Below are 135786 nucleotides of genomic sequence, written 5' to 3' on the forward strand. Positions count from 1 at the left end.
TGCTTCTCCGTAGGAATGGTGCCAGGTTTCCTCCAGACGTGACGCTTGGAATTTAAGCCAAAGATTTCAATCTTGGTTTCCTCAGACCAGAGAATCTTGTTTCTCCTGGTCTGAGAGTCTTTAGGTGCCTTTTGGCAAACTCCAAGTGGGCCGTCATGTGCCTTTTACTGAGGAGTGGCTTCCGTCTGGCCACTCTACCATAAAGGCCTGAATGGTGGAGTGTTGCAGAGATTGTTGTCCCTCATCTCCAGAGGAACTCTAGAGCTCTGTCAGAGTGACTATTGGGTTCTTGGTCACCTCCCTGACCAAGGCTTTTCTCCCCTGATTTCTCAGTTTGGCCTTTCGTACAGCTCTAGGAAGAGTTGGTGGTTCCAAACTTCTTCCATTTAAGAATGATGGAGGCTACTGTGTTCTTGGGGACCTTCAATAATGCAGAAATGTTTTGGTACCCTTCCTGTGCCTTGACACAATCCTGTCTCGGAGCTCTGCGGACAATTCCTTCGACCTCATCGCTTGGTTTTTGCTCTGACATGCACTGTCAACTCTGGGACCTTATATAGACAGCTGTGTGCCTTTCCAAATCATGTCCAATCAATTTAATTTACCACAGGTGGACTCCAGTCAAGTTGTAGAAACATCTCAAGGATGATCAATGGAAACAGGATGCATCAGAGCTCAATTTCGAATCTCGTAGCAAAGGGTCGGAATACTTATGTAAATAAGTTTGTACAAAATGTCAAAAAACCTGTTTTCACTTTGTCATTATGGGGAATTGTGTGTAGATTGATGAGGGGAAAAGTACTCAATCAATTTTAGAATAAGGCTGTAACTTAACAAAATGTGGAAAAAGACAAGAGGTCTGAATACTTTCTGAAGGAATCATAAAACACGGGACGAGATGTTAAAAACTGTCCCTTGTGCCAATAGATGGAATGCACTCACATGAGATTTGCCATGATGTTGACAGAGTGGCATGGGAGGTTTATTTCTTAGACTGGGGTAAGATGTCAATTTTGGGACACATTCTCAGTAGCGTGCCTTCGAATCAGTGGGTGTTTCGGCCTTTAATCACTAAACACCCTCATCAAAGGTGGCCAGCTAAAGGGTGATCAAGCCTTAGCTTGTGTCCCATGCCCAATTAAGATGTCCCACGGGACTATGCAAGGCAGGGGCATCCTCTTCCCTGAGCCAGCCCTACAGCTGACCGCATACCTCATATGCCCTCCTCAAGTTGGAGGGATCTGAATTGGGTTCTCAGGTGGGGGTGGGGGGTCATGAAGTTATAGCCCAGCAAGGGTCCTTCCGTTTGATCCAGATCCACTGGCTGCCTCTTTCAGCTGCTTGAGAAACTGCTCTGACGGTCTGCCGCAGAGCCTGTCCATGGATTCCAAGTTCTTTCAGCAACCTGATGGTGGAAGAAGCCACGAATCCTCTGCATCCCACTTCAACTGGCCAGACTTTTGCATTCCAGCCACGCTGAGTTGCGTCTGCTGCCAACTCTGTGTAAAGCAGTTTCTTACGCTCGTAGGCCTCTTCAACAGAGTTTTCCCACGGGACTGTGAGCTCTATGATGTACACAGCCTTTCGTGAAGGGGACCAGAGTACCAAGTCTGGCCTAACGTTAGTAGAAGCAATCTCAGGTGGAAAAATGAGTTGCTGGCCAATATCGACAAGCATCTTCCAGTCCCGGGCCATGGCTAGGTGTCCAGTTTCTGGCTTTGTAGGAGGATGCTTGGAGCTTTTTTGTCCCTCCCGGATGAATGTTGTTGTTTTGACGGGATTGCTTGTTTTTGGAGGTAATGAATTGGTTGCACTCCTCTTGGTCTCAAGTGCTGCAGCCAGGCTCTTGAGGACCTGATTGTGCCTCCAGGTGTAGCGGCCTTGTGAGAGGCTGGTCTTGCAACCTGTCATTATATGCCTGAGAGTCGCTGGAGCTGGGCAGAGGGGGCAGGTCGAGTCCTCGCCATACCATTGATGTAGGTTTTATGGTGATGGAAGCACATCATAAACAGCTCTTATGATGAAGCTGATGTTGCTTGCCTCCATTTGCCAAAGCTCACTCCAGTTGATCTTTCTCCTCTCCAGGCCTTCCCACCACGTCCATTGCCCTTGTTTAGTAAGAGAGACAGCCTTTGCACTTCTTGCAGTCTCCTCCTGTCTGCGCACCTCCTCGACCACCAGCTTCCTGCATTCAGATGATCCTGTAGTTTTGCAAGTTGGTTTGCTTGCTGCCAGGCCAAAGCCTCCTCTTCCATGCTGGATATTCCCCACAATGTCTTGGTGTCTCAGGGCTGATGTTGCTTGCTGCATAGCCTTGGATGATGTCCATTTCCGTCCAGTTTGCAGGGGAGGTGCAGCCTTGCTAATGGTCTGGTCTTTGGAGTCCTTCAATGTCATCTGAAGTCTTACTTTAGAGCACTTGTACTCCTCCGTTAGACTTGTAAGAGGTAGTTCAAGGACCCCTTTGCCATAAAGGCCGATGTTACTCAGGCATTGTGGGACACCCAGCCATTTCTTCACGTATGAGATAATGGTTCGCTCCATCTTCTCCACTGTTGTTATTGGGACCTCATAGACGGTGAGTGGCCACATTACCCGGGGGAGAAGTCCAAACTGTAGGCACCAAAGCTTGAGCCTCCCAGGCAGTAGGGTCTTGTTGACATTCTCAAGACCGTCGGCCATGTCCTGCCTTACTTGCTGCACTTGATCTTTATCCCGGAGGCTTTCGTTGTACCATCTACCCAGGCTCTTGACGGGACACCGTTGGTATCGGGTCATGTCCAATGCAGAACCTCACATCTTTAAGCTGTCCCTTGACTATGGAGATGCTTCGAGATTTGCTTGGCTTGATTTTCATCCTGTTATGGTTGTGTCATGTGCTGTAGTCGTTCCCGTTCCTGGGTCCATAGCCGTGTGATCAGTCGTTGAGCCATCTTGCGCCCCAGCTCTCGCAGGCTCTAGGGGTATGTTCCTTTGTTGACTTTCAGTAGCACATACTGATGCAGTGTCGGAGACTGCCAACATGGGTAGCTAGCCCATGACAGCCCCAGTGGGGTCTATTCCCCCCGGTCAGCTGTCTCTCCAAGCAGTCACACAGACTTTCCTATGTTGTCAGCTGTCCTTTCACAGCAGTCACTGGACTGGTCCAGATAATCAGATAAGGCACTATATATACACAAAAGTATGTGGACACCCCTTCAAATGATTGGATATTCAAACTGTTTGTCGTGAGCTTCATGAAATGGGTTTCCATGGCCGAGCACACGCACACAAGCTTAAGATCACCATGAGCAATGCCAAGCGTTGGCTGCAGTGTAAAGCTTTGGGATGAGTTGGAACGCCGACTGCGAGCCAGGCCTAATCGCCCAACATCAGTGCCCGACCTCACTAATGCTTTTGTGGCTGAATGGAAGCAAGTCCCCTTAGCAATGTTCCCAACATCTAGTGGAAAGCCTTCTCAGAAGAGTGGAGGCTGTTATAGTAGCAAAGGGCGGACCAACTCCATATTAATGCCCATTGATTTTGAGATGTTCGATGACCACGTGTCCACATACGTTTGGCCATGTAATGTATCTACCTCAATTACCTCGTACCCCTGCACATCAACTCAGTACTGGTACTCCGTGTACATAGCCAAGTTATCATTACTCATTGTGTATTTATTCCTTTTCTTTGTGTGTCATTACTTTTCTATTATTTCTCTGCATTGTTGGGAATGACGGATCACCACCTCAAGCTGAACCTCGGCAAGACGGAGCTGCTCTTCCTCCCGGGGAAGGACTGCCCGTTCCATGATCTCGCCATTTCACTGTTAGTCTACACCTGTTGATTATGCTGTATATAAATAACAATGGAAATACTGTGAAAACATTTTACATACATTGTCAAGAAAAAGTTTGTGAACCCTTCTGAATTACCTGGATTTCGGCATAAACTGCATAAATCAAACATTGATCTGATCTTCTTCTTAGTCACAACAATAGACGAACACAGTCTGCTTAAACTAATAACAGCAAATTATTGCATTTTTCTTGTCTATATTGAATGCATCATTTAAATATTCACAGTGTAGGTTGGAAAAAGTATGTGAACTCCTAATCTTTTTTTAATCTTTATTTAACTAGGCAAGTCAGTTAAGAACAAATTCTTATTTTCAATGACGGCCTAGGAACAGTGGGTTAACTGCATGTTCAGGGGCAGAAAGACAGATTTGTACCTTGTCAGCTCGGGGAGTTGAACTTGCAACCTTTCGGTTACTAGTCCAACGCTCTAACCACTAGGCTACCCTTCCGCATCTAATGACTTCTCCAAAAACTAATTGGAGTCCAATCAATGAGATGAGATTGGAGATGTTGGTTAGAGCTGCTCTGCCCTATAAAAAACAATCACAAAGTTTGAGTTTGCTATTCACAAGAAGCATTGCCTGATGTGAACCATGCCTCGAACAAAAGAGATCTCAGAAGACCTAAGATTAAGAATTGTTGACTTGCATAAAGCTGGAAAGGGTTACAAAAGTATCTATAAAAGCCTTGATGTTCATCAGTCCACGCTAAGACAAATTGACTATAAATGGAGAAAGTTCAGCACTGTTGCTACTCTCCCTAGGAGTGGCCGTCCTGCAAAGATGACTGCAAGAGCACAGAGCAGAATGCTGAATGTGGTTAAGACGAATCCTAGTGTCAGCTAAAGACTTACAGAAATCTCTGGAACATTCTAACATCTCTGTTAACGAGTCTACGATACGTAAAACACTAAACAAGAATGGTGGTCATGGGAGGACACCACCTGAAGAAGCCACTGCTGTCCAAAAAAAAAACACTTGCATGTCTGAAGTTTGCAAAAGAGCACCTGAATGTTCCACGGCGCTACTGGGAAAATATTCTGTGGACAGATGAAACTAAAATTGAGTTGTTTGGAAGGAACACACAACACTATGTGTGGAGACAAAAAGGCACAGCACACCAACATCAAAACCTCATCCCAACTGTAAAGTATGGTGGAGGGAGCATCATGATTTGGGGCTGCTTTGCTGCCTCAGGGCCTGGACAGCTTGCTATCATCGACGGAAAAATTAATTCCCAAATTTATCAAGACATTTTGCAGGAGAATGCTAGGCTATCTGTCTGCCAATTGAAGCTCAAGAGAAGTTCAATGATGCAACAGGACAACAACCCAAAACACAGAAGTAAATCAACAACAGAATGGCTTCAACAGAAGAAAATACGCCTTTTGGAGTGGCCCAGTCAGAGTCCTGACCTCAACCCGATTGAGATGCTGTGGCATGACCTCAAGAGAGCAGTTCACACCAGACATGCAAAGACTATTGCTGACCTGAACAGTTTTGTAAAAAGGAATGGTCCAAAATTCCTCCTGCCCACGGTGCAAGTCTGATCCGCAACTACAGAACATGTTTGGTGATTGCTGCCAAAGTAGGGTCAACTAGTTATTAAATCCAAGGGTTCACATACTTTTTCCACCCTGCACTGTGAATGTTTACACGGTGTTTTCAATAAAGACACAGAAATGTATAATTGTTTGTGTGTTATTAGTTTAAGCAGACTGTGTTTGTCTGTTGTTGTGACTTAGATGAAGATCAGATCAAATTGTATGACCACTTTATGCACAAATCCATGTAATTCCAAAGGGTTCACATACTTTTTCTTGCTAGTAAGTTTTTATGCTGATGACACAGTACTGTTACATCTGTAAATCAAGCCTTTTCCCCATTTGCAGTCTGATTTCCAGGCACTACAGAATACACTCTTGGATCTTAAGTTAGTACTTAAGGCAAACAAAACACATGCTATTTCCTAGGTCCCATAACATGGATTTAAGTGACCTTGAAATTACTAGCCTGAACGGAAGAAAAATTGAACGAGTTCCCTCTCATAAATATATTGGTAGCTGGCTAGATGATGAATTGGCATTTAAAACGCATGTTACTAAGCTGGTAAAGAAATGAAAGATCAAAATGTGATTATTTTGCATAAATAGACCATGTCTGTCTTCTTGATAATAGAAAGGAAGTTTTCTGCCACTTCTCTGTTTTAGATTACAGAGACATCAGCTACAGATTCCACACCTCTAGATTCTGTTCTCCACTCTGCCCTTTTTTTCTCCACCTTTATTTAACCAGGTAGGCTAGTTGAGAACAAGTTCTCATTTGCAACTGCGACCTGGCCAAGATAAAGCATAGCAGTGTGAACAGACAACACAGAGTTACACATGGAGTAAACAAACAAGTCAATAACACAGTAGAAAAAAAGGGAGTCTATATACAATGTGTGCAAAAGGCATGAGGTAGGCGAATAATTACAATTTTGCAGATTAACACTGGAGTGATAAATGATCAGATGGTCATGTACAGGTAGAGATATTGGTGTGCAAAAGAGCAGAAAAGTAAATAAATAAAAACAGTATGGGGATGAGGTAGGTAAAAATGGGTGGGCTATTTACCGATAGACTACGTACAGCTGCAGCGATCGGTTAGCTGCTCAGATAGCAGATAACAGATAGATTCTTACTCGTGATCATTTTATAACTCACCCTTTTGTATTGCATCAAAAGGTGGGTTGGGCCTCTCTGTATGTAAGAAGAGAGCAGCATTGCTTTTTGTTTATTTAAAGTACTCCTGTAGAAACTTCTGATGTATCTGACAACCCTCGTCAAGGTCACAACAATAGAACACAATACAAGAGCACAAGATTGGTTAGTGCTGGAGGTTCCAAGGGTGGCTTCTGACTTAGGGAGAGCTGCTTTGGGTTTTTATGCTTTCTACATATGTGGAACGTGTTGCAGGGGAGGCTCAGGCTTGAATGTGTTGCAGGGGTGAATCAGGCTTGAATGTGTTGCAGGAGAGGCTCAGGATTGAATGTGTTGCAGGGGAGAATCAGGATGGAATGTTTTGCAGGAAAAGCTCAGGGTGGAATGTGTTGCAGGAGAGGCTCAGGGTGGAATGTGTTGCAGGAGAGGCTCAGGGTGGAATGTGTTGCAGGGGAGGCTCAGGTTTGAATGTGTTGCAGGGGAGGCTCAGGTTTGAATGTGTTGCAGGGGCGGCTCAGGTTTGAATGTGTTGCAGGGGAGGCTCAGGGTGGAATGTGTTGCAGGAGAGGCTCAGGGTGGAATGTGTTGCAGGGGAGGTTTGAATGTGTTGCTCAGGTTTGAATGTGTTGCAGGGGAGGCTCAGGTTTGAATGTGTTGCAGGGGCGGCTCAGGTTTGAATGTGTTGCAGGAGAGGCTCAGGTTTGAATGTTTTGCAGGGGCGGCTCAGGCTTGAATGAGTAGCAGGAGAGGCTCAGGTTTAAATGTGTAGCAGGAGAGGCTCAGGTTTGAATGTGTAGCAGGAGAGGCTCAGGTTTAAATGTGTAGCAGGAGAGGCTCAGGTTTGAATGTGTTGGGCCTCCCGAGTGGCACAATGGTCTAAGGCACTGCATCGCAGTGCTAGCTGTGCCACTAGAGATTCTGGGTTTGAATCCAGTCTCGGGACGCCCATGGGGCAGTGCACAATTGGCACAGCATCATCCGGGTTAGGGGAGGGTTTGGCCGGCAGGGATGTCCTTGTCCCATCGTGCACTAGTGTGGCAGGCCGGGCACAGTGCACGCTGACACGGTTGCCAGGTGCACAGTGTTTCCTCCAACACATTGGTGTAGCTGGGTTCCGTCTTAAGTGGGCATTGTGTCAAGAAGTAGAGTGGTTGTGTTTCGGAGGACACCTTCGCCTCTCCTGAGTCCATATTGGAGTTGCAGTGATGAGACAAGACGGTAACTATCAATTGGAAACCACGAAATTGGGGAGGGAAAAAAAGGGTTGCATGAGAGGCTCAAGGTTGAATGTCTGCTGCATTTTGGGGAATTTAAAACAGTGGAGAATGATCCAAGTGAAGATTGTTTTTTTTATTGTCATGTTTTGCTCGTTTGAAAAAGAGACGGTCTCAATATGACACCATTTTAAAATAAAGATTAATCATGATTTTTTTGTGGACTATTTCTTATTGTTGTTGCATTGTCGAGAAGGAACCTGCAGTAAACATTTAGTTGGATGTATACCATGCTTATCCCATACATACAACTCATAAAACTTGAAACTTGGGTGGAGGCCCATAGCGGAAATCCTTCAATTAACTAACCGCCTGCTACAGCTTCATCTAGTGAGGAAAGTCACCTTGAACGATTAAATGATTCTTGAATTAAAACACAATCATCCCTAATCAATCAAAACTCATTATCTTTGATTGTTCTCTCTGAATAGGTTTCATCTGGTCTTGTACCCGTGCCAAGATTAGTTTCACCCACCAGATCTTCATACAATATTATCATCATACAGTGAGCATCAGAAATACATCAGACCTTTCAAGCAGGCAACTTGGATGGAAAATTACTGAGGATAATAGCTGAGGATATTGCCACTGCTATTTGCCATATCTTCAATCTAAGCCTGCTAGAAAGTGTGTGCCCTCAGGCATGGAGAGAAACCAAAGTAATTCCGCTAGTGAAGAATAGCAAAGCCTCCCTTTACTGGCTCAAATAGACAACCAATCACATTGTTAACAACCCTTAGTAAACCTTTGGAAAAAATTGTGTTTGACCACATACAATGCTATTTTACTGTAAACAAATTGACAACAGACTTTCAACACGCTTATAGGGAATGACATTCAACAAGCATGGCACCTACACAAATGACTGATGATTGGCTGAGAGAAATTGATGTCTCCTGATGGAAAAACGTACGTGTTATGGCTTTACACCCCTGCTATATTGTGAATAAAGAGTTGCCGGTCTAACAGAACACAGAGAGTGTTCTTTAATGGAAGCCTCTCCAACATAATCCAGGAAGAATCAGGAATTGCCCAGGGCAGCTGTCTAGGCCCCTTACTTTTCTCAATTTTTACTAACTTGATTAAAGCCAGTGCGTCTAGTCATTGCCAAAAGTTTTGAGAATGACACAAATATTAATTTTCAAAGGTTGCTGCTTCAGTGCCTTTAGATATTTTTGTCAGATGTTACTGTGGAATACTGAAGTATAATTAAAAGCATTTCATAAGTGTCAACGGCTTTTATTGACAATTACATGAAGTTGATGCAAAGAGTCAATATTTGCAGTGTTGTCCCTTCTTTTTCAAGAACTCTGCAATCCGCCCTGACATGCTGTCAATTAACTTCTGGGCCATATCCTGACTGATGGCAGCCTATTCTTGCATAATCAATGCTTGGAGTTTGTCAGAATGTGTGGGTTTTTGTTTGTCCACCCGCCTCTTGAGGATTGACCACAAGTTCTCAATGAGATTAAGGTCTGGAGAGGTTTTGTTCCCAGAGCCACGTAGTTATCACTTTTGCCTTATGGCAAGGTGCTCCATCATGCTGGAAAAGGCATCTTTCGTCACCAAACTGTTCCTGGGTGGTTGGGAGAAGTTGCTCTCGAAGGATGTGTTGGTACCATTCTTTATTCATGGCTGTGTTCTTGGGCAAAATTGTGAGTGAGCCCACTCCCTTGGCTGAGATGCAACCCCACACATGAATGGTCTCAGGATGCTTTACTGTAGGCATGACACAGGACTGATGGTAGCGCTCACCTTGTCTTCTCCGGACAAGCTTTTTTCAGGATACCCCAAACAATCGGAAAGGGGATTCCTTAGAGAAAATGAGTTTACCCCAGTCCTCAGCAGTTCAATCCCTGTACCTTTTGCAGAATATCAGTCTGTTCCTGATGTTTTTCCTGGAGAGAAGTGGCTTGTTTGCTGCCCTTCTTGACACCAGGCCACCCTCCAAAACTCTTTGCCTCACTGTGTGTGCAGATGCACTCACACCTGCCTGCTGCCATTCCTGAGCAAGCTCTGTACTGGTGGTGCCCCGATCCTGCAGCTGAATCAACTTTAGGAGACGGTCCTGGCGCTTGCTAGACTTTCTTGGGCACCCTGAAGCCTTCTTCACAACAATTGAACCGCTCTCCTTGAAGTTCTTGATGATCCGATAAATGGTTGATTTAGGTGCAATCTTACTGGCTGCAATATCCTTGCCTGTGAAGCCCTTTTTGTGCAAAGCAATGATGACGGCACGTGTTTCCTTGCAGGTAACCATGGCTGACAGAGGAAGAACAATGATTCCAAACACCAGCCTCATTTTGAAGCTTCCAGTCTGTTATTTCAAATTCAATCAGCATGACAGAGTGACCTCCAGCCTTGTCAACACTCACACCTGTGTTAACGAGAGAATCACTGACATGTCAGCTGGTACTTTTGTGGCAGGGCTGAAATGCAGTGGAAATGTTTTTTGGGGGATTCAGTTCATTTGCATGGCAAAGAGGGACTTTGCAATTAATTGTAATTCATCTGATCACTCTTCATATCATTCTGGAGTATATGCAAATTGCCATCATGCAAACTGAGACAGCAGACTTTGTGAAAATTAATATTTGTGTCATTCTCAAAACTTTTGGCCACGACTGTATGTATGTGGATGACTCAACACTATACCCGTCAGCTACTACAGCGAGTGAAATCACTGCAAAACTTAAAGAGCTGCAGTTCGTTTCAGAACGGGAATAAGATCATCCTGAATATAAAAAAAAAAACTAAAAGCATCGTATAAATTCTTCACCGAACCCTAAACCTCAACTAAAGGTTGTAATAAATTATGTGGAAATTGAGCAGGTTTATGTGACCAATTGTCATGGTCAAAACATGTTGATAAAACAGTAGCTAAGTTGGGGAGAAGTCTGTCTATAATAAAGTGCTGCTCTGCAGGCCATAGTTTTGTTGCACCTCGACTACTGTTAAGTCGTGTGGTCAGGTGCCAGAAAGAGGGACCTCGGAAGAATTACAATTGGCTCAGAACAGGGCAGCACAGCTTCTAACATTAATAATATGCATGTCAATCTCTCCTGGCTCAAAGTGGAGGAGAGATGAACTTCATCAATACTTGTATTTGTGAGAGGTATAGACATGCTGAATGCACCGAGGTGTCTGTTTAAACTACTAGCATACAGCTCTAACACCCAGACATGCTACCAAAGGTCTCTTCACAATCCCCAAGTCAAATTCAGACTGTGGGAGGCACTCAGTACTACATAGAGCCATGACTACATGGAACTCTACTCCACAACTGATGCAAGTAGTAGAATCAGATTTTTTCAATTTTATTATAAAAGTAGACCTTATTGAACTGCGGGAACTGTGAAGACACAGGCAGACACGAGAACATACGCACTACACAGAAACAGATTTTGTTTTGTAGTAGAGTAGTGGCCTGAGGAATCACGCTTAATGTGTTGTGTAAAGTGTTATGGAATGTAATGCCTTTAATTTGAACTGCCTTAATGTTGCTGGACCTCAGGAAGAGTAGCTTCCTGCGACATAAAATACAGAGCCTTCAGAAAGTATTCATACCCTTTGACTTATTCCACATTGTTGTTAGCTTTAATTCAAAATGGATTAAATATATTTCTCTTCTCGCCCATCTACACACAATACCCCATATTGACAAAGTGAAAACATGTTTTTAGAAATGTTTGGTAATGTATTGAAAATGAATTCACTTAGAAATGTCCTTGTTTTTGAAAGAAAAGCACAATTTTTTGTCCATTAAAATAACATCAAATTGATCAGAAATACAGTGTAGACATTGTTCATTTTGTTAATGACTATTGTAGCTGGAAACGGCTAATTTTGTATGGAATATCTACAAAGGCGTACAGAGGCCCATTATCAGCAACCATCACTCCTGTGTTCCAATGGCACGTTGTGTTAGCTAATCCAAGTTTATCATTTTAAAAAGGCTAATTGATCATTAGAAAACCCTTTTGCAATTATGTTAGCACAGCTGAAAACTGTTGTTCTGCTTAAAGAAGCAATACAACTGGCCTTCTTTAGACTAGCTGAGTATATGGAGAATCAGCATTTGTGGGTTCGATTACAGGCTCAAACTGGCCAGAAACAAATACATTTCTTCTGTAACTTGTCCGTCTATTCTTGTTCTGAGAAATGAAGGCTATTCCATGTGAGAAATTGCCAAGAAACTGAAGATCTCGTCCAACACTGTGTACTACTCCCTTCACAGAACAGCGCAAACTGGCGCTAACCAGAATTGAAAGAGGAGTGGGAGTCCCCGGAGCACTACTTAGCAAGAGGACTAGTACATTAGAGTGTCTAGTTTTAGAAACAGACGCCTCACAAGTCCTCAGCTGGCAGCTTCATTAAATAGTACCTGCAAAACACCAGTCTCAACGTCAACAGTGAAAAGGCGACTCCGGGATGCTGGCCTGACAATTACATACATTTCAATCCCAACTTGTAATACAAAAAAAAATGTAGAAAAAGTCAAGGGGTGTGAATTCTTTCAGCTCCAGATGTCCTGAAGATAACGTTTCTCCTCCCTGAGTCCGGCCAGTCTTTTCATGGCGTCCAGTTTATCCAGCTGAAGCTCTGCTGATACCATCTCTATCAGGGTGTCGTTTACATCTTTAGCCATGTTCTTAGCATCACTGTGGGAGCAAAAGGCAGACAGTAAAATCAGTGATCCACATCTACTAACATAATGATCTCTATCAACCATACTGTTCCATTGTTTCCCTATGGACATCATCAAAGCTGAGCTCACCCGCAGACATAGAGGTACCCATTCTCCTTGAGGAGGAGGTTGACGATGTCTTTGGCATGGCTGAGCAGGTTGTGTTGGACGTATCTGGGTCCCGTCTCGGTCTGTGTTTCTGTTCCCTCCTGAGTGTCCCGTGAGAAAGACACCTTCAGATGGGTGAGGATTCCACTGGCCACAAACCCCTGCAGCTCCTCTCTGAGAGAAAGAGAGAGCGAGAGAGACGATGAGTTATTTTACACACTGTAGCTTTAATGAGAGTTATTTTACACATATATGTCACTGTTTTTAATATCCATCCAAGCGGTGTAGAAGCCTACGCATAAACACACAGGCTAGCCGATGCACCTTATTCAGCGCAAGAGAAATGGACAAATATAGACTTCATAAGGTTGAGTCCCTCTGATAACCATATTTTTTGTATACAATCAATCCACCTAGCCTTGCTGCAACCTTGTCTGTGTGTCTGTGTCCATTACTTGCTTGTTTGTGTATTCCGCCTCAATGTTTAACAGGGCCTTGTGTATATAGGAACAGCACGATAAAAGTTGACTGTTTTCTGGGCCAGTGAAGAACCTTACCCAAGGTTGACAGGATGGACCGGCGGACAGACAGACAGAGACATATGGGATGTTGTCTGGAAACACAGGGAACTTGGGTGAAGGTATTCACATAATGTTTTGCAGTAGCAGGGAGACTTTTTAGAACTAGTTTTAATAAAATATGAAGGCCATGACAGGAATGAGAATAAATGCAGTAAATACTGCAGGGGAGGTGAGCGAAGGAGACATTGTGTTTACTGTACATTTCTCTCTCTCTTTTTGTCCTTCACTGGGTTGAATGTCACACATTGATGCAACAACATCACCATGTTTATCTTATGACATTTATTCATCTGGATGACTCAGTATGAACAATTCTCTTTTACCTCTGACAGCTGCAAACAAATCCCTAGTTTACCAAGCATGTTAAACACCAGAAAAACAAGAGAGAAAACAGGAAGAGGGGAGGAAGAGGTCACAGACAGAATCAACAAGAGCAGCGACGAGGGTTCACTTCCTGGTGATCAAAGAACAACATGAATAACACACCCCCTTAAAAGGTGTCACGTCTAACAGAAACGTCCAGGGAAAGATGTCACGTCTAACAGAAACGTCCAGGGGAAAGACGTCTAACAGAAACGTCCAGGGGAAAGACGTCTAACAGAAACGTCCAGGGGAAAGACGTCTAACAGAAACGTCCAGGGGAAAGACGTCTAACAGAAACGTCCAGGGGAAAGACGTCTAACAGAAACGTCCAGGGGAAAGACGTCTAACAGAAACGTCCAGGGGAAAGACGTCTAACAGAAACGTCCAGGGGAAAGACGTCTAACAGAAACGTCCAGGGGAAAGATGCTAACTAACAGAGAAAAGATATTCTCTCTAGATAAGAGACTTTCATATTGCCATTTCCCATTTCTCCTCCTTTCTCTCTTTTCTGTCCTTCCCTCCCTTCTCTGTTGAATGTCAGCCAATACAATGAGACTTTGATTTCTGTTTGAAAGGTTAACATCCTGGTCCCAGGGGTCCACTCAGACCCCACTGAGCTGAGCTCTTCTGTCTGGCCTCAGCTCTCAGTCAAACCCTGGTGTGTATTGACAGAGAAAACAGCCCTGGTCTGGTGGTGCCAATCTGGTCCTTAACAAGAGCTGAGCAAACCCCCTTTCCCTCTGCACCGAAATCACAATCCAACCATAAGGAGGGTAAGGGAGAAAACAGGTGGAAACGGCAAACATTAGGGGGTCTGAGTATCTGACTGTAGGTCAGATTGGTGTTACCCTCTAACACACATGTTATGTTTTGGGGTTGATTAGGGCTTTTTAAGGAGAACATTGTGTAGCAATGTTAATGTCACACCCGGGATACCAGGGTTTAGCCTCGGGCCACAGAATATATTTAGCATCAAAGGGAATGCATTCTTTTTTCTATCAGTTCACGTTTCAGAACCCCACTGACCGGACAAAGCCGTTGAACTCCTGCAGATAGAGAGATCTACACTGTGAACAAACAACCATCGGGATACCTGGCTGTGAGAATGCATTTAACAAAGAGATGGACGCAAATAAACAAATACAGGCGGATATTTCTTTGATCTGTTCTTTCATGATTTCCGGGACAAATTCATCTACTAAGAATGCAGTGCTTTGATTGGTGTACTGGCCTTGTAGTGCTACTAGTCATTTAAGGTGATAGTTTGGACGTTCTGCATTCCTCTCAGTTAAGTAAGTTCAGTTTTATTTGAAATACAAATGTTTTCAAGTCTTCTGACTGGAATTGCTGAATGGCATAGCGACACTGAGCGGACAAAACATTAAGAACACCTGCTCTTTCCATGACAGACTGACCAGGTGAACTTGCGCTACCGAGTGGTGCAGCGGTTTAAGGCACTGCATCTCAGTGCTAGAGGAGTCACTACAGACCCTGGCTCGAATCCAGGCTGTATCACAACCGGCCGTGATTGGGAGTCCCATAGGGCGGCGCACAATTGGCCCAGTGTCATCCGGTTTTGGCCGGGGCAGGCCGTCATTGTAAATAAGAATTTGTTCTTAACGGACTTGCCTAGTTAAATAAAGGTTAAATAAATACAATTTTTAAAAATTATCCAGGTGAAAGCTATGACCCCTTATTGATGTCACCTGTTAAAATCACTTCAAATCAGTGTAGATGAAGGGGAGGAGACAGGTTAAAGAAGGATTTTTAAAGCCTTGAGACATGTATTGTGTATATGTGCTCAGTTCCGAGGGTGAATGAGCAAGACAAAGGGTTTAAGTGCCTTTGAACAGGGTATAGTAGTTGGTGCCAGGTGCACCGGTTTGAACAGGGTATAGTAGTTGGTGCCAGGTGCACCGGTTTGAACAGGGTATAGTAGTTGGTGCCAGGTGCACCGGTTTGTGTCGAGAACTGCAACACTGTTTTTCACACTCAACGGGTTCTCGTGTGTATCAAGAACGGTCCACCACCCAAAGAACATCCAGCCAACGTGACACAAATGTGGGAAGCATTGGAGTCAACATGGGCCCCTGTGGAATGCCTTCGACACTCTGCTCACTTTGTACTCTGGAGGAAAAGTCTGAGATCACCCATTTGGGTGCTTCACTTTGGGAATACATGGGTGCTTCCGAAATGGCATCATACTCCCTATACAGTGGACTACGACCAGAAACCCTATGCAGGCCCAGGTCAGGAGTCGGGTACAACATAGGGAATGGGGTGCCATTTTGGAAAGACCCAACGTTTTGGTCAAAATGACACTCACCTAAACAGGAAGTCTCGGTCTCTATGGCGACAACCGAAGAATAGCCAGGTCTCACTGAACTCCGCCTCTGGGTTTTCCTCCCTCTCCTTCTCCCTGAAAGAGAAAAACAAAAGGAGAAAATAACAAATATATACACACACACACTGGAGGAGACCTCAAAGCCCAATCAATAAAAACACAGAAGAATGGACAGAGTCCTTGTCACAACAGACATTAAAAAGGAGCAGTGACACTGTTGTATCTCCCTACAACATCTATACAGTACAGAGCCACAATTATGATGGGGATGATGCAGTCCAGAAGGGACAGGAAGTTAACATGCTCCTAAAGAGATGGATCACACTACACCGTAGATTACAACTAAAACAAGGAGTTAAGCTCATTGTCGTGTATGTGCGTGCGTGCGTGCATGCGCGTGTACACATCTCCCTCCGCACGTCAGCCCCACTTATAAAAGTGATTCCTCCTGTGGCCAACAAGTCTGTCAGGGCTCCCAGAATCCTTTGCACAGAGGTGGCACAAAGACACAAAACGCTGAGCCAGTGCGCTGCCACCTACACCCCCGCCATATATACCCCCACCACTGCCATCTATACCCCCACCGCTGCCACCTACACCCCCGCCATCTACACCCCCACCGCTGCCACCTACACCCCCGCCATCTATACCCCGCCATCTACACCCCCACCGCTGCCATCTACACCCCCGCCATCTACACCCCCACCGCTGCCATCTACACCCCCACCGCTGCCATCTACACCCCCACCGCTGCCACCTACACCCCCACCGCTGCCACCTACACCCCCGCCATCTACACCCCCCGCCATCTACACCCCCGCCATCTACACCCCCACCGCTGCCACCTACACCCCCCGCCATCTACACCCCCGCCGCTGCCATCTACACCCCCACCGCTGCCACCTACACCCCGCCATCTATACCCCACCATCTACACCCCCACCGCTGCCACCTACACCCCGCCATCTACACCCCCGCCATCTACACCCCCGCCGCTGCCATCTACACCCCCACCGCTGCCACCTACACCCCGCCATCTACACCCCCACCGCTGCCATCTACACCCCGCCATCTACACCCCCGCCGCTGCCATCTACACCCCCACCGCTGCCACCTACACCCCCGCCATCTATACCCCGCCATCTACACCCCCACCGCCGCCATCTATACCCCGCCATCTACACCCCCACCCCGCCATCTACACCCCCACCATCTACACCCCCACCATCTACACCCCCTCCATCTACACCCCTCCATCTACACCCTCACCCTCGACATTTACAGCCACGCCATCTACATCCCCACCACCGCCGCCATCTATGCCCCCACCATCTACAGCTCCGTCGCCACCATCTACACCTCGCCATCTACAGCCCCGCAATTTACACAACGCCATCTACAGCTCCGCCATCTACAGCCCCGCATCTACAGCGCGCATCTACAGCCCCAGCCATCTACACCCCCGCCATCTACACCCCGCCATCTACACCCCCGCCACCTACACCTCGCCACCTACACCTCGCCACCTACACCCCGCCACTTACACCCCCGCCATTTACACCCCGCCATTTACACCCTCGCCATTTACACCCTCGCCATTTACACCCTCGCCATCTACACCTCGCCATCTACACCTCGCCATCTACACCCCCCACCTACACCTCGCCACCTACACCCTCGCCACCTACACCCCGCCATTTACACCCCGCCATTTACACCCCCGCCATTTACACCCCCGCCATTTACACCCCGCCATTTACACCTCGCCATCTACACCCCCGCCACCTACACCTCGCCACCTACACCTCGCCACCTACCCCCCGCCATTTACACCCCCGCCATTTACACCTTCGCCATTTACACCCCCGCCATTTACACCTTGCCATCTACACCCTCGCCATTTACACCCCCGCCATTTACACCCCCGCCATTTACACCCCCGCCATTTACACCCCCGCCATTTACACCTCGCCATCTACACCCCCGCCATTTACACCCCCGCCATTTACACCTCGCCATCTACAGCCACGCCATCTACACCCTCGCCATCTACACCCTCGCCATCTACAGCACCGCCATCTACAGCCCCGCCATCTACACCTCGCCATCTACAGCACCGCCATCTACAGCCCCGTCGCCACCATCTACACCCCGCCATCTACAGCACCGCCATCTACAGCCCCGCCATCTACAGCCCCGTCGCCACCATCTACACCTCGCCATCTACAGCACCGCCATCTACAGCCCCGCCATCTACAGCCCCGTCGCCACCATCTACAGCCCCGCCATCTACAGCCCCGTCGCCACCATCTACACCTCGCCATCTACAGCACTGCCATCTACAGCCCCGCCATCTACAGCCCCGTCGCCACCATCTACACCCCGCCAGATGATGCTGGAGAACCTTGACTGGATAAGGTTTCTGAAGACCCTGAACATTCCAGTGTCATCGATGAAGACCCCGAACATTCCAGTGTCATCGATGAAGACCCCGAACATTCCAGTGTCATCGATGAAGACCCCGAACATTCCAGTGTCATCGATGAAGACCCCGAACATTCCAGTGTCATCGCTGAAGACCCCGAACATTCCAGTGTCATCGCTGAAGACCCCGAACATTCCAGTCTCATCGCTGGAGACCCTGAACATTCCCCTCTCATCGCTGAAGACCCTGAACATTCCAGTCTCATCGATGAAGACCCTGAACATTCCAGTCTCATCGACGAAGACCCTGAACATTCCAGTCTCATCGACGAAGACCCTGAACATTCCAGTCTCATCGATGAAGACCCTGAACATTCCAGTCTCATCGATGAAGACCCTGAACATTCCAGTCTCATCGATGAAGACCCTGAACATTCCAGTCTCATTGATGAATACATTAGGTAAGCAGAGAGCAGACCAAACAAATGACATCATCCACTATTTACATTTTCTGATTATTTTTTTTTATCTGTAAACATATTTAACTGGGCTCCTCTTTCCCCAACCCAACCCTCCAAATGGCAACCCTCCTCAACCCTCCCCTCTCCTCCTCAACCCACAGGGATCAATATCAATAGCCTGGCTTTTACTGCGCCACACAGACCACACTACCACTTCCTCTGAATACAAATCACATCTCTGCCCAGACCACACTACCACTCCCTCTGAATACAAATCACATCTCTGCGCAGACCACACGGTTCATCCCTCTAAATCCAAAATCACATTTCTGCCCAGACGACAGGAAGTCGTGCCACATCATCAGAACCTATCACTCCATTCTGGGTCCAAAGGAGGCGGTTGCCTCTCAATGCTTCTCTGATGAACAAGGAGCAGAAGAAACTGTGATTCAGCAGGAATGAAGTCTTGGTAAACTCAGTATTTGTTTTATTTCCTCTGACCTTGTTCATGCTGAATGGGTTTTGATGCTCTGTGTGAGTGGTGTTATGAGAGTTTTAGGAGACTGTGATAATATGTGCCTGTACGTGACAATTCCAGGAAGTGCCACTGAGCTATGATCACTGAACCTGTATGCCGAATTACAATGACATTAGCATGCCTGATTTTGAATGCATTCAGACGAATGTGGAGAAACTAGAGAGAGTCGTTTACAATAACCAAATACAACTACCGTTCATCCGGTGAACAACCTCAATGAATTACTCCTCCTTAAGCTCAGAAGACTAATCAATGTCAGACAGCCAGAGGTCGCCAGATCCCACCGAGTTATGATATTTCAACCGTTCCCTCTCTTTCCCTCTCTCCTTTGTTCCCTCTCTCCATAGCTCCTTCGCTCCCTCTCTTCTGTAGTTACAAAGTGGAACAAAGTCATTTTCAAAACATCCATCGATTGACAAAGGAAAACAGGATGCCAGAAGGGGGAGGGGAGAGGTAGCGATGAGGAAAGAGTGAGGGGAGCGATGAGGAAAGAGTGAGGGGAGCGGGAGCGATGAGGAAAGAGTGAGGGGAGAGGGAGCGATGAGGAAAGAGTGAGGGGAGCGATGAGGAAAGAGTGAGGGGAGCGATGAGGAAAGAGTGAGGGGAGAGGGAGCGATGAGGAAAGAGTGAGGGGAGAGGGAGCGATGAGGAAAGAGTGAGGGGAGCGATGAGGAAAGAGTGAGGGGAGAGGGAGCGATGAGGAAAGAGTGAGGGGAGAGGGAGCGATGAGGAAAGAGTGAGGGGAGAGGGAGCGATGAGGAAAGAGTGAGGGGAGAGGGAGCGATGAGGAAAGAGTGAGGGGAGAGGGAGCGATGAGGAAAGAGTGAGGGGAGAGGGAGCGATGAGGAAAGAGTAAGGGGAGAGGGAGAGGAGAGTTAAATGTCCCAATGCTGCTTTGTTGCTAAAGAAAGAGGGTATTCAGGCTTTGTTGGCGACCTGCTTTCAAAATGGCTGTTGGTGATACAGCGTCCTGTTGTCAAATTGGACGTTGTTATCTCTTATCAAAGCACAACATCAGGGGTAGACACCTTGTTTGGAATCTTAAAATCAGGTACTGTACAAAGCTCCGTGACAGGTTTTACAATCTGACACAGAGACCGAGAGACAAGGGTAACAGATCGTTTCACCCAACTTCTTCCTGCGGCCAAAAGCTTTATGCAGAGAAAATGACTGTCTATGTTGAAAAGCACTTAGAAAACGAGAAGCTGCCTTTCCACAGCCAATCACCGGGGCTTAAAGGCTGCTATATACCTACATGTTACTGAAGGCTGCTATATACCTGCATGTTACTGAAGGCTGCTATATACCTACATGTTACTGAAGGCTGCTATATACCTACATGTTACTGAAGGTTGCTATATACCTGCATGTTACTGAAGGCTACTATATACCTGCATGTTACTGAAGGCTGCTATATACCTACATGTTACTGAAGGCTGCTATACACCTGCATGTTACTGAAGGCTGCTATATACCTACATGTTACTGAAGGCTGCTATATACCTACATGTTACTGAAGGCTGCTATATACCTACATGTTACTGAAGGCTGCTATATACCTACATGTTACTGAAGGCTACTATATACCTACATGTTACTGAAGGCTGCTATATACCTACATGTTACTGAAGGCTGCTATACACCTACATGTTACTGAAGGCTGCTATATACCTGCATGTTACTGAAGGTTGCTATATACCTGCATGTTACTGAAGGCTGCTATATACCTGCATGTTACTGAAGGCTGCTATATACCTACATGTTACTGAATGCTGCTATATACCTACATGTTACTGAAGGCTATATACCTGCTATATACCTGCATGTTACTGAAGGCTGCTATATACCTACATGTTACTGAAGGCTGCTATATACCTGCATGTTACTGAAGGCTGCTATATACCTACATGTTACTGAAGGTTGCTATATACCTGCATGTTACTGAAGGCTGCTATATACCTACATGTTACTGAAGGTTGCTATATACCTACATGTTACTGAAGGCTGCTATATACCTACATGTTACTGAAGGCTACTATATACCTACATGTTACTGAAGGCTGCTATATACCTACATGTTACTGAAGGCTGCTATATACCTACATGTTACTGAAGGCTGCTGCCTACATGTTACTGAAGGCTGCTATATACCTACATGTTACTGAAGGCTGCTATATACCTACATGTTACTGAAGGCTGCTATATACCTACATGTTACTGAAGGCTGCTATATACCTACATGTTACTGAAGGCTGCTACTGTTACTGAAGGCTGCTATACCTACATGTTACTGAAGGCTGCTATATACCTACATGTTACTGAAGGCTGCTATACCTACCTGACATGTTACTGAAGGCTGCTATATACACCTGCATGTTACTGAAGGCTGCTATATACCTACATGTTACTGAATGCTGCTGTTACTGATATACCTACATGTTACTGAAGGCTGCTATATACCTGCATGTTACTGAAGGCTGCTATATACCTACATGTTACTGAAGGCTGCTATATACCTACATGTTACTGAAGGCTGCTATATACCTACATGTTACTGAAGGTTGCTATATACCTGCATGTCACTGAAGGCTGCTATATACCTACATGTTACTGAAGGTTGCTATATACCTACATGTTACTGAAGGCTGCTATATACCTACATGTTACTGAAGGCTACTATATACCTACATGTTACTGAAGGCTGCTATATACCTACATGTTACTGAAGGCTGCTATATACCTACATGTTACTGAAGGCTGCTACATGTTACTGAAGGCTGCTATATACCTACATGTTACTGTAAGGCTGCTACATGTTACTGAAGGCTGCTATATACCTACATGTTACTGAAGGCTGCTATATACCTACATGTTACTGAAGGCTGCTACATGTTACTGAAGGCTGCTATATACCTACATGTTACTGAAGGCTGCTATATACCTACATGTTACTGAAGGCTGCTATATACCTACATGTTACTGAAGGCTGCTATATACCTGCATGTTACTGAAGGTTGCGATATACCTGCATGTTACTGAAGGCTACTATACACCTGCATGTTACTGAAGGCTGCTATACACCTACATGTTACTGAAGGCTGCTATACACCTGCATGTTACTGAAGGCTGCTATATACCTACCTACATGTTACTGAAGGCTGCTATATACCTGCATGTTACTGAAGGCTGCTATATACCTACATGTTACTGAAGGCTACTATATACCTACATGTTACTGAAGGCTACTATATACCTACATGTTACTGAAGGCTGCTATATACCTGCATGTTACTGAAGGCTGCTATATACCTGCATGTTACTGAAGGCTGCTATACACCTGAATGTTACTGAAGGCTGCTATATACCTACATGTTACTGAAGGCTGCTATATACCTACATGTTACTGAAGGCTGCTATATACCTACATGTTACTGAAGGCTGCTATATACCTACATGTTACTGAAGGCTGTTATATACCTGCATGTTACTGAAGGCTGCTATATACCTACATGTTACTGAAGGCTGCTATATACCTACATGTTACTGAAGGCTGCTATATACCTACATGTTACTGAAGGCTGCTATATACCTACATGTTACTGAAGGCTGCTATATACCTACATGTTACTGAAGGCTGCTATATACCTACATGTTACTGAAGACTGCTATATACCTACATGTTACTGAAGGCTGCTATATACCTACATGTTACTGAAGGGTGCTACATGTTACTGAAGGCTGCTATATACCTACATGTTACTGAAGGATGCTATATACCTGCATGTTACTGAAGGTTGCTATATACCTGCATGTTACTGAAGGTTGCTATATACCTGCATGTTACTGAAGGTTGCTATATACCTGCATGTTACTGAAGGCTGCTATATACCTGCATGTTACTGAAGGCTGCTATATACCTACATGTTACTGAATGCTGCTATATACCTACATGTTACTGAAGGCTGCTATATACCTACATGTTACTGAAGGCTGCTATATACCTACATGTTACTGAAGGTTGCTATATACCTGCATGTTACTGAAGGCTACTATATACCTGCATGTTACTGAAGGCTGCTATATACCTACATGTTACTGAAGGCTGCTATACACCTGCATGTTACTGAAGGCTGCTATACACCTACATGTTACTGAAGGCTGCTATATACCTACATGTTACTGAAGGCTGCTATATACCTACATGTTACTGAAGGCTGCTATATACCTACATGTTACTGAAGGCTGCTATATACCTACATGTTACTGAAGGCTACTATATACCTACATGTTACTGAAGGCTGCTATACACCTACATGTTACTGAAGGCTGCTATACACCTACATGTTACTGAAGGCTGCTATACACCTGCATGTTACTGAAGGCTGCTATATACCTACATGTTACTGAATGCTGCTATATACCTACATGTTACTGAAGGCTGCTATATACCTGCATGTTACTGAAGGCTGCTATATACCTACATGTTACTGAAGGCTGCTATATACCTACATGTTACTGAAGGCTGCTATATACCTACATGTTACTGAAGGCTGCTATATACCTACATGTTACTGAAGGCTGCTACATGTTACTGAAGGCTACTATATACCTACATGTTACTGAAGGCTGCTATATACCTACATGTTACTGAAGGCTGCTACATGTTACTGAAGGCTGCTATATACCTACATGTTACTGAAGGCTGCTACATGTTACTGAAGGCTGCTATATACCTACATGTTACTGAAGGCTGCTATATACCTACATGTTACTGAAGGCTGCTACATGTTACTGAAGGCTGCTATATACCTACATGTTACTGAAGGCTACTATATACCTACATGTTACTGAAGGCTACTATATACCTACATGTTACTGAAGGCTGCTATATACCTGCATGTTACTGAAGGCTGCTATATACCTGCATGTTACTGAAGGCTGCTATACACCTGAATGTTACTGAAGGCTGCTATATACCTACATGTTACTGAAGGCTGCTATATACCTACATGTTACTGAAGGCTGCTATATACCTACATGTTACTGAAGGCTGTTATATACCTGCATGTTACTGAAGGCTGCTATATACCTACATGTTACTGAAGGCTGCTATATACCTACATGTTACTGAAGGCTGCTATATACCTACATGTTACTGAATGCTGCTATATACCTACATGTTACTGAAGGCTGCTCTATACCTACATGTTACTGAAGGCTGCTCTATACCTACATGTTACTGAAGGCTGCTATATACCTACATGTTACTGAAGGCTGCTATATACCTACATGTTACTGAAGGCTGCTACATGTTACTGAAGGCTGCTATATACCTACATGTTACTGAAGGCTGCTATATACTTCCGGGTTGGAGCGAGCCGGTCGCATCCGCGCTTCGTTCTGCAGGTTGTATAACTTTTTCATTACATTTCATTACATTTCATTATAGTACAACGGTCTGATTTGTCTAATCTTAGCAATTTCTTCTTAGCTAGCTACATAGTCGTCGTTGTATCAAAGATAATTGCGTAATTATCGTATTTCGTCGTCTCCTATCTGCCCAACACGTTCACCGTCTACCGTAGCACTGTAGTAACTATCACACTCAACTGAACGACTTGATTAGTGTAGTATTAGCTAGCTACATAGTTGTCTTTGCTGTCTTCGTATCCAAGATAATTGTGTAGTTTAGAGTGTGTAGTCTTAGAGTGATTATCTTAATTCACCGAGGTTAGCTAGCCAGCTATTTTGTAGTCCTTAACGTAGGAGACACTCCTAGCTAGCCAATAGCCAGCCAACGTCTACTGAATAGAACTTTCGCATTCCGGTCGCATTCCGCTTCGCTCCACAGGTAGTATCACATTTTCATTTCATTTCATTACAGTCCCAACGGTGTGATTTGTTTGATCGTAGCTAGCTACATAGCTAGCTACATAGCCGTCTTTGTTTCAAAGATAATTGTGTAGTCTAGAGCGATTTTCTAGGTTAGCTAGCCAGCTATTGTCGTTCTCCTAACGCAACGTAACGTAACCAACACTGCTAGCTAGCCAGCTAGCTCCCGAAAAGCAGCATTGTAGAAACTTCACACTCAACGGTACAACTTGATTAGGGTAGTGTCAACAACGCAGCTAGCCTACCCCAGCAGTACTGTATCATTTTAATCATTTTAGTCAATTAGATTCTTGCTACGTAAGCTTAACTTTCTGAACATTCGAGACGTGTAGTCCACTTGTCATTCAATCTCCTCTGCATTAGCGTAGCCTCTTCTCTAGCCTGTCAACTATGTGTCTGTCTATCCCTGTTCTCTCCTCTCTGCACAGACCATACAAACGCTCCACACCGCATGGCCGCGGCCACCCTAATCTGGTGGTCCCAGCGCGCACGACCCACGTGGAGTTCCAGGTCTCCGGTAGCCTCTGGAACTGCCGATCTGCGGCCAACAAGGCAGAGTTCATCTCAGCCTATGCCTCCCTCCAGTCCTCGACTTCTTGGCTCTGACGGAAACATGGATCACCACAGACAACACCGCTACTCCTACTGCTCTCTCTTCGTCCGCCCACGTGCTCTCGCACACCCCGAGAGCTTCTGGTCAGCGGGGTGGTGGCACCGGGATCCTCATCTCTCCCAAGTGGTCATTCTCTCTTTCTCCCCTTACCCATCTGTCTATCGCCTCCTTTGAATTCCATGCTGTCACAGTTACCAGCCCTTTCAAGCTTAACATCCTTATCATTTATCGCCCTCCAGGTTCCTCGGAGAGTTCATCAATGAGCTTGATGCCTTGATAAGCTCCTTTCCTGAGGACGGCTCACCTCTCACAGTTCTGGGCGACTTTAACCTCCCCGTCTACCTTCGACTCATTCCTCTCTGCCTCCTTCTTTCCACTCCTCTCCTCTTTTGACCTCACCCTCTCACCTTCCCCCCTACTCACAAGGCAGGCAATACGCTCGACCTCATCTTTACTAGATGCTGTTCCTCCACTAACCTCATTGCAACTCCCCTCCAAGTCTCCGACCACTACCTTGTATCCTTTTCCCTCTCGCTCTCATCCAACACTTCCCACACTGCCCCTACTCGGATGGTATCGCGCCGTCCCAACCTCCGCTCTCTCTCCCCCGCTACTCTCTCCTCTTCCATCCTATCATCTCTTCCCTCTGCTCAAACCTTCTCCAACCTATCTCCTGATTCTGCCTCCTCAACCCTCCTCTCCTCCCTTTCTGCATCCTTTGACTCTCTATGTCCCCTATCCTCCAGGCCGGCTCGGTCCTCCCCTCCCGCTCCGTGGCTCGACGACTCATTGCGAGCTCACAGAACAGGGCTCCGGGCAGCCGAGCGGAAATGGAGGAAAACTCGCCTCCCTGCGGACCTGGCATACTTTCACTCCCTCCTCTCTACATTTTCCTCCTCTGTCTCTGCTGCTAAAGCCACTTTCTACCACTCTAAATTCCAAGCATCTGCCTCTAACCCTAGGAAGCTCTTTGCCACCTTCTCCTCCCTCTTGAATCCTCCTTCCCCTCCCCCCTCTCTGCAGATGACTTCGTCAACCATTTTGAAAAGAAGGTCGACGACATCCGATCCTCGTTTGCTAAGTCAAACGACACCGCTGGTTCTGCTCACACTGCCCTACCCTGTGCTCTGACCTCTTTCTCCCCTCTCTCTCAGATGACATCTCGCGTCTTGTGACGGCCGGCCGCCCAACAACCTGCCCGCTTGACCCTATCCCCTCCTCTCTTCTCCAGACCATCTCCGGTGACCTTCTCCCTTACCTCACCTCACTCATCAACTCATCCCTGACCGCTGGCTACGTCCCTCCTGTCTTCAAGAGAGCGAGAGTTGCACCCCTTCTGAAAAAACCTACACTCGATCCCTCCGATGTCAACAACTACAGACCAGTATCCCTTCTTTCTTTTCTCTCCAAAACTCTTGAACGTGCCGTCCTTGGCCAGCTCTCCCGCTATCTCTCTCAGAATGACCTTCTTGATCCAAATCAGTCAGGTTTCAAGACTAGTCATTCAACTGAGACTGCTCTTCTCTGTATCACGGAGGCGCTCCGCACTGCTAAAGCTAACTCTCTCTCCTCTGCTCTCATCCTTCTAGACCTATCGGCTGCCTTCGATACTGTGAACCATCAGATCCTCCTCTCCACCCTCTCCGAGTTGGGCATCTCCGGCGCGGCCCACGCTTGGATTGCGTCCTACCTGACAGGTCGCTCCTACCAGGTGGCGTGGCGAGAATCCGTCTCCTCACCACGTGCTCTCACCACTGGTGTCCCCCAGGGCTCTGTTCTAGGCCCTCTCCTATTCTCGCTATACACCAAGTCACTTGGCTCTGTCATAACCTCACATGGTCTCTCCTATCATTGCTATGCAGACGACACACAATTAATCTTCTCCTTTCCCCTTCTGACGACCAGGTGGCGAATCGCATCTCTGCATGTCTGGCAGACATATCAGTGTGGATGACGGATCATCACCTCAAGCTGAACCTCGGCAAGACGGAGCTGCTCTTCCTCCCGGGAAGGACTGCCCGTTCCATGATCTCGCCATCACGGTTGACAACTCCATTGTGTCCTCGTCCCAGAGCGCTAAGAACCTTGGCGTGACCCTGGACAACACCCTGTCGTTCTCAAATAACATCAAGGCGGTGGCCCGTTCCTGTAGGTTCATGCTCTACAACATCCGCAGAGTACGACCCTGCCTCACACAGGAAGCGGCGCAGGTCCTAATCCAGGCACTTGTCATCTCCCGTCTGGATTACTGCAACTCGCTGTTGGCTGGGCTCCCTACCTGTGCCATTAAACCCCTACAACTCATCCAGAACGCCGCAGCCCGTCTGGTGTTCAACCTTCCCAAGTTCTCTCACGTCACCCCGCTCCTCCGCTCTCTCCACTGGCTTCCAGTTGAAGCTCGCATCCGCTACAAGACCATGGTGCTTGCCTACGGAGCTGTGAGGGGAACGGCACCTCAGTACCTCCAGGCTCTGATCAGGCCCTACACCCAAACAAGGGCACTGCGTTCATCCACCTCTGGCCTGCTCGCCTCCCTACCACTGAGGAAGTACAGTTCCCGCTCAGCCCAGTCAAAACTGTTCGCTGCTCTGGCCCCCCAATGGTGGAACAAACTCCCTCACGACGCCAGGACAGCGGAGTCAATCACCACCTTCCGGAGACACCTGAAACCCCACCTCTTTAAGGAATACCTAGGATAGGATAAAGTAATCCTTCTCCCCCTTAAAAGACCTAGATGCACTATTGTAAAGTGGCTGTTCCACTGGATGTCATAAGGTGAAAGCACCAATTTGTAAGTCGCTCTGGATAAGAGCGTCTGCTAAATGATTTAAATGTAAATGTAAATATACCTACATGTTACTGAAGGCTGCTACATGTTACTGACGGCTGCTATATACCTACATGTTACTGAAGGCTGCTATATACCTACATGTTACTGAAGGTTGCTATATACCTGCATGTTACTGAAGGTTGCTATATACCTGCATGTTACTGAAGGCTGCTATATACCTGCATGTTACTGAAGGCTGCTATATACCTACATGTTACTGAATGCTGCTATATACCTACATGTTACTGAAGGCTGCTATATACCTACATGTTACTGAAGGCTGCTACATGTTACTGAAGGCTGCTATATACCTACATGTTACTGAAGGTTGCTATATACCTACATGTTACTGAAGGCTGCTATATACCTACATGTTACTGAAGGTTGCTATATACCTACATGTTACTGAATGCTGCTATATACCTACATGTTACTGAAGGCTGCTCTATACCTACATGTTACTGAAGGCTGCTCTATACCTACATGTTACTGAAGGCTGCTATATACCTACATGTTACTGAAGGCTGCTACATGTTACTGAAGGCTGCTATATACCTACATGTTACTGAAGGCTGCTATATACCTACATGTTACTGAAGGCTGCTATATACCTACATGTTACTGAAGGCTGCTACATTTACTGAAGGCTGCTATATACCTACATGTTACTGAAGGCTGCTATATACCTACATGTTACTGAAGGCTGCTACATGTTACTGAAGGCTGCTATATACCTACATGTTACTGAAGGCTGCTATATACCTACATGTTACTGAATGCTGCTATATACCTACATGTTACTGAAGGCTGCTATATACCTACATGTTACTGAAGGCTGCTACATGTTACTGAAGGCTGCTACATGTTACTGAAGGCTGCTATATACCTACATGTTACTGAAGGCTGCTATATACCTACATGTTACTGAAGGTTGCTATATACCTGCATGTTACTGAAGGCTACTATATACCTGCATGTTACTGAAGGCTACTATATACCTGCATGTTACTGAAGGCTGCTATATACCTACATGTTACTGAAGGCTGCTATACACCTGCATGTTACTGAAGGCTGCAATATAGCTACATGTTACTGAAGGCTGCAATATAGCTACATGTTACTGAAGGCTGCTATATACCTACATGTTACTGAAGGCTACTATATACCTACATGTTACTGAAGGCTACTATATACCTACATGTTACTGAAGGCTGCTATATACCTACATGTTACTGAAGGCTGCTATACACCTACATGTTACTGAAGGCTACTATATACCTGCATGTTACTGAAGGCTGCTATATACCTGCATGTTACTGAAGGCTGCTATATACCTACATGTTACTGAAGGCTGCTATATACCTGCATGTTACTGAAGGATGCTATATACCTGCATGTTACTGAAGGATGCTATATACCTGCATGTTACTGAAGGCTGCTATATACCTACATGTTACTGAAGGCTGCTATATACCTACATGTTACTGAAGGCTGCTATATACCTGCATGTTACTGAAGGCTGCTATATACCTGCATGTTACTGAAGGCTGCTATATACCTACATGTTACTGAAGGCTGCTATATACCTACATGTTACTGAAGGCTGCTATATACCTACATGTTACTGAAGGCTGCTATACACCTGCATGTTACTGAAGGCTGCAATATAGCTGACATGTTACTGAAGGCTGCAATATAGCTAGCTACATGTTACTGAAGGCTGCTATATACCTACATGTTACTGAAGGCTACTATATACCTACATGTTACTGAAGGCTACTATATACCTACATGTTACTGAAGGCTGCTATATACCTACATGTTACTGAAGGCTGCTATACACCTACATGTTACTGAAGGCTACTATATACCTGCATGTTACTGAAGGCTGCTATATACCTGCATGTTACTGAAGGCTGCTATATACCTACATGTTACTGAAGGCTGCTATATACCTACATGTTACTGAAGGCTGCTATATACCTGCATGTTACTGAAGGCTGCTATATACCTGCATGTTACTGAAGGCTGCTATATACCTGCATGTTACTGAAGGCTGCTATATACCTACATGTTACTGAAGGCTGCTATATACCTACATGTTACTGAAGGCTGCTATATACCTACATGTTACTGAAGGCTGCTCTATACCTACATGTTACTGAAGGCTGCTCTATACCTACATGTTACTGAAGGCTGCTATATACCTACATGTTACTGAAGGCTGCTATATACCTACATGTTACTGAAGGCTGCTATATACCTGCATGTTACTGAAGGTTGCTATATACCTGCATGTTACTGAAGGCTGCCTGCATGTTACTGAAGGATGCTATATACCTGCATGTTACTGAAGGATGCTATATACCTGCATGTTACTGAAGGCTGCTATATACCTACATGTTACTGAAGGCTGATATATACCTACATGTTACTGAAGGCTGCTATATACCTGCATGTTACTGAAGGCTGCTATATACCTGCATGTTACTGAAGGCTGCTATACTGAAAGGCTGCTATATACCTACATGTTACTGAAGGCTGCTATATACCTACATGTTACTGAAGGCTGCTATATACCTACATGTTACTGAAGGCTGCTATATACCTACATGTTACTGAAGGCTGCTATACACCTACATGTTACTGAAGGCTGCTACACACCTACATGTTACTGAAGGCTGCTATACACCTACATGTTACTGAAGGCTGCTATATACCTACATGTTACTGAAGGTTGCTATATACCTACATGTTACTGAAGGCTGCTATATACCTACATGTTACTGAAGGCTGCTATATACCTACATGTTACTGAAGGCTGCTATATACCTGAAGGCTGCTATGTTACTGAAGGCTGCTATATACCTGTTACTGAAGGCTGCTACATGTTACTGAAGGCTGCTATATACCTACATGTTACTGAAGGCTGCTACATGTTACTGAAGGCTGCAATATACCTGCATGTTACTGAAGGCTACTATATACCTACATGTTACTGAAGGCTGCTATATACCTACATGTTACTGAAGGCTGCTATATACCTACATGTTACTGAAGGCTGCTATATACCTACATGTTACTGAAGGCTGCTACATGTTACTGAAGGCTGCTATATACCTACATGTTACTGAAGGCTGCTATATACCTACATGTTACTGAAGGCTGCTATATACCTACATGTTACTGAAGGCTGCTCTATACCTACATGTTACTGAAGGCTGCTCTATACCTACATGTTACTGAAGGCTGCTATATACCTACATGTTACTGAAGGCTGCTATATACCTACATGTTACTGAAGGCTGCTATATACCTGCATGTTACTGAAGGATGCTATATACCTGCATGTTACTGAAGGATGCTATATACCTGCATGTTACTGAAGGATGCTATATACCTGCATGTTACTGAAGGCTGCTATATACCTACATGTTACTGAAGGCTGATATATACCTACATGTTACTGAAGGCTGCTATATACCTGCATGTTACTGAAGGCTGCTATATACCTGCATGTTACTGAAGGCTGCTATATACCTACATGTTACTGAAGGCTGCTATATACCTACATGTTACTGAAGGCTGCTATATACCTACATGTTACTGAAGGCTGCTATATACCTACATGTTACTGAAGGCTGCTATATACCTACATGTTACTGAAGGCTGCTATATACCTACATGTTACTGAAGGCTGCTATATACCTACATGTTACTGAAGGCTGCTATATACCTACATGTTACTGAAGGCTGCTATATACCTACATGTTACTGAAGGCTGCTACATGTTACTGAAGGCTGCTATATACCTACATGTTACTGAAGGCTGCTACATGTTACTGAAGGCTGCAATATACCTGCATGTTACTGAAGGCTACTATATACCTACATGTTACTGAATGCTGCTATATACCTACATGTTACTGAAGGCTGCTATATACCTACATGTTACTGAAGGCTGCTACATGTTACTGAAGGCTGCTATATACCTACATGTTACTGAAGGCTGCTATATACCTGCATGTTACTGAAGGCTGCTATATACCTGCATGTTACTGAAGGCTGCTATATACCTGCATGTTACTGAAGGCTGCTATATACCTACATGTTACTGAAGGCTGCTATATACCTGCATGTTACTGAAGGCTGCTATATACCTACATGTTACTGAAGGCTGCTATATACCTGCATGTTACTGAAGGCTGCTATATACCTGCATGTTACTGAAGGCTGCTATATACCTACATGTTACTGAAGGCTGCTATATACCTGCATGTTACTGAAGGCTGCTATATACCTGCATGTTACTGAAGGCTGCTATATACCTGCATGTTACTGAAGGCTGCTATATACCTGCATGTTACTGAAGGCTGCTATATACCTACATGTTACTGAAGGCTGCTATATACCTACATGTTACTGAAGGCTGCTATATACCTACATGTTACTGAAGGCTGCTATATACCTACATGTTACTGAAGGCTGCTCTATACCTACATGTTACTGAAGGCTGCTCTATACCTACATGTTACTGAAGGCTGCTATATACCTACATGTTACTGAAGGCTGCTATATACCTACATGTTACTGAAGGCTGCTATATACCTGCATGTTACTGAAGGTTGCTATATACCTGCATGTTACTGAAGGTTGCTATATACCTGCATGTTACTGAAGGATGCTATATACCTGCATGTTACTGAAGGATGCTATATACCTGCATGTTACTGAAGGCTGCTATATACCTACATGTTACTGAAGGCTGCTATATACCTACATGTTACTGAAGGCTGCTATATACCTGCATGTTACTGAAGGCTGCTATATACCTGCATGTTACTGAAGGCTGCTATATACCTACATGTTACTGAAGGCTGCTATATACCTACATGTTACTGAAGGCTGCTATATACCTACATGTTACTGAAGGCTGCTATACACCTGCATGTTACTGAAGGCTGCAATATAGCTACATGTTACTGAAGGCTGCAATATAGCTACATGTTACTGAAGGCTGCTATATACCTACATGTTACTGAAGGCTACTATATACCTACATGTTACTGAAGGCTACTATATACCTACATGTTACTGAAGGCTGCTATATACCTACATGTTACTGAAGGCTGCTATACACCTACATGTTACTGAAGGCTACTATATACCTGCATGTTACTGAAGGCTGCTATATACCTGCATGTTACTGAAGGCTGCTATATACCTACATGTTACTGAAGGCTGCTATATACCTACATGTTACTGAAGGCTGCTATATACCTGTGTTACTGAAGGCTGCTATATACCTGCATGTTACTGAAGGCTGCTATATACCTGCATGTTACTGAAGGCTGCTATATACCTACATGTTACTGAAGGCTGCTCTATACCTACATGTTACTGAAGGCTGCTATATACCTACATGTTACTGAAGGCTGCTGATGTTACTATGCCCTACATGTTACTGAAGGCTGCTATATACCTACATGTTACTGAAGGCTGCTATATACCTGCATGTTACTGAAGGTATACTATATGTTACCTGCATGTTACTGAAGGATGCTATATACCTGTTACTGATGTTACTGAAGGATGCTATATACCTGCATGTTACTGAAGGCTGCTATATACCTACATGTTACTGAAGGCTGCTATATATACCTACATGTTACTGAAGGCTGCTATATACCTACATGTTACTGAAGGCTGCTATATACCTATGTTACATGTTACTGAAGGCTGCTATATACCTACATGTTACTGAAGGCTGCTACATGTTACTGAAGGCTGCTATATACCTACATGTTACTGAAGGCTGCTACATGTTACTGAAGGCTGCAATATACCTGCATGTTACTGAAGGCTACTATATACCTACATGTTACTGAATGCTGCTATATACCTACATGTTACTGAAGGCTGCTATATACCTACATGTTACTGAAGGCTGCTACATGTTACTGAAGGCTGCTATATACCTACATGTTACTGAAGGCTGCTATATACCTACATGTTACTGAAGGCTGCTATATACCTACATGTTACTGAAGGCTGCTCTATACCTACATGTTACTGAAGGCTGCTATATACCTACATGTTACTGAAGGCTGCTACATGTTACTGAAGGCTGCTACATGTTACTGAAGGCTGCTATATACCTGCATGTTACTGAAGGCTGCTATATACCTGCATGTTACTGAAGGCTGCTATATACCTACATGTTACTGAAGGCTGCTACATGTTACTGAAGGCTGCTACATGTTACTGAAGGCTGCTATATACCTGCATGTTACTGAAGGCTGCTATATACCTGCATGTTACTGAAGGCTGCTATATACCTACATGTTACTGAAGGCTGCTACATGTTACTGAAGGCTGCTACATGTTACTGAAGGCTGCTATATACCTGCATGTTACTGAAGGATGCTATATACCTGCATGTTACTGAAGGATGCTATATACCTGCATGTTACTGAAGGCTGCTATATACCTACATGTTACTGAAGGCTGATATATACCTACATGTTACTGAAGGCTGCTATATACCTACATGTTACTGAAGGCTGCTATATACCTGCATGTTACTGAAGGCTGCTATATACCTGTTACTGAAGGCTGCTATGTTACTGAAGGCTGCTATATACCTACATGTTACTGAAGGCTGCTATATACCTACATGTTACTGAAGGCTGCTATATACCTACATGTTACTGAAGGCTGCTCTATGTTACCTATATACATGTTACTGAAGGCTGCTCTATACCTACATGTTACTGAAGGCTGCTCCTATGTTACTGAAGGCTGCTATATACCTACATGTTACTGAAGGCTGCTATATACCTACATGTTACTGAAGGCTGCTATATACCTACATGTTACTGAAGGCTGCTACATGTTACTGAAGGCTGCTATATACCTACATGTTACTGAAGGCTGCTACATGTTACTGAAGGCTGCAATATACCTGCATGTTACTGAAGGCTACTATATACCTACATGTTACTGAATGCTGCTATATACCTACATGTTACTGAAGGCTGCTATATACCTACATGTTACTGAAGGCTGCTACATGTTACTGAAGGCTGCTATATACCTACATGTTACTGAAGGCTGCTATATACCTACATGTTACTGAAGGCTGCTATATACCTGCATGTTACTGAAGGCTGCTATATACCTGCATGTTACTGAAGGCTGCTATACACCTGCATGTTACTGAAGGCTGCTATATACCTACATGTTACTGAAGGCTGCTATATACCTGCATGTTACTGAAGGCTGCTATATACCTACATGTTACTGAAGGCTGCTATATACCTGCATGTTACTGAAGGCTGCTATATACCTGCATGTTACTGAAGGCTGCTATATACCTACATGTTACTGAAGGCTGCTATATACCTGCATGTTACTGAAGGCTGCTATATACCTGCATGTTACTGAAGGCTGCTATATACCTACATGTTACTGAAGGCTGCTACATGTTACTGAAGGCTGCTACATGTTACTGAAGGCTGCTATATACCTACATGTTACTGAAGGCTGCTATATACCTACATGTTACTGAAGGCTGCTATATACCTACATGTTACTGAAGGCTGCTATATACCTACATGTTACTGAAGGCTGCTATATACCTACATGTTACTGAAGGCTGCTATACACCTACATGTTACTGAAGGCTGCTATACACCTACATGTTACTGAAGGCTGCTATACACCTGCATGTTACTGAAGGCTGCTATATACCTACATGTTACTGAATGCTGCTATATACCTACATGTTACTGAAGGCTGCTATATACCTGCATGTTACTGAAGGCTGCTATATACCTACATGTTACTGAAGGCTGCTATATACCTACATGTTACTGAAGGCTGCTATATACCTACATGTTACTGAAGGCTGCTATATACCTACATGTTACTGAAGGCTGCTATATACCTACATGTTACTGAAGGCTGCTATATACCTACATGTTACTGAAGGCTGCTACATGTTACTGAAGGCTGCTATATACCTACATGTTACTGAAGGCTGCTACATGTTACTGAAGGCTGCAATATACCTGCATGTTACTGAAGGCTACTATGTTATAAGGCCTACATGTTACTGAATGCTGCTATATACCTACATGTTACTGAAGGCTGCTATATACCTATGTTACTGATGTTACTGACCTGCTATGTTACTGAAGGCTGCTATATACCTACATGTTACTGAAGGCTGCTATATACCTGCATGTTACTGAAGGCTGCTATATACCTGCATGTTACTGAAGGCTGCTATACACCTGCATGTTACTGAAGGCTGCTATATACCTACATGTTACTGAAGGCTGCTATATACCTGCATGTTACTGAAGGCTGCTATATACCTACATGTTACTGAAGGCTGCTATATACCTGCATGTTACTGAAGGCTGCTATATACCTGCATGTTACTGAAGGCTGCTATATACCTACATGTTACTGAAGGCTGCTATATACCTGCATGTTACTGAAGGCTGCTATATACCTGCATGTTACTGAAGGCTGCTATATACCTGCATGTTACTGAAGGCTGCTATATACCTACATGTTACTGAAGGCTGCTATATACCTACATGTTACTGAAGGCTGCTACATGTTACTGAAGGCTGCTATATACCTACATGTTACTGAAGGCTGCTATATACCTACATGTTACTGAAGGCTGCTATATACCTACATGTTACTGAAGGCTGCTATATACCTACATGTTACTGAAGGCTGCTATATACCTACATGTTACTGAAGGCTGCTATACACCTACATGTTACTGAAGGCTGCTATACACCTACATGTTACTGAAGGCTGCTATACACCTGCATGTTACTGAAGGCTGCTATATACCTACATGTTACTGAAGGCTGCTATATACCTGCATGTTACTGAAGGCTGCTATATACCTGCATGTTACTGAAGGCTGCTATATACCTACATGTTACTGAAGGCTGCTATATACCTACATGTTACTGAAGGCTGCTATATACCTACATGTTACTGAAGGCTGCTATATACCTACATGTTACTGAAGGTTGCTATATACCTGCATGTCACTGAAGGCTGCTATATACCTACATGTTACTGAAGGTTGCTATATACCTACATGTTACTGAAGGCTGCTATATACCTACATGTTACTGAAGGCTGCTACATGTTACTGAAGGCTACTATATACCTACATGTTACTGAAGGCTGCTATATACCTACATGTTACTGAAGGCTGCTACATGTTACTGAAGGCTGCTATATACCTACATGTTACTGAAGGCTGCTATATACCTACATGTTACTGAAGGCTGCTATATACCTACATGTTACTGAAGGCTGCTATATACCTACATGTTACTGAAGGCTGCTATACACCTACATGTTACTGAATGCTGCTATACACCTACATGTTACTGAAGGCTGCTATACACCTACATGTTACTGAAGGCTGCTATACACCTACATGTTACTGAAGGCTGCTATACACCTGCATGTTACTGAAGGCTGCTATATACCTACATGTTACTGAATGCTGCTATATACCTACATGTTACTGAAGGCTGCTATATACCTGCATGTTACTGAAGGCTGCTATATACCTACATGTTACTGAAGGCTGCTATATACCTACATGTTACTGAAGGCTGCTATATACCTACATGTTACTGAAGGCTGCTATATACCTACATGTTACTGAAGGTTGCTATATACCTGCATGTTACTGAAGGTTGCTGAACCTGGTTACTGAAGGCTGCTATATACCTACATGTTACTGAAGGTTGCTATATACCTACATGTTACTGAAGGCTGCTATATACCTACATGTTACTGAAGGCTGCTACATGTTACTGAAGGCTACTATATACCTACATGTTACTGAAGGCTGCTATATACCTACATGTTACTGAAGGCTGCTACATGTTACTGAAGGCTGCTATATACCTACATGTTACTGAAGGCTGCTATATACCTGCATGTTACTGAAGGCTGCGATATACCTGCATGTTACTGAAGGCTACTATATACCTACATGTTACTGAATGCTGCTATATACCTACATGTTACTGAAGGCTGCTATATACCTACATGTTACTGAAGGCTGCTACATGTTACTGAAGGTTGCTATATACCTGCATGTTACTGAAGGCTACTATATACCTGCATGTTACTGAAGGCTGCTATACACCTACATGTTACTGAAGGCTGCTATACACCTGCATGTTACTGAAGGCTGCTATATACCTACATGTTACTGAAGGCTGCTATATACCTGCATGTTACTGAAGGCTGCTATATACCTACATGTTACTGAAGGTTGCTATATACCTACATGTTACTGAAGGCTGCTATATACCTACATGTTACTGAAGGCTGCTATATACCTACATGTTACTGAAGGCTGCTATATACCTACATGTTACTGAAGGCTGCTCTATACCTACATGTTACTGAAGGCTGCTACATGTTACTTAAGGCTGCTATATACCTACATGTTACTGAAGGCTGCTATATACCTACATGTTACTGAAGGTTGCTATATACCTACATGTTACTGAAGGCTGCTATATACCTACATGTTACTGAAGGCTGCTATATACCTGCATGTTACTGAAGGCTGCTATATACCTGCATGTTACTGAAGGCTGCTATATACCTGCATGTTACTGAAGGCTACTATATACCTGCATGTTACTGAAGGCTGCTATATACCTACATGTTACTGAAGGCTGCTATATACCTACATGTTACTGAAGGCTGCTATATACCTACATGTTACTGAAGGCTGCTACATGTTACTGAAGGCTGCTATATACCTACATGTTACTGAAGGTTGCTATATACCTGCATGTTACTGAAGGCTGCTATATACCTGCATGTTACTGAAGGCTGCTATATACCTACATGTTACTGAAGGCTGCTATATACCTACATGTTACTGAAGGCTGCTATATACCTACATGTTACTGAAGGCTGCTATATACCTACATGTTACTGAAGGCTGCTATATACCTGCATGTTACTGAAGGCTGCTATATACCTACATGTTACTGAAGGCTGCTATATACCTACATGTTACTGAAGGCTGCTATATACCTACATGTTACTGAAGGCTGCTATATACCTACATGTTACTGAAGGCTGCTATATACCTGCATGTTACTGAAGGCTGCTATATACCTGCATGTTACTGAAGGCTGCTATATACCTACATGTTACTGAAGGCTGCTATATACCTACATGTTACTGAAGGCTGCTATATACCTACATGTTACTGAAGGCTGCTATATACCTACATGTTACTGAAGGCTGCTATATACCTGCATGTTACTGAAGGCTGCTATATACCTACATGTTACTGAAGGCTGCTATATACCTACATGTTACTGAAGGCTGCTATATACCTACATGTTACTGAAGGCTGCTATGTTACTGAAGGCCTATGTTACTGAAGGCTGCTATATACCTACATGTTACTGAAGGCTGCTATATACCTGCATGTTACTGAAGGCTGCTATATACCTACATGTTACTGAAGGCTGCTATATACCTACATGTTACTGAAGGCTGCTATATACCTACATGTTACTGAAGGCTGTTACTGAAGGCTGCTATGTTACTGAAGGCTGCTATATACCTATGTTACATGTTACTGAAGGCTGCTACATGTTACTGAAGGCTGCTATATACCTACATGTTACTGAAGGCTGCTATATACCTACATGTTACTGAAGGCTGCTATATACCTACATGTTACTGAAGGCTGCTATATACCTACATGTTACTGAAGGCTGCTATATACCTACATGTTACTGAAGGCTACTATATACCTACATGTTGCTGAAGGCTACTATATACCTACATGTTACTGAAGGCTGCTATATACCTACATGTTACTGAAGGCTGCTATATACCTACATGTTACTGAAGGCTGCTATATACCTACATGTTACTGAAGGCTGCTATATACCTACATGTTACTGAAGGCTGCTATATACCTACATGTTACTGAAGGCTGCTATATACCTACATGTTACTGAAGGCTGCTATACACCTGCATGTTACTGAAGGCTGCTATACACCTGCATGTTACTGAAGGCTGCTATATACCTACATGTTACTGAAGGCTGCTATATACCTACATGTTACTGAAGGCTGCTATATACCTACATGTTACTGAAGGCTGTTATTGTAGACATGAAAACATTTCTGAACGCTATAAAGTGGAAAGTCCCCGTTATATCAAATCAGGTTTGAAAGGAACGTGACCGATATGTCATCGCTAATCTGATGAACTTTTCACATGCAAGAGGACACCTCATGTAAATCGTGATGGATACATGGGACTCCATACAAGAACTGACAATCCTGACTGCACTGACATCTACTCAACTAAAAGAGACTGGAGAGCCACCACTCTGGGTCCAGGCTAAAGCTTGAGTTGTGCCAAGAAACATGGATTCCTTTAGTTGATAGGTAACAAGAAAATATAAAAGCTTAAAAACTATGTCAACTAACGTGCCCTGAAAAGGAGGGCACAACTGTGTAGTGATGTCAGGGGAGAACATGCACCATGGCGACGCTGACAGGTCGGTGTAGCTGAACCTAGCAACATGAGCCATTCATCAACCACGCACACTCATAGTTGGCAGGTGGCGTGACCGTGTCTGAGCCGCGGTGCACTTCCCAGTAATGACCAGCTATGATTTACATTGACACAGACGGTCTACAGACCTCTTCACATTCAAATCGATACGTCTCCGTATTCCCGAAGTCATAAACACCAGACAGACAGCCAACATCTCTGGAAACGCTTGACTTATTACCTCAGGGGGGAGTTGCCCTCAGGCTCAGATCTAGGATCAGCTTTACTCGCTCCAAATACTGACATTAAAAAAGGGGCAATCCGCAGTTGAAACAATAAATGGTTTCTGTAAAAAGCTGAGGGATGCGGCTAGAGAAAGGTAACCACTCTCAAATTCATAGACACAGCTATGGATGCAAGGACTGACCATCCACGACATACAACATTATAGTTTTAACCATGTTATGGGGCTATTAAGTATTTGTTTATATTTGCATCGTTTACAAACATTGGAGTAAATAAAACAAGCTTATATTTTGGGTTCTGATGGGGTACGACAGTTGAACTAAACCATTTGTAAAAACTTAAAACAATTTAAGTTTAAATCAATTTTACATATCATCAATTTATAAGCAAAAACATGGATGTGGTACCTGCAGATTACTCCTTTAACCATTAGGAGGTAGAACACACAATGGACCTTCGATTGGCGTTTACAGCTCATTTCATCTTACACGTAGTTTCATTGAAGAACTAGTGTTAATCCCAGCTCTGTTTGGCACATTATCACTGGAGTTAACTTGAAATCAGCCCTGATTAATCAGTCTTTCATAACAATCTGTAATAGGCCGATTATCTGCCGATTATGGCCGATTATATTGTAATCCACGAGGCGACTGCGTGGCAGTCTGACCACCTGTTACTCCACGAGGAGACTGGGCGGCAGGCTGACCACCTGTTACTCCACGAGGAGACTGCGTGGCAGGCTGACCACCTGTTACTCCACGAGGAGACTGCGTGGCAGGCTGACCACCTGTTACTCCACGAGGAGACTGCGTGGCAGGCTGACCACCTGTTACGCGAGTGCAGCGTCGAAAGGACCTTGTGGCTGCAAGGAGCCAAGGTAAGTTGCTAGCTAGCATTAAACTTATCTTATAAAAAAAACAAATCAATCCTCACATAATCGCCAGTTAACCTAGTAATATCATCAACCATGTGTAGTTAACTAGCTTGTCCTGCGTTGCATATAATCAATGCGGTGCCTGTTAATTTATCATCGAATCACAGCCGACATCAACTTCGCCAAATGGCTGATGATTTAGCAAAAGCGCATTTGCAAAAAAAAAAAGCACATTCATTGCACAAATGTACCTAACCAAACATCCTTTCTTAAAATCAATACGCAGAAGTATATATATTTTTAAACCTGCATATTCAGTTAAAATAAACGCATGTTAGCAGGCAATATTAACTAGGGAAATTGTGTCACGTCTCTTGTGTTCAGTGTGAGCAGAGTCGGGGTTTATGCAGCAGTGTGGGCCTCCTGGCTCGTTGTGAACTGGGTTTCTTCCTAACAAAGACCGTTATTCATTTGCCAGAATTTTACATAATTATGACATAACATTGAAGGTTGTGCAATGTAACAGCAATATTTAGACTTAGGGATGCCACCTGTTCGACAAAATACGGAATGGTTCCGTATTTCACTGAAAGAATAAACGTTTTGTTTTCGAAATTATAGTTTCCGGATTTGACCATATTAAATGACCAAAGGCTGGCATTTCTGTGTGTTTATTATAATTAAGTCTATGATTTGATGTTTGATAGAGCAGTTTGACTGAGTGGTGGTAGGCAGCAGCAGGCTCATAAGCATTCATTCAAACAGCACTTTACTGTGTTTGCAAGCAGCTCTTAGCAATGCTTGAAGCACAGTGCTGAATTCAAGCCTATCAACTCCCGAGATTAGGCTGGTAATACTAAAGTGCCTATAAGAACATCCATTAGTCAAAGGTATACAGTTGAAGTCGGAAGTTTACATACACCTTAGACAAATACATTTAACCTCTGTTTTTCACAATTCCTGACATTTAATCCTAATAAAAAAAAAATCTGTCTTAAGATCAGCACTTTATTTTAAGATTGTGAAAAGTCAAAATAATAGTAGAGAGAATGAGTTACTTCAGCACATTCCCAGTGGGTCAGAAGTTTACATACACTCAATTAGTATTTGATAGCATGGTCTTTAAATTGGGTCAAACGTTTCAAGTAGCCTTCCACAAGCTTCCCACAATAAATTGGGTGAATTTTGACCCATTCCTCCTTACAGAGCAGGTGTAACTGAGTCAGGTTTGTAGGCCTCCTTGCTCGCACACGTTTTTTCAGTTCTGCCCACAAGTTTCTATAGAAATGAGGTCAGGGCTTTGTGATGGCCACTCTAATACCTTGACTTAAGCCATTTTGCCACAACTTTGGAAGTATGCTTGGGGTCATTGTCCATTTGGAAGACCCATTTGTGACCAAGATTTAACTTCCTGACTGATGTCTTGAGATGTTGCTTCAATATATCCAAATTATTTTCCATCTTCATGATGCCGTCTATTTTGTGAAGTGCACCAGTCCCTCCTGCAGTAAAGCACCGTCACAACATGATGCTGCCACCCCCATGCTTTATGGTTGGGATGGTGTTCTTCGGCTTGCAAGCCTCCCCCTTTTTCCTCCAAACATAACAATGGTCATTATGGCCAAACAGTTTTGTTTCATCAGACCAGAGGACATTTCTCCCAAGGATGAACCAGACTCGTGGAGGACAACATTTTTTTTTCTGAGGTCTTGGCAGATTTATTTAGATTTTTCCCATGATGTCAAGCAAAGAGGCACTGAGTTTGAAGGTAGGCCTTGAAATACATCCACAGGTACACCTCCAATTGACTAAAATGATGTCAATTAGCCTATCAGAAGCTTCTAAAGCCATGACATCATTTTCTGTATGTTTCCAAGCTGTTTAAAGGCACAGTCAACTTAGTGTATGTAAATTTCTGACCCACTGGAATTGTGATACAGTGAATTATCTGTCTGTAAACAATTGTTGGAAAAATTACTTGTGTCACGCACCAAGTAGATGTCCTAACTGACTTGCCAAAAGTCAGTTAACAAGAAATTTGTGGAGTGGTTGAAAAACAAGTTTTAATGACTCCAACCTAAGTGTATGTAAACGTCAAACTTCAACTGTAAGAAATACAAAATGGTAGAGAGAAATAGTCGACGAGTCATAATTCCTATAATAACTACAACCTAAAACTTCTTAACAGGGAATATTAAAGAACTGGGAAAATTGAACCACCAGCTTTCATATGTTCTCATGTTCTGAGCAAGGAACTTAAATGTTAGCTTTCTTACATGGCACATATTGCACTTTTACTTTCTTCTCCAACACGGTTTTTGCATTATTTAAACCAATTTGAACATGTTTCATTATTTATTTGAGACTAAATAGATTTTATTTATGTATTATATTTCATTATTCATTCAGTATTGTTGTAATTGTCATCATTACAAGTATATATATATATATATATATATTTAAAAATATTAAAAAATCATGCTTTTTTTGGTGCTCCAATAAATCGGTATTGGTGTTGAAAAAACATTATCGATCGACCTCTAATTACCACCAGACTTATTGGACACACACGTTTTTGCGTTACTTACACATGACATCGCTTAAGAATTGTTCATATTACATTGATGGTGTACTTGAACAGTAAACATTTAACACACTCCTGTTGCATCACGGTTGTTATAGCAGCCTGGTGATTTCATGTCGTTGTTCTTGAGCCATAGAGAAAACTTCACACAGAGTTGGCCTTCACAACTCAAACAAATACATTTTACTTACTGACCAGATAAACAAGCATCACTTAAAACACAACAGTAACATGCTTAGTACGAATCCTCAATATTTGTGGGCTGTACCTTTGTTGTAGGAATCCAATGAAGGGTGCAACCCCGGTGCCTGGTCCAATCATGATGAAGGGTTTGGAGAGGTCAGAGGGCAGGCGGAAGGAGCAGTTCTGACGCACACACACATGGACCTGAGGTCAAAGGTCAAAAAGTGTTTATGTCACACCTATACACTCGTATAATTTCAAAAGCTTTTACTGAGCTACAGTTCATATGGAAATCAGTCAATTGAAATAAATTAATTAGGCCCTATTCTATGGATGTCACATGACTGGGAATACAGATCCTGTTGGTCACAGATAGCTGTAAAAAAGGTAGGGGTGTGGATCAGAAAACCAGTCAGTATCTGGTGTGACCACCATTTGCCTTGTGCAGCGCAGCACATCTCCTTCACATAGAGTTGATCAGGCTGTTGATTGTGGCCTGTGGAATGTTGTCCCACTCTTCTTCAATGGCTGTGCGAAATTGCTGGATAATTGGAACACACTGTCGCACACATAGAGCCAGAGCATCCCAAACATGCTCAATGGGTGACATGTGAGTATGCAGGCCATGGAAGAACTGGGACGTTTTCAGCTTCCAGGATCCTTGCGACGTGGGGCCGTGCATTATCATGCTGAAACCGGAGGTGATGGCGGTGAATTAACGGCACGAGAACGGGCCTCAGGATCTCATCACGGTACCTCTGTGCATTCAAATGACCATCGATAAAATGTAATTGTGTTCGTTGTCCATAGCTTATGCCTGCCTATACCATAACCCCACCGCCACCATGGGGCACTCTGTTCACAACACTGACATCAGCTAACCACTCGTCCACACAACGCCATACATGCTGTCTGCCCGGTAAAGTTGAAACCGGAATTCATCCATAAAGAGCAGTGGCATAAAAAGTGAGCATTTTCCCACTGAAGTTGATTACGATGCTGAACTGCAGTCAGGTCAAGACCATGGTGAGGACGACGAGCTTGCAGAAGAGCTTCCCTGAGACGGTTTCTGACAATTTGTGCAGAAATCTTTCGGTTGTGCAAACCCACAGTTTCATCAGCTGTCTGGGTGGCTGGTCTCAGACGATCCCTCAGGTGAAGAAGCCGGATGTGGATGTCCTGGGCTGGCGTGGTTACACGTGGTCTGCGGTTGTGAGGCTGGTTGGACGTACTGCCAAATTCTCTAAAACAATGTTGGAGGCTTATGGAGGTTTATGGTAGAGAAACTCCTGCAGTCAGCATGTTAATTGCACACTCCTTCAAAGCTTGAGACACCTGTGGCATTGTGTTGTGTGACAAAACTGCACATTTTAGAGGGGCCTTTAATGTCCCCAGGACATAATAATGTGTAATAATCATGCTGTTTAATCAGCATCTTGATATGCCACATATGCATTATCTTGTCAAAGGAGAAATACTCACTAACAGGGATGTAAACTAATTGGTGCACAAAATGAGAGAAATAACATTTATTTCAGTTCTTGAAACATGGGACCAACACTTTACATGTTAAGTTTGTATGCACACACATGCCTAGACACAGGTGACTCCTCTACTCACCTTAGGGAGGGCTGGGGTGCTGGAGGACTGAGCCTTCCCAGGGTGCACCAGGATGGGATCAACTAGGTCAGAGAGCCAACCAGTACACAGGCCACGCCTCCCCACGGGTCTCCATGCGCATGCTGGGAACTCTATGATGTTGAAAACAAAGTGCAGCCGACCTGGATGTCTTAAACTGGAGCTGGAGGAAGAAGAAAGAAGAAGAAAAGAAATAAGAAGAAGAGATAGAGTAACAGATTAGGAGACATAGTGGAGAATATATATGAAGTCACTATCTTGTTCCAGTATGTAGAGGGTAAATAAGTGACTGTATACCATCAGTGAAGTACTGAAGTAAAAATACTTTTAAGTACTACTTAAGTTGTTTTTTGGGGTATCTGTATTTTACCATTTATATATTTGACTACTTTTACTTTACTACATTCCTTGGGAAAATATTGTACTTTTTAAATCCATACATTTTCCTTGACACCCAAAAGTACTAGTTACATTTGGAAAGCTTAGCAGGACAGGAAAATGGTCCAATTGATGCACTCATCAACCAAACATCCCTGGTCATCCCTACTGCCTCTGATCTGGAAGACTCACGAAACACAGAACATCCCTGGTCATCCCTACTGCCTCTGATCTGGAGGACTCACGAAACACAGAACATCCCTGGTCATCCCTACTGCCTCTGATCTGGAGGACTCACGAAACACAGAACATCCCTGGTCATCCCTACTGCCTCTGATCTGGAGGACTCACGAAACACAGAACATCCCTGGTCATCCCTACTGCCTCTGATCTGGAGGACTCACGAAACACAGAACATCCCTAGTCATCCCTACTGCCTCTGATCTGGCAGACTCACTAAACAGAGAACATCCCTGGTCATCATTACTGCCTCTGATCTGGAGGACTCACTAAACAGAGAACATCCCTGATCATCCCTACTGCCTCTGATCTGGAGGACTCACTAAACAGAGAACATCCCTGGTCATCCCTACTGCCTCTGATCTGGTTTGCTTAAAATAAGGAATTTGAAAATATTTATACTTTTAATACTTAATAAGCAATGACATTTACTTTTGATACTAAACTATATTTTAGACCAAATACTTTTAGACGAACTCAAGTAAAATTTTACTTTAGTCATTTTCTATTAAGGTATCTTTACTTTTACTCAAGTATGACAGCTGGGTACTTTTCCCACCACTGTATACCACTGTTCCAGTACGTAGAGGCTAAATAAGTGACTGTATACCATAATCTTGTTCCAGTACAAATGAGGGTTAAGTGCCTTGTTCAAGGGCACATAGACAGATTTTTCAACTAGCAGGCTCGGGTAGTGTAGCCAGCAACCTTTCACTTCCCAGCCCAACGCTCTAACCACTAGTCTACCTGCCGCCCTAGTACAACAGCTTACCTTGCCGCGGAGTACGGTCTTGGTTGCAGTTTGGGCAAATGTTCTGAAATAAAAAAGGAAAATGCGTCAGGTGAGAGGATATTACCGTAAGGAGGAATCCATCGTGTCACCTTTCTATGTAGATCACTGACAACGACGTAAAAGGAGCCGAGTTGAGATCCACCCACCCAACCTCCAAGTCCTATTTCCTTGTTACACACACACACACACACACACACACACACACACACATTTATTTTAGGGCATCCTTCTGTATTCATAAAATAATGTCGTTTTTTCATATCCCCAGAGTGTAGATGTGGTGCATGTAGGATGGAGATAGTTCATGTCCACCATATTTCAATGTCAGCATTTGAAGGTGCCCTCTTTTGAGGTAATTTGGAGTCTGGGAATGAGGCCTCTGAGGAATATGGTACAGGAAGAGTTATAATAGTTGGGTACGGTGTGGCTCAGTTGGTAGAGCACGGTGCTTGAAATACCAGGGTATACCCCCCCCCCCCCAGAGTAAGTCGCTCTAAATAAGAGTCTGCTAAATATGTCAAATGTAATGGTTAGAGCGGGTGAAGAAGATCTACTACAATCTCAGTATTTATGTGATAAAATACCCTCAACCCACTATTCACTTCAACCCTAAAAGGTAACCAATACAACTAGAGAGGAGAGAGAACCAGAACAGCTGGACTACCTGGGCTCTACTATAGGAAACAGGTCAGGATGTATCACTGACTCTACTACAGGAAACGGGTCAGGATGTATCACTGACTCTACTACAGGAAACGGGTCAGGATGTATCACTGGCTCTACTACAGGAAACGGGTCAGGATGTATCACTGGCTCTACTCAGGAAACTCAGGTATCACTGGCTCTACTACAGGAAACGGGTCAGGATGTATCACTGGCTCTACTCTCACTGGCTCTAGGAAACGGGTCAGGGTCAGGAAACGGGTGTATCTACTACAGGAAACGGGTCAGACAGGAAACGGGTCAGATGTATCACTGGCTCTGGCTCTACTACAGGAAACGGGTCAGGATGTATCACTGGCTCTACTACAGGAAACGGGTCAGGATGTATCACTGGCTCTACTACAGGAAACGGTATCACTGGCTCTACTACAGGAAACGGGTGTATGTATCATGGCTCTACTACAGGAAACGGGTCAGGATGTATCACTGGCTCTACTACAGGAAACGGGTCAGGATGTATCACTGGCTCTACTACAGGAAACGGGTCAGGATGTATCACTGACTCTACTACAGGAAACGGGTCAGGATGTATCACTGGCTCTACTACAGGAAACGGGTCAGGATGTATCACTGGCTCTACTACAGGAAACGGGTCAGGATGTATCAACTGAAACTCAGGATGTATCACTGACTCGATACAGGAAACGGGTCAGGATGTATCACTGACTCTACTACAGGAAACGGGTCAGGATGTATCACTGACTCTACTACAGGAAACGGGTCAGGATGTACCACTGACTCTACTACAGGAAACGGGGCAGGATGTATCACTGACACCTGGTGTATCCATCTCCCCCAGGCACTGCTGTAATCTCCCCCTGCCATTCTCATCTACAGGTTTAACATGGTCATTAACCGTCTCATCCCCTCCCTGATGGTCTACAGCCCGGCCTCCAAGTTCTGACAGTAAACCTTCTATCACAGACAACGGGGGGTCACATGACATCACTGGAAGAAGGAATCTGATGCATATCACAAGATATTCCCTTCATCTTTTATAGTAGCGTCAGAGATATTTCACTCTGAGTGACATCTCATTTCTGTCCATTACACAAAGAGGAAAAATAATAACCACAAAGTGGATTACAATTACAAATCCCTTCTTTGCCCTTTATATTCCACAGCATCTGTAGCTAGGAGACTCAATGCCACAGGAAAGATAATAATTAGGCACAGAGTGTTACTCCACCTTAAACTCACTCAGTCAAACCTAATGGGACACCACGAGGCCAGTAAATGTGTTTTAACACAGACAGTCAGAGATGTAGCGATCGTTAACCCCTGGCCTGCCCTCCACAGCTCCGTAGCTATGACCCTGTGAAATATAGTAGGATAGTCTATGACAGGACCCCAGCAACAGCTAGTGGACCCAAAACGCTTCCACCAGCACATTCTTCACCAGGGTACGCATGTCCCCATTTAAACATGTCCAAATTTCTGTATCGTCCGGTTCTTCTACTGAAAAGGTGTTGCTGCTTTTTATTTCACCTTTACAAGATAAAGCAAAGCAGTGCGACAAAAACAACAGAGTTACACATGGAATAAACAAACGTACAGTCAATAACACAATAGAAAAAGTCTATACACAGTGTGTGCAAATTAAGTAAGTTTAGGGAGGTAGGCAATAACTAGGCCATAGTGGCGAAGTAACTACAATTTAGCATTAACACTGGAGTGATAGATGTGCAGATGATGATGTGCAGGTAGAGATACTGGGGTGCAAAAGAGCAAAAATAAATAACAATATGGGGATGAGGTAGTTGGGTGGGCTATTTACAGATGGGTTGTGTACAGGTGCAATGATCGGTAAACTGCTCTGACAGCTGATGCTTAACGTTAGTGAGGGAGATGCTTAACGTTAGTGAGGGAGATGCTTAACGTTAGTGAGGGAGATGCTTAACGTTAGTGAGGGAGATGCCTAACGTTAGTGAGGGAGATGCCTAACGTTAGTGAGGGAGATGCCTAACGTTAGTGAGGGAGATGCCTAACGTTAGTGAGGGAGATGCCTAACGTTAGTGAGGGAGATGCTTAACGTTAGTGAGGGAGATGCTTAACGTTAGTGAGGGAGATATAAGCTGAAGCCTTATATATGTCACCATAAGGGCTGGACATTACAAGTGCAAATGGGACACATAACACAGTTCTAGTCTAAGTATTTTTTATGAGTATTAGATTACTTTTATGTACAATATGTATTGATCTGATGGAAAGGGCATTTCCCAACTGGCTTCAAACAAATGTACATAAGTAATCCTCAGCGCGAGTCTAGGCTTTATGCCATGAGACACTATAAAGTCTAACTGTCTACAGCCAATAGTTGTGTGTGTCAGGGGTGACCAAATGGTGAGACAGGATGGAACCACTGATGGGTCGCAAAATTTGCAATTTAACTATTTCCTTTTTGCGGTCCTATAGATCAAGACTTGATTGAAGCCATGCAGGAAGATTGGTTTGGTAAATTAGGATTCAATAAAATGTTTGTAAAAATTCAAGTTGGGTCAAAAAAGAAGGGGAGAAAAAAAAAGAAGAAAAAAAAAGAGGTAAGTTGAGGGAAAACGCTCTATGGAAAAGTATATTGAACCTGCATTCACTGAGGCTATACTGCCCTCTGCTGGTTAGATGAGGAATACCAGTACACCACTTTGATACGCTCACTGTATTGACCATTAGAAACTAGAGACATGTTTTGTGATGTGTAAAAGCTAAACAATGCCCTCTGATTAGCTCATACATTATGACCGACAGGAGAGGGAGCGTTCTCTGACCTATGAGGAGGCTGAGAGGGGGCTGGCAGGCGGGGAAAGCTGTGAGCAGGTCCAATAGGCCGAGGTTGTGGTCTCTGACATAGAGGTTGTAGTCGGCTGATCCCTGTTTACTACACAGCTCCTGTAGTCTCCTCTTCTCACCACTGTCTCCTGTACACTCCACCAGGGAACGGAGGAACGCCTGAGAAAATACTAAGTAGCATTACACACCACATAGCACAGAGCCTATTGTCCCAGATAGTATAGTTTGGGCTCCCGAGGGGTGCAGCGGTCTAAGGCACTGCGTCTCAGTGCTAGAGGCATCACTACAGACCCTGGTTCGAATCCAGGCTGAATCACAACCGGCCGTGATTGGGAGTCCCATAGGGCGGTGCACAATTTGCCCAGCGTCGCCCGGTTTTGGCCGGGGTAGGCCGTCATTGTAAATAAGAATTTGTCCCTAACTGACTTGCCTAATTAATTTTTTTAATTTTTTAAATGTAACTTTAAAAAAATAGTTCTTATTTGTAGTTTTCTCTGGACTGCTGGAAGTTGTTACATTGTTACATTGACAAACAAGACAATGGCAAGTTGGCTGAGGCAGAGACAGACTTGGCACCCAGGCAACATTCCTGCACCATACTGCACCTGCCAACACTGCAACCTTAGCTGTCTGCCACACACGCTCAGAAGGACCTAGAGTGTCTATCTTACTGCAGTGCAGTAAACTTTTACAGTCGGGTTCTGGACTGGCTAGTTCAGGTATAGGAAGTGAAAGGAGAAGGGACCTTCTTAGGGACAGTCCTGATCTCCAGACTCCAGGTGAGCAGGTAGTGCAGAGTGCTGTTCTCTGGGATGTAGGAGGGGATCTGAGCAGCTGGAGGGAAACAACACTGGGTCACATTTTACATCGATTACATATACTGTGTGTAGTTACATAGAGTTGTAATATATTTGTTTAATGTCATCACTAGAGGTATATAGTATATAGAGACTATAAAAAAAACACAGCATACTTTTCTTCTTGGTTTCTTTTTGTAGTGAGAGCTGGATGCGGTTGCTCTTCTGATCTTCTAGGCCCAGTCTACGGAGCAGCTCCCCCACCTCGGAGGCTCTGTTAGGGCAGAGCACATCAAGCGAGTCCCCAGGCTGGTAGGCCATAGGGTGGGACTGGGAACACAAAGGAGAGGATGGAGTAAAGAAACTACTTTAACCACCATTTCGATCTATTGACCTATCTATTGGTCTCTATATGAAAAACCATGTTGTAAGATTGGGACGGCCACTCACTGAGATGTCCATCTCGATCAGAAGGGCTGTTTTAACTGAGTCGTCTCTGGTCAGCTGGACTGCCCTGGAGATGGGAACCTCGTGAAGAGTCTCCTTACTGACCGGAGCATTGGTCTGGGAAGGGACAGGATATGAGGATCTAGTGATGTTAGAATTCAAACAAATATGAGTTGAGAGACAACCCACCTCTTCTTCTATGGTGGCTTCCTGAAGCATGACATCCAGGTAGGGTGGAGGCAGAGCTGGGATGTTGAGGGCCAACTCAGACAGCGGAGGCAAGGATCGTGTCAGAGAGGCCTCTACAACAGCAGGGGGAGCCCCAGTCTGTCCACTCTGTGTCGTCAACACTGACTTGCGTTCAGAGACAACACTATCAAGTTTAAGAGCAGTCCCAGTGTTATCGGTCGCTGACACCGTTATGAGATCAGTAACTGAGCTCCCGGTCTCTGATGCCAAAACAGCCAAAGAATCAGTCTTAGCACTCGCTGCTGTTGTGAGGGATTTGGTGATCTGGGATTCTGATTCGTTGAGACTCAGGAGGTGGAGTTTGATGTCTGTTGCTGACGATTCCGGCGTTTCGTTCGACGATACTCTCTGGTCCCTAACATGGCCATCTCTCTCAGGCTGAGGGGCGGCCATCTTGGATAACGCTTCTCTGATCGCCTCCCACAGTCCTTCAAGCCAGGGGTCCAACACCAACTCGAGCCTGGACACACACACACACACACACACACACACACACACACACACACACGGTTTGGATTAAGAGCTAAACTATTAACATGAGACAGCCCCTAAGATGCCACTACCAACTGAAGCCTGGACAAAAAGCAAAGACTATTCAGACTCAGAGATAAGCAGTGTGATGGAACCGAAAGATAACGTGCCACACAACACAAACGAGGTGACAGGAGGTACGTGGGGAAAGTACATTAAAAGTCTTTCTCTATTCATGCCACTTTAATTGTACCCCTACTTTAAAGATTCTTAGGTGAGTGCCAGGATTTAAAGTGGTTCTCATACATCAACATGTAGATTCTTAGGTGAGTGCCAGGAGTTAAACTGTTTCTCATACAACAACATGTAGACATGCAGTATTATTTTAGTATATGTATTATTTTCCCAATTCAAAAACCTTGGGCCTTACCCTACACCGTCGTCTGCATGTCCTGTTGCATAGAAATGTTTAGCACCAAGATCCAGTAGACGGCTGTCAATAGTCTTCCCACATTTGCAGAAATCTGCATAGTTTGTATCGCCCAGAGCTGGAGCAGAGAAAAAAACAGAGATATTGACCATCAACACAATAAATCTTACTTTAAAGCCATAGTAGCAATTTATCTCAGCACTAGGCATTTCGTCTGAGACACACAATTCTTCTTTACCTAAAAAAGCATAGCAGAGGTGTGCATAGAGGTCACGGGGCAGGGTCTTTTTCTTGATTCTCTTGACAAACTTCTGGGCTGTATCTGGTGGGTCCCCATCCCCTGTGGTCGACACAACGAACACCACAGGAGAACTCTCCTTCTCCAAGTTAAACTGAGGGTGGGATACACAAAACAGGATCAGTTATTCACATGAGAATAGAGGAGGCCAGTAACAACATCTACCACAAATACACTCATACATAGGCCTAGTTAAGTTTCCTTAGCAGATCGATTGTTGGCGATGTTTCCCATTGTAGGTGTTGTGCCTGCATTGGAATGCATGCCATGGAGGGCAGGTTGACACTCTTTTGTCTTTGATAACATTACCTTGTGTCCTTCACTCAAGCAGCAGATATCAGCAAACAGTCCCCTCTCCTCGGCCTCGTCAGCTATCCCCTCCGCTATGGACTGGGCCTGGCCTTTCTGAGACCCGTACAGAACCAGGAACCGAGGCTTTAACTCACAAGGCATTCTGCTGGACAAGTGGAAACAGCAAAAGTCAGTGAAACTTTACGTTATTGCAAGCAAATCTATAAATTGTTGTGGCAACATTGTTTTGTTGATGACAATAGGAACATTGTGCAGAAACTGAGAAGCATTATCCGTACTGACACTGATCCTTCCATTTCAACTCGATAACAGATTAAAAACAGAGCCAAGTAAAACTGAATTCCATACTAGATCATCCACGACTGAGTACATTTCATGCATCTTACCTACACGATTGGAAAGTTGAAGAGCTCGTAGCAGATCCCAGTGGAATTCCTTTTGTAACATTGTATAAACCTTTGAACACGTTCAGCACAGTACAAATCCTACCCAGAAGTTACGTCACTTGTGACGCACGACATACACCAGGAAGGAACAGGCTGTCCTAATGCACGTGGATTTGTGTCCATTTATTTATCTAACGGTTAACATAACACGAACTGCTTTTCTCTGATATGAGGATGCTTTTGGAGAACAGCTCTCTGCTTATCAGGACTGACAGGCAAGATAGCGGTTAAAACTCCTGTGTGCCAGTCTTCCAGCTCTGGACACTGACCAGCTACTAAACTCAGTGGTGGAGTCCGATATAATTTATTTGGTGGAACTGACAGACAAAAATGGCAACGTTAGGTCACAAGCCAAATATTGAATTCACTTTTCTGGACAATTTACTCAAGCCTGGGAAAGAGCTTGACGATACCAGTAAAACTGCTAAATGAGCTGTCTGATAGTTTGCTAAAAATATATACGTATTCACCCCAAAACATTATAAAACAAATACAGTTACGGAGTTATAAACTCCTTGATACAACATTTTCAGCACACTTTTCAACTTTAGCAGCAAAGACGCCTCGACTACACCGCGAGATTAGAGTGATAGAATCGCGAGACTGGAAGAATTCATTTGGCAACGGCATAATAGGAGGGATTTGGAAAATAAAGTAAATGAAAACATTTTATGCACAACATCTCTCTCAAACCGTTAATTGTATAAAAGGCAACTGAAATCTATGTTCATAATATAGTAAAAAAAAAAAAATCGAATCAACCTCCCCCTCCCCACTTTGTCTCGCCCTCCCCGCCCTGAGATCCTTCCAGAAGTCGCCGGCAGACCCGTGCGACCAAGTGTTCAGCAACACTCCACTTTTTCACCGATAATAGTCTGAATTTCAGCCATTGGACACTTCTGAAGTGTCGCCGTATTTCAGCCAAAAATGTCCGCTATGGGGCAGCTCGCGTTCGATGAGTATGGACGGCCGTTCATCATCATCAAAGACCAGGATAAGAAGACTCGCTTATCGGGCCTTGATGCACTAAAGGTACAATGGATTTAGCAGGTCCCGTTAGCTAGCATGGCACTTCATTCATGGTTCAGCATCTTACCAAGGCACATTTGCAAAACACTTTGCAACTTCAGACCCACTTAGTTTAGTTGGCTAGCAAGTATTTTTAGTTATTCTGGATTGATAGTTACCATTTGATTGGCTCAGAATGTTATCTTTCATTTATGTTGTACAAGTTGGCTAGTTAGCCGATTAGCTACGGCATGCTAAGTCTGCCCATGTGCTTATTTTCTGAAGAGGCCAGTGAGTCGCGGCTGGTTGTCAAATAAACAATGGAATCATTTAACTAGTTAATGTTATCATACGTTATGTGTTTTCTCACTTAGTTATGATGAATAATACATAAAGTGTAATTCATAGTTTGGTTTTGTTGAACGTGCGTATGCTGTCATGCAGCTAACGTTAACTAGTTCGCTAGTTAAGTAGCTTAGCCAAAGTTAGCGGTCTAATCTAGATGAAAGGTTTGTCAGTTGCTTCTTGACCCTGATTGAGAGTTTGACCGACGTCAAGTTGTCAAACATTAATTTGCACGGACATGGCCATCTACCTAGTTGATCATTCCTGCAGCATCCCTCCCTTAGCCGCAGTGAAGAAATTCACCAGGTTTGCTTTTGTGTTTTGCAGTCTCACATCATGGCAGCAAAGGCGGTTGCCTCGACGCTGAGGACGTCACTAGGACCAAACGGTAAGCCCAAACAGCCACACCGAAGCTTATTCATTCACAGCGCTGTGATAAAGCCACTGCTAGTATTTTTGTGTGCTCTACCCCTCTGGTTACTTAACACAGTAACAGCTACCTAAGGCTACATATTCATCTTGGAAGTACATTTAACCTCCCACCTTCACTTCATTAGGCCTGGACAAGATGATGGTTGACAGGGATGGGGAGGTGACTGTCACCAACGACGGAGCCACCATCCTCAGCATGATGGATGTGGACCACCAGATCGCCAAGCTCATGGTGGAGCTCTCCAAGTCTCAGGACGACGAGATTGGAGATGGGACCACCGGAGTCGTTGGTATGGTCCCCTATATATTTGAGTCTCCCAGATTGATCTTTGACTCATTAGCTTATTAATTAAACAATTGGGGTCTATTGCATCTCTACCCTGTTAGTAGGTTGTCATTGTAAATAAGAATTTGATCTTAACTGACTTACCTAGTTTTAAAAATTAAAAAACATTGGATGGTAGACTACTCCTGGTTACTTTTTTTTGTGCCAATCCAGACATTGGATTAAAATTGCAGAGTGCTCATCTTCCCCTCCCTTACACCAGACACTCTGTCACCAGTGGAGTGGTCTGACATTGACAGGGGATACAGCACCACGGCTCTCTCACCTCTCATCTAGGATCTTTGTCTTACATGGGGCTTGTGAGAGAGCTGACAATTTCTGAAAGCCATGCACATTACCTGCAATTCTTTCTATGATACAATTGTTAATCAATGCAGAATCATATTGGTACACTCATCCAAACAAACCCCCCCCTCCAGTGCTGGCTGGTGCTCTCCTGGAGGAGGCAGAGCAGCTGCTGGACAGGGGCATCCACCCCATCCGTATCTCTGACGGTTACGACCAGGCCGCCAAGATTGCCATCGCGCAGCTGGACAAGATTAGCGAGACTTTTCCTTACGACCCCAGCAACACAGAGCCGCTCATCCAGACCGCCATGACCACACTAGGTTCCAAAGTGTGAGTTTTACTGGAAGTTGGTGCTTTTTTGTGTGGTTTTCATGACAACTTTCAGAAATGTCAGTTATGGTCCAGCTTGCTATTGGCATGGCAACGTGGTGTAGGGTTTTGAGCTCTTTGCACAAATTGGTTTGGCCCAGATGTGATGGCATACGTGTATAATTTATGAACCTGACCGTTGGTTTCATGAGGTCTCATACATTTCTCTCCCCATCTTCCTTCTTTCAGGATCAACCGCTGCCACAGACAGATGGCGGAGATCGCGGTGAACGCCGTCCTAACGGTGGCGGACATGAACCGTAAGGACGTGGACTTTGAGCTGATCAAGATGGAGGGCAAGGTGGGAGGCAAGCTGGAGGACACCCAGCTCATCAAGGGAGTCATCGTAGACAAGGAGTTCAGCCACCCTCAGATGCCCAAGGTACACAACCACACACAGACGGCAGCGGTGCCTCAGCCATAGTGTTAGCACGCCTATGCTGTCACCTCCGATGTAAACCTAGGATGCAGTGTGTGTTACTCCTCTTCCCCTCCCTTACACCAGTCACTCTGTTCCCAGTGGAGTGTTCTGACATTGACAGGGGATACAGCACCACGGCTCTCTCACCTCTCATCTAGGATCTTCGTCTTACATGGGGCTTGTGAGAGCTGACAATTTCTGTAGATTTAATTTTTTACATTTTATTTTGCCTTTATTTAACTAGGTAGGTCAGTTAAGAACAAATTCTTATTTTCAATGACGGCCTAGGAACAGTGGGTTAAAGATACAATTATTTTAGCCCATCCAAGTCTAAAGCACTCCCTTTTTAAATCGTATTTAGCAAGGTAAATCATCCAGTTATCTTCTACAACCATCTCCTTTACTCCTTCTCCCCTCAGCTCCTGAAAGACACAAAGATGGCCATCCTGACCTGCCCGTTTGAGCCCCCTAAGCCCAAGACCAAGCACAAGCTGGATGTGACCTGTGTGGAGGAATACAAGGCCCTGCAGAAGTACGAGAAGGACAAGTTCCTGGAGATGATCAAACAGGTCAGTCACACAACCTTTTTATAACTTCCCTTTAGCAGCTGTGTTGTAGAGATAGGCTGACTGAATGACAGGAACATACTAACTGGAAGATGTGTATATGAAGGACCCTCATTTAATTAAATATAATCTAAACTATAGATAAGAGTTGACTGAATGTCATTGTAACTTTTTTTTTTTCAGATCAAGGATACTGGCGCTAACCTGGCCATCTGCCAGTGGGGCTTCGACGACGAGGCTAACCACCTGCTGCTGCAGAATGAGCTGCCCGCCATCCGCTGGGTCGGAGGACCTGAGATCGAGGTGAGACACGCGGACATCATGTCATTCAGCTGCGAAATGTTAGTTTATTTTCCCTCCGTGTATTCCTGCGTTGCTAACCTCCGTTTCACCCTGCCTCAGCTGATTGCCATAGCGACAGGAGGCCGCATCGTGCCACGGTTCTCTGAGCTGACCGCCGAGAAGCTGGGTTCAGCCGGCGTCGTCAAGGAGATCTGCTTCGGCACCACCAAGGACCGCATGCTGGTCATCGAGGAGTGCAAGAACTCCAGGGCAGTCACCATCTTCATCCGCGGAGGAAACAAGATGGTGGGTGGACTGCTAGTGTTTGACGATGCTAAGGGGACTGATAATCGGTTTATGTAGACAGTTCAGAGATATCTCTTTCGGGTGGACAATTCTGGTCCTGGAGAGCTGTCGGTGTGCTTTAATTGCAGCCCAGCATTAACTGTCCCATTGTTTTGTATATTTGTATTTATTTCCCTGTCAGATCATTGAGGAGGCTAAGCGCGCGTTGCATGACGCACTGTGTGTCATCCGTAACCTGGTCAGGGACAACCGCATCGTGTACGGGGGCGGAGCCTCTGAGATCGCCTGTGCCCTCGCCGTCAACCAGGCCGCTGACAAGGTACAGTGTACACCATTAACACACCGGTCAAACATCTACAGTACCTTTTAGAAAGTATTCACAGCCCTAAATATTTTCCACATTTTGTTGTTACAAAGTGGGAATAAATGGGTTTGTCTTTTGTCTTTTTTTTTTGTCAGTGATCTACACATTTGGAACATTTTACATTTAAAAGAAAAAGTGAACAATCTTAATTTAGATCAGTATTCAAACCCCTGAGACAATACATGTTAGAATCACCTTTGGCAGCGATTACAGCTGTTGAGTCTTTCTGGATAAGTCTCTAAGAGATTTGCACACTTGGATTGTGCAACATTTGCCCATAATGAATAAAATATTCAAGCTCTGTGAAGATGTTATTGTTCATGGCTAGACAGCCATTTTCAGATCTTCCCATAGATTTTCAAACAAAAACTAACTCTTAGTAATCATTTTTTTTATCCTGAAAAACTTCCCAGTCCTTAACAATTAAGCATACCCATAACATGACACAGCCACCACTATGCTTGAAAATATGGAGAGTGGTTCTCGGTGGTGTTGTATGTTTGGAGCAAATTGTATTGATTAACTTCGGATGGTGTTACTTCAACATGCTCAATGGGTTATTCTGTTTTTATGTTTACCCATCTACCAATATGTGCCCTTTGCAAGGCATTGGAAAATGCCTGGTCTTTGTGGGTGAATCTGTTTGAAATTCACTGCTTGACTGAGGGACTTTATAGATAATTGTGTGTGTGGGGTATCGGGATGAGATAGTCAGTCATTCAAATTTTGTTGCACACTTATGTGACTTGAACACATTTTCACTCTTGAACTTATTTAGGCTTGCCTACTTATTGATTCAATACATTTCAGCTTGTAATTTCTATTTCATTTGTATAAATGTAGAAAAATATAATTCCACTTTGACATTATGGGGTTTTGGGTGTAGGCCAGTGACACGTCTACATTTAATCCATTTTAAATCCAGGCTGTAAAAAAATTGTTGTTGTTGAAAAATGCAAAGGGTATGAATAGTTTCTGAAGGCTGTAAAACCTTGTATTGTAGCATGAAACAAAGCCATGTGCTCATCTCTCCCTCTATTCTTTCTGCAGTGCCCATCTCTGGAGCAGTATGCCATGCGTGCGTTTGCTGATGCCCTGGAGGTGATCCCCATGGCCCTGGCAGAGAACAGCGGGCTCAACTCCATCCAGACCATGACTGAGGTCCGTGCCAGGCAGGTCACGGAGTCCAACCCAGCCCTGGGCATCGACTGTCTGCACCTCAACACCAACGGTAAGGACAGAATCACAATGTGGAAAATGTAATAAAATAAGTAGATTAATAAAAGTTATTTGGATATACAAAAGATTGGTATATTTACAATGTTACCTAACACTTAATATAAAGCACGTGTCAAACTCATTCCACAGAGGGCCAAGTGTCTGGGTTTTTGCTCAGCCCTTGTACCTTGGTGAATTAAGGTTACTAGTGAGTAAGGAACTCTCATCTGGTTCTCTTCAATTGACAGGGAAAAAGCAGCAGACACTGGGCCCTTCATGGAATGAGTTTGACATCCTTGATATAAAGCATTAGATCTTTTCCTAAATAAATCTGTTATGGATGTCGACCCTCTTCTCTCCCCCAGACATGAAGCAGCAGCATGTTATTGAGACTCTTCATGGGAAGAAGCAGCAGATCTCTCTGGCCACACAGGTAGTCAAAATGATCCTGAAGATAGATGACATCAGAAGCCCTGGAGAGTCAGAAGACTAGGGACCTCCCACTGAGCGCATGCTCGGCCTGGTCTTCTAGAACTGTGTTCTTCTAATTTAGAATGTTCTGGAACAGAGGCATTCTAGAATGGCTGTGTTTATAGAATGTTCTAGAACTCAAATGCAGAGTTCTAGAATGTTCCTGTGATCTAGAGAAGCCTTTAGGCACTTGTTGAGCACTGTGTCCAACCCTGAGTACAGTTATTTATCATTTGATACTGAACCCCCCCACACACACACCAGCTCTTGTAATGCTGAAGTCATCAATAAAATGTTGGTCTGTGCAATTTCTTTCTTGTGGATTGCCCCCCCTTGATGATACAATACTATTAATTGATTATGTTTAGTACAGTCTTGTAGGTAAAAAAAAATATATATATATATACAGTTGAAGATGGAAGTTTAAATATATTGGTTAAAGGTGTATCACAATTCCTGACATTTAACCCTAGTAAAAATTCCCAGTCTTCATTAAGAATAATATTAGAGAAGGATTTATTTCATCGCATTCCCAGTGGGTCAGAAGTTTACATGCTACCAAATACTAATTGAGTGTATTTCCTTTAAATTGTTTACCTTGGGTCAAAAGTTTTGGGTAGCCTTCCACAATAATTTTGGCCCATTCCTCCTGGTGGAGCTGGTGTAACTGAGTCAGGTTTGGAGGCCTCCTTGCTCACACACACTTTTTCAGTTCTGCCCACCAATTTTCTATGGGATTGAGGTCAGGGCTTTGGGATGGCCACACCAATACCTTGACTTTGTTGTCCTTAAGTCATTTTGCCACAACTTTGGAAGTATGCTTGGGGTCATGACCCATTGGCGACCAAGCTTTAACTTCCTGACTGATGTCTTGAGATGATCTTCAATATATTCACATAATTGTCTTTCCTCATGAAGCCATCTATGTTGTAAAGTGCACCAGTCTCTCCTGCAGCAAATCAGCGGTATACGCCCACACCATTCCAACACAGAAATGTGAATTACCACTTTTTGGAAGGAAAACTACTTCACTTGTAATTAATTAGTGGTCATATTTCATATAAATCTGGAAACACTAACATAGGGGAAGGTTGCCTGCATGCTCCCTCTCACTGACCGCAGTGGAGGACGGCTCATAATGGCTGAAACGGAGCGAATGGAATAGCATTTAAACACCTGGAAACCGTATGTGATACCATTCCACTGATGCCATTATCATGAGCCTGTCCTCCCCAAATAAGGACCCACCAACCTCCTGTGACTGGAACTCGGTCTGGACTCTTAAGCCTTGTGGTTTTAAACAGATGGAAAAAGCAAACTTGAATTGAGTTATCCTTTTCTCTTCTTTAAGATGTGTTCTAATAGCTGTGTTTTCACTCATTGGCTGTCCCTAGCTTCCAGGGCTGACATAACCAATGCTCCCTCTAAACTTCGCATGTGCTTCACTTGGACACCTGACAAGAAATATGAGCCCAAGCAGAGAAGCACAAGATTGAACTTCACTTAACTTTCTACCGTTTTCCCTTTTAGTTAACCCTATCGAGGTTTCGCTTTACTGTGGGAATTGTGATCGAATCAACGCAATATTTGACATTTTCAATGTAATATCCCGAAACAAAACGATGCAAAGTTTGTTTCAGTATGCAAAACTAACAGTGCAAAATATGTTCTTGTAGGCAGAGTGCATTAAGAGTAGGACTGTTGCTTTCACAGGCACGACTCAGTTCGTGCCTTAACCAATCAGAGCTGCAGTAGCCCTGTATGCAAATAGCCATTGCCATATATGGATCTGTGCCATTCACTTTGAGCGGCGCTGTTTCCACCGAATGCAAACCGGCTGCGTAGTTTCAGAGTTTGGCAAACGCGCACAGCCGGTTTGCCACATGTGCACATGTTGTTCAAATTTTCTCAGTGCTGTAGATATTTTTAGGTTACATTGGACATAACATGAAAGAAAATATTAGTTAAAAGTTAGTACTGAACAACAAACCATATCAAACATTACTCAAATAAATGTATAATTTAAACTGATATTTCTGTGAACTGTACCTGCATTCTATCTCTCCAGCTCCTCTACCTTGTTCTCTGGCACCCATGGCTGACAGTTAAGCTCCTTGTGCTTATTTTTCCATTCTAAACTGGGTGGTTTAAGCCATAATATACCACGGCTAATGGCTGTATCCAGGCACTCCGCGTTGCGCATAAAAACAGCCTTAGCCGTGGCATATTGGCCATATACCACACCTCCTCGGGCTTTATTGCTTAAGTATACGGACCTTATAATGACCTAAAAATCGACTTCCACATTTAGAACATGCCAATTACCTGCATTCTTCCCCTCGCTGTCTGGCCTCTCTGTTCCACCACGACTCTCAGCTCAGCTCCGCTGTCTGGCCTCTCTGTTCCACCACGACTCTCAGCTCAGCTCCGCTGTCTGGCCTCTCTGTTCCACCACGACTCTCAGCTCAGCTCCGCTGTCTGGCCTCTCTGTTCCACCACGACTCTCAGCTCAGCTCCGCTGTCTGGCCTCTCTGTTCCACCACGACTCTCAGCTCAGCTCCGCTGTCTGGCCTCTCTGTTCCACCACGACTCTCAGCTCAGCTCAGCCCAGATGTCAGGTTCAGCAGCAAGGCTAGTAGACTGTGTACTTTAAATCATTTTTACTTAAGTAGTTTTTTTAGGGTATCTGTACTTTATTTTACTATTTATATTTTGGACAACTTTTACTTTACTACATTCCTGAAAACAATGTACTTTTTACTCCCTACATTTTCTCTGAAACATAAAAGAGCTTGTTACATTTTAATGCTTAGCAGGACAGGAAAATATTCAAATTCATGCACTTATCAAACGAACATCCCTGGTCATCCCTACTGTTTCTGATCTGGCAGACTCATCAAACACAGAACATCCCTGGTCATCCCTACTGCCCCTGATCTGGTGAACTCACTAAACAGAGAACATCCCTGGTCATCCCTACTGCCTCTGATCTGGCAGACTCATCAAACACAGAACATCCCTGGTCATCCCTACTGCCTCTGATCTGGCAGACTCACTGAACACAGAACATCCCTGGTCATCCCTACTGCCTCTGATCTGGCAGACTCACTAAACACAGAACATCCCTGGTCATCCCTACTGCCTCTGATCTGGCAGACTCACTAAACAGAGAACATCCCTGGTCATCCCTACTGCCTCTGATCTGGCAGACTCACTAAACACAGAACATCCCTGGTCATCCCTACTGCCTCTGATCTGGAGGACTCACTAAATACGCATGCTTAGTTTGTCAATTGTAATTTATTTAAAACCAAATACGTTTACTCTAGTATTTTACTGGGTGACTTTCACTTGAGTCATTGTCTATTAAGGTATCTTTACTTTTACTCAAGTATGACAATTCAATACTATTTCCACCACTGATTCTCTGACCCCCACCACACACACACTCCCTGAGCCCCTGCCCCAGACAGAACAAACACTAGCAGAGTTACAGCACCCCTCATTCTGAAATAGACATAATATAGACATTTCTGAAGAGATTCCATGTGGCACATTCCCTTCATATACAGTAAGAATTGTGAGCCATTGCATGATACTTTAATGTGTGTTACAGACATGAAAAAACAAAATCATCAAGAACTTGATAATGCCAACTAAAACAGCAAACAGTGCCAAAGATGTCATAGCAGGTGTCTTATATCTGATATTCTCATAGCAGGTGTCTTATATCTGATATTCTCATAGCAGGTGTCTTATATCTGATATTCTCATAGCAGGTGTCTTATATCTGAGGCTCTCTCAGACCGCTTTAGTTGAAGGTCTCTAATTCCCAAAGTAACCGTGTGTGAACACAATGTCACACACAATGTGCCTTTACACCCGTGTCTGGAGAAAGGACCAGGATTCAGTCTGAATCCAGGACAATATCACCCTCTAGTGGTTCTCATGTGATACTGCTGGTTCTGAGCACATGGCTCCTCTGTGAAAGGTAAATCAAATCAAAACAAATCAATACCATATGATAATTCTCTTTTCAAGAAAAAGGACCAAACACTTTAAGGCACAATATGTTCTTGCTTTTTTTTCTGTATGCAGAAATAAAGATACATGGATTGATAATCAATAGCATAAATACAATATAACTACATGATAAAATCAGCCAATGATATCATTCAAATGTTTTTTTTTCTTCTTTTTTTTGTTGAATGGTTAAAAAGCACAGTAACTTCTTGGTGACAGGGGGCAGTATTTTCACGTCCGGATGAAATGCATGCCCAAATTCAACTGCCTGCTACTCATCCCCAGAGGATAAGATATGCATATTATTAGTATCATTGGGTAGAAAACACTCTGAAGTTTCTAAAACTGTTTGAATCATGTCTGAGTATAACAGAACTTATTTAGTAGGCGAAACCCAGAGGACAAACCATTCAGATTTTTTTTTTTTTTTATTTTTAGGTCACTCTTTTCAATGGATTTTCATTGGGAATCCAGATTTCTAAGGGACTTTCTTGCAGTTCTTATCGCTTCCACTGGATGTCAACAGTCTTTAGAAATTGGTTGAGGTTATTCCTTTGTGTAATGAAGAAGTACGGCCATCTTGAACGAGGGTCACTTGAAGTGTACTGTTAGATAGAGGCGCATGACCAGAAAGCATGCTCCAGTTTGTTTTCTTTCTGTATTGAACACAGATCATCCAGTCTTCAATTTGATAAATTATTTACTTTAAAAAAATACCTATAGTTGTATTAAAAAAGTAGTTTGAAATGTTTTGGCAAAGTTTACAAGTAACTTTTGAGATATTTTGTAGTCACGTTGAGCAAGTTGGAACCGGTGTTTTTCTGGATCAAACGCGCCAAATAAATGGACATTTTGGATATATATCGACGGAATTAACCTCTTCGAGATAGGGGGCGCTCTTTTAATTTTTGGATAAAAAACGTTCCCGTTTTAAACAAGATATTTTGTCACGAAAAGATGCTCGACTATGCATGGAATTGACAGCCTTGGAAAGACAAAACTCTGACGTTTCCAAAACTGCAAAGATATTATCTGTGAGTGCCCCAGAACTAATGCTACAGGCGAAACCAAGATGAAGTTTCATACAGGAAATGCCCCAGATTCTGAAGGCGCTGTGTTCCAATGTCTCCTTATATGGCTGTGAATGCGCCAGGAATGAGCCTGCGCTCTCTGTCGTTTCCCCCCATTGTCTGCAGCATTGTGACGTGTTTGTAGGCATATCATTGGAAGATTGACCATAAGAGACTACATTTACCTGGTGTCCCGCCCGGTGTCCTGTGTCGAAATTATTGCGTAATCTGTAGGTCCATGCGCGTTCCATTTCTTCAGAAGAGAAAATAAACTGCCACGATAGATTTTATCGTCGACAGATATGTGAAAAACACCTTGAGGATTGATTCTAAACATCGGTTTGCCATGTTTCTGTCGATACTATGGAGCTAATTTGGAAAAAAGTTAGCGTTTTAATGACTTATTTTTATTTATTTTTCCTTACCCAAACGTGATTAACAAAACGGAGCGATTAGTCGACACAAATAATATTTTTTGTAAAAACGGAACATTTGCTATCTAACAGAGTCTCCTCATTGAAAACATCTGAAGTTCTTCAAAGGTAAATGATTTTATTTGAATGCTTTTCTGGTTTTTGTGGAAAATGTTGCATGGTGAAAGAGAGGCATAATCCTATGCTAGGCTAGCAATACTGTTACACAAATGCTTGTTTAGCTATGGTTCAAAAGCATATTTTTGAAAATCTGAGATGACAGTGTTGTTAACAAAAGGCTAAGCTTGAGAGCAAATAGATTAATTTCATTTCATTTGCGATTTTCATGAATAGTTAACGTTGTGTTATGCTAATGAGCTTGCGGATAGATTTACACAATCCTGGATACAGGTTTTTTTCGTAGCTAAACGTGACGCAGAAAACGGACCAATTTGTCAACACAAATAATATTTTTTGTAAAAACGGAACATTTGCTATCGAACTGAGTCTCCTCATTGAAAACATCTGAAGTTCTTCAAAGGTAAATGATTTGATTTGAATCCTTTTCTGGTTTTTGTGAAAATGTTGCCTGCTGAATGCTAACGCTAAATGCTACGCTAGCAATCAATACTGTTACACAAATGCTTGTTTTGCAATGGTTGAGAAGCATATTTTGAAAATCTGAGATGACAGTGTTGTTAACAAAAGGCTAAGCTTGAGAGCAAATAGATTAATTTCATTTCATTTGCGATTTTCATGAATAGTTAACGTTGCGTTATGGTAATGACTTGAGGCTGTAGTCACGATACCGGATCCGGAATGGCTCGACGCAAGAAGTTAATTGAACAAAAGGATCATTTGTGATGTTTATGGGACATATTGGAGTGCCAACAAAAGAAGCTCGTCAAAGGTAAGGCATGTATTTTATTTTTGAAATATGGTTTCTCTCTTTGTTTACGGAGGTGCTATCCTCAGATAATAGCATCGTTTGCTGTAGCTGAAAAGCCTTTTTGAAATCTGACATGTTGGCTGGATTCACAACAAGTGTAGCTTTAATTTGCTATCTTGCATGTGTGATTTAATGAGTTTGATTTTTATAGTAATTTATTTGAATTTGGCGCTCTGCATTTTCCCTGGCATTATCCCAGAGAGGTTAATGCCCAATACCGCATCAACCCCTGGCTAGCCAGACACTCCATGCAGAGATGATTTGACCTCTGGCTACACTGGAGGACACAACAGAGGACATAAAGGTTGAGTAAATATCAGTAACTTGATCCCTATACAACCAGGAAGTTTAATGACTGTTCTGTTTTGTTTGTTTACTCAAGCACATCATGTTGCTATCAGTGAAGACTGCTGAGGTGAGGACGACTCATAATATGTCACCAACCTCCTGTGGTTGCTATGTACATCCCTAGTTAATCAACAACCAATCACTTTTTCAACATAATGATGCATAAAAACACTGGCCAATCCCAGTAGAGTTACCGGCGAGAGTTAATGCAGCGGTTGGATAATTCTTCCTTAGAAAAAAGTTTTACAAATAATAAAATACAGAAATAAGAACAACCGTCCATTTGAGTCACAGAGAAAAGAGAGGATCTAGTCCTGGCCCCGGAACCGCACGCTGGTCGTATCCTTCCACTCTGGCCGAAGCACCACTCTTACAGCGTCAACTGGATGTGTCCCTTCTCATTGGCCGCATCACACCTTCTACACCATTAACGGAGTGTGTCCCTCCGCCATGGCCACATCACACCTTCTACACCATTAACAGAGTGTGTCCCTCCGCCCTGGCCACATCACACCTTCTACACCATTAACGGAGTGTGTCCCTCCGCCCTGGCCACATCACACCTTCTACACCATGAACTGAGTGTATCCCTCGGCCCCGGTGACGATAACGTCTATCCAGATCCTCATGGCCTCAGGAGCGGGGGCCAGCATGTAGTAGATCCTGTCATGAGTCTTCACACTGAACGTCAGACACGGGTTAGGACTCTGGAGAGAGAGGAGCGCAGGTTAGGACTCTGGAGAGAGAGGAGCGCAGGTTAGGACTCTGGAGAGAGAGGAGCGCAGGTTAGGACTCTGGAGAGAGAGGAGCGCAGGTTAGGACTCTGGAGAGAGAGGAGCGCAGGTTAGGACTCTGGAGAGAGAGGAGCGCAGGTTAGGACTCTGGAGAGAGAGGAGCGCAGGTTAGGACTCTGGAGAGAGAGGAGCGCAGGTTAGGACTCTGGAGAGAGAGGAGCGCAGGTTAGGACTCTGGAGAGAGAGGAGCGCAGGTTAGGACTCTGGAGAGAGAGGAGCGCAGGTTAGGACTCTGGAGAGAGAGGAGCGCAGGTTAGGACTCTGGAGAGAGAGGAGCGCAGGTTAGGACTCTGGAGAGAGAGGAGCGCAGGTTAGGACTCTGGAGAGAGAGGAGCGCAGGTTAGGACTCTGGAGAGAGAGGAGCGCAGGTTAGGACTCTGGAGAGAGAGGAGCGCAGGTTAGGACTCTGGAGAGAGAGGAGCGCAGGTTAGGACTCTGGAGGAGGGAGAGAGGGACAGGGGTTAGGACTCTGTAGGGGGGAGAGAGGGGCAGAGTAAGGTGAGAGAGAAAGTTGAACCATTTTGAAATGACCTAGATCAGAAGAAATAGACTCTATGGGAGCAACATGTACCTTGTGTGCCTTCTTTAAGTGGTCGTAGTAAACTTCTTCTATGGCTTGAAAATAGATGACCCCTTTCAGCTTGGCCTCGTGCTTGTCTGCAGCACATACAAAACACACACAGACTTGTTGTTAACACACACATCAGAAAAGTGCGAGTTCTTGACACTCCACGGTCACCATCCAGTTTATACCTGAGAAATAGGAGAGTGTTCGCCGGTTGCGGTCGAAGACGAACCAGTGTTTCTTCCAGGTCTTGATCTTTCTCCCCATCTTGACCAGGAATCCTCGACAGATCTTCTCCGTGAGGGACAGGTGGAAACAGGTCTCAGCGCTGTGGCCCGCTGACTCTATATGGGCCCTCAGGTCAAAATCATCTTTACGCACCGGCAGGTAACGCGTCAGAGGACGGGACTGATGGGACAGGGGTTGAAGGTTACTCAAATGGTCACCAAACCTATAATCCTGGAGAGCTACTGTTTTCGCTTGACTTTTGAATATAATTTTATTTAGCTTGCTCTCTCTCTTTTTCCGTTTCTCCCGTAGTCTCACCTGTGCTCTCCGTTTCTCCCGTAGTCTCACCTGTGCTCTCCGTTTCTCCCGTAGTCTCACCTGTGCTCTCCGTTTCTCCCGTAGTCTCACCTGTGCTCTCCGTTTCTCCCGTAGTCTCACCTGTGCTCTCCGTTTCTCCCGTAGTCTCACCTGTGCTCTCCGTTTCTCCCGTAGTCTCACCTGTGCTCTCCGTTTCTCCCGTAGTCTCACCTGTCTCACCTGTGCTCTCCGTTTCTCCCGTAGTCTCACCTGTGCTCTCCGTTTCTCCCGTAGTCTCACCTGTGCTCTCCGTTTCTCCCGTAGTCTCACCTGTGCTCTCCGTTTCTCCCGTAGTCTCACCTGTGCTCTCCGTTTCTCCCGTAGTCTCACCTGTGCTCTCCGTTTCTCCCGTAGTCTCACCTGTGCTCTCCGTTTCTCCCGTAGTCTCACCTGTGCTCTCTGTTTCTCCCGTAGTCTCACCTGTGCTCTCTGTTTCTCCCGTAGTCTCACCTGTGCTCTCTGTTTCTCCCGTAGTTTCACCTCCCTGTCGACGAGTTTCTGTCGTCTGTTGGTCTCCTCCTGCAGTCGTTTCTCCAGATGCTCCCTCCTCCTCTCCTCCTCCAGAGCCTGTTTGCGCGACTCCATCTCTTGCTCCTGCACCAGACACAACACACACTTTACACATCTTGGAGTTCTTTGTGTGTGTGTGTGTGTGTGTGTGTGTGTGTGTTACCTTGTGTTCTATGAGGCGGTTCTTCTCTTCCTGGGCCTGTCTCAGTAGATGCTCCATCTCCTCCAGTCTGGTCACATTAGATGTGCTGGCACTGCAACACACACAAACACATTCTACCATCTGGGAACGATGCAGCATGAGGCTTGTTCTTCCCATGGAACACACAAACACATTCTACCATCTGGGAACGATGCAGCATGAGGCTTGTTCTTCCCATGGAACACACACAAACACATTCTACCATCTGGGAACGATGCAGCATGAGGCTTGTTCTTCCCATGGAACACACACAAACACATTCTACCATCTGGGAACAATGCACACAAAGACACACAGAGCCTTCAGAAAGTATTCACACCCCTGACTTTTACCACATTTTGTTGTGTTATAACCTGAATTTAAAATGGATTAAAATGAGATAGTGTCACTGGCCTACCTACACACAATATCCCATAATGTCGAAGTGGAATTAGGTTTTTCAAAAGTTGTACAAATGAATTAGGGAAAAAAAAATCTGAAATGTATTCAACCACTTTAAGCCTAAATAAGTTCAGGAGTAGAACAAGTCGCATAATAAGTTGCATGGACTCACACTGTGTGCAATACTAGTGTTTTTTTTAAAGCAGACATTGAATACCCCATAATGGCTGTGATAGGAAAAAACTGAGGATGGATCAACAACATTGTAGTTACTCCACAATACTAACCTAAATGACAGAGTGAAAAGAAGAAAACAAAAACAGAAAACAAATATTTCAAAACATCCTGTTTGCAACAAGGCAAAAAATGTAGAAAAGCAATTAACTTTTTGACACAAATACAACATGTTACGTTTGGGGGAAATCCAATACAACACATCACTGAGTACCATTCTCCATATTTTCAAGCATAGTGGTGGCTGCATCATGTTATGGTTATGCTTGTAATTGTTAAGGACTGGGGAGTTTTTCAGGATAAATAAAGAAATGGAATGCAGCTAAGAATAGGCAAAATTATAGAGGAAGAACTGATTCAGTCTGCTTTCCACCAGACACTGGGAGATGAATTCACCTTTCAGCAGGACAATAACCTAAAACACAAGGCCAAATCTACACTGGTTACTTACCAAGAAGACAGTGAATGTTCCTGAGTGGCCTAGTTAGTTATGACAAACCAGTTAGAAAATCTGTCAAGACCTGAAAATGGTTGTCTAGCCATGATCGACAACCAATTTGACAATTTTTTGAAGAATAAAGGGCAAATGTTGCGCAATCCAGGTTTGCACATCTCTTGGAGATTTACCCAGAAAGACTCACAGCTGTAATCGCTGCCAAAGGTGATTCTCACATGTATTGACTCAGGGAGTGACTATTTTATTTAAAAAAATGTCCAAAAACAACTAATAAAGCGATGCTCTGCCTTCTTAACACTATCAACAAGGCAGATCCTACAGGCTCTAGTATTGGTGCACCTGGACTACTGTTCAGTCGTGAGGTCAGGTGTCACAAAGAGGACTTAGGAAAATTGGCTCAGAACAGGGCAGCATGGCTGGACCTTAGATGTACAACGAGGACTAACATGAATAACATGCATGTCAATCTCTCCTGGCTCAAAGTGGAGGAGAGATTGACTTCATCACTACTTGTATTTGTGAGAGGTGTTGACATGTTGAATACACCAAGCTGTCTGTTAAAACCACTGACCCACAGCTCAGACACCCAGACTTACCCCACAAGACATGCTACCAGAGGTCTCTTCACAGTCCCCAAGTCAAAGAACAGGCTATGGGAGGCACACAGTACTACATAGATGAACCCCATAGAGCCATGACTACATGGAACTCTAGTCCACATCAGGTAACTGATGCAAACAGTAAAATTAGATTTAAAAAACAGATAAACATACACTTTATGGAACAGCGGGGACTGTGAAGCAACACAAACATAGGCACAGACATGCATACACACACGATAACATACTCACGATATACACACACACACACACACACACACACACACACACACACAGACCGAGACACCTACCAGGAGACGTTGTCAGGTGAGCAGACAGAGATGCTGGTGTCCATGGAGTCCAAGCTGTCCATGCTCATGGTGTCGTAGGTCTGGCCGTTGCCACTGTCCAGGTGCATGTTGGACCGGGTGGCCTGACCTGGACCACAACAAGACCACCCAGGGTCAGAAAGCGAGAGACGGACAGTGTAGTGAGAGAAAGAAAGGAGGGAATGAGAGAGAGCTCCACATGTACAGTGTTTATTACCTATGTTAATTCATGAGTAATAATCAGTTACCTGTGTTTGACCCTCCATGCGCTGAGCCCTGTTCTCCATGACCGCTCCCCGTCTCAGGGGTCACAGTCTGACTGGCCGCTACAAACCGCTCCCCGTCTCAGGGGCCCCAGTCTGACTGGACGCTACAGACCGCTCCCCGTCTCAGGGGCCCCAGTCTGACTGGACGCTACCGACCGCTCCCAGTCTCAGGGGCCACAGTCTGACTGGACGCTACAGACCGCTCCCCGTCTCAGGGGCCACAGTCTGACTGGACGCTACAGACCGCTCCCCGTCTCAGGGGCCCCAGTCTGACTGGACGCTACAGACCGCTCCCCGTCTCAGGGGCCACAGTCTGACTGGACGCTACAGACCGCTCCCCGTCTCAGGGGCCACAGTCTGACTGGACGCTACAGACCGCTCCCCGTCTCAGGGGCCACAGTCTGACTGGACGCTACAGACCGCTGCCCCTCCCTCTGATCACACAGACCAACCACAGTTAAACCGGTAAAAAATATATATATAAACACCAACCGAAAGTTCCTCATAACAAAATCCAGATATATATTGTCCCAAAAAATAAAGCCACAACTTCATGGGCCACAAAACACAGCAGGTGAACAAGTCCAACCGGAGCAAATCATAGACCACACACACTAGTGAACCTCCACCCTGACTGTCACTATGACAGGAATAACACACTAGTGAACCTCCACCCTGACTGTCACTATGACAGGAATAACACACTAGTGGACCTCCACCCTGACTGACTGTCACTATGACAGGAATAACACACTAGTGGACCTCCACCCTGACTGACTGTCACTATGACAGGAACAACACACTAGTGGACCTCCACCCTGACTGTCACTATGACAGGAATAACACACTAGTGGACCTCCACCCTGACTGACTGTCACTATGACAGGAATAACACACTAGTGGACCTCCACCCTGACTGACTGTCACTATGACAGGAACAACACACTAGTGGACCTCCACCCTGACTGTCACTATGACAGGAACAACACACTAGTGGACCTCCACCCTGACTGTCACTATGACAGGAATAACACACTAGTGGACCTCCACCCTGACTGTCACTATGACAGGAATAACACACTAGTGGACCTCCACCCTGACTGTCACTATGACAGGAATAACACACTAGTGGACCTCTACCCTGACTGTCACTATGACAGGAATAACACACTAGTGGACCTCTACCCTGACTGTCACTATGACAGGAATAACACACTAGTGGACCTCTACCCTGACTGTCACTATGACAGGAATAACACACCATACAGTTCTAGAGTTGGGTACAGGAAAGACACACACACACACACACGCAGGAACCCTGATACCATCAGGCAAGAGGGCCAGAAACATCTGGCCCATAGGACAGGATTCAATCTCAACACACACGCGCACACACACATTCTCCAGTGGGTACTGGGACCTACTGTATAAATGGATGCTTCACAACACATTCTCCAGTGGGTACTGGGACCTACTGTATAAATGAATGCTTCACAACACATTCTCCAGTGGGTACTGGGACCTACTGTATAAATGAATGCTTCACAACACATTCTCCAGTGGGTACTGGGACCTACTGTATAAATGGATGCTTCACAACACATTCTCCAGTGGGTACTGGGACCTACTGTATAAATGGATGCTTCACAACAGCAGAAAGCATCTTTTTCCTCTCCTCAATTATCTCCACAAACAAATAAAAAAATCATGCTCCTGTCCACCCATCAGACACACAATCTGAGGATCCGTCCTGTGTGTTGAAGCCTTATACTGTGTTACTGTACAGTATCTAGTCCAGAGGATCACCGGTGGTGTGACAGACTGTGTGTGTGTGTGTGTGTCCTCACCCTTGTGCAGACGGTGTGTATCTGTATTGCTGGAGACAGACATGGCCCTTGGTAGAATACTGACACAGCTACAACTCTGCACCGGGGGCTGCCGGGACTGTGGAAGACCAGCGAGTGAGATTAAAGGGGATGGTGTTTGTGTGTGTTTGAGTGTGTGTATGTATGCGTGAGTGTGTGTGTGTATGTGTACCTTGTTAAGCATGCTGTGTCCCAGTGTAACACAGCTGAACTGAGGGGTGACAGTGGTCTGCTTCCTGGGTAACGTGTCACTCGGGTGGGCCCCGCCTTCTTTCACTAACCTCTTCCTCTCCTCCAGCCAACGGAAGTGCTGAACCTGCACATACAATATTCAGAATCACACAACACACACACAGCTTTTACCTGCCTGTTGTGGCAGTGATTATTTACAGGGAGAGGAGGAGGAGAGTCAGGGAGGGGAGGGGTCACGATAGGTTGCCATGTCCTCCGGCCAATGAACAGAAGGGGTTTTGGTGAGAGAAGTGCGGCAGGGTGAGGAAGAAGGCCAGTCAACAGGAGAGGAGGGGCGACAGGCTGAGGAAGAAGGCCAGTCAACAGGAGAGGAGGGGCGGCAGAGATTAAAGAGGATGAAAGGAACCCCATCAGAGAAAGGGAACTAGGGCTGACCCGATTTAGTCGACTGGTCGAATGTTTGGTCGACAGAGATTTCCTTAGTCGAGCAGTAGCAAAAACAAATAAATATCATAGTGTATAAGACACCTGTCTGATTGGCTCCTGTCTGAGTGGACTGATCCATTGTGGAGGCCGTGGGGATGGAACAGTCAATCACTCTAAGAGACCAGTGCTACTGAAATTGTATATGGTTAAGGACAATGGTTCAACACTATAACAATCACATCATTGTATAACAAATGTTCTTTCTCCAACGTTTGATAGCGGTCGCTGTCCGCGGTTCTGAAACATCAGTGTGCTGTTGAATTGGCGTCTTTTCCTAGACCATGTTGCTATGTGCATAATAGTGAAGTTAACCAGCATATTGGTGTGGATGCAACACTTCATCGCTCTCCTTCTTGGTCATTGTCCTGTTGAAAAACAAATGATAGTCCCACTAAGCGCAAAACCGATGGGATGGCGTATCCCTGCAGAATGCGGTGGTAGCCATGCTGGTTAAGTGTGCCTTGAATTCTAAATAAATCACTGACCGTGTCACCAGCAAAGCACCATCACGCCTCCTCCTCCATGCTTCACGGTGGCAACCACACCTGTGAAGATCATCCTTTTACCTATTCTTCGTCTCACAAAGACATGGTGGTTGGAACACAAAACCTCAAATTTGGAATCATAAGACCGAAGGACAGATTTCCACTGGTCTAATGTCAATTGCTCGTGTTTCTTGGCCCAAGCAAGTCTCTTCTGCTTATTGGTGTCCTTAAGTAGTGGTTTCTTTGCAGCAATTTGACCATGAAGGCCTGAACAGTTGATGTTGATATGTGTCTGTAACTTGAACTCTGAAGCATTTATTTGGGCTGCAATTTCTGAGGTGCAGTTATTTTAATGAACTTATCCTCTGCAGCAGAGGGAACTCTGGGTCTTCCTTTCCAGTGGGGGTCCTCATGAGAGCCAGTTTCATCATAGCGCTTGATGGTTTTTGCGACTGCACTTGAAGAAACGTTCAAAGTTCTTTAAATTTTACAGATCGACTGACCTTCATGTCTTAAAGTAATGGACTGTCGTTTCTCTTTGCTTATTTGAGCTGTTCTTGCCATAATATGGACTTGGTCATTTACCAAATAGGGATATCTTCTGTATACCAACCCTACCTTGTCACAACATCTGATTGGCTCAATCACATTAAGGAAATAAATTCCACTAATTAACTTTTAACAAGGCACACCTGTTAATTGAAATGCATTCCAGGTGACTACCTCATGAAGCTGGTTGAGAAAATGTCAAGAGCGTGCAAAGCTGTCATCAAGGGTAAGGGAGGCTACTTTGAAGAATTTTTTAAGAACACTTTTTTGGTTACTACATGATTCCATGTGTTATTTCATAGTTTTGATGTCTTCACTATTATTCTACAATGTAGAAAAGGTAGGTGTGTCAAACATTTCTCACTGGTACTGTATATTGAAAAATACACGTTTAAACATTTTGACCAATCGATTGGTCCACCTCCAAACTACCCTCGCTCAAACACACACCAACTGAATGCACTCAGACCCCTTACACACACATCATCTTCTGGTTTTTGGGTGATGTCATCAGGGGAGGGGATATGCTCAGGATCAGAGGAGGGATTGGCCAGAGCCATGTTCAAACTTGTTGTTAGTTTGGTCAGTGAACCTCTAGCATCAGAGGCAGAGCTGTACTGTTATGCAGGTTAAGCATCTTCCATTAGTTTCATATTGAATGCTAAACATACACAATAAGAACAGGCCTGTTTGTTACCCGTGCAATGTGTTATTATCACTGTATAAACGAAAGACGAGAGAAGGAGGAAGTGTTTCTGAAATGGCCTCCACAAAGTGCTTCTTAAAGCCTCATGATATACCAGAACTTTCCCTCGGACATGCTGTCACGGCCCCTCTGCAGTGCAGGGGGCGGTTCCTCCTGTAGGCAGAGGAGGGTCGTTAGTGATGGGAGGAGTCTGACAACTGTCATGGCTCCTCCTCTGCAGTGCAGGGGGCGGTTCCTCCTGCAGGCAGAGGAGGGTCGTTAGTGATGGGAGGAGTCTGACAACTGTCATGGCTTCTCCTCTGCAGTGCAAGGGGCGGTTCCTCCTGCAGGCAGAGGAGGGTCGTTAGTGATGGGAGGAGTCTGACAACTGTCATGGCCCCTCCTCTGCAGTGCAGGGGGCAGTTCCTCCTGCAGGCAGAGGAGGGTCGTTAGTGATGGGAGGAGTCTGACAACTGTCATGGCTCGTCCTCTGCAGTGCAAGGGGCGGTTCCTCCTGCAGGCAGAGAGGAGGGTCGTTAGTGATGGGAGGAGTCTGACAACTGTCATGGCCCCTCCTCTGCAGTGCAGGGGGCGGTTCCTCCTGCAGGCAGAGGAGGGTCGTTAGTGATGGGAGGAGTCTGACAACTGTCATGGCTCCTCCTCTGCAGTGCAGGGGGCGGTTCCTCCTGCAGGCAGAGGAGGGTCGTTAGTGATGGGAGGAATCTGACAACTGTCATGGCCCCTCTGCAGTGCAGGGGGCGGTTCCTCCTGCAGGCAGAGGAGGGTCGTTAGTGATGGGAGGAGTCTGACAACTGTCATGGCTCCTCCTCTGCAGTGCAAGGGGCGGTTCCTCCTGCAGGCAGAGGAGGGTCGTTAGTGATGGGAGGAGTCTGACAACTGTCATGGCTCCTCCTCTGCAGTGCAAGGGGCGGTTCCTCCTGCAGGCAGAGGAGGGTCGTTAGTGATGGGAGGAGTCTGGGCTCAGGGTATTTAAACTGCTTCACCAATCTCTCTCTCTGCTCCTCCAGGTATGATCCTGTTTGTTTGTTCTTTTGCAGTTTTACTTAGTTCTCCCTCAGTCATATTCACACACACAGATTCATGCATCCCTGCACTTTACATACACCCTACATTATGATACTTTCACACCTCATTCCTTTTTCTTTGTTTAAAGTTAATAGTTTTGGTTTACAATAAAGAACCTTTTTGATTGGCCGATACCTGTTGTTCGTGTCCCCTCTTTTTTTGCCACAGGCTATGAGCCGGCCTGTGACAATGCACAGAATAGCAGATCCAATATATTTTTACTGCAATGCTGGCTGCCCATTTCCTCAAAACTAAAAAAACAAATGCTCTGGGTGGGCCAGTGGCCCTGTTTCGCCTATCGCGGTTCTCAGCTTTAAATGACAAGGATGAAGAGAGGAAATGGTACCTTAGCGCTCTTTATGGCAAGAGAGGAAAGGAGGGATGAGAGGACCAGCAGGTCAGCAGGAAGGATAAGAGAAGAAGGAGAGGAAGGGGCGTGGTCACGGGACTGGTCACTAGGAGACCGTCACACGTCAGCCAGCAACGCCGTATCCTAGGGGACAGGAGAAGGAGAAAAGAGAGGAGACTGAGGCGAGGGGGCCAATCGGCGGGAATGGAGACGGTTGCTAGGCAGCAGTCAAACATACCTCCTTGAGACTGATAGGACTGAGAGGGAAGTGCCGCCCACCTGTGAGGTCAGCATACTTCCTCTCCAGAGAGGCATGGTTCTCTTTCTCCTGAGAGAGAGCGATAGAGAGAGAGAGAGCGAGCGAGAGAGCAAGTGAGAGAGAGCAAGTGAGAGAGAGCAAGTGAGAGCGAGAGCAAGTGAGAGCGAGAGCAAGTGAGAGCGAGAGCGAGAGAGAGTGAGAGCGAGAGAGAGCGAGTGAGAGCGAGTGAGAGCGAGAGAGAGAGAGAGCGAGTGAGAGCGAGAGAGAGAGAGAGCAAGTGAGAGCGAGAGAGAGAGAGAGAGCAAGTGAGAGCGAGAGAGAGAGAGAGAGCAAGTGAGAGCGAGAGAGAGAGAGAGAGCAAGTGAGAGCGAGAGAGAGAGAGAGAGCAAGTGAGAGCGAGAGAGAGAGCAAGTGAGAGCGAGAGAGAGAGAGAGCAAGTGAGAGCGAGAGAGAGAGAGAGAGAGCAAGTGAGAGCGAGAGAGAGAGAGAGAGCAAGTGAGAGCGAGAGAGAGAGAGAGAGCAAGTGAGAGCGAGAGAGAGCAAGTGAGAGCGAGAGAGAGCAAGTGAGAGCGAGAGAGAGCAAGTGAGAGCGAGAGAGAGCAAGTGAGAGCGAGAGAGAGCAAGTGAGAGCAAGTGAGAGCAAGTGAGAGCAAGTGAGAGCGAGAGAGAGAGAGAGCGAGTGACAGCGAGAGAGAGAGCGAGCGAGAGCGAGTGAGAGCGAGAGAGAGAGAGAGCAAGTGAGAGAGCAAGTGAGAGAGAGAGAGCAAGTGAGAGAGAGAGCGCAAGTGAGAGAGAGACTTTAAAATGCAAGTAGGACTGAAATCAAACACACACACCATGCGTTCATACCCTCTGCAGCATCATCTGCAGGTTGGTCCTCTCCTTCAGAAAGCTATCCTTCTCTCGCTGAGCCTGCTGGGTAATCAGGTCCGCCTGCTTCTTCAGGGTCACCAGCCTCCCCTGGGAACACACACAGTTTAACACACACAAAGTTCAACACACACATACCCTAACACAAACACACCATACCTTGCGTGTGACGGTGCTGAGTTGATAGTCAACGATCTCTCTGAGAAGGTGTTGTGTGCTTGTCTCCTTCTCCTCATTATGCCGACTCTCTCTCTCCATCTGCTGGTCCTCCAGGTCCTTAAAACGCTTCGTCTCAGCCTCCAGCACCTCAGAGTCCTGACACACACACACACACACATTTTGTCAGATTGTGTTGTAACATCTTGGCTGTTCCTATGTGGACACTGTTTACTCCCTATTTTGTGGATGAGGGAGAGAGCATTCAGTCACACAACCAAATCAAGGCTCTCACCAAACATGCTATAAACCATGTTTCCTCATCCTATCAAAAAACAGCTACTACCCATCAACAGGCGGAGAGTCTGTGGAGCTTAAGGACATGATGTGACCCATCCTGAAACTGACTGACAGGAGAAGAGGAGGAAATGGAGGAGGGAGACAAGTAGAGATAATCCTGTGGCCAAATGAGAGGAGGACGACCTAGAGGAGAAGGAGGGGTGAACAGGTAGGAACAGTTGTCTGTGTGTCACCGGAAGTTGTTCATTTTAGCAGGAAGTGTGTGTGTACTGACCCAGCTCTCACACACCGAGACAGCTGCTCTACCCTAGTAGAGACACACACCTGGCATACTCATAAGCACACACACACACAGTGGAGGACACACAGCACACACAGACGAACGACAAGCACACACAAACAATACACACACACGGATGAATGACAAGCATGTGCATACGCCTAGGTACAAACACACAGGACAGAGGGCAGGATATAGCGTTGTGGGAGAAGGGAAGCAGAGTTAATAAAGTGTTACAGTGATCTGGAGAGCTGGATGGAGGGATGGACTAGAGGACAGGGAAGACCGGGAGGACCGATACAATGGTTGGTTGGGGGTGACCCGACACAGCAGAAACAGGCTAGCTGACCCGACACAGCAGAAACAGGCTAGCTGACCAGACACAGCAGAAACAGGCTAGCTGACCAGACACAGCAGAAACAGGCTAGCTGACCAGACACAGCAGAAACAGGATAGCTGACCAGACACAGCAGAAACAGGCTAGCTGACCAGACACAGCAGAAACAGGCTAGCTGACCAGACACAGCAGAAACAGGATAGCTGACCAGACACAGCAGAAACAGGCTAGCTGACCAGACACAGCAGAAACAGGCTAGCTGACCAGACACAGCAGAAACAGGCTAGCTGACCAGACACAGCAGAAACAGGCTAGCTGACCAGGCACAGGCTAGCTAACCAGACACAGCAGAAACAGGCTAGCTGACCAGGCACAGGCTAGCTAACCAGACACAGCAGAAACAGGCTAGCTGACCAGACACGGCAGAAACAGGCTAGCTGACCAGACACGGCAGAAACAGGCTAGCTGACCAGACACAGCAGAAACAGGATAGCTAACCAGACACAGCAGAAACAGGCTAGCTAACCAGACACAGCAGAAACAGGCTAGCTGACCAGACACAGCAGAAACAGGCTAGCTGACCAGGCACAGGCTAGCTAACCAGACACAGCAGAAACAGGCTAGCTGACCAGACACAGCAGAAACAGGCTAGCTGACCAGACACGGCAGAAACAGGCTAGCTGACCAGACACGGCAGAAACAGGCTAGCTGACCAGACACGGCAGAAACAGGCTAGCTGACCAGACACAGCAGAAACAGGATTTGGTACTTTACCAAAGTTTACTTTTACTTCACTACATTCCTAAAGAAAATGATGTACTTTTTACTCCATACATTTTTCCTGACACACAAAAGTACATTACATGTTGAATGCTTAGCAGGACAGGAAAATTGTCTAATTCACACACAAGAGAACAAGATCTGGCGGATTCACTAAACAAATAACATCCCTGGTCATCCCTACTGCCTCTGGTCTGGCGGATTCACTAAACACAGAACATCCCTGGTCATCCCTACTGCCTCTGGTCTGGCGGATTCACTAAACACAGAACATCCCTGGTCATCCCTACTGCCTCTGATCTGGCGGATTCACTAAACACAGAACATCCCTGGTCATCCCTACTGCCTCTGATCTGGAGGACTCACTAAACAGAGAACATCCCTGGTCATCCCTACTGCCTCTGATCTGGAGGACTCACTAAACAGATAACATCCCTGGTCATCCCTACTGCCTCTGGTCTGGCGGATTCACTAAACACAGAACATCCCTGGTCATCCCTACTGCCTCTGGTCTGGAGGACTCACTAAACACAGAACATCCCTGGTCATCCCTACTGCCTCTGGTCTGGCAGACTCACTAAACACAGAACATGCCTGGTCATCCCTACTGCCTCTGGTCTGGAGGACTCACTAAACAGAGAACATCCCTGGTCATCCCTACTGCCTCTGGTCTGGCGGATTCACTAAACACAGAACATCCCTGGTCATCCCTACTGCCTCTGATCTGGAGGACTCACTAAACAGAGAACATCCCTGGTCATCCCTACTGCCTCTGATCTGGAGGACTCACTAAACAGATAACATCCCTGGTCATCCCTACTGCCTCTGGTCTGGAGGACTCACGAAACACAGAACATCCCTGGTCATCCCTACTGCCTCTGGTCTGGAGGACTCACTAAACACAGAACATCCCTGGTCATCCCTACTGCCTCTGATCTGGAGGACTCACTAAACAGAGAACATCCCTGGTCATCCCTACTGCCTCTGGTCTGGAGGACTCACTAAACAGATAACATCCCTGGTCATCCCTACTGCCTCTGGTCTGGCAGACTCACTAAACACAGAACATCCCTGGTCATCCCTACTGCCTCTGGTCTGGAGGACTCACTAAACAGAGAACATCCCTGGTCATCCCTACTGCCTCTGGTCTGGAGGACTCACTAAACAGAGAACATCCCTGGTCATCCCTACTGCCTCTGGTCTGGCAGACTCACTAAACACAGAACGTCCCTGGTCATCCCTACTGCCTCTGGTCTGGAGGACTCACTAAACACAGAACGTCCCTGGTCATCCCTACTGCCTCTGATCTGGAGGACTCACTAAACACAGAACGTCCCTGGTCATCCCTACTGCCTCTGATCTGGAGGACTCACTAAACAGAGAACATCCCTGGTCATCCCTACTGCCTCTGATCTGGAGGACTCACTAAACAGAGAACATCCCTGGTCATCCCTACTGCCTCTGATCTGGTGGACTCACTAAACACAGAACATCCCTGGTCATCCCTACTGCCTCTGATCTGGTGGACTCACTAAACACAGAACATCCCTGGTCATCCCTACTGCCTCTGATCTGGAGGACTCACTAAACACAGAACATCCCTGGTCATCCCTACTGCCTCTGGTCTGGTGGACTCACTAAACACATGCTTCGTTTGTAGATTTATGATTGATATCTGTACATTTAAAAATGTAATTTTTTATACTTTTACTTTTGATACTTCAGTATATTTAAAACCAAATCATTTTAGAGTTTCACTCAAGTAATATTTTACTGTGTGACTTTCACTTTTCTATTAAGGCATCTTTACTTTTACTCAAGAATGACAATTGGGTACTTTTCCACCACTGCATCCACACAGTGCTTATGACACCACAAACTCTATGTAACAGCACGTACACACCCACACATATTGTCACTCTCTCTCTCCCTTATGTTGAGTTGCCCCAAGTGAACCCAGTTGACTCAGTGTTACAACAGACACACACCTGAGGCTTCTGGTCCGGTGCCTGTTGTTCCATGTCGGCCATCTTGGTGTTGAGTGTCTCCACAGCATCGCTCTCCTGCTGCAGAGCTGATAGCTCTGCATCCTGCTCAGCCTGCACCAGGGCACCCTCCATCTCCACCTGGATGGAGAGAGAGTGAGTCTGTCTGTATCTCTACCTGGATGGAGAGAGAGAGAGAGAGAGAGAGAGAGAGAGAGAGAGAGTGTGTCCATCTCCACCTGGATGGAAAGAGAGAGTGAGTCTGTCTGTATCTTGACCTGGATGGAGAGAGAGAGAGAGAGAGAGAGAGTGTGTCCATCTCTACCTGCATGGAGAGAGAGAGAGTGTGTCCATCTCCACCTGGATGGAGAGAGAGAGAGTGAGTCTGTCTGTATCTCCACCTGGATGGAGAGAGAGAGAGTGAGTCTTTCTGTATCTTGACCTGGATGGAGAGAGAGAGAGAGAGAGAGAGAGAGTGTGTCCATCTCCACCTGGATGGAGAGAGAGTGAGTCTGTCTGTATCTCTACCTGGATGGAGAGAGAGAGAGAGAGAGAGAGAGAGAGTGTCCATCTCTACCTGCATGGAGAGAGAGAGAGTGTCCCTCCCTCTATATCTCTCTGTCCCTCCCCCAACCCTCCTTACTTCTCTGAGTGATTCGTCCATCTGGTTGTCCAGTTCTTTGATCTTCTGTTCCAGCTTGTCCATGTTGTTGAGCACCTGGATCCTCTCCTCCTCCACACGGGTCACTTCCTTCCTCCGCCGTCCCCCCTCCTCCGCCAGCGCCTAAAGATGACATCACTCTCACAATGGAATCTATGCTATGTTCTTTATTCACTGGTCCTGGAGAGATATTGGTGGTGCTGTTGTCTGTTCCCAGCCCAGAACAAACCTGATTCAGTTGAACTAGATCTTGATAATTAGTTGAATAATGCATGTTAGGGCTGAGCAGGAACAAAAGCCTGCACCCCACTACAGGTCATCCAGATCAAGGGCAAAAAAAACACAACTGTGTTCATAGACATGTTCTAGGTGTTAATGTGATAGCTTCATTGGTTGAATTTAGCTGTCCACACACTCACATCTCCTGTGACCTCCTCTCACAGCTGCACAGAAACCCAACTTGAAATACAGTATCCAGCACCTCCAGGTTCTGACAAGGTAAATAGAAGACACTATAACAAACGACCCTGACCTCTAAAGCTTGTTGTGGAGGTCTAAGAAGATCAGACATTTTTGCGAGTAGATAAAATACGTGGATCCTAAATGATAAGAGTAAGTCAGATTCCAGAGGAGTTTTCACAACAGAACTAAGCAATGTAGAAGGAGGTGTTGAGACGTGGCCAAGGCCAGTGTGTGTTTTCCTCTGTAATACTTTATGGTGAGAGGGGATCTCTCTCCACCACTCACATCTCTCTATCCTTTAACTCTTATTAAGCCATGAGAAGCTACATGAAGCAACATTAAGAAAGAGAGGGAGAGAGAGAGACAGGGAGAGACAGGGAGGTTGGCTGAAAGGAGAGAGAGAGCGAGAGACAGGGAGGTTGGCTGAAAGGAGAGAGAGAGAGAGACAGGGAGGTTGGCTGAAAGGAGAGAGAGAGAGAGACAGGGAGGTTGGCTGAAAGGAGAGAGAGAGAGAGACAGGGAGGTTGGCTGAAAGGAGAGAGAGAGAGAGACAGGGAGGTTGGCTGAAAGGGGAGAGAGAGAGACAGGGAGGTTGGCTGAAAGGGGAGAAAGAGAGAGACAGGGAGGTTGGCTGAAAGGGGAGAAAGAGAGTGTGAGAAAGTGAAGAAGTCTCACCTGATTGGTCCTCGGTAGATGCGGGGTGGGCGAGGAGGCAGAGCTTCGTAGAGTGACGACGGGTGATTCCGCCCTGTTGTCGGGGGGATCTCTGCTCCATCGCAGTCCGACCTGACGCTCCTGGTCATTACCATAATAATTATTTTCCGAGGCGGTACCATTTCCGTTAACGGTTAAGTCGAAGAAGACTGATACTGGCTCTTTGTCGTCAGAGACCTGGAGCTTCTCTAGTTCCCGGTTGATCTTTTGGAGATCGGCTAGACCGGCACCGGTACCTGGACTAGAACCAACACTCTTCTCCCTGTCCTGCTCCGATCTCCCCAGCTCTGAACACAAAGACAGGATGGTCTCCAGCCGCTGGAGTTCCTACAGCACACACAGAAACATGTACAGTACCGTTCACAGGGGTCACTTAGAAATGGCCTTGGTTTTGGAAGAAAAGCACAATTGTTGTCCATTAAAATAACATCAAATTGACCAGAAATACAGTGGAGACATTGTTAATGTTGTAAATGACTATTGTAGCTGGAAACGGCTGATGTTTAATGGAATATCTACATAGGCGTACAGAGGCCCATTATCCGTAACCATCACTCCTGTGTTCCAAAGGCACGTTGTGTTCGCTAATCCAAGTTTATCATTTTAAAAGGCTAATTGATCATTAGAAAACCCTTTTGCAATTATGTTAGCACATCTGAAAACAGTTGTTTTGTTTAAAGAAGCAATACAACTGGCTTTATTTAGACTAGTTGAGTATCTGGAGCATCAGCATTTGTGGGTTCGATTACAGGCTCAAATGGCAAGAAACAAAGATCTTTCTTCTGAAACTCGTCAGTCTATTCTTGTTCTGAGAAAGGAAGGCTATTCCGTTTGAGAAATTGCCAAGAAACTGAAGATCTCGCACAACGCTGTGTACTACCCTCTTAACATAGCAGAGCAAACTGGCTCTAACCAGAATAGAAAGAGGAGTGGGAGGCCCTGGTGCACAACTGAGCAAGAAGACAAGTACATTAGTGTCTAGTTTGAGAAACAGACGCCACACAAGTCCTCAGCTGGCAGCTTCATTAAATAGTACCTGCAAAACAGCAGTCTCAAAGTCAACAGTGAAGAGGCGACTCTGGGAACTCATGGTGCAGCAAGGACCTCAACAACTCCTGCGACCTAAGAGGTATGTATCAGATGCTCTGCTCACACCTAATGTAATGGCCTAAACCACACAAAAACAATACTAGACACTATGGAACACAAAGCTTTTACTATCTCTTCCTGGAATATACAAGGTCTGAGGTCATTTGCCTTTATCCTAAAGAGCAGGAATCCAGACTTCATCAAAGAAATTGGAAATACAGACATTATCATCCTACAAGAAACATAGTATAGAGGAGATGGACCCACTGTTTGCCCTCTAGGTTACAGAGAGCTGGTAGTCCCATCCACCAAACTACCAGGTATGAAAGAGTGGAGAAACTCATGGCATATGCCAAGTTGTTATAGGGCAGACCTAACCCACTCAAAATAGGAACATTTTACATCTGGCTAGAAATTAATACGGAAATGATCTCAACAGAGAAAAATGTCCTAATGTGTGCTACCTATATCCCCCCCAATAGAATCCCCATACTTTAACGATTACAGCTTCTCCATCCTAGAGGGGGAGAGCAACCATTTCCAGGCCCAGGGACTTGTACTATAACAAAGAAAAAAATAGCAAAAACATATACAGTTGAAGTCGGAGTTTACATACACCTTAGCCAAATACATTTAAACTCAGTTTTTCACAATACCTGACATTTAATCCTAGTAAAAATTCCCTGTCTTAGGTCAGTTAGGGTCACCACTTTATTTTAAGAATGTGAAATGTCAGAATAATAGTAGAGAGAATTATTTATTTCAGCTTTTATTTCTTTCATCACATTCCCAGTGGGTCAGAAATGTACATACACTCAATTAGTATTTGGTAGCATTGCCTTTAAATTGTGTCAAACGTTTCAGGAAGCCTTCCACAAACTTCCCACAATAAGTTGGGTGAATTGTGGCCCATTGTGACAGAGCTGGTGGAACGGAGTCAGGTTTGCAGGCCTCCCTGATCGCACACGCTTTTTCAGATCTGCACACAAATTTAGGTCAGGGATTTGTGACGGTCACTCCAATACTTTAACTTTGTTGTCCTTACGTCATTTTGCCACAACTTTGGAAATATGCTTGGGGTCATTGTCCATTTGGAAGACCCATTTGCGACCAAGCTTTAACTTCCTGACTGATGCCTTGAGATGTTGCTTCAATATATCTACATCATTTTCTTTCCTCATGATGCCATCTATTTTGTGAAGTGCACCAGTCCCTCCTGCAGCAAAGCACCCCCACAACATGATGCTGCCACCCTTATGCTTCATGGTTGGGATGGTCTTCTTCGGCTTGCAGGCCTCTCCCTTTTTCCCCCAAACATAACGATGGTCATTGTGGCAAAACAGTTCTATTTTTGTTTCATCAGACCAGAGGACATTTCTCCAAAAAGTACGATCTTTGTCCCCATGTACAGTTGCAAACCGTATTCTGGCTTTTTTTTATGGCGGTTTTGGAGCAGTGGCTTCTTCCTTGTTGAGCGGCCTTTCAGGTTATGTCAATATAGGACTCGTTTTACTGTGGATAGAGATACATTTGGACCGGTTTCCTCCAGCATCTTCACGAGGTCCTTTGCTGTTGTTCTGGGATTGATTTGCACTTCTCACACCAAAGTATATTCCTCTCCAGGAGACAGAACGCGTTTCCTTCCTGAGCGGTATGACGGCTGCGTGGTCCCATGGTGTTTATACCTGCATACTATTGTTTGTACAGATGAACGTGATACCTTCGGGCATTTGGAAATTGCTCCCAAGGATGAACCAGACTTGTGGAGGTCTACAATTTGTTTTCTGAGGTCTTGGCTGATTTCTTTTGATTTTTACAAGATGTCAAGCAAAGAGGCACTGAGTTTGAAGGTAGGCCCTGAAATGCATCCACAGGTACACCTCCAATTGCCTCAAACCGTGTCAATTAGCCTATCAGAAGCTTCTAAAGCCATGCCATAATTTTCTGGAATTTTCCAAGCTGTTTAAAGGCACAGTCAACTTAGTGTATGTTAACTTCTGACCCACCAAATTTTGATACAGTGAATTATAAGTGAAATAATCTGTCTGTTAACAATAGTTGGAAAAATGACTTGTGTCATGCACAAAGTAGATGTCCTAACCGACTTGAAGAAACTATAGTTTGTTAACAAGAAATTTGTGGAGATTGAAAATGGAGAGTTAATGACTCCAACCTAAGTGTATGTAAACTTCCGACTTCAACTGTACATGAGCAATTACAAATCTTAGAATCAGATATTAAAAGACTACCAGAACCCACTGGATTCTCCAATTACATTGAATGAACTACAGGACAAAATACAAACCCTCCAACCCAAAATGGCCTGCGGTGTTGATGATATCCTACATGAAATGATAAAATATACAGACAAATTGGCTATACTTCAACTCTTAACTTCTTGGTGACATGGGGGCAGTATTGAGTAGCTTGGACGAATAAGGTAATAATAATAAACTGCCTGCTACTCTGTCCCAGATACTAATAATATGCATATATATTATTAGTAGATTTGGATGGAAAACACTCTGAAGTTTCTAAAACAGTTTGAATGATGTCTGTGAGTATAACAGAGCTCATATGGCAGGCAAAAACCTGAGAACAAATCCAAACAGGAAGTGATAAATCTGAGGTTGGTATATATTCAACCCATTCCCTATTGAAATCCCCTTGAGATATGAATGAAGATTCCACTAGATGTCAACTGTCTATAGAATTTTGAATGAGGCTTCTGCTGTGTTGTGGGACTGAATGAGAGGGAAATGAGTCAGACTACTGGCAGAGAGCCAGTTCCAGGTCACGCATGATATCTTCCTGCGTTCCATTCCTCCTCAAGTCACAATGGAATTCTCCGGTTGGAACTTTATTGAAGATGTATGATAAAAACATCCTAATGATTGATTCTGTACTTAGTTTGAAATGTTTCTTCGACCTGTAATATAACTTTTTCAAGATTTTGTCTGAAAAAATGGTCGACCAGCTCCAGCGTTTGGATAGGTGTACCAAACGCGCTAACAAAAGTAGCTAATTGGACATAAATAACAGACATTATCGAACAAATCAAGCATTTATTGTGGACCTGGGATTTCTGGGAGTGCATTCTGATTAAGATCAAAGGTAAGGGAATATTTAGCATGTAATATATGGTTTATGTTGACTACAACATGGCGGCTAATTTGACTTGATTGTTCTGAGCGCCGTCTCAGATTATTGCATTGCTTTTTCCGTAAAGTTTTTTTGAAATCTGACACAACGGTTGCATAAAGGACAGGTATATCTATAATTCCATGTGTATAACTTGCATTATCATCTACATTTATGATGAGTATTTCTGTTGAATCGATATGGCAACATCACTGGATGTTTTTGGAACTAGTGAATATAACGTGCCAATGTAAACTCCGATTTTTTTTTATATAAATATGAACTTTATCAAGCAAAACATACATGTATTGTGTAACATGAAGTCCTATGAGTGTCATCTGATGAAGATCATCAAAGGTTAGTGATTCATTTGATCTCTATTTGTGCTTTTTGTGACTCCTCTTTGGCTGGGAAAATGGCTGTTTTTATTGTGGTTTGGTGGTGACCGTAACATAATCGTTTGTGGTGCTTTCGCCGTAAAGCCTATTTGAAATCAGACACTGTGGTGGGATTAACAACAAGACTACCTTATAAAACGGTCTAAGATACATGTATATGTTTGAGGAATTTTAATTATGAGATTTCTGTTGTTTTGAATTTGGCGCCCTGCACTTTCACTGGCTGTTGTCATATCGATCCCGTTAACGGGATTGCAGCCCAAAGAGGATAAAAGGCCTGATTTGTAGAGTGCTGCAGAGATGGTTTTCTTTCTGGAAGGTTCTCCCATCTCCACAGAGGAACTCTGGAGCTCTGTCAGAGTGACCATCGGGTTCTTGTTCACCTCCCTGACCAACACCCATCTCCCCCGATTGCTCAGTGTGGTTGGAAGGCCAACTCAAGGAACAGTCTCGGTGGTTCCAAACTTCTTCCATTTAAAAATATTGGAGGCCACTATGTTCTTGGGGACCGTCAATGCTGCAGCCATATTTTGGTACCCTTCCCCAGATTTCTGCCTCGACACAATCCTGTCTCAGAGACCTACAGACAATTCCTTCAACCTCATGGCTTGGTTTTTGCACTGACATGCACTGTCAACTGTGGGACCTTACATAGACAGGTTTCCAAATCATGTCCAATCAATTGAATTTACTCCAATCAAGTTGTGGAAACATCTCAAGGATGATCAATGGAAACAGGATTTACCGGAGCTCAATTTTAAGTCTCAAAGCAAAGGGTCTGAATACTTATGTAAATAATGTATTTCTAAAAACCTGTTTTCACTGTCATTATGGAGTATTGTGTTTAGATTGATGAGGGAAAAAAACTTGAATCCATTTTAGAATAAGACTGTAACGTAACAAAATGTGGAAAAAGTCAAGGGGTCTGAATAATTTCTGAATGCACACACAGAGAGACAGAGAGAGAGACAGAGAGAGAGACAGAGAGAGAAAGAGACAGAGACACAGAGAGACAGAGAGAGAATCCACCTGCGGTATATTTCCAGTCATTAATTCAATCTGGTTCTAACCCACATCTGACGTTTCTGTTATGGGTTCCAAAATGACCCGGACCAACCCAACTGGGCGGAACTCCAGATGGCCTGACTTATGGAACCAACCACACACACACACACACTCACAAACCACACACACACACCACGGAGAGCCCACAGACGTCTGTACTTTCCTCTGAACCAGACCCAACAAAGTGAAGGAGTGAGAATAGCTACGTATCTTAGCATAGGCTAGCAGCCAGAGGTATCTGCCTTGGCACTGAACCTCCCTCAGGGAACATGTGTGTGTGTGTGTGCATATTCATCTGTGTGTGTGTGTGCGTACGCCCAAACAGTGCACCTCCTGAACAATGTCTTCAAGAGGTCGAGAGGTGAGAGGGAAGTCATCTGATTCCACCCATCCTGTTCCTAATTGAATTACTATTTCATTTGGATCATTTCAGACACACACACACACTACTCACCAGTCTCTCCACTTCCTGTTCTCGTAGTCTCTCGTCTCTCTGGCGATGGTGGTAGTCAGTCAGTTCTTCCTTCCCACTCAGGGAGCTGATACTGCCACTCCTCACCCTGAACCCCCCTGGTGGGGTCAACCCCGCCCCCAGCCCCACCCCTCCCTTTCCAAATGACTGCCTTCGTTCCTCTAATCCTAGCCCAGGCTCCAGTCTTCCCCCCCTGTGCTCTCTCTGCCTCTCCCCCAGAAAGAGCTCTAGTCCAGGGGAGGCTCCTCGGCTGGCTGACCTCTTTGGCTCCTGAAGGCTGGAGGTGGAGCTGGTGGAGGTGAAGCTGAGTATCTTGGCCACACCGGGGCTTGAAGAGCCCCCTGATAGGGACGGTGAGGTCACGTCTGGAGGGGCCTGGGTGGGAGACTCAGGGATGGAGAGAGAGATGGATTCCACCCCCTCTCCTTGGTTCCGGTTCATGTTTTGGGCCTGGCTGTAGGTGAAGTTAGTCATTTGGTTATGGTTGTAGTTGTTGTTTGTGGTGTGGTTTTGGCTATTGTTGTGAGAGGAGTTGCGTAGAGGATTAGAGGTTAGGGGGAGGGAAAACAGGGCCAGGGCTCCGTTGTCATGGGAATGAGGTGATGATGAGGGGCAGAGGCGGGGCAGTGAGCAGTTGTGACTTTCCATTATGCCGCCTATAGACCCTGCAGAGTACTTCCTGGTTCGGTTGCTAGACACCGGCTCATGGTTGCCGTGGCTTCGTAGTCCCAGGCGGGGACTGGAGGGCATGCTGGCTGCTCCACTAGTTGGAAAGAGGGATGAGGGTGGAGGAGAGAAGAGGCTATCACCACCGGCCACTGAGTTAGAGGAACCTCCACAGTTCCGCATCGACAACAGGGGGGAGGAGTTTGGGTTTAGTGGGCGTCGCCCATTGCCAGGGGAGATGAGCAGGCTGTCCTGTGATTGGTATGATTGTTTCCGGATCATGGAGGTTCGGGAGGAAGGGGGGTCAGAGCGCCAAGAGGGGGAGCGAGGAGCGGCAGCTTTGCCAGAGAGAGGAGGACGATCAGAGCCGTAGAAGCGCCTAGCCTGTTCCTGATAGGCTGACCACATCGAGGTGGGTGAGGTCACAGACGTGGTGGGTGGAGACTGGGAGGGAGAGGAGTAGAATAAAAGTCATTAGGAATGTCCATCTAGCAGGGTACTCAACTACTATTTGAGAAGGTCCGGTCACACAAATTTCCTAGGTGCAGTGGCAACCCATTCAGGGCAAGTGAGGCAGATTATTTTGGTTGTTGTTGCCTGTTATTTTGGTATTAATACATGTCACATATCAGTTTGCAAACATAAAAAAAAAAGAGTTAATAAAGCTGCATACAAACATGGTCTCTCCAAAATGCAGGTGTTTTCTGTGGTGGTGGGGCAGCCAGCGGAAAATACAGAGCGTAGGGGTGGGTAATGTTTTCTAGTTGCGCCGTGATTGGCTCAATGTTCTGTCACTCACGGGGACACTATGACGCCACAAAATCTACGGGGAGAACTAAAAAAATTCAAGACCCTTGGGTGCTGCCATAGAGTTACTGAAGTACCCATCTAAGAAGGTTCAAGGTCATTGGCCAAAGATAAAATGACGTCAAACCACATATCTACAGTAGCTTTGATTGGACGGTCAACGTTATACTTTCAAAATCTTAGCTAGCAAGCTATCAGTCATCATCATGAATCAAGTCGACAATCTACTGGCAAATCCTTTTCAATGAAGAGAAATTATTGATATAAAATAATCGGTGCTCATCGGCCATAAACATTACACAACAAGTTGGAAATCGCAGATTCAACAATGAGTGGTTTGGAAGGAATCAGTGGCTAACTGCAAGCATTGCAAAGCATTCACTAGCCTGCTACTCAGTGGAGTGGATGTGTAGTCCAAGTCTGGGTTTAAGGGTCTCTAAGCTTAAAAGGATAAACATTCTTCACATTTCAAAACAACTGGGAACTGCGACTCCAGTGAGGTCAAGACAACTGGGAACTAGGAACTGCGACTCCAGTGAGTTCAAGACAACTGGGAACTAGGAACTGCGACTCCAGTGAGTTCAAGACAACTGGGAACTAGGAACTGCGACTCCAGTGAGTTCAAGACAACTGGGAACTAGGAACTGCGACTCCAGTGAGTTCAAGACAACTGGGAACTAGGGTATTTTTTGTTGTTGCTCTGACTGGGAAAATACGTTTTGAATGGACATCCAACTCAGAATTCCGAGTCGGGAACTTGGGCCTCTTTCTAGAGCTTCGACTTGAAGATCACCAACGTCATGATTCAACCGCACTATTGGTTAGAGCCTGTAAGTCAGCATTTCACTGTAATACCTGTTGTATTCGGTCAAAATAATAGGTAAAAAAAAATAGGTAAGTAAAAAATACAAAATAAAAGTACCAAATAATTAAAGAGCAGTAGGCTATATACAGGGGGTACCGGTACAGAGTCAATGTGGAGGCTATATACAGGGGGTACCGGTACAGAGTCAATGTGGAGGCTATATACAGGGGGTACCGGTACAGAGTCAATGTGGAGGCTATATACAGGGGGTACCGGTACAGAGTCAATGTGGAGACTATATACAGGGGGTACCGGTACAGAGTCAATGTGGAGACTATATACAGGGGGTACCGGTACAGAGTCAATGTGGAGACTATATACAGGGGGTACCGGTACAGAGTCAATGTGGAGGCTATATACAGGGGGTACCGGTACAGAGTCAATGTGGAGGCTATATACAGGGGGTACCGGTACAGAGTCAATGTGGAGACTATATACAGGGGGTACCGGTACAGAGTCAATGTGGAGACTATATACAGGGGGTACCGGTACAGAGTCAATGTGGAGACTATATACAGGGGGTACCGGTACAGAGTCAATGTGGAGACTATATACAGGGGGTACCGGTACAGAGTCAATGTGCGGGGGCACCAGTTAGTCGAGGTAATTGAGGTAATATGCACATGTTGGTAGAGTTAAAGTGACTTTGCATAGATAATAAACAGAGAGTAGCAGCAGCGTAAAGGGGGAGGGGGTCAATGCAAATAGTCTGAGTAGCCATTTGATTAGATGTTCAGGAGTCTTAGGGGTTGGGGGTAGAAGATGTTCAGGAGTCTTATGGCTTGGGGGTAGAAGATGTTCAGGAGTCTTATGGCTTGGGGGTAGAAGATGTTCAGGAGTCTTATGGCTTGGGGGTAGAAGATGTTCAGGAGTCTTATGGCTTGGGGGTAGAAGATGTTCAGGAGTCTCATGGCTTGGGGGTAGAAGATGTTCAGGAGTCTTATGGCTTGGGGGTAGAAGATGTTCAGGAGTCTTATGGCTTGGGGGTAGAAGATGTTAAGAAGTCTCTTGGACCAAATTATATTGTAATGTATTGACTTAGTAATAAACACCCCAACTCACAATGCATGAAACCCCAAACGGTCATACCTGTGTCATACTGATGTAGGAGGGGCTAGCGTCCCCATTGGCTCTCAGGCTTGTCTCCAGGGCCATCTTCTTGCGTTGTAAGGTGTCCATCAAATCACGGAGCTCTGAGGCTGAACGCATCCCTCTGGCGCTGCTGGCCCCTCCTACCTCCCCATGTCTGTAGTCACTACTAAACTTCAGATAGTCTGGGGGGAGAGAGAGCGAGAGAGAGCGAGAGAGAGTGAGGCGAGAGAGAGCGAGAGAGAGTGAGGCGAGAGAGAGCGAGAGAGAGTGAGGCGAGAGAGAGCGAGAGAGAAGAGTTGATACATAAGACATGTTATTTTAAAGTGTCCATCTTCACCGTTAAGTGAATAGTGAAGAAAACATTTCCATTCCCTGTCCATTGGTTGTCTGTTTAGTCTGTTGAAGCCTATTGGACTGAGGAAGGAGAGAGGTATTAATAGCTCTGTGTATACGTGGGCCAGTGTGTGCCGCCCCATTAGGAGTGAGGGTGAAAGTTGCATGGTGGATGTACGTGCAGCTAAGTCGATTCCTAGCTGGGCTTGGCAGAACACCCATAACCCAAAATGCAGAGAGCTGCTATACAAATGGCCCATAACACAGAGGGCCTGACAGCCAACACACACACACCTATTCTCAGATCCAAAACTAATACACACATGGTAGTTCAGGTTTCTAAAAGTAGCAGAGCAATTGACTTCCTTACTTTGGAATTTGGGGAAATATAAATACTGTAAAAGTGGTCAGGAATTTCCTCAATTCCCCTGACAGTTCAATTCCCCAGACAGTTCAATTCCCCTGACAGTTCAATTCCCCTGACAGTTCAATTCCCCTGACAGTTCAATTCCCCTGACAGTTCAATTCCCCTGACAGTTCAATTCCCCTGACAGTTCAATTCCCCTGACAGTTCAATTCCCCTGACAGTTCAATTTCCCCTCCATCATCGCTGATCTGAAAACACTCTATAGGTCAAAGCAATGGAGAGAAAACAGTCATTTTACTCATCAACGATAGGTAAGGGAAGAAATGTTCCTCTGAGTAACGGGACAGTTCTATCCATACCATCGTGACTTCCAAGACACACATAGAACCACTAAACGTAGACGGGCATGTGTGTATCTACCCAGTTAGCATGCAGTTCCTTGGAAGTTTTGGGAATGAACATTAACGTTTATGGTTGCTCATTGGTACTGGGAATGAAGTCAAAAGTTTCCTGATCGATAAAACAAAATGTTTTTAGTTTTTTTTAATAAACGTTCTGGGAAGGGAATTGAAACTAATCGCCCGTTCTGGGAACATACAAATCAAATTGTATTGGTCACAAACACATATTTAGCAGATGTTATTGCCGGTGTAGTGAAATGCTTGTGTTTCTAGCTCTAACAGTGCAGTAGTATCTAACTAAATGCTTGTGTTTCTAGCTCTAACAGTGCAGTAGTATCTAACTAAATGCTTGTGTTTCTAGCTCTAACAGTGCAGTAGTATCTAACTAAATGCTTGTGTTTCTAGCTCTAACAGTGCAGTAGTATCTAACTAAATGCTTGTGTTTCTAGCTCTAACAGTGCAGTAATATCTAACTAAATGCTTGTGTTTCTAGCTCTAACAGTGCAGTAATATCTAACTAAATGCTTGTGTTTCTAGCTCTAACAGTGCAGTAATATCTAACTAAATGCTTGTGTTTCTAGCTCTAACAGTGCAGTAGTATCTAACTAAATGCTTGTGTTTCTAGCTCTAACAGTGCAGTAGTATCTAACTAAATGCTTGTGTTTCTAGCTCTAACAGTGCAGTAGTATCTAACTAAATGCTTGTGTTTCTAGCTCTAACAGTGCAGTAATATCTAACAATACACAACAATACACACATCCAAAAGTAAAAGAACGGAATTAAGAAATATATAAATAAATATTAGAACGAGGGATGTTGCAGGGAGGTTCTGAGAATGTTTTACTAGGGTTGCCTGAAAGTTTTCCTGGGAGGTTTTATTAACGTTCTGAGAATGTAAATTCTACGGTTGATTGCAGGTTTTTTAATAACTTTCTTAAAACGTTTACTGAATGTTTCAATACTACCTTTAATAACACTGCTAGCTGGTTAACTGTTTTCAATTCCAGGCACAGACAGGCCAAATGGGAATTAATTTGCATAGTTGTTAATCATAATAACACTGCCAGCTGGTTAACTGTTCTGAATTCCAGGCACAGACAGGCCAAATGGGAATTAATTTGCATAGTTGTTAATCATAATAACACTGCTAGCTGGTTAACTGTTTTCAATTCCAGGCACAGACAGGCCAAATGGGAATTAATTTGCATAGTTGTTAATCATAATAACACTGCTAGCTGGTTAACTGTTTTCAATTCCAGGCACAGACAGGCCAAATGGGAATTAATTTGCATAGTTGTTAATCATAATAACACTGCTAGCTGGTTAACTGTTCTGAATTCCAGGCACAGACAGGCCAAATGGGAATTAATTTGCATAGTTGTTAATCATAATAACACTGCTAGCTGGTTAACTGTTCTGAATTCCAGGCACAGACAGGCCAAATGGGAATTAATTTGCATAGTTGTTAATCATAATAACACTGCTAGCTGGTTAACTGTTCTGAATTCCAGGCAGACGGGCCAAATTAAAATGACAAATTAATTAATATGCATAGGTGTTAATCATAATAACACATTTCTTTATTTATTGTGACACGGCGACAGTGAGATTCGAACCGATGCTCTTCTGTTCTCTATCCATGGAATTAGTCCACTGTGTGCCACCAGGATGGAACTAGCATGACATGTTGTTTTTTAAACTCATACGTAGCTGTTCATTTTAGTCTATTCAAACGAAACCCCATTTCAAAGTAAACACTCATTAAGATCCGGTGTGGCCAATCAGTGAACACCTGAACACACTAAACAAGATAGAGGACAATTGTTGTCGCTGAGAACAAAATGTATATGTTTTTAAATAACATTATTAGAGCATTTTTGGAATGTTACTAATGTTGTTTTCTTCTGTTTTTATGGAAAGTTGTCTTTCCATGACTTTAAATAGAACCATGAGGAAACAAGCAGAAAGCATTATGCTGAAGTACTGAAAATCACACCTAAGAAACATATGGTTCTCAGAATTTTATGTGCTAGCTGGCTATCCTGCACCATTCCAGTAATGATGTGGATGTGTCACTGGCAGAAGATTATTTTCCCTTTAACGAGTCCGACGAGCCCAAACGTCTTTCCCGGGAACAGACCCAAATCCCCATCATTTGCGTGAAGATGGAGGAAAAGAGGACGGAAGTCGGGCTGCCTTCTGAGAATTCGTAGGCAATCGAAAAAACCCCACTGCCTTCCGTCCTACTAGCTAACCTGCAAATCATTGGAAATAAAATCGAAGACCTACATTGACCGGTACCCCCTGTATATAGCCTCCAAGTTGACCGGTACCCCCTGTATATAGCCTCCACATTGACCGGTACCCCACTGTATATAGCCTCCACATTGACCGGTACCCCACTGTATATAGCCTCCACATTGACCGGTACCCCCCCCCTGTATATAGCCTCCACATTGACCGGTACCCCCTGTATATAGCCTCCACATTGACCGGTACCCCACTGTATATAGCCTCCACATTGACCAGTACCCCCTGTATATAGCCTCCACATTGACCGGTACCCCACTGTATATAGCCTCCACATTGACCGGTACCCCCCTGTATATAGCCTCCACATTGACCGGTACCCCCCTGTATATAGCCTCCACATTGACCGGTACCCCCTGTATATAGCCTCCACATTGACCGGTACCCCACTGTATATAGCCTCCACATTGACCAGTACCCCCTGTATATAGCCTCCACATTGACCGGTACCCCCTGTATATAACCCCCCTGTATATAGCCTCCACATTGACCGGTACCCCCTGTATATAGCCTCCACATTGACCGGTACCCCACTGTATATAGCCTCCACATTGACCAGTACCCCCTGTATATAGCCTCCACATTGACCGGTACCCCCTGTATATAACCCCCTGTATATAGCCTCCACATTGACCGGTACCCCCTGTATATAGCCTCCACATTGACCGGTACCCCCCTGTATATAGCCTCCACATTGACCGGTACCCACTGTATATAGCCTCCACATTGACCAGTACCCCCTGTATATAGCCTCCCATTGACCGGTACCCCCTGTATATAGCCTCCACATTGACCGGTACCCCCCTGTATATAGCCTCCACATTGACCGGTACCCCCCTGTATATAGCCTCCACATTGACCGGCACCCCCCTGTATATAGCCTCCACATTGACCGGTACCCCCCTGTATATAGCCTCCACATTGACAGGTACCCCCTGTATATAGCCTCCACATTGACCGGTACCCCCTGTATATAGCCTCCACATTGACCGGTACCCCCTGTATATAGCCTCCACATTGACCGGTACCCCCTGTATATAGCCTCCACATTGACCGGTACCCCCCTGTATATAGCCTCCACATTGACCGGTACCCCCCTGTATATAGCCTCCACATTGACCGGTACCCCCTGTATATAGCCTCCACATTGACCGGTACCCCCTGTATATAGGCTCCACATTGACCGGTACCCCCTGTATATAGCCTCCACATTGACCGGTACCCCCTGTATATAGGCTCCACATTGACCGGTACCCCCTGTATATAGCCTCCACATTGACCGGTACCCCCCTGTATATAGCCTCCACATTGACCGGTACCCCCCTGTATATAGCCTCCACATTGACCGGTACCCCCTGTATATAGGCTCCACATTGACCGGTACCCCCTGTATATAGGCTCCACATTGACCGGTACCCCCTGTATATAGGCTCCACATTGACCGGTATCCCCCAGTCTCCTTGCTGTCCCCAGTCCACCTGGCCGTGCTGCTGCTCCAGTTTCAACTGTTCTGCCTGCGGCTATGCAACCCTGACCTGTTCACCAGACGTGCTACCTGTCCCAGACCTGCTGTTTTCAACTCTCTAGAGACTGCAGGGGCGGTAGAGATACTATGAATGATCGGCTATGAAAAGCCATTTACTCCCGAGGTGCTGACCTTCTGCACCCTCGACAACTACTGTGATTATTATTATTTGACCCTGCTGGTCATCTATAAACATTTGAACATCTTGGTCATGATCTGTTATAATCTCCACCTGGCACAGCCAGAAGAGAACAGGCCACCCCTCATAGCCTGGTTCCTCTCTAGGTTTCTTCCTAGGTTCTGGCCTTTCTAGGGAGTTTTTCCTAGCCACCGTGCTTCTACATCTGCATTGCTTGCTGTTTGGGGTTTTAGGCTGGGTTTCTGTACAGCACTTTGTGACATCAGCTGATGGAAGAAGGGCTTTATAAATACATTTGATTGATTGATCAATCACCATGGTTACAGCTGCTTCACCATGACGACAGCGATCGCCAGTTCTGAAGAACATTCCACCAGCCTTGTTCTAGAGAAGTGTGTTTTAGGTTTGTGGGGGGTAACAGACAGTTTTACACCCTACAATGAAGCATCCCTTCTGTGTTTCTAACCCTGCGGCTCTTCAGAGACCCCTCTATGAAGATATCGCATATATTAGGGACGCAAGAATGCCTTCGTCACGCATGAACACGTCTCAATCACACACAACTGTCAGGATGGGTTCCACCTGTAACTGTATCCTCACACACAGTGGAAGAGAGGAAGTCATATGACATTTGAGGGACTATGGGCTGATGGGACCTATGGGGGAGGGCGGGGAGTGAACAAAGTAGAAGCGAGGATTGGGGTCAAGGGGAGGTCAGAGGTGAAAGAGGGTAGGGGCGTGTATGTTACCTGTGCTGTAGCCCAGGGGTGAGACAGGGGTCTTCAGAGGCAGCATGCTGTTCATATGGCTGGCCTCCTCTGGATGGTTGAAGCGCAAGAAGCAGGATTTACACAGACTCAGAGCGTAACCTGGAGAGAAAACACACAGTCAGGTCTGTTCATCTGCTGCACTGGTCAGTTAACCACACAGTCAGGTCTGTTCATCTGCTGCACTGCTCAGTCAACCACACAGTCAGGCCTGTTCATCTGCTGCACTGCTCAGTCAACCACACAGTCAGGTCTGTTCATCTGCTGCACTGGTCAGTCAACCACGCAGTCAGGTCTGTTCATCTGCTGCACTGGTCAGTCAACCACACAGTCAGGTCTGTTCATCTGCTGCACTGGTCAGTCAACCACACAGTCAGGTCTGTTCATCTGCTGCACTGGTCAGTCAACCACACAGTCAGGTCTGTTCATCTGCTGCACTGCTCAGTCAACCACACAGTCAGGCCTGTTCATCTGCTGCACTGCTCAGTCAACCACACAGTCAGGCCTGTTCATCTGCTGCACTGCTCAGTCAACCACACAGTCAGGCCTGTTCATCTGCTGCACTGCTCAGTCAACCACACAGTCAGGCCTGTTCATCTGCTGCACTGCTCAGTCAACCACACAGTCAGGCCTGTTCATCTGCTGCACTGGTCAGTCAACCACACAGTCAGGTCTGTTCATCTGCTGCACTGGTCAGTCAACCACACAGTCAGGTCTGTTCATCTGCTGCACTGCTCAGTCAACCACACAGTCAGGTCTGTTCATCTGCTGCACTGCTCAGTCAACCACACAGTCAGGTCTGTTCATCTGCTGCACTGGTCAGTCAGGATTAAACTAGTCTGATTCTTATAGCATTGAGGTCTAATCTGTATTAAACTAGTCTGATGTTTATAGCATTGAGGTTGCAGGTTAGGGATCCCTGGCAAACGACTCAACTCTGGAGAAAAACAACGACCAAACTGTTCCATCCAGCTGTCTGTTACTGATACCAGAGACTAGAGGACCAAACTGTTCCATCCAGCTGTCTGTTACTGATACCAGAGACTAGAGGACCAAACTGTTCCATCCAGCTGTCTGTTACTGATACCAGAGACTAGAGGACCAAACTGTTCCATCCAGCTGTCTGTTACTGATACCAGAGACTAGAGGACCAAACTGTTCCATCCAGCTGTCTGTTACTGATACCAGAGACTAGAGGACCAAACTGTTCCATCCAGCTGTCTGTTACTGATACCAGAGACTAGAGGACCAAACTGTTCCATCCAGCTGTCTGTTACTGATACCAGAGACTAGAGGACCAAACTGTTCCATCCAGCTGTCTGTTACTGATACCAGAGACTAGAGGACTAAACTGTTCCATCCAGCTGTCTGTTACTGATACCAGAGACTAGAGGACCAAACTGTTCCATCCAGCTGTCTGTTACTGATACCAGAGACTAGAGGACTAAACTGTTCCATCCAGCTGTCTGTTACTGATACCAGAGACTAGAGGACCAAACTGTTCCATCCAGCTGTCTGTTACTGATACCAGAGACTAGAGGACCAAACTGTTCCATCCAGCTGTCTGTTACTGATACCAGAGACTAGAGGACCAAACTGTTCCATCCAGCTGTCTGTTACTGATACCAGAGACTAGAGGACCAAACTGTTCCATCCAGCTGTCTGTTACTGATACCAGAGACTAGAGGACCAAACTGTTCCATCCAGCTGTCTGTTACTGATACCAGAGACTAGAAGTCGACCGATTCATCGGAATGGCCGATTATTTAGGGCAGATTTCAAGTTTTCATAACAATCGGAAATCGGTCATTTTGTCAGTTAAGAACACATTCTTATTTTCAATGACGGCCTAGGAACGGTGGGTTAACTGCCTTGTTCAGGGGCAGAACGACAGATTTTTACCTTGTCAGCTCAGGGATTCTATCTTGCAACCTTACGGTTAACTAGTCCAACGCTCTAACCACCTGCCTCACGAGGAGCCCGCCTGTTTCGCGAATGCAGTAAGAAGCCAAGATAAGTTGCTAGCGAGCATTAAACTTAATCATAATCACTAGTTATAACTACACATGGTTGATGATATTACTAGTTTATCTAGCGTGTCCTGCGTTGCGTATAATCGATGCGGTGTGTATCGTTGCTCCAATGTGTACCTAACCATAAACATCAATGCCTTTCTTAAAATTAATACACAGAAGTATATATTTTTAAACCTGCATATATGGCTAAAAGAAATCCAGGTTAGCAGGCAATATTAACCAGGTGAAATTGTGTCACTTCTCTTGCGTTCATTGCACGCAGAGTCAGGGTATATGCAAACAGTTTGGGCCGCCTGGCTCGTTGCGAACTAATTTGCCAGAATTTAACGTAATTATGACATAACATTGAAGGTTGTGCAATGTAACAGGAATATTTAGACTTAGGGATGCTACCCGTTAGATAAAATACGGAACGGTTCATTATTTCACTGTGTGTAACAGCAGCCTTTTCTTAAACTCTAATTCCCTGACTTTCAACAGTCTGCCACTGTTATACAACTGCTGCCATTATTTGTTTAAACTACTTTCTAATTTCCTCCCTCCCCCTAGACAACACAAACACACAATCTGGGCTACAGGACATTTCGTTTTTTACAGCTATCCCCCAGCTACAACGATAACCGCACACACTTTGATCATACAGATGTCAGTGAAGAAGAAGTCTGGTCCCAGTTTATTCTGGCTGATCTAAATCGATAGCCTCTGTTCAGCTACTACATTCTACTCCTGTGATTTGCCAAAGAGACCTTCGCTTGAAAAAAAATAGGGGGGAGGAGGCAATAGTACTGTTTGTCCATTTTGAGATGCCATAGCCAGTATACACTTCTTCAAAATAGTCAGAATTAATATCTTCCATAACTCAAGAGATCTGTCATTAATTTTGACATGTTTGCTGAGGAGATCTTATTGGTGCAATTTGACTAAGATTTTTGGTGCAGTATTTCTCAATGAAAGAATTTACATGAAAACAAGTAATCTCTCGCTTTATTGAATAATCCCTACTGTTGACCAATCACTGACAAAGGGACAGACTTCAGCTACCAACTTTGGCTTGCTGAAAAAATGTGTGCGCCCGAACAGCCGGGGGAAGAAAACAAGTCCAAAACTAACAGAAATGTCACAAAACGTTGTCATAAAATATGTACCAAAACTTCTGAACAATTTTGGATGGGAAGCACGTGGACACCTTTAAATGAATACGTCTACTATAGACTAAGGTAGAATGGGAGGCACGCGGACACCTTTAAATGAATACGTCTACTATAGACTAAGGTAGAATGGGAGGCACGCGGACACCTTTAAATGAATACGTCTACTATAGACTAAGGTAGGATGGGAGGCACGCGGACACCTTTAAATGAATACGTCTACTATAGACTAAGGTAGGATGGGAGGCACGCGGACACCTTTAAATGAATACGTCTACTATAGACTAAGGTAGAATGGGAGGCACGCGGACACCTTTAAATGAATACGTCTACTATAGACTAAGGTAGGATGGGAGGCACGCGGACACCTTTAAATGAATACGTCTACTATAGACTAAGGTAGGATGGGAGGCACGCGGACACCTTTAAATGAATACGTCTACTATAGACTAAGGTAGGATGGGAGGCACGCGGACACCTTTAAATGAATACGTCTACTATAGACTAAGGTAGGATGGGAGGCACGCGGACACCTTTAAATGAATACGTCTACTATAGACTAAGGTAGGATGGGAGGCACGCGGACACCTTTAAATGAATACGTCTACTATAGACTAAGGTAGGATGGGAAGGAAGGAGGGAAATGATTTTACGTTAAGTATCCGTGAGTAACATTGCCATGTCAGCTGACAAATGCTGCTGCTTTCGATTAAATGTCCTCTCTCTCTTTTATAAAACAAATAAAGTAATGTGGCTAATCTTGCCATCTTAAATCAAAGCCCCTGTCTGAATAAATAACAGAGTCCCAGAGCAGAGCTAAAGCCGGTGAAAGACAGACAGACTTCCTTTGGCTTACTTCAGTTCTACCTTCTATGACCGCAGGCAGTTATGTCTTATCATGTGAAATCACGTTGTCTCTCTGTGAACTGAACTAAGCCCGGTTTCCCCAAAAGCATTTTAAGGTTAAATTCATTATTAGACTGTTCATAGGAGCACCGTTAGGGTCCTAGGGGGTAACTAGCCCCCTCCTCCCTGTAACTCACGTTAAAATCACAAGATGTTGCCAGATTTTATATATATATATATTTTCTATCTTAAATAATCCACTTGTTTAGAGAGAAAAATGTAGATCATTTTAGAGTAAAGTAGTAATATGTTGGATGAGTGTGTTGGGGGCAACTCGCTCCATCCCCTACTCAGGGAAACTGGCACCTGGGGGCCAGTTCCCCCATATTATATTTATATACCATTCCAATATATATATTTTTGTATTAATTAAAAACAACTATTGAAAACCTTTAGCTCCTGAATGTCATTTTAAAGACAGCAGGGATTTAAAAACTTGCATTATTCAAATAATATTTAGTGTAATTGTACATAATGGATTGTATGGAAACAGAACAAAGAAATGAATGTGCAGGTGAATTACGAGGGACTTTATATTAACTCTCCTCGTAGTGTGGATATTAACTCTCCTCGTAGTGTGGATATTGACTCTCCTCGTAGTGTGGATATTGACTCTCCTCGTAGTGTGGATATTGACTCTCCTCGTAGTGTGGATATTGACTCTCCTCGTAGTGTGGATATTGACTCTCCTCGTAGTGTGGATATTGACTCTCCTCGTAGTGTGGATATTGACTCTCCTCGTAGTGTGGATATTGACTCTCCTCGTAGTGTGGATATTGACTCTCCTCGTAGTGTGGATATTGACTCTCCTCGTAGTGTGGATATTGACTCTCCTCGTAGTGTGGATATTGACTCTCCTCGTAGTGTGGATATTGACTCCCTTTAGTGTGGATATTAACTCCCTTTAGTGTGGATATTAACTCTCCTCATAGTGTGGATATTAACTCTCCTCATAGTGTGGATATTAACTCTCCTCATAGTGTGGATATTAACTCTCCTCGTAGTGTGGATATTAACTCTCCTCGTAGTGTGGATATTAACTCTCCTCAGTGTGGATATTAACTCTCCTCAATGTGGATATTAACTCCCTTTAGTGTGGATATTAACTCCCTTTAGTGTGGATATTAACTCTCCTCATAGTGTGGATATTAACTCTCCTCATAGTGTGGATATTAACTCTCCTCATAGTGTGGATATTAACTCTCCTCATAGTGTGGATATTAACTCTCCTCATAGTGTGGATATTATCTCTCCTCATAGTGTGGATATTATCTCTCCTCATAGTGTGGATATTAATGGTGACATGTGAAACACCATTTCACCCCCATATGTTATTAAAATAAGAGTTCCTACTGTTGACGAATCACTGACAAATGGGCGTAGACTTCAGCTACCAACTTTGGTGTGCCTCCGTGAAAAAAATGTGTGTCTGAACAGCCGGGGGAAAAAACTTAACGAACAAAAACATCACAAAATGTCACCAGAAACTATGTATCAGATATCCTTGATGAAAACCTGCTCCAGAGCTCTCAGGACCTCAGACTGGGGTCAAGGTTCACCTTCCAAAAGGACAACGACCCTAATCACACAGCTAAGACCAAGCAGGAGCGGCTTCATGACAAGTATCTGAATGCCCCAGCCAGAGTCCGGACTTAAACCCGATCGAACATCACTTGAGACCTGAAAATAGCTGTGCATCGACGCTCCCCATTCAACCTGGCAGAGCTTGAGAGGAGCTACAGGGAAAAATGGAATAAACTCCCCAAATACAGGTGTGCCAAGCTTGTAGTGTCATACCCAAGAAGACTCGAGGATGTAATCGCTGCCAAAGGTGCATCAACAAAGTAGAGAGTAAAGGGTCTGAATACTTATGGAAATGTGATATTTACGTTTTTTTATTTGTATTAAATTGGAAAATGGCAAGTTTGTGTTGTATTAAAAAAGAAAAATGTTTCCAATGACATCCACCAATAAATAGACAATTAGGAGGCAACACCTCCTGATAAGTGTGCATTGTGATTTTAACCAATGTCATTGGTAAAACGTAGCTTCCTCTACTTTTTTTACTACAAAACATAGCAACCTGCCATTTTTACATACGTTAATGTTGGGGTGGTACTGGAGATGATTAACATAACATTTAATGATTTTTTTAAATGTCCCTTTAAATAACCTTCTGTCTTATGTAACCATATCATACTAGTTTCAGCATCCCGGATGTACGTTTACTATGCTACGTCTTGTCTATGGGACTTGGCTGAGGTGATGTGTGGGTGCTGCTTACAACGTTGACGTCAAGATAGACTTTAACTTTGGTCGTAAGTCAATTTCGCCTAAAAGGTAGGGTATGGGGCTAAAGCAAGATCGGTTCTTATCTGTAGCAATTATAGAATTGATGGTTGCAACAGAGCAAGAGTGACGCAAATGGTCAAGTAGCCTACCCTTGCCAATTTACTACCATTAAATCAAATCAGCAGACAAACAAATACCTGTATCATTTCCCCACAAGTCACAAAAGGCTACAAAACCAAACGTAGGAAATGTTGAAGGCTACAAAACCAAACGTAGGAAATGTTGCACAAAACACTATTGTAGGACATGAGACCACAAATGTGCAAGTTCCACATGCACGCTTGCGCATACATGTTGGCGCCGCTTGAGATTCCTCCAAGCCAGTGAAGTTTTGAGAGAAGGCTACTTTTACTAACCTTTTTACGGAGTTCCATCCAGCGGAAATAACAGCAGGATTTTTCCTTATTTCTCTATGTACAACAATTATCATGACATTGGTGAAAAGTAACCCCCCCGCTTTCTTATCCTCCTTCAACCCAGTACAAAGCTCCAGAAATAACTCGGGACTTTTGGTGTCCACGGATTTCCATCCAGTTGAGTTTGAGGTAAGGAGCGCACCAACTCCCCAAAAATGGGGTGGTGACGCCTGCTTGACGCGAATAGACAGACTGGGGTAAAAAGTAAACCCGCCCCTCAGAAAGTTTACTCACTGCATGAAAAAAAAAACACGCGGGTTTAAAATCCAAAACGAATGTATTTGATTAAAAACGCATTTCAGTTCAGCTAAAACAGTCTCGGACCCCTTCTCTTTGTTGGTAGAATTACAGCGGTTTAAAAACCAGAGGTATTTAGTTTCCACCCCCCAATGCTTTTTTTTCTTCGTATGCCTACTTCTACCCTCTGAAAACACCTTGACGGGAATGTTACTGTAGCCTCTCTCAGACCCATAGAACAACACATCAGAGCATAGCTGCGGGAAGTAGTTTGGGGGTGCTGCAACAAAATAATTGCCCGCGCTGAAGAGTATATCAGTCCGCTAATACAGGACTAGTAAAGGCCCAGTGCACTACTTTTGTGGAAATGTTTTAACTAAATGCATTTGAGTGTTTACCATCATTTGTAACTTGAGTCTGATAATTATCTGTACAAAACAGTTAATCTAATAATACTTGTGGAATATAAAAAAATCTTGCTTGATATGTTTTCCAGTTTCTTGAAATACTTTGTGAAAACTGAAATGGTTTATGAATTAATTTTCCATTTGATTAGATTGGTCCCCTGTGGGAATCAAACCCACAACCCTGGTGTTGCATACACCATGCAAACCTAGATGACCAGCCTATGTATAATACAGTAATTTACATTAAGTGGTTTGTAAGGATGGTAAATTAATACTGCACAAAAAGTGGTTGTTCTCCATGTTATTTGATCAAGACAAATATTTAATATGATGTGGATGTTTTGTGTCTTTGCACATAACTTTGCATCTTTTGATATAAATGTTTGAGGACAGAGTTGTGTTCTTTCTGGATCCCATTAGAATGACATCACAGAGAAAGAGACAGGGTTGTGTTCTTTATGGATCCCATTAGAATGACATCACAGAGAAAGAGACAGGGTTGTGTTCTTTCTGAATCCCATTAGAATGACATCACAGAGAAAGAGACAGGGTTGTGTTCTTTCTGGATCCCATTAGAATGACATCACAGAGAAAGAGACAGGGTTGTGTTCTTTATAGATCCCATTAGAATGACATCACAGAGAAAGAGACAGGGTTGTGTTCTTTATGGATCCCATTAGAATGACATCACAGAGAAAGAGACAGGGTTGTGTTCTTTCTGGATCCCATTAGAATGACATCACAGAGAAAGAGACAGGGTTGTGTTCTTTATGGATCCCATTAGAATTACATCACAGAGAAAGAGACAGGGTTGTGTTCTTTCTGGATCCCATTAGAATGACATCACAGAGAAAGAGACAGGGTTGTGTTCTTTCTGGATCCCATTAGAATGACATCACAGAGAAAGAGACAGGGTTGTGTTCTTTCTGGGTCCCATGAGAATGACATCACAGAGAAAGGGACAGAGTTGTGTTCTTTATGGATCCCATTAGAATGACATCACAGAGAAAGAGACAGGGTTGTGTTATTTCTGGATCCCATTAGAATTACATCACAGAGAAAGAGACAGGGTTGTGTTATTTCTGGATCCCATTAGAATGACATCACAGAGAAAGAGACAGGGTTGTGTTCTTTCTGAATCCCATTAGAATGACATCACAGAGAAAGAGACAGGGTTGTGTTCTTTCTGGATCCCATTAGAATGACATCACAGAGAAAGAGACAGGGTTGTGTTCTTTATGGATCCCATTAGAATGACATCACAGAGAAAGAGACAGGGTTGTGTTCTTTATGGATCCCATTAGAATGACATCACAGAGAAAATGACAGGGCAACAACTCTTACAACTCCAACTATGGAATCCTGCAAGATACTGTTCTTAATTATACAACTACCTTTTCTGGCAAAGCAGAGTATGTTTTTATGAATATCTTTTTATTCTAATTTTTCAGGGTTTGCTGCAGCACCCTCAGCACCCCTACTTCACGTGGCTATGCCTCATTGGGAGAAAATAAAAACTCAAATAGAGGTTATTTTTATCAAAACCATACTATTTGAAATCCAGCCTCTGATACACAGAAGAAGAGTTTTAGTAAAGAGGGGGAAAGAAAAGGGGGGTGGCAGGAGAAGTTAGGGAGAGAGAGAGAGAGAGAGAGAGAGAGAGAGAGACGCTGGGACAGAAGAATATGAGGGAGAGAACTGTGATGAGAAAATCTCAGTTGCATACACCTCCAGTCCTCTCTCCTCATTTCCTTTTCAAAACCCACTGGATAAGAAAGCCAGAGGTCCCGCCCCTCTGACCTTCTCCTCCAATGGGTTTTGAGAAGGAGACGAGGAGAAAGGATGTGGGAGAATGCAATTGAGATCGTTCCATGGAGAGAGAGAGACTTGGATAGAAGAGAGGGGTAGAAAAAGGAGAAAAACATCCACCCTGATATTTTTCAGAAGGCTTTGCTCCTGTGATATGACTTAGTTGTATGGTGTTGTTGGATTCTGGGTAGACTCTGATCATTGGTATACACATAAACAAAGTATTCAAAGGAAAAGACTGGTTTAAATGTCAGAGGTTAAAGGTTATCTGTAGAAAGACAGAGTGGATGTGGACTGTGTTGGGTGGACGGGAGGACGTCACAGGGTTGCTATAGGGGAAGAGGACGGACATCTGTGGATTAGGTGAAGGAGGGGTTGAGGTCAGGACAGATCCCCTGAAGGGAGAAATTATGGTTCATTACCCTATTACCCTCTTCCTGTCAAACCATAAAATGTAAGGTTTGGAGAGAAGGAGGAGTGTCTAAAGTAGAGTATACAGTGGGGCAAAAAAGTATTTAGTCAGCCACCAATTGTGCAAGTTCTCCCACTTAAAAATATGAGAGAGGCCTGTAATTTTCATCATAGGTACACCTCAACTATGACAGACAAAATGAGGGGGAAAAAATCGAGAAAATCACATTGTAGGATTTTTTATGAATACATTTGCAAATTATGGTGGAAAATAAGTATTTGGTCACCTACAAACAAGCAAGATTTCTGGCTCTCACAGACCTGTAACTTCTTCTTTAAGAGGCTCCTCTGTCCTCCACTCGTTACCTGTATTAATGGCACCTGTTTGAATTTGTTATCAGTATAAAAGACACCTGTCCACAACCTCAAACAGTCACACTCCAAACTCCACTATGGCCAGGACCAAAGAGCTGTCAAAGGACACCAGAAACAAAATTGTAGACCTGCACCAGGCTGGGAAGACTGAATCTGCAATCGGTAAGCAGCTTGGTTTGAAGAAATCAACTGTGGGAGCAATTATTAGGAAATGGAAGACATACAAGACCACTGATAATCTCCCTCGATCTGGGGCTCCACGCAAGATCTCACCCCGTGGGGTCAAAATGATCACAAGAACAGTGAGCAAAAATCCCAGAACCACACGGGGGGACCTAGTGAATGACCTGCAGAGAGCTGGGACCAAAGTAACAAAGCCTACCATCAGCAAAGGCATTGAAGATGAAACGTTGCTGGGTCTTTCAGCATGACAATGATCCCAAACACACCGCCCGGGCAACGAAGGAGTGGCTTCGTAAGAAGCATTTCAAGGTCCTGGAGTGGCCTAGCCAGTCTCCAGATCTCAACCCCATAGAAAATCTTTGGAGGGAGTTGAAAGTCCGTGTTGCCCAGCAACAGCCCCAAAACATCACTGCTCTAGAGGAGATCTGCATGGAGGAATGGGCCAAAATACCAGCAACAGTGTGTGAAAACCTTGTGAAGACTTACAGAAAACATTTGACCTCTGTCATTGCCAAGAAAGGGTATATAACAAAGTATTGAGATAAACATTTGTTATTGACCAAATACTTATTTTCCACCATAATTTGCAAATAAATTCATAAAAAATTCTACAATGTGATTTTCTGGATTTATTTGTTCTAATTTTGGCTGTCATAGTTGAGGTGTACCTATGATGAACATTACAGGCCTCTCTCATCTTTTTAAGTGGGAGAACTTGCACAATTGGTGGCTGACTAAATACTTTTTTGCCCCACTGTATATACTGGTAGTGGTGGGAACATGTCTTTATCTGAATACAGCTGTGTCCACCCTTTGGGGAGAATTAAACCTGGTTCAGCTTCTCTAGTGTCCTTGAGTTATTTACTCTGAAAAATTAGAGCCTAACAGTTTATAATCTCTGTTATTGGAAAAACACTGCAAGCACAATAGGGATTATTAGCTGCGTGTGTGTGTGTTTCCAATTTCACACTCTCTCTCTAAACCCACGTGTGTGTGTGTGTGTGTGTGTGTGTGTGTGTGTGTGTGTGTGTGTGTGTGTGTGTGTGTGTGTGTCTCTCTCTCTGTCCCTTCTTCTCCATCCTTACCATTAACTTTCTAATTCTTTCTACCTCTTGCCCTCTGCCCTGCCCTCTTCATATCTGTTTTTCTCTACGACTCTCTGAGACAATACCTTGGCCTCTAGGACATATATCAAAAAACATCTTGTCAATATTAGAGTCAGCCAGCCACAGTGTTAAAACAGACAGGTCAGTGAATATTTAGGAACACAAAGCATTTCGCTACACCCGCAATGATGATGAAAATTACAGGCCTCTCTCATCTTTTTAAGTGGGAGAACTTGCGCAATTGGTGGCTGACTAAATACTTTTTTGTCTCGAATATTGATGAACCAGAGACACCTGTCGATGACTGGGAGCTGAGGTCTATAAATGTACTGCAATTATGTAATTTTACAGTAAATGACTGTGTGTGTGTGATTAGAGTTCCCTGATTGAGGAAGTCAGCCTGTCTCCCTGTCCTGGCTCTAGTGTTCCTTCATTTCCTCCCGGAGTATCATATTATTCTCTCTCTCTCTTTCTCTTTCTCTTTCTCTTTCTCTTTCTCTTTCTCTTTCTCTCTCTCTTTCTCCAGTAGCTGGGGCAGTGGGGTGATGGCCACACTCAGCCTCCCACTCCTCAGGCTGACCAGATGTGGTGTGGCTGTTTGGACCTTCAGGCCTTTCCCTGTGTCTATCAGATCCAGGGGCGACTGGGGAGAAACACACACATTTACATTTACAGTTTAATAGTTTATAATATGACATCTTCCCAGTGTGACGGCTTTTCCTTTCTTTTCAACAGATTAAAAGCAGTGAAAGACTTTGCATGCCCAAGTTAACAACTTCTTTTGAAAATAAACCGAAAGGAACTTTCTTCTCCTCCTCTCCTTTCTTCTCTTCTCCTTTCTTCTCTTCTCCTTTCTTCCCCTCCTTTCCTTTCTTCTCTTCTCCTTTCTTCTCCTCTTCCCCTTTCTTCTCTTCTCCTTTCTTCTCCTCCTTTCCTTTCTTCTCTTCTCCTTTCTTCTCCTCCTTTCCTTTCTTCTCTTCTCCTTTCTTCTCCTCTTCCCCTTTCTTCTCTTCTCCTTTCTTCTCCTCCTTTCCTTTCTTCTCTTCTCCTTTCTTCTCCTCCTCTCCTTTCTTCTCCTCCTCTCCTTTCTTCTCCTCCTCTCCTTTCTTCTTCTCTTCTCCTTTCTTCTCCTCCTCTCCTTTCTTCTCCTCTTCTCCTTTCTTCTCCTCCTCTCCAGAGGAAACACAAATCACCAGCCGCTCCAGGGCTTTCTGCGCTTTCTATAGTGCTGCTGGTCCAAACTAAAGGCCTTAATGTACCAACCATTCTACTACCAGTATATTGTAGCTGTGTGAGGTTAGGTGTGTTAGGTGTGTGAGGTTAGGTGTGTGAGGTATCTATTGTCACCTGTGTCTCGTTTGGAATCATCTGGTCTGGCTATGACTGACAGAATGCCTCTGGGTCCTAAAGGAGAGACAGGAGAAGGAGGTTAGACAACATAGAAGATAGACCCAGAAACGAAACACCCTGTATCTACGTAGAATATCCTCCTTGAAATTAAACCCATTGTATCTACAGTGAATATGACCCAGAAACTAAACACACACACACACACACACACACACACACACACACACACACACACACACACACACACACACACACACACACTGCAGTGGGAGGAATGTTCCATGCCTGCCGTTTTCCCACCAGTCTATGGGAGTATTTGACATGCCAGGAGTGGGACACACACACACACACACACACACACACACACACACACACACACACACACACACACACACACACACACACACACACACACACACACACACACACACACACACACACACACACATACGACCGTGACTGTGACCATGAGTGCTAGTCTCTGATCCAACCACCCTGCATTGTTCAACTGTTGATTGGAGTGAGGTTTAATTCACAGCTCTGTATAAGAATGAAAGCAAAGGCCAATGAATCCCCATCTAGATTGAGTGTGGGTGTGTTTATGTAAAAGTAGGGTACATATAAAGAAGTGGCCTTACGGTGTGACAAGAAGGACAGCAGTTGGAGAGGGGAGGAATTAAATAGAGAGGAAAATAGACATAGATATGTAAACAAACAGTAAGAGCAACAGAAGGACACGGTGTGTGTGTGTGTGTGTGTTGAGTCTCTGTGTGTGTTTCACACACACACAAACGAGTGAAATTCCACAGCAAACATGATTAGAGCCTTGTTAAAATCACATCCACCACGTATTCTCCCTCTTCTATCATTCCTCCTTCCTCTCCTCCCTCTTCCCTTCTCTTCCTCCCACTCCTCCTTCCTCTCCTCCCTCTTCCCTTCTCTTCCTCCCACTCCTCCTTACTCTCCTCTGCCTCTCCTTACCTCTCCTCCACCTCTCCTCTCTCCACATCTCCTCTCTCCTCTCCTTTCTCCTCTGCTCTCATTTCGTCTCTCCTCCTCTCCTTTCTTCTCCTCTCCTCTCCTTTTTTCTCTCCTCCTCTCTCCTCCACCCCTCCTCTCCTTTCTTCTCTCCTCCTCTCTCCTCCTCTCATCCACCTCTAATATCCTTTCTTCTCTCCTCTACCTCTCCTCTCCTTTCTTCTCTCCTTTCCTTTCTTCTCTCCTCCTCTCCTTTCTTCTCTCTTCTCTCCTCTCCTCTCCTCTCCTTTCTTCTCTCCTCTCCTTTCTCCTCTCCTCTCCTTTCTTCTCTCCTCTTCTCTTCATCTCCTCTCCTTTCTTCTCTCTTCCTCTCCTTTCTTCTCCTTTCTCCTCCTTTCCTGTCCTTTCTTCTCCTCCTCTCCAGAGGAAACACAAATCACCAGCCGCTCCAGGGCACTTCCTCTTATTCATAACTCACTTCCTCTGTCTGAGGACATTTCCTTTACGGACTCGAACACCCTATTTGCTCCTCTACAGACAACTTCTCAGACAAGCACGCACACACACAGGCAAAAGATAAATGAGGTATGTGTGAGTTTGATATGATCTGATGTAAATGGAGATCAACAGCATTTGAAATTCAGGTAGAGTAAAACAAGGACAGTAATGAATAGCCTGAAGGACTACTGACAAGAGTACTCTTCATAATGACAGGAGTACTCTTCCTTCTCCTCTCACACCTCCCTATATTTCCTCCCCTACTAACACTCTTCATGCCTCCTCCTCCTCTTCTCACACCTCCCTATACTCCCCTCCCCTACTAACACTCTTCATGCCTCCTCCTCCTCTTCTCACACCTCCCTATACCCCCCTCCCCTACTAACACTCTTCATGCCTCCTCCTCCTCTTCTCACACCTCCCTATACCCCCTCCCCTACTAACACTCTTCATGCCTCCTCCTCCTCTTCTCACACCTCCCTATACCCCCTCCCCTACTAACACTCTTCATGCCTCCTCCTCCTCCTCTTCTCACACCTCCCTATACCCCCTCCCCTACTAACACTCTTCATGCCTCCTCCTCCTCCTCTTCTCACACCCCCTATACCCCCTCCCCTACTAACACTCTTCATGCCTCCTCCTCCTCTTCTCACACCTCCCTATACCCCCTCCCCTACTAACACTCTTCATGCCTCCTCCTCCTCTCACACCTCCCTATACCCCCTCCCCTACTAACACTCTTCATGCCTCCTCCTCCTCTCACACCTCCCTATACCCCCTCCCCTACTAACACTCTTCATGCCTCCTCCTCCTCTCACACCTCCCTATACCCCCCTCCCTAACACTCTTAATGCCTCCTCCTCCTCCTCTCACACCTCCCTATACCCCCTCCCCTACTAACACTCTTCATGCCTCCTCCTCCTCTCACACCTCCCTATAACCCCCTCCCTAACACTCTTAATGCCTCCTCCTCTTCTCACACCTCCCTATACCCCCTCCCTAACACTCTTAATGCCTCCTCCTCTTCTTCACACCTCCCTATACCCCCTCCCTAACACTCTTAATGCCTCCTCCTCTTCTCACACCTCCTATACCCCCTCCCCTAACACTCTTCATGCCTCCTCCTCCTCTCACACCTCCCTATACCCCCTCCCCTAACACTCTTCATGCCTCCTCCTCCTCTCACACCTCCCTATACCCCCTCCCTAACACTCTTCATGCCTCCTCCTCCTCTCACACTCCCTATATCTCCTCCCTAACACTCTTAATGCCTCCTCCTCTTCTCACACCTCCCTATATCTCCTCCCTAACACTCTTCATGCCTCCTCCTCTTCTCACACCTCCCTATATCTCCTCCCTAACACTCTTAATGCCTCCTCCTCCTCCTCTCACACCTCCCTATACCCCCTCCCCTACTGAACACTCTTCATGCCTCCTCCTCTCACACCTCCCTATACCCCCTCCCCTACTAACACTCTTCATGCCTCCTCCTCTCACACCTCCCTATATCTCCTCCCCTACTAACACTCTTCATGCCTCCTCCTCTCACACCTCCCTATATCTCCTCCCCTACTAACACTCTTCATGCCTCCTCCTCTCACACCTCCCTATATCTCCTCCCTAACACTCTTCATGCCTCCTCCTCCTCCTCCTCTCACACCTCCCTATATCTCCTCCCCTACTAACACTCTTCATGCCTCCTCCTCTCACACCTCCCTATACCCCCTCCCCTACTAACACTCTTCATGACTCCTCCTCTCACACCTCCCTATACCCCTCCCCTACTAACACTCTTCATGCCTCCTCCTCTCACACCTCCCTATATCTCCTCCCCTAACACTCTTCATGCCTCCTCCTCCTCCTCCTCTCACACCTCCCTATACCCCCTCCCCTAATACTCTTCATGCCTCCTCCTCTTCTCACACCTCCCTATATCTCCTCCCCTAACACTCTTCATGTCTCCTCCTCCTCCTCTCACACCTCCCTATATCTCCTCCCCTACTAACACTCTTCATGCCTCCTCCTCTCACACCTCCCTATATCTCCTCCCTAACACTCTTCATGCCTCCTCCTCTCACACCTCCCTATATCTCCTCCCTAACACTCTTCATGCCTCCTCCTCCTCTTCTCACACCTCCCTATACCTCCCTCCCCTACTAACACTCTTCATGCCTCCTCCTCCTCTTCTCACACCTCCCTATACTCCCCTCCCCTACTAACACGCTTCATGCCTCCTCCTCCTCTTCTCACACCTCCCTATATCTCCTCCCATACTAACACTCTTCATGCCTCCTCCTCCTCTTCTCACACCTCCCTATACTCCCCTCCCCTACTAACACTCTTCATGTCTCCTCCTCCTCCTCTCACACCTCCCTATACCTCCCTCCCCTACTAACACTCTTCATGCCTCCTCCTCCTCTTCTCACACCTCCCTATACCTCCCTCCCCCTACTAACACTCTTCATGCCTCCTCCTCCTCCTCTCACACCTCCCTATACTCCCCTCCCTACTAACACTCTTCATGTCTCCTCCTCCTCCTCTCACACCTCCCTATATCTCCTCCCTAACACTCTTCATGCCTCCTCCTCCTCTTCTCACACCTCCCTATATCTCCTCCCCTAACACTCTTCATGTCTCCTCCTCCTCCTCTCACACCTCCCTATATCTCCTCCCCTAACACTCTTCATGCCTCCTCCTCCTCTTCTCACACCTCCCTATACTCCCCTCCCCTACTAACACTCTTCATGCCTCCTCCTCCTCCTCTCACCTCCTATATCTCCTCCCCTACTAACACTCTTCATGCCTCCTCCTCCTCCTCTCACACCTCCCTATACCCCCTCCCCTACTAACACTCTTCATGCCTCCTCCTCCTCCTCTCACACCTCCCTATATCTCCTCCCCTACTAACACTCTTCATGCCTCCTCCTCCTCTTCTCACACCTCCCTATACTCCCCTCCCCTACTAACACTCTTCATGCCTCCTCCTCCTCCTCTCACACCTCCCTATATCTCCTCCCCTACTAACACTCTTCATGCCTCCTCCTCCTCTTCTCACACCTCCCTATACTCCCCTCCCCTACTAACACTCTTCATGCCTCCTCCTCCTCCTCTCACACCTCCCTATATCTCCTCCCCTAACACTCTTCATGCCTCCTCCTCCTCTCACACCTCCCTATACTCCCCTCCCCTACTAACACTCTTCATGCCTCCTCCTCCTCCTCTCACACCTCCCTATATCTCCTCCCTAACAATCTTCATGCCTCCTCCTCCTCTCACACCTCCCTATACTCCCCTCCCCTACTAACACTCTTCATGCCTCGTCCTCTTCTCACACCTCCCTATATCTCCTCCCATACTAACACTCTTCATGTCTCCTCCTCCTCCTCTCACACCTCCCTATATCTCCTCCCCTACTAACACTCTTCATGCCTCCTCCTCCTCCTCTCACACCTCCCTATACTCCCCTCCCCTACTAACACTCTTCATGTCTCCTCCTCCTCCTCTCACACCTCCCTATATCTCCTCCCCTAACACTCTTCATGCCTCCTCCTCTCACACCTCCCTATATCTCCTCCCCTAACACTCTTCATGCCTCCTCCTCTCACACCTCCCTATATCTCCTCCCCTACTAACACTCTTCATGCCTCCTCCTCCTCCTCTCACACCTCCCTATACCTCCCTCCCCTACTAACACTCTTCATGCCTCCTCCTCTTCTCACACCTCCCTATACCTCCCTCCCCTACTAACACTCTTCATGCCTCCTCCTCCTCCTCTCACCTCCCTATACTCCCCTCCCCTACTAACACTCTTCATGTCTCCTCCTCCTCCTCTCACACCTCCCTATATCTCCTCCCCTAACACTCTTCATGCCTCCTCCTCCTCTTCTCACACCTCCTTATATCTCCTCCCCTAACACTCTTCATGTCTCCTCCTCCTCCTCTCACACCTCCCTATATCTCCTCCCTAACACTCTTCATGCCTCCTCCTCCTCTTCTCACACCTCCCTATACTCCCCTCCCCTACTAACACTCTTCATGCCTCCTCCTCCTCCTCTCACACCTCCCTATATCTCCTCCCCTACTAACACTCTTCATGCCTCCTCCTCCTCCTCTCACACCTCCCTATATCTCCTCCCCTAACACTCTTCATGCCTCCTCCTCCTCCTCTCACACCTCCCTATACTCCCCTCCCTTACTAACACTCTTCATGCCTCCTCCTCTCACACCTCCCTATATCTCCTCCCTAACACTCTTCATGCCTCCTCCTCCTCTTCTCACACCTCCCTATACTCCCCTCCCCTACTAACACTCTTCATGTCTCCTCCTCCTCCTCTCACACCTCCCTATACCTCCCTCCCCTACTAACACTCTTCATGCCTCCTCCTCTTCTCACACCTCCCTATACCTCCCTCCCCTACTAACACTCTTCATGCCTCCTCCTCCTCCTCTCACACCTCCCTATACTCCCCTCCCCTACTAACACTCTTCATGTCTCCTCCTCCTCCTCTCACACCTCCCTATATCTCCTCCCCTAACACTCTTCATGCCTCCTCCTCCTCTTCTCACACCTCCCTATATCTCCTCCCCTAACACTCTTCATGTCTCCTCCTCCTCCTCTCACACCTCCCTATATCTCCTCCCCTAACACTCTTCATGCCTCCTCCTCCTCTTCTCACACCTCCCTATACTCCCCTCCCCTACTAACACTCTTCATGCCTCCTCCTCCTCCTCTCACACCTCCCTATATCTCCTCCCCTACTAACACTCTTCATGCCTCCTCCTCCTCCTCTCACACCTCCATATATCTCCTCCCCTAACACTCTTCATGCCTCCTCCTCCTCCTCTCACACCTCCCTATACTCCCCTCCCTTACTAACACTCTTCATGCCTCCTCCTCCTCTTCTCACACCTCCCTATACTCCCCTCCCCTACTAACACTCTTCATGCCTCCTCCTCTTCTCACACCTCCCTATACTCCCCTCCCCTACTAACACTCTTCATACCTCCTCCTCCTCCTCTCACACCTCCCTATATCTCCTCCCTAACACTCTTCATGCCTCCTCCTCTTCTCACACCTCCCTATATCTCCTCCCCTACTAACACTCTTCATGCCTCCTCCTCCTATTCTCACACCTCCCTATACTCCCCTCCCCTACTAACACTCTTCATGCCTCCTCCTCCTATTCTCACACCTCCCTATACCCCCTCCCCTACTAACACTCTTCATGCCTCCTCTTCCTCCTCTCACACCTCCCTATATCTCCTCCCCTACTAACACTCTTCATGCCTCCTCCTCCTCTTCTCACCCTCCCTATACTCCCCTCCCCTACTAACACTCTTCATGCCTCCTCCTCCTCCTCTCACACCTCCCTATATCTCCTCCCCTACTAACACTCTTCATGCCTCCTCCTCCTCTTCTCACACCTCCCTATACTCCCCTCCCTACTAACACTCTTCATGCCTCCTCCTCCTCCTCTCACACCTCCCTATATCTCCTCCCTAACACTCTTCATGCCTCCTCCTCCTCTCACACCTCCCTATACTCCCCTCCCCTACTAACACGCTTCATGCCTCCTCCTCCTCCTCTCACACCTCCCTATATCTCCTCCCCTAACACTCTTCATGCCTCCTCCTCCTCTCACACCTCCCTATACTCCCCTCCCCTACTAACACTCTTCATGCCTCCTCCTCTTCTCACACCTCCCTATATCTCCTCCCCCTAACACTCTTCATGCCTCCTCCTCTCACACCTCCCTATATCTCCTCCCTAACACTCTTCATGCCTCCTCCTCTTCTCACACCTCCCTATACTCCCCTCCCCTACTAACACTCTTCATGCCTCCTCCTCCTCCTCTCACACCTCCCTATACCCCCCTCCCCTACTAACACTCTTCATGCCTCCTCCTCTTCTCACACCTCCCTATACTCCCCTCCCCTACTAACACTTCATGCCTCCTCCTCCTCCTCTCACACCTCCCTATATCTCCTCCCCTAACACTCTTCATGCCTCCTCCTCCTCTCACACCTCCCTATACCCCCTCCCCTGTCACTATTCCTCCTCTACCCCCACCCACCTCAGACATGTAAACAGCCACCCAGGTGAAAGGGCGAGTCAGGGCAGGGGTTTCATCTCATTACGCTTTAGTGGAGGTGTGTTGCCGAGGGATACAGAACACAGAACTGCCCTCAGCAGCCACATTGTTGGGCTGTGTGTGTGGTGTGTGCTTGTGTGTCATCATTCCATGCTCCATATATCTGTCTGGGGATAGGGATCGAATCCCAGTCCATGCTACTGCTCTAGGAGGTCTGATCTAACCCAGAGATGTGTTTTCAGAACAGAGGTAGAGACAACACAGAAGAAATGTTTAAGCTGATCAACACACAGCAGAAAGCAGTGCATTATCTCTGTGGCTCAACTACATGTTAAAGACATATTACTAAGTCTCTACGGACAGGAGAAAGCAGTGCATTATCTCTGTGGCTCAACTACATGTTAAAGACATATTACTAAGTCTCTACGGACAGCAGAAAGCAGTGCATTATCTCTGTGGCTCAACTACATGTTAAAGACATATTACTAAGTCTCTACGGACAGCAGAAAGCAGTGCATTATCTCTGTGGCTCAACTACATGTTAAAGACATATTACTAAGTCTCTACGGACAGGAGAAAGCAGTGCATTATCTCTGTGGCTCAACTACATGTTAAAGACATATTACTAAGTCTCTACGGACAGGAGAAAGCAGTGCATTATCTCTGTGGCTCAACTACATGTTAAAGACATATTACTAAGTCTCTACGGACAGGAGAAAGCAGTGCATTATCTCTGTGGCTCAACTACATGTTAAAGACATATTACTAAGTCTCTACGGACAGGAGAAAGAGAAGGACCCATACAGAGAAATAAATGAGAGAGAGAAACTAATAGAGAGGAGAAGAGGAACATGAGGAAAACGTTGTGATGAAGGGATGAGATGAAAGGAGGAGAGCTGAGCTATAACTAAGAGAGACCATCTGGGTGAATATTGCCGTCCATTTCTTCTTTATGACTTCTCTCTTTTCATCTCCTTATCCTTCTCTTTTTTCTTTCTTTCTGTCTCTCTCTCTCTTTTCTCGTTCTCTCCCTTCCTCCATCGCTCTCTTTCTCTCCAGACTTGTGAGAATGGTAGTATTTGAAGAAGCCCTCAGCTGTTAAACACATGGGTTACTGGACATCAGAAGTGTGTGTGCATGAGTTGTTTTGGAATCACCACATTTGATTAGACACCATGTACCTCAGCAGTGGATTATAGGTAGGACATGGGGAGTCTGCGTAAGGTGCCAGGGCCTGTAGTGTGTGGTGTGTTCTGTCTTTCTTTCTCTGGCCAGTCCCTTCCTACACTCCATCCTCCCAGCTGACAAAGCTTTTATTGTGTCCCTCCTTCTGCCTCATCCCCTATGGGTGACAGACACACACACACACACACACACACACACACACACACACACACACACACAAAATGACACACTCATACCTGTACATAAGGGTCGAGTGGGACAACCCTTCCCTCCTTCATGCCCTCTCTCCCTCCCTCCCTCCCAACCTCTCTCCCTCCTTCATGCCCTCTCTCCCGCCCTCCCTCCTTCATGCCCTCTCTCCCTCCTTCATGCCCTCTCTCCCTCCTTCTCTCTCCCTCCCTCCCTCCCTCCCTCCCTCTCTCTCTCTCTCTCTCTCTCTCTCTCTCTCTCTCTCTCTCTCTCTCTCTCTCTCTCTCTCTCTCTCCTCCCTCCCTCCCTCTTTCATGCCCTCTCTCCCTCCCTCCCAACCTCTCTCCCTCTCTCCTCCCTCCCTCCTTCTGCCTCATCCCCTATGGGTGACACACACACACACACAAAATGACACACTCATATCTGTACATAAGGGTCGAGTGGGACAACCCTTCCCTCCTTCATGCCCCCTCCCCCTCCCTCCCTCCCCCTCCCTCCCTCCCTCCCTCCCTCCCTCCCTCCTTCATGCCCCCTCCCTCCCTCCCTCTCTCCTTCCCTCCCTCCTTCATGCCCTCTCTCCCTCCTTCTCTCCCTCCCTCCCTCCCTCCCTCCCTCCCTTCCTCCCTCCTTCTCTCCCTCCTTCCCTCCCTCCCTCCTTCATGCCCCCTCCCTCCCTCTCTCCTTCCCTCCCTCCTTCATGCTCTCTCTCCCTCCTTCTCTCTCTCCCTCCCTCCCTCCCTCCCTCCCTCCCTCCCTCCCTCCCTCCCTCCCTCCCTCCTTCATGCCCTCTCTCCCTCCCTCCCTCCCTCTCTCCCTCCCTCCCTCCCTCCCTCCCTCCCTCCCTCCCTCCCTCCCCCTCCCTCCCTCCCCTCCCTCCCTCCCTCCCTCCCTCCCTCCCTCCCTCCTTCATGCCCTCTCTCCCTCCCTCTCTCCTTCCCTCCCTCCTTCATGCCCTCCCTCCCTCTCTCCTTCCCTCCCTCCTTCATGCCCTCTCTCCCTCCCTCCCTCCCTCCCTCCCTCCCTCCCTCCTTCATGCCCTCTCTCCCTCCCTCTCTTTTTCCCTCCCTCCTTCATGCCCTCTCTCCCTCCCTCTCTCCTTCCCTCCCTCCTTCATGCCCTCCCTCCCTCCCTCCCTCCCTCCCTCCCCCTCACGCCGTCCTTCATGCCCTCTCTCCTCCCTCTCTCCTTCCCTCCCTCCCCCTCCCTCCCTCCTGCCCTCCCAGACACACAGTCACACACACACACACACACACACACACACACACACACACACACACACACACACACACACACACACACAGATGTACACACACGCACAGGTACTGCATGCATTAGTCACTGATACTATCAGAATACCTGGGAAGCTACTGTACAGTGTTCAGATCTGGGATCAGTCACGTGACCATATTCTGTAAACTACCTGACACACACAGCATCATGGGGCACACACAGGCTTCCCTGCGCTAGACTCCCATCCAAAGCCATAGCCAATACTGGCATGCAGTGTGCACAGCAATAAGCAATCAAACAACAGTGTTCTTTGTGTGTGTTTAACAATTTAACATGGATTACTGAGCTATAATCTGTCAGTAGGCTGCTAAATAGTTCACTCAGGAAGGAACCCATCAAACCCTAAATAGTTCACCCAGGAAGTAACCTAAATAGTTCACTCAGGAAGTAACCTAAATAGTTAACTCAGGAAGTAACCTAAATAGTTCACTCAGGAAGTAACCTAAATAGTTCACTCAGGAAGGAACCCTTCAAACCCTAAATAGTTCACTCAGAAAGTAACCTAAATAGTTCACTCAGGAAGGGACCCATCAAACTCTAAATAGTTCACTCAGGAAGGGACCCATCAAACTCTAAATAGTTCACTCAGGAAGGGACCCATCAAACCCTAAATAGTTCACTCAGGAAGGGACCCATCAAACCCTAAATAGTTCACTCAGGTAGGAACCTAAATAGTTCACTCAGGAAGGGACCCATCAAACTCTAAATAGTTCACTCAGGAAGGAACTCATCAAACCCTAAATAGTTCACTCAGGAAGTAACCTAAATAGTTCACTCAGGAAGTAACCTAAATAGTTCACTCAGGAAGTAACCTAAATAGTTCACTCAGGAAGGAACCCTTCAAAAGAACAACGGAACCGGACTATTACCTGTTAAAATAAACTTTAGTCTTAATTAAATAACAGAATAACATATTTGGAAAAACACAACAGGATAGAAACGACAGGCTATAGACCCCATAAAGTGTACATAATCAGCCTAAAGAAACATACAAATAATCAAATGTAAATGTTTACCATCATTGAAACAGGGCTGAGAAGCTCGGGTTATGACGAGAGAAAATGTCCAAAGTGTTATCCTGTCACACACACACACACACACACACACACACACACACACACACACACACACACACACACACACACACACACACACACACACACCGAGGCTGGTCACCTGTCCTCTAAAACACACTGAGCCCGGCCCAGTGGCGACGTGAAGCGCAACAGCTGTAGGTGGACCTGGGAAGCATGGGACAGGGGCGTGTCTTTGTGTTCCTATGTGTGCTGACACACAATCAGTAAAAATGGTCATGAGACAGAGAGAGATTGTTTTTCTCTTTAAATGTCTTTATTCTTTTGGAACTTTTGTTTGTTTAATGTTTACTGTACATTTTTTATGTTTATTTCACTTTTTGTTTATTATCTACTTCACTTGCTTTGGCAGTGTTAACATATGTTTCCCAAGCCAATAAAGCCCCTTGAATTGAATTGAGAGAGAGAGAGAGAGAGAGAGAGAGAGAGAGAGAGAGAAGACTAAGTTGCCATACAGTAGCTTTAATCTAATTGATATAAATTCCCTCAGGGATGCCCTGACCGCAACAACGTTTAGCTAATCGAATATCTTTATTAACGCATTTCCTTGCACGGTGGCCATTTGCACGGTGGCCATTTGCACGGTGGCCATTTGCACGGTGGCCATTTGCACGGTGGCCATTTGCACGGTGGCCATTTGCACGGTGGCCATTTCAGGGGAGAATATGATTTCATCAAAATATAGTTCCTAAACTATCCTACCCTCAGTTGGTCATACGCCTCCAGCTACCCAGGGCCTCCTGGTTGTGTGGCGGGAGGAGAGGGTAGGCCTGGCGGGAGAGGGTAGGGGTCAGAGCGGGTTATCTGACACAGGGAGGACTTGACGTTAACAGGAAAGTCCCGCCCGCTCGCCCTGTCCCACCCGCTCGCCCTGTCCCACCCGCTCCCTCAGCACAGGATGACCTTAGATAGTCATGCTTTGTTTGGTTTATTTTGGCAATGTCACAGGTCACCAAGTATCCTACACCTAAAAAATATCAATGTAGGTGTACCTGAACTTCCACAACGACATCATCATAGACAAACACAGACCCGGAGGAAGAGAGATGCCATGGAATGGTTTTGACAGGGATTCTGCTTGGAATCAGAAGCCCTTGTAAAATGTATACGTATGTATATGTATTGTTTTGGTAAGGAAACACATTTAGGCTTAAAATTGTTGAGTGAAGTATGACCCAGGGTGGTTTGGGTAGGTTCTGGGTGGTTTAGGCAGGTTCTGGGTGGTTCAGGCAGGTTCTGGGTGGTTTGGGTAGGTTCTTGGTGGTTTATGCAGGTTCTGGATGGTTCAGGCAGGTTCAGGGTGGTTCAGGCAGGTTCTGGGTGGTTCAGGCAGGTTCTGGGTGGTTTAGGTAGGTTCTGGGTGGTTTATGCAGGTTCTGGGTGGTTCAGGCAGGTTCTGGGTGGTTTGGGTAGGTTCTTGGTGGTTTAGGCAGGTTCTGGATGGTTTAGGCTGGTTCTGTGTGGTTCAGGCAGGTTCTGGGTGGTTTAGGCAGGTTCTGGATGGTTCAGGCAGGTTCTGGGTGGTTCAGGCAGGTTCTGGGTGGTTTAGGTAGGTTCTGGGTGGTGACTGCAGGTTCTGGATGGTTTAGGCAGGTTAGTTTAGTTTAACATGTAATGGAATGGTTTAACATGTAATGGATTGATTTAACATGGAATGGAATGGTTTAACGTGTAATGGAATGGTTTAACGTCTAATGGAATGGTTTAACATGTAATGGAATGGTTTAACATGTAATGGAATGGTTTAACATGTAATGGAATGGTTTAACATGCAATGGTATGGTTTAACATGTAGTAGAATGGTTTAACATGGAATGGAATGGTTTAACATGGAATGGAATGGTTTAACATGGAATGGAATGGAATGGTTTAACATGTAATGGAATGGTTTAACATGGAATGGAATGGTTTAACATGTAATATAATGGTTTAACATGTAATGGAATGGTTTAACATGTAATATAATGGTTTAACATGTAATATAATGGTTTAACATGGAATGGTTTAACATGTAATGGAATGGTTTAACATGTAATATAATGGTTTAACATGTAATATAATGGTTTAACATGTAATGGAATGGTTTAACATGTAATATAATGGTTTAACATGGAATGGTTTAACATGGAATGGAATGGTTTAACATGGAATGGAATGGTTTAACATGTAATGGAATGGTTTAACATGTAATATAATGGTTTAACATGGAATGGAATGGTTTAACATGGAATGGAATGGTTTAACATGGAATGGAATGGTTTAACATGTAATGGAATGGTTTAACGTGTAATGGAATGGTTTAACATGTAATGGTATGGTTTAACATGTAATGGTATGGTTTAACATGTAATGGTATGGTTTAACATGGAATTGATTGGTTTAACATGTAATGGAATGGTTTAACATGTAATGGAATGGTTTAACATGTAATGGAATGGTTTAACATGTAATAAAATGGTTTAACATGGAATGGAATGGTTTAACATGGAATTGAATGGTTTAACATGCAATGGAATGGTTTAACATGTAATGGAATGGTTTAACATGGAATGGAATGGTTTAACATGGAATAGAATGGTTTAACATGCAATGGAATGGTTTAACATGGAATGGAATGGTTTAACATGTAATGGAATGGTTTAACATGGAATGGAATGGTTTAACATGGAATGGAATGGAATGGTTTAACATGGAATGGAATGGAATGGTTTAACATGTAATGGAATGGAATGGTTTAACACGTAATGGAATGGAATGGTTTAACATGGAATGGAATGGTTTAACATGGAATGGAATGAAATGGTTTAACATGGAATGGAATGGTTTAACATGTAATGGAATGGTTTAACATGGAATGGAATATGTGTACGTCTATATGCTGTAGGTGCATTCCTCTCCACTAGATGGCGGAATAACATCACTGACCTGGTTTAGCTTCTTGAAGAAACACATGAAGACATAGTTCTTCTGCTCGTTCTATTCTACTGCTAGTTCTATTCTACTGCTAGTTCATTTTTATTGCTAGATCTACTACTAGTTCTACTGCTAGATCTACTTTACTACTAGTTATACTGCTAGTTCTACTCTACTGGTTTAACATGTAATTGTAAGTTTTAACATGTAATGGAATGGAATGGTTTAACATGTAATGGATTGGTTTAACATGCAATGGAATGGTTTAACATGTAATGGAATGGTTTAACATGGAATTGTAAGGTTTAACATGTAATAGAATGGTTTAACATGTAATAGAATGGTTTAACATGGAATAGAATGGTTTAACATGGAATAGAATGGTTTAACATGGAATTGTAAGGTTTAACATGTAATGGAATGGTTTAACATGGAATTGTAAGGTTTAACATGGAATGGATTGGTTTAACATGTAATGGAATGGTTTAACATGTAATGGAATGGTTTAACATGTAATGGATTAACATGTAATGGATTAGTTTAACATGTAATGGAAATTTTACCTATATTTAACTAGGCAAGTCACTTAAGAACAAATTCTTATTTTCAATGACGGCCTAGGAACAGTGGGTTAGCTGCCTGTTCAGGGGCAGAACGATAGATTTGTCAGCTCTGGGATTTGAACTTGCAACCTTCTGGTTACTAGTCCAACGCTCTAACCACTAGGCTACCCTGCCGCCCCATGTAGTAACCAAAAAAGTGTTAAACAAATCAAAATAGATTTTAGATTCTAGTAGCCACCCTTTTGCCTTGAGGACAGCTTTGCACACTCTTGGCATTCTCTCAACCAGCTTAACCTGGAATGCTTTTCCAACGGTCTTAAAGGAGTTCCCACATATGCTGAGCACTTGTTGGCTGCTTTTCCTTCACACTCCAGTCCAACTCTTCCGAAACCATCTAAATTGGGTTGAGGTCGTGTGATTGTGGGGGCCAGGTCATCTGATGCAGCACTCCATCACTCTCCTTCTTGGTCACATAGCCCTTACACAGCCTGGAGGTGTGTTGGGTCAAGCGCAAACCAGGTGGGATGGCATATCACTGCAGCATGCTGTGGTAGCCATGCTGGTTACGTGTGCCTTGAATTCTAAATAAATCACCAACGGTGTCACCAGCAAAACACCCCCACACCTCCTTCTCCATGCTTCACAGTGGGGACCACACATGCGCTCTCTCTCTCTGTCTGTCTGTCTGTCTGTCTGTCTGTCTGTCTGTCTGTCTGTCTGTCTGTCTGTCTGTCTGTCTGTCTGTCTGTCTGTCTGTCTGTCTGTCTGTCTGTCTGTGTGTGTGTGTGAGTAATTGAGTCATGAATATGTTCTGAATGAAGAGGTAGTTTACTGAGCCTCTCCATCCAGCCCTGTATGTGCTACTGTTAGGAGTACAATCAGGCTTGTTAGTAATGTTTATACTACAGTGTGTGTGTGTTTTCTAAAGAACCTCAAATGTGTAGAGATGATATTTCCTTATAATCCTACCCCAAGCTTCAAAATGCAGTGATTAGTCAAATCTATAATTACCAGAACCTTCAAGTTTGTGTGTGCGCTCTTGTTAAAGCAGAGGACTGATTTGTTTAATTGGCTGACTAATCACTCTTCCAAAGTACTACAGACTAGGACACACACGTGTGTGTGTGTGTGTGTGTGTGTGTTTCTAAAGAACCTCAAATGGGTAGAGATTATATTTCCTTATAATCCTACCCTGAGCTTCAAATGCAGTGATTACTCAAAGCTATAATTACCAGAACCTTCAAGTTTGTGTGTGTCATGTCTCAGAATTGCAAGTAAACAATTAAGCGCAGATGTCACTGAATCACATAAAGCCTTTAATTGAATTATCTCTCCACAAAACAAGTTATGGGTGAAATGTCTCTTAATGAACTCATGTGTTTTCATCTGTGGCTGTGGGTACTCATGCTAGCAGCACAGTGGCTGTATCACAACACTGGGTACAAAACACATCACTTCTTTACATCCCATTCACACACAGGCCCCAGTACGTAGCAAATCATTACCAGAACCTAGTCTTATATATATATATACTGCAGAGCCATTACCAGAACCTAGTTTCATACATACACTACCGTCCAAAAGTTTGGAGTCACTTAGAAATGTCCTTGTTTTTGAAAGACAAACACATTTTTTGTCCATTAAAATAACATCAAATTAATCAGAAATACAGTGTAGACTTTGTTAATGTTGTAAATGGCTGTTGTAGCTGGAAACGGCTGATTTAAAAAAATAAATGGAATATCTACATAGGCGAACAGAGGCCCATTAAGTTTTTCATTTTAAAAGGCTAATTGATCATTAGAAAACCATTTTGCAATTGTGTTAGCACAGCTGAAAACTGTAAATAAATAAAACGGTCCTTCTTTAGACTAGTTGAGTATCTGGGGTTCGATTACAGGCTCAAACTGGCCAGAAACAAAGAACTTTCTTCTGAAGCTCATCAGTTTATTCTAGTTCTGAGAAATGAAGGCTATTCCACGCGAGAAATTGCCAAGAAACTGAAGATCTCGTACAACGCTGTGTACTACTCCCTTCACAGAACAGCGCAAACAGGATCTAACCAGAATAGAAAGAGGAGTCCTGGCCAGCATCCTGGAGTCGCCTCTTCACTGTTGACGTTGCGGCTGGTGTTTTGCGGGTACTATGTAATGAAGCTGCCAGTTTTTTGGCAATTTCTTGCATGGATTAGCCTTCTTTTCTCAGAACAAGAATAGACTGACGAGTTTCAGAAGAAAGTGCTGGTGATCCAGATACTCAACTAGTCTAAATAAGGCCAGTTTTATTGCTTCTTTAATCGGAACAACTGTTTTCAGATGTGCTAACACAATTGCAAAAGGTTTTTCTAATGATCTATTAGCTTTTTAAAATGATAAACTTGTATTAGCTAACACAACGTGCCATTGGAACACAGGAGTGATGGTTGCTGATAATGGGCCTCTGTACACCTGTGTAGACATTCCATTAAACATCAGCCGTTTCCAGCTACAATAGTCATTTACAACATTAACAATGTCTATACTGTATTTCTGTTCAATTTGATGTTATTTTAATGGACAAAAAATTTGCTTTTCTTTCAAAAACAAGGACATTTCTAGGTAACCCTAAACATTTGAACGATAATGTACATGTGTGTGTGTGTGTGTGTGTGTGTGTGTGTATATATACATACACAGCAGCACTGTGTGTTTCTAGGCAGCTTAGAACCTCATGTACAACACTCTCCACCCAATACACACTGACATTGACATAATTCCTTTCCTACAACCTCTGTCAATAGTTGAGCTACACGTGTGTTTAACGTTAAGAGGATAACGCGCTCATCTATGCATCATATAAAAACAATAACAAAGGACATGTTTGAGTATACATTCAAATATGTGGCATGTATCAGTATTAGCCAAGTTGATACTCTCAATCACATTAGGCAAGTTGATACTCTCAATCACATTAGGCAAGTTGATACTCTCAATCACATTAGCCAAGTTGATACTCTCAATCACATTAGCCAAGTTGATACTCTCAATCACATTAGCCAAGTTGATACTCTCAATCACATTAGGCAATGATTATGCAGAAAATCAAACATAGGATTGTAGACCACGTACATATAGTAGTATGCAGTGTGATATATATATTGGAGAAATATAGACTGTGTCATCCATGTGATAGTCACTGGCCTTGTACCTTGAATTTGATTCGGAAAAGCCCCTTGTGTAATGTTCACTAGCGTTGGTCCGCATCTTGAAAGCAACCTCTCCAAGCAAATTGTGTGGATAAGAAATAGCATTATACCTTCACATAGTAGCCTACATGTCAATCCAAACTTGAGCTAGTTAGTTGTGTGTATGTATTGATATTTATTTTTTATTTACCTTTATTTAACTAGGAAAGTCAGTTAAGAACAAATTCTTATTTTCAATGACGGCCCAGGAATAGGGGGTTAACTGCCTTGTTCAGCTCGGGGATTCGAACTTGCAACCTTTCAGTTACTAGGCCAACCCTCTAACCACTAGGCTACGTGTGTCCTTGAGTTGTTCTTGTCTGTGTGGACCCCAGGAAGAGTAGCTGCTGCTTTCACAACAGCTAATGGGCATCCTAATGAAATACCAAATACCAAACAGAAAGTGATTATGGTGAACTTTGATAATCTCCCTCTACATGACAACACAATGTACAGATCATCTCCCTCTACATGACAACACAATGTACAGATCATCTCCCTCTACATGACAACACAATGTACAGATCATCTCCCTCTACATGACAACACAATGTACAGATCATCTCCCTCTACATGACAACACAATGTACAGATAATCTCCCTCTGCATGACAACACAATGTACAGATAATCTCCCTCTACATGACAACACAATGTACAGATCATCTCCCTCTGCATGACAACACAATGTACAGATCATCTCCCTCTGCATGACAACACAATGTACAGATAATCTCCCTCTGCATGACAACACAATGTACAGATCATCTCCCTCTGCATGACAACACAATGTACAGATCATCTCCCTCTGCATGACAACACAATGTACAGATCATCTCCCTCTGCATGACAACACAATGTACAGATCATCTCCCTCTGCATGACAACACAATGTACAGATCATCTCCCTCTGCATGACAACACAATGTACAGATCATCTCCCTCTGCATGACAACACAATGTACAGATCATCTCCCTCTGCATGACAACACAATGTACAGATCATCTCCCTCTGCATGACAACACAATGTACAGATCATCTCCCTCTGCATGACAACACAATGTACAGATCATCTCCCTCTGCATGACAACACAATGTACAGATCATCTCCCTCTGCATGACAACACAATGTACAGATAATCTCCCTCTGCATGACAACACAATGTACAGATAATCTCCCTCTGCATGACAACACAATGTACAGATCATCTCCCTCTGCATGACAACACAATGTACAGATAATCTCCCTCTGCATGACAACACAATGTACAGATCATCTCCCTCTGCATGACAACACAATGTACAGATCATCTCCCTCTGCATGACAACACAATGTACAGATCATCTCCCTCTGCATGACAACACAATGTACAGATCATCTCCCTCTGCATGACAACACAATGTACAGATCATCTCCCTCTGCATGACAACACAATGTACAGATCATCTCCCTCTGCATGACAACACAATGTACAGATAATCCATGAAAGCCTTATTTCCCCATCTCTTACCCTGTTTTTAATCCTTTCATTCTCTTTCCCTTATTTTTCTCTTTTCCACCCTCCTCACACTTTACCTCCTCTCACCCCCCTCTCCCTCCTCTCAACCCCTCTCCCTCCTCTCAACCCCTCTCCCTCCTCTCACCCCCTCTCCCTCCCCTCTCCCTCCTCTCAACCCCTCTCCCTCCTCTCACCCCCTCTCCCTCCTCTCACCCCCTCTCCCTCCTCTCAACCCCTCTCCCTCCTCTCAACCCCTCTCCCCTCCTCTCACCCCCTCTCCCTCCTCTCTCCCTCCTCTCTCAACCCCTCTCCTCCTCCTCTCACCCCCTCTCCCTCCTCTCAACCCCTCTCCCTCCTCTCACCCCCTCTCCATCCTCTCACCCCCTCTCCCTCCTCTCAACCCCTCTCCATCCTCTCACCCCCTCTCCCTCCTCTCACCCCCTCTCCCTCCTCTCAACCCCTCTCCCTCCTCTCACCCCCTCTCCCTCCTCTCAACCCCTCTCCCTCCTCCTCACCCCCTCTCCTCCTCCTCACCCCCTCTCCCTCCTCTCAACCCCTCTCCCTCCTCTCAACCCCTCTCCCTCCTCTCACCCCCTCTCCCTCCTCTCAACCCCTCTCCTCCTCCTCACCCCCCTCTCCCTCCTCTCAACCCCTCTCCTCCTCTCCCCACCCTCTCCCTCCTCTCAACCCCTCTCCCTCCTCCTCTCTCCTCCTCTCAACCCCTCTCCCTCCTCTCACCCCCTCTCCCTCCTCTCACCCCCTCTCCCTCCTCTCACCCCCTCTCCCTCCTCTCACCCCCTCTCCCTCCTCTCACCCCCTCTCCCTCCTCTCACACCCCTCTCCCTCCTCTCAACCCCTCTCCCTCCTCTCACCCCCCTCTCCCTCCTCTCAACCCATTTACATTTACATTTAAGTCATTTAGCAGACGCTCTTATCCAGAGCGACTTACAAATTGGTGCATTCACCTTATGAAATCCAGTGGAACAGCCACTTTACAATAGTGCATCTAAATCTTTTAAGGGGGGTGAGAAGGATTACTTTATCCTATCCTAGGTATTCCTTAAAGAGGTGGGGTTTCAGGTGTCTCCGGAAGGTGGTGATTGACTCCGCTGTCCTGGCGTCGTGAGGGAGTTTGTTCCACCATTGGGGGGCCAGAGCAGCGAACAGTTTTGACTGGGCTGAGCGGGAACTGTACTTCCTCAGTGGTAGGGAGGCGAGCAGGCCAGAGGTGGATGAACGCAGTGCCCTTGTTTGGGTGTAGGGCCTGATCAGAGCCCTCTCCCTCCTCTCACCCCCCTCTCCCTCCTCTCTCCCTCCTCTCAACCCCTCTCCCTCCTCTCAACCCCTCTCCCTCCTCTCACCCGCCTCTCCCTCCTCTCAACCCCTCTCCCTCCTCTCTCCCCAATCTCTTTCCCTGTGTGGGTGTAGTGCTGCTGTTCAGGAGTAAATCTGTGTGATATATTAAGTGGTTCTGACCCTATTCCTGGTTACAGGGGATGGTTAAATTCCTTGTTTTATCAGGGTCCCCCCTCACACCACACTTAATTACTGGTACTTAATGGCTTTCTTATGTTTGGGACAGATTAGTGCAACACACGCACACTTGTGCACACGCACATTAGTGTACACACACAGTAGCATGCTCACACACACACATCGGTAACATAACTCCATGGCAACAGGAAACGGCATCACTGTAGTGTTGATATCAGAGAGGTACAGGACTGCCAAATTATCCATTACCTAGTTTCATTTTGTTTTCTATAACACATTAGCAGGAAGACAGGATGGGGGAGGGGTGTAGAGGAGGAAAGGACGGGGGTGGAGAGGAGAGGGATGGAGAGGAGAATGGGGGGTGGAGAGGAGAATGGGAGGGGTGGAGAGGAGAATGGGAGGGGTGGAGAGGAGGATGGGGTGGAGGAGAGGAGGGGTAGGATAGGGTGGAGGGGAGGGGAGGAGTGGTAGAGAGGAGGAGTGGAGGAGGGGAGGGGTAGGGGTGGAGGGGAGGAGTGGTGGAGAGGAGGGGTAGGGGTGGAGGGGAGGGGTGGAGGAGAGGAGGATGGGGTGGTGGAGAGGAGGATGGGGTGGTGGAGAGGAGGATGGGGTGGTGGAGAGGAGGGGTAGGGTGGAGGGGAGGAGGATGGGGTGGAGGAGAGTAGGATGGGGTGGTGGAGAGGAGGATGGGGTGGTGGAGAGGAGGATGGGGTGGTGGAGAGGAGGATGGGGTGGTGGAGAGGAGGATGGGGTGGTGGAGAGGAGGATGGGGTGGTGGAGAGGAGTGGTGGAGAGGAG

At 45.1% G+C, this 135786-nt stretch overlaps 3 protein-coding genes and 2 non-coding genes across 10 annotated transcripts; 3 read left to right on the top strand and 2 right to left on the bottom strand.

Moving 5' to 3' along the window:
• Positions 1 to 11386: 11386 nt before the first annotated feature.
• LOC115119947 (methionine synthase reductase-like) lies at positions 11387 to 64003 on the bottom strand. 5 transcript variants are annotated; one of them, XM_065019274.1, is made up of 15 exons: positions 63897 to 64003; positions 54707 to 54854; positions 54338 to 54491; positions 54100 to 54217; positions 53139 to 53658; positions 52953 to 53066; positions 52679 to 52832; positions 52451 to 52539; positions 51684 to 51864; positions 48175 to 48217; positions 46767 to 46947; positions 45232 to 45350; positions 15883 to 15975; positions 12595 to 12786; positions 11387 to 12478 (listed from the first exon to the last, which is right to left on the bottom strand). In XM_065019274.1, exons 2-15 carry the CDS (start codon positions 54848 to 54850, stop codon positions 12334 to 12336), a joined length of 2247 nt encoding a protein of 748 aa, XP_064875346.1. In that variant the 5' UTR covers positions 54851 to 54854; positions 63897 to 64003; the 3' UTR covers positions 11387 to 12333. The 5 variants fall into 5 exon arrangements, with proteins under 5 accessions (XP_064875346.1, XP_064875345.1, XP_064875344.1 ...); XM_065019273.1 differs by lacking the exon at positions 63897 to 64003 and adding an exon at positions 55100 to 55876 and having other exon boundaries at positions 54707 to 54851; XM_065019272.1 differs by lacking the exon at positions 63897 to 64003 and adding an exon at positions 55100 to 55876.
• Positions 55944 to 61883, top strand: LOC115119949 (T-complex protein 1 subunit epsilon). The gene is made up of 11 exons (XM_029648842.2): positions 55944 to 56187; positions 56836 to 56896; positions 57066 to 57230; positions 57706 to 57904; positions 58133 to 58325; positions 58784 to 58933; positions 59114 to 59233; positions 59333 to 59518; positions 59700 to 59837; positions 60933 to 61113; positions 61466 to 61883. Exons 1-11 carry the CDS (start codon positions 56083 to 56085, stop codon positions 61591 to 61593), a joined length of 1626 nt encoding a protein of 541 aa, XP_029504702.1. The 5' UTR covers positions 55944 to 56082; the 3' UTR covers positions 61594 to 61883.
• Positions 57469 to 57602, top strand: LOC115119951 (small nucleolar RNA SNORA49). Its single transcript, XR_003862065.1, has one exon. It is a non-coding gene; the product is annotated as a small nucleolar RNA SNORA49 (small nucleolar RNA).
• On the top strand, positions 58429 to 58560 carry LOC115119952 (small nucleolar RNA SNORA49). Its single transcript, XR_003862066.1, has one exon. It is a non-coding gene; the product is annotated as a small nucleolar RNA SNORA49 (small nucleolar RNA).
• Positions 64004 to 65155: 1152 nt separating the features above from the next.
• LOC115119950 (pleckstrin homology-like domain family B member 2) lies at positions 65156 to 108601 on the bottom strand. Of its 2 annotated transcripts, XM_065019275.1 has the most exons (19): positions 108033 to 108601; positions 101217 to 101336; positions 95390 to 95574; positions 91945 to 93072; positions 85759 to 86124; positions 84604 to 84744; positions 83964 to 84101; positions 80282 to 80437; positions 80102 to 80212; positions 79232 to 79321; positions 75334 to 75477; positions 75144 to 75240; positions 73013 to 73139; positions 70992 to 71082; positions 70769 to 70912; positions 69922 to 70141; positions 69740 to 69825; positions 68938 to 69081; positions 65156 to 65553 (listed from the first exon to the last, which is right to left on the bottom strand). In XM_065019275.1, the coding sequence occupies exons 2-18, from the start codon at positions 101269 to 101271 to the stop codon at positions 68941 to 68943; spliced, it is 3420 nt and encodes a 1139-aa protein (XP_064875347.1). In that variant the 5' UTR covers positions 101272 to 101336; positions 108033 to 108601; the 3' UTR covers positions 65156 to 65553; positions 68938 to 68940. The 2 variants fall into 2 exon arrangements, with proteins under 2 accessions (XP_064875347.1, XP_029504703.2); XM_029648843.2 differs by having other exon boundaries at positions 65156 to 69081.
• Between the last annotated feature and the right edge of the window lie 27185 nt (positions 108602 to 135786).

The sequence above is a fragment of the Oncorhynchus nerka genome, linkage group LG6, assembly GCF_034236695.1.
Source record: "Oncorhynchus nerka isolate Pitt River linkage group LG6, Oner_Uvic_2.0, whole genome shotgun sequence".
Taxonomy (NCBI): Eukaryota; Metazoa; Chordata; class Actinopteri; order Salmoniformes; family Salmonidae; genus Oncorhynchus; species Oncorhynchus nerka.

What these genes read in the sequence shown, in the direction of transcription:
- LOC115119947 (XM_065019274.1), bottom strand. Translation starts at nt 54,850, where the DNA reads ATGCCTTGTGAGTTAAAGCCTCGGTTCCTGGTTCTGTACGGGTCTCAG. An exon ending in GCTTGAGTGAAGGACACAAG is followed by an intron (nt 54,492 to 54,706) that starts GTAATGTTATCA and finishes TCCCACCCTCAG; the next exon opens with TTTAACTTGGAGAAGGAGAG. An exon ending in TGATCGAGATGGACATCTCA is followed by an intron (nt 52,833 to 52,952) that starts GTGAGTGGCCGT and finishes TTGTGTTCCCAG; the next exon opens with TCCCACCCTATGGCCTACCA.
- LOC115119949 (XM_029648842.2), top strand. Translation starts at nt 56,083, where the DNA reads ATGTCCGCTATGGGGCAGCTCGCGTTCGATGAGTATGGACGGCCGTTC. An exon ending in GACGTCACTAGGACCAAACG is followed by an intron (nt 56,897 to 57,065) that starts GTAAGCCCAAAC and finishes TCACTTCATTAG; the next exon opens with GCCTGGACAAGATGATGGTT. An exon ending in TGGGACCACCGGAGTCGTTG is followed by an intron (nt 57,231 to 57,705) that starts GTATGGTCCCCT and finishes CCCCCCCTCCAG; the next exon opens with TGCTGGCTGGTGCTCTCCTG.
- LOC115119950 (XM_065019275.1), bottom strand. Translation starts at nt 101,271, where the DNA reads ATGAACAGCATGCTGCCTCTGAAGACCCCTGTCTCACCCCTGGGCTAC. An exon ending in TACACACCGTCTGCACAAGG is followed by an intron (nt 73,140 to 75,143) that starts GTGAGGACACAC and finishes GTTGTGGTCCAG; the next exon opens with GTCAGGCCACCCGGTCCAAC. An exon ending in GGGAGAAACAGAGAGCACAG is followed by an intron (nt 70,142 to 70,768) that starts GTGAGACTACGG and finishes CTGTCCCATCAG; the next exon opens with TCCCGTCCTCTGACGCGTTA.